The sequence below is a fragment of the Pipistrellus kuhlii genome, unplaced genomic scaffold (genome assembly GCF_014108245.1).
Source record: "Pipistrellus kuhlii isolate mPipKuh1 unplaced genomic scaffold, mPipKuh1.p scaffold_m20_p_16, whole genome shotgun sequence".
In the NCBI taxonomy this organism is placed as follows: domain Eukaryota; kingdom Metazoa; phylum Chordata; class Mammalia; order Chiroptera; family Vespertilionidae; genus Pipistrellus; species Pipistrellus kuhlii.
This window is the reverse complement of record NW_023425471.1, coordinates 29,092,989-29,237,167: the sequence shown is the minus strand read 5'-3', so window position 1 is coordinate 29,237,167 and position 144,179 is coordinate 29,092,989. Positions and strand designations below refer to the sequence as shown.

Sequence of the window (144,179 nt, the reverse complement as noted above, 5' to 3'; positions counted from 1 at the left end):
GACAAAGGAGGCACGAATATAAAATGGAGTCAAGACAGTTTCTTCAATAAATGGTGTTGGGAAAATTGGACAGACACATGCAAAAGAATGAAACTAGATCACCAACTTACACCATTCACAAAAATAAACTCAAAATGGATACAGGACTTAAACATCAGACGGGAAACCATAAAAATACTAGAAGCATCCACAGGCAGCAAAATCTCAGACGTATGCCAAAAGAACTTCTTCACCGATACTGCCCGTAGGGCAATAGAAGCTAAAGAGAAAATAAACAAATGGGACTTCATCAAAATAAAAAGCTTTTTTACAGCAAAAGAAACCATCAACAAAACAACAAGAAAGCCGACAGTGTGGGAGAACATATTTGCAAATGATACCACTGATAAAGGTTTAATCTCCAACATTTACAGACAGCTTATACAAATAAATAAAAGGAAGATGAATGATCCAATTAAAAAATGGGCAATGGACCTAAATAGAATATTTTCAAAAGAAGACAGAAGGAAGGCCAAAAGGCACATGAAAACATGCTCAAAGTCACTAATTGTCTGAGAGGTGCAAATCAAAACAACAATGCGGTACCATCTCACACCTGTCAGAATGGCCAACATCAACAAATCAACAAACGACAAGTGTTGGCGAGGTTGCAGAGAAAAAGGAACCCTCGTGCACTGCTGGTGGGAATGCAGACTGGTACAACCACTGTGGAGAACAGTGTGGAGTTTCCTCAAAAAACTGAAAATGGAACTCCCATTTGACCCAGTAATCCCACTTCTAGGAATATATCCCAAGAAACTAGAAACACCAATCAGAAAGGATATTTGCACCCTTATGCTCATAGCAGCACAATCTACAATAGCCGGGATTTGGAAACAGCCTAAGTGTCCGTCAGCAGATGATTGGATCCAAAAACGATGATACATTTACACAATGGAATACTATGCTGCCATAAAAAAGAAGGAATTCTCATCATTTGCAGCAACCTGGATGGAATTGGAGAACATCATGCTGAGTGAAATAAGCCAATCAATGAAAGAGAAACACCACATGACCTCACTCATTGGTGGATGATAAAGATAATTATAAACTGATGAACCAAGAGACAGATATAGAGAAAGTAAAGCAACAGGCAGACTGTCAAATAACAGTGGGGAGGGGAGAAAGATCTGGAGGAGATAATAGATCAACCGAAGGACTTGTATACATGCATATAAGTACAACCAATGGACACAAAACTCTGAGGAGGGAGGGGATGTGTGGGAGGGAGGGAGGGGGGGCAAAAAAATTAATAAAATATGTAAAAATAAATAAATAAATAATAAATAAAAATAAAAATATCACTTTCCTTAATATATATATATATATATATATATATATTATTTTTTTTTAAATAATTACACTGGGATAACATGTATAAATTGAGACATATGGTCACTCATTTCTTAAGCCTTTTTTTTATATCAATCTTTATTGTTCATATTATTACAAAGGTTCCTCATTTCTTCCCCCTTCCACCAGGTTCCCACCCCACCCTCCGCCCCCTCCCCACCCTCCATTGTCCTCATCCATAGGTGCACAGTTTATGTTCAGTCTCTTCCTCCCTCCCTTTCCCCGAGAACAGTCAGTTCACTCCCCTCCCATATCACCGACTCTACTACAATGAACCGCTATTATTGTTCATCAGGCTTTTCAATCTCCTTTTGTTGTTGTTGTTTTTTTTTTAATTAATAAACTTTTACACTTCTAAGAATAAATTTTAAAATCTAATAATTTTATTTATTTATTTTTTATTTATTATTTTTTAAATATATTTTATTGATTTTTTTTTGCCCCCCTCCCTCCCTCCCACACATCCCCACCCTCCCCAGAGTTTTGTGTCCATTGGTTGTACTTATATGCATGTATAAAAGACCTTCGGTTGATCTATTATCTCCCCCAGATCTTCCTCCCCTCCCCGCTGTAATTTGACAGTCTACTTGTTGATATACTGTTTCTATATCTATCTTTTGGTTCATCAGTTTATAATGTTCTTTATCATCCACAAATGAGTGAGGTCATGTGGTGTTTCTCTTTCATTGATTGGCTTATTTCACTCAGCATCATGTTCTCCAATTCCATCCAGGTTGCTGCAAATGATGAGAATTCCTTCTTTTTTATGGCAGCATACTATTCCATTGTGTAGATGTACCATAGTTTTGGATCCAATCATCTGCTGACGGACACTTAGGCTGTTTCCAAATTCTGGCTATTGTAGATTGTGCTGCTATGAACATAGGGGTGCATATATCCTTTCTGATTGGTGTTTCTAGTTTCTTGGGATATATTCCTAGAAGTGGGATTACTGGGTCAAATGGGAGTTCCATTTTCAGTTTTTTGAGGAAACTCCACACTGTTCTCCACAGTGGTTGCACCAGTCTGCATTCCCACCAGCAGTGCACAAGGGTTCCTTTTTCTCTGCAACCTCGCTAACACTTGTCGTTTGTTGATTTGTTGATGTTGGCCATTCTGACAAGTTCGTAAGCCTTTTTACTCCTTGAAAAGTCAGGGTTGCTGGGGATTTTGGAATATGTCTTTTTTTTTCTGGTTACCTCAAAATTTCTTTTTTATTTTTTTTAAATTAAAAAAAAATTATGATTATTATGATTTTTTATATGTGTACTCCCCCATTAACCCCCATCCCCAATTTGTGTCCACTCCCCCCGCCCTATTGTCTGTGTCCATTGATTAGGCTTATTGCATGTACACAAGTCCCTTGGTTGATCCCTCCCCCTTTCTCCCACCGACACCCTCCTTCCCTGAGGTTTGAGGTTCTGGTCGATGTTTCTCAGCCTCTGGATCTGTACTTTTTTTTTTTTTTTTTTTAATCAAAACTTTATTTTTTATTTTTTCTCTTTGTTTTGTTTCTAATATATTTTTTATTATTAAATTATTATCTGTGTACATATTTTACCATTGCCCCCCCATACATACCCCCCCAGAGTTTTGTGTTCATTGGTTGTACATTTATGCATTTTATGCAGTTTTTTGAGGAAACTCCACACTGTTCTCCACAGTGGTTGCACCAGTCTGCATTCCCACCAGCAGTGCACAAGGGTTCCTTTTTCTCCGCAACCTTGCCAACACTTGTCATTTGTTGATTTGTTGATGTTGGCCATTCTGACAGGTGTGAGATGGTATCGCATTGTTGTTTTGATTTGCATCTCTCAGATAATGACTTTGAGCATGTTTTCATGTGCCTCTTGACCTTCCTTCTGTCTTCTTTTGAGAAAATTATATTTAGGTCCATTGCCCATTTTTTAATTGGATCATTCATTTTCCTTTTATTTAGTTGTATAAGCTGTCTGTAGATGTTGGAGATTAAAACTTTATCAGGGATAATATTTGTGAATATGTTCTCCCATGCAGTGGGCTTTCTTGTTGTTTTGTTGCTGGTTTCTTTTGCTGTAAAAAAGCTTTTTATTTTGATGTAGACCCATTTGTTTATTTTCTCTTTATCTTTCATTGCCCTAGGGGCAGTATCAGTGAAGAAGTTCTTTTGGCATATGTCTGAGATTTTGCTGCCTGTGGATGCTTCTAGTATTTTTATGGTTTCCCGTCTGATGTTTAAGTCCTGTATCCATTTTGAGTTTATTTTTGTGAATGGTGTAAGTTGGTGATCTAGTTTCATTCTTTTGCATGTATCTCTCCAATTTTCCCAGCACCATTTATGGAAGAGACTGTCTTGACTCCATTGTATATTCGTGCCTCCTTTGTCAAATATTAATTGAGCATAGTGATTTGGGTTGCTATCAGGGTTCTGAATTCTATTCCAGTGATCTATATATCTGTTCTTGTGCCAGTACCATGCTGTTTTGAGAACAGTGGCTTTGTAATACAGCTTGAAATCTAGTATTGAGATCCCTCCTACTTTACTTTTTTCAAACAATTGCTGTGGCTATTTGGGGTCTTTTATTGTTCCAAATGAACTTTTGGAGAGTTCTTTCTAGGTCATTGAAATATGACATTGGTATTTTAATGGGGAGTGCATTGAACCTATAGATTGCTTTGGGAAGTATGGACATTTTGATGATGTTGATTCTACTGATCCATGAAAATGGTATGTTTTCCATCTGTTTACATCTTCATCTATCTCTTTTTTCAGTGTCATGTAGTTTTCTGCATATAGGTCCTTTACTTCCTTAGTGAAGTTTATTCCAAGGTATCTTATTTTTTTTTGGTGCAATGGTAAATGGAATTGCTTTTTTAGTCTCTGTTTCTGTAAGTTCACTGTTGGTGTATAGAAATGCCATAGATTTCTTGGCATTAATTTTGTATCCTGCTACATTGCCAAATTCATTCATTAAGCCAATTAGTATTTTAATGGAGTCTTTTGGGTTTTTTATGTACAATATCATGTCATCTGCAAATAAGGATAACTTTACTTCTTTTCCAATTTGGATGCCTTTTATCTCCTTTTCTTCTCTAATTGCAATGGCTATTACTTCCAGTACTATGTCAAACAGGAGTGGCGAGAGTGGGCATCCCTGTCTTGTTCCTGTTCTTAGAGGGAATGGTTTTAGTTTTTGCCCATTGAGTATGATGTTGGCTGTGGGTTTATCATATATAGCTTTTATTATGTTGAGGTATGACCCTTGTACTCCCACCTTGTTGAGAATTTTTATCAGGAAAGGGTGTTGGATTTTATCAAATGCTTTTTCTGCATCAATATATATGACTATATGATTTTTATCTTTCAATTTGTTTTTATGATGTATCACGTTTATTGATTTGCAGATATTATACCATCCTTGCATTCCTCGAATAAGTCCTACTTGGTCATGGTGTATGATCTTTGTGATGTTCTGCTGTAGCCAATTTGCTAGAATTTTGTTGAGGATTTTGGCATCTATGTTCATGAGGGATATTGGCCTGAAATTCTCTTTCATTGAGTTGTCTTTATCTGGATTTGGTATTAGGGTGATGCTGGCTTCATAGAATGAGCTTGGAAGTGTTCCTTCCTCTTGAATTTTTTGGAATAGTCTGAGGGGGATAGGTTTTAGTTCTTCCTTGAATGTTTGGTAAAACTCTCCTGTGAAGCCATCTGGCCCTGGGCTTTTGTTTGCTGGAAGCTTTTTGATGACTGTTTCAATTTCTTCCTAAGTCACTGATCTATTGAGATTTTTAGATTCTTCCTGATTGAGTTTTGGAAGTTTGTATTTTTCTAAGAATATGTCCATTTCCTTCAGGTTGTGCAGTTTGTTGGAATAGAGTTGTTCATAGTATTTTGTAACAATCCTTTGTATTTCAGCGGGGTCTGTTGCTATTTCACCTCTTCTGTTTCTGATTTTGTTTATTTGAGTCCTCTCTCTTTATTTCTTGGTTAGCCTTGCTAGAAGTTCATCAATCTTGTTTATCCTTTCAAAAAACCAGCTCTTGGATTTGTTGATGTTATGTATTGTTTCTTTGGTTTCTATGTTGTTTATCTCCACTCTGATTTTTATTATTTTCTTCCTTCTGCTTACACTGGGCTTTTCTTCTTGCTCTTTTTCTAAATCTTTGAGTTGTAGAGTTAGATTTGTTACCATTTTTTCTTGCTTTTTGCAATAAGCTTGTAGGGATATGAACTTCCCTCTCAAAACTGCTTTTGCTGTGTCCCATAGATTTTGGATTGTTGTGTTTTCATTGTCATTTGTTTCCAGGATGTTTTTAATTTCTTCCTTGATTTCTCTGGTAACCCAGTCCTTGTTTAATAGCATGCTTTTTAGTCTCCATGTGTTTGATTTTTTTAGATTATTTTTATTGTAGTTAATTTCCAGTTTTATGCCACTATGATCTGAGAAGATGCTTGATATGATTTCTATCTTCTAGAATTTGAAGAGACTTTGCCTACGTCCCAACATGTGATCTATTTGAAAATGACCCATGTGCACTTGAGAAGAATGTATGTTCTGTGGCTTTGGGTTGGAATGTTCTGAAGATGTCGACTAATTCCATCTGGTGTAGTGAGTCATTTACGATTGATATTTCTTTGCTGATTTTTTGTTTAGGTGATTTGTCCAAAGGTGACAGTGGTGTATTAAAATCTCCTACTATGATTGTATCCTATTAATCTCTCCCTTAATGTCCTCCAGCAGTTTTTTTTTTTTTTTATGTATTTGGGTGCTCCCATATTGGGTGCATATATATTTACCAGGGTTATTTCTTCTTGTTGGATTGCTCCCTTTAGTATTATGAAGTGGCCTTCATTATCTCTTGTTATGTCCTTCACTCTGAGATCTAATTTGTCAGATATAAGTATTGCTACCCCAGCTTTTTTATTTTTATTTTTTCATTTCCATTCACCTGGAAAACCTTTTTCCATCCCTTCACCCTCAGTCTGTGTGCATCTTTTTTTTTCTGATGTGGGTTTCTTGTAGACAACAGATATATGGGTCCTGTTTTCTTATCCAATCTGTTACCCTATGTCTTTTGATTGGAGCATTTAATCCATTTACATTTAAAGTTATTATTGATAGGTACTTATTTGACGCCATTTTTATTCTATACCCTTGTGTTCCTTCTTCACTTTCTATTTCTTTAATTTTACAGTAGACCCTTTAGAATTTCTTGCATTGCTGGTTTGGTGGAGATAAATTCCCTTAGTCTGTTTTTGTCTGTGAAGCTCCTGATTTCACTTTCAATTTTGATTGATAGCCTTGCTGGGTACAGTATTCTTGGATTCAGATCCTTCCTTTGCATGACTTTGTATATTTCATCCCATTCCCTTATGGCCTGATGAGTTTCTGTGGAGAAATCAGTTGCTAGTCTGATGGGGGTTCCTTTATATGTAACTTTCTGTCTCTCTCCGGCTGCTTTTAAAATTCTTAGTTTGTCGTTTGTGTTTGCCACTTTAATTATAATGTGCCTTGGGGTCGGTGTTCTGGGGTTCATTTTGCTTGAGACTCTGCGAGCATTTTGGATTCGTGTGGGTTTTTTCTTCTCTATCTCAGGAAAGTTTTCTGTCATTATTTCTTAAAATACGTTTTCCATGTCATCCTCAGTTTCCTTTTCTTCTGGAACCCTTATTATTCTAATATTGTTTTGTTTTGTATTGTCCCAAAGTTCCCTTAGACTCTCCTCCTGCCTTTTAATTTATTTTTCCAGAAACTGCTCTAATTGGGTATTTTTTCCATCTTGACTTCTAGCTCACTGATGCAGTCCTCTGCTTCTTCTAGTCTACTCTTGATGCTTTCTATTGAGTTCTTTACAGTAGAGATGTCATTTTTCATTTCTTCTTATTTTTTCTTCATTTCCTCTTGGTTCTTACTCATATTGTCAAATTTGTCTTCCATTCTTATTAGACATTTTATGATCATTACTCTGAATTCTTGCTCTGGTAGGTTGCGTGCCTCTAACTCATTTACTTCCTTTTCTGGTGATGCCTGCTTTTCTTTCATATGCAGGCTGTTTCTTTGTCTCCCCGTGATCTCTCTTTTTAGGATGTCTGGTTGTGTAGTTCTCTATCTGCTTTTCGAGGTGTGGTGGGGAACTCCTATGAGTCCAAGTGTTCGTTCCACCTGGGATCAGCGTTCTGGGGGTCACAGCTGCTTGGTGGTCGCTGCAGCTGTGGATATTCAGGCCTCTGACATGATCCAATTTCCCTTCAAGATGGCGAGATTTCCTTGTCCAAGCCTGTAGGGAGCTCCGGGAAGGGACCTAGCCCCGCAGTGGTGCTTCCCTGTCAGGGGCACCCTGGTCAGCGGCTCCCCAGTTTCTCCTAGTGTTCAGATGTGTATTAGCTTGCTAATAGACACTCACAGCACGAGACCCTCAGCAACTCTCTCTTTCTGCTTCAGGACAAGGCTCAGAATCCTCCTATCTATTCTTCCACCATTTTGTCTCTCTCTGGCTGTTTATTCTGGGAAGCGGACTTGGTAATGCCTCTAGGAGAGTTTTCCACAAACCCAACTGCATCAGAGTCATCTGTGACTTGGGGAAGGGGAAAGAATCTCAAAGCACAGACTCCCACATGGGGAGGGGGACAGAGTCCTCTGGATCTGTTCTTGTTCATCAGTCTATGTCGTTCATTATATTCCACAAATGAGTAAGATCATGTGATATTTATCTTTCTCTGCCTGGCTTATTTCACTTAACATAATGCTCTCCCTCTCCATTCATGTTGGTGCAAATGGTAGGAGCTCCTTTTTTACTGCAGCATAGTATTTCATTGTATAGATATACCACAGTTTTTTAATCCACTCATCTGCTGATAAGCATTTGGGCTGTTTCTAAATCTTAGTTATGGTGATTTGTGCTGCTATGAACATAAGGGTACATATATCCTTTCTGATTCGTGTGTCTAGTTTCTTGGGATATATTCCTAGAAGTGGGATCACTGGGTCAAATGGGAGTTCCATTTTCAGTTTTTTGAGGAAACTCCATACTGTTCTCCACAGTGGCTGTACCAGTCTGCATTCCCACCAGCAATGCAAAAGAGTTCCTTTTTTTCTGCATCCTCACCAAAACTTGCAGTTTGTTGATTTAAAAAAAATATATTTTATTGATTTTTTTTTTTTTTTTTAACAAAGAGAAAGAGAGAGGAATAGAGAGTTAGGAACATCAATGAGAGAGAGTCATTGATCAGCTGCCTCTTGAACACCCCTACTGGGGATGTGCCCACAACCAAAGTACATGCCCTTGACTGGAATTGAACCTGGGACCTTTCAGTCCTCAGGCCGACGCTTGCCATTCTGACAGGTGTGAGATGGTACCGCATTGTGTTTTTATTTGCATCTCTCTGATGATTAGTGACTTTGAGCATGTTTTCATATATCTTTTGGGCTTTCTTCTGTCTTCTTTTGAAAAGTGTCTATGGAATATGTCTTTTGGCCTCAATAAGGTCCACTGAAGCTTGAGGCTTTGGCCATCTCCCTAATTTTTTATGCATTATTGGTGGTTAAAAATTTAAGTGAAATAGTATAGGTATTACTTTAAATACTCTTGATGTAAAAAAAAATCTAAATTTCTTTTTTTAATATATTTTATTGATTTTTTACAGAGAGGAGGAGAGAGGGATAGAGAGCTAGAAATGTTGATGAGAGAGAAACGTTGACCAGCTGCCTCTTGCACACCCCCTACCGGGGGTGTGCCTGCAACCAATGTACATGCCCTTGACCGGAAACGAACTATGATTTCTAAAAATTCCATTTATTAACAGGCGTTTTCAGAAATACACATTTTTCAAAAGCCAAAACTTTGGTCTGGGGAAGCTAAGTGGCTTTAAAAATGCTAAGTATAGGTTGAAGCCTCAAACAAAAGTTGAATTTACACAGTTATTATATATATATATATATATATATATATATATATATATATATATATATATATATATATATATATAATTTATTTATTTATTTATTTATTTATTTATTTATTTATTTATTTTTACGGAGAGGAAGGGAGAGAGATAGAGAGCTAGAAACGCCGATGAGAGAGAAACATCGACCAGCTGCCTCTTGCACACCCCCTATTGGGGATGTGCCCGCAACCAATGTACATGCCCCTGACAGGAATCAAACCTGGGACCTTTCAGTCCGCAGAGCGACGCTCTACCACTGAGCCAAACCGGTTTCGGCTACACAGTTATGTTTTATGGAAAGGTGTTTTGTTTTCTTTTCCTTAACTATACTTCTATCATAATAATCATTCTTTATGTTGGTAAGGAAAGTTATATGCACACAGCACTTATCAATTTTATCTTTTCCCTGAGTTGAAGTTAATACATTTATTTCTGGCTTTTTATAAGAGGTTGACTCTTGTAAACACCTTTAATTTTGATCCCTCTAGAGTTTGAGGCTGCCAAAGGACCAGCTTGTGTATTTGTATTGAATACTCATTCATAAGGCCTTCACATGGTTCCTCTAATTTTGTTTTTCACAACAGCCTGAAAGAACCACAAACTATAATCTGTTCCATAATACATACATTTTAAGCTCAATCTAACTTGGCCATGTTATTTTAACACATTAATGCCTTCGCCCAATAAAATAAAGACTCTGTCAGACAGAAAATTCTGAGCAAGGCATCTTCAAAGGTAGTTTACAGACAAGTAAATGTTTTTATTGAACAAACTCAGCTTCTGTAGGTTAAGTAATACAAAACATCAGTATACACTGAGGGCAAGAATGCCCAATAGACTCATTAGATATCTCAATTTTACTGTATGTAACAAATTCATGCATTTTTAGGATGTTGGGGGGCAGAAGTCATTCCTGATTTTAGCTTAGGTTTAATGAATTCATGTTTTTACTACATATATTTGAGTAGGATTAGAATTTTAGTGGTATGTTTCTATAACATTATTATTAGAACTGGGAGTCAAAATTACACTGAGAGAATATGCATCAAAATCCACTGTCAGCATTCTCTATCCTATATAATAAAAGCCTAATATGCTAAGTGTCCAGTCATCTGGTCAGCCATTCAACCAATCAAAGCATAATATGCTAATGATATGTTAAGGCTGCTCAACTGCTCGCTATGATGTGTACTGACCACCAGGGGGAAGACACTCTGGCCTGTAGGTTAGCTTGCTACTGGAATCAGTCAATCAGGACTGAGCAAGATGGGCCAGACATGTCCTGAGGCCTTCCTGTGGTCCCTCCCCAGCTGGCCCACTTCCTGCATCCCTCCCTGGCCCCAATCATGCACCTATGGGGGTCCCTCAGCCTGGCTGTGCCCTCTCACAATCCGGACTGAGGGGACATTCCCTTCCCCTCCCATTCCTCCCCCACCCCGCTTAGTGGATTGTTTTCATGCACATGGCCTCTAGTTCTTAAGATCTGGTGTCACCTTTAACCTAAACATTTTGAACATTTTCTGTTGGAGTGCCAAGGAGTTAATGCATACACCAAACTGAGTAGAATTATATCAATAGTTCCTTGTGTTGAGCTATGAAGGTGGCAGAATTCACTGAATCGGGCTTCTGAACCACAGGCAGGTTGATATTATCAAATCTAAGAAAGTCAAGTCTTCCTCAGTGTCAATAAATAAAATATGGAAGAAGGTCAACAAATTCTCCTGGTGACCTTCCTTTGTACTCACCTCCTCCCATAATGAGTGTTGCCAATTGTCACTGAAGGATGTACTTAAGACACCTGTCAATTCCTATTGGAGTCATGTTAAAGGAGCACATGGGATCCCCAACTATTGTATCAGCCAGCTCTCAGCTGTAAGACCACTGCTTTGGGATTAAAGGCCATATATAACTCCTTTAGTACACTGTAGAAAAGAGAAATTATATAAAAGGTCAGAAAATTATAGTTATTTTGTTCTAGAGGTGGTTATGGTGATGGAGCCAGTAGGAGGTATAGTTGAATCAGGAAATACTGAAGGAAAAAAATCCAACTTGTCAAACTCATCACACTTTTCATCTAAAAAGAGTGAATTAATTTGTATTCAATCAGTAAAAACAATTCATACAAAAAAATCTATCTAACTTAACTCTCACTAAGGACTGAATTTGTCCTGAGTTTTAGAACGCAGACTTCCTTGAAACTTTCAAAAATAATTTAATTTCAACAGATATATTAATAGTATATAGTGTATACAATTACTTCATTTTACAATCTGAGAAAATAAGACATATATAGTTGGTTATTAAGGATTATTTATCATAATTAAGATTGTCAACATACTTTGAGTTTATCACCTCATTATCACTGGGGGCTGGTGAAAAGAATTACATGTTTTGAAAGTATAAACATTATCAGCTTACTTTTTATTATGCTAAAGAACTTCTGGGTTATGAAATGCAGGCCTCCCCAATTCATTCATAACCAGAGTATTACAGGGAAGGGAACTGAAACAACTGATCCAAAATTATAAATCTGAAAGCAGCCTAAAGAACAAATTGTAGTGGATAGAAATTAGCATAATTTTGGGTAGAATCATTCAATGTTATCAAATCAACCTAACAACTTTTTTTTTTCAAATTAGAAAATGAAGTTGTCATTGTTACAGATGATCTTAGGTTTACAGTATTCGCATTAATTGAATACTGACAATGTCCAGAATACATTCCTAGGAGTTATAAGATCCCTGCTCTCAAAGGGCTTATAATATTGTTCCCAGACAAAACATATCCAGTATTCAAGGGCCTGAGTAGCTCACAGAAACATATAAACATGTGCAAATTAACATACTTCATAGCTGAGAAAAAGCATAGTAAAAAAGTGATTAAAAATGCTGAGGTTAATACCCCTTCATAGTCAACATGTCAAATTATACCAGTGCAGCAAAAACAGAAAAATCCCAGATCCTTCTGAAACTGCAAAAAGAATTCAGGGATATAAAATGCTGATCTCTCAAATCCATATGTAACAAGGGCATTGAAACTACTAAAAAGTGCTCAGCTGTAGTCATTCTTTGACTCAAAGGACTGTTTTGTTTTGATTTCTCATCTATATAGACAAATATTGAATGATTGTGGGGATTATAAGAATATTATAAAACTTATGATGACATATACTACTCAATTTAGGAATAAGCAGGCCTATCCTCTCTTTCATGTGCTTATCTCTTGAATACAGAGGGATGATAAGCATCTGAATAGTGAGTCAACATTTATTGAGCATCTACACGTACCAAGCACCTTATTAGTTGCTGCTGTGAGACAAAGTGGAAGGAATGATTTTTTTTTTCTTAAAAAGATTTACAGGTAATGTAGAGAAATGGGAGGCAAGGAAGACTAAGGTTTTCTCACTCATTCTTTCCCTCAGTGAGCACACATTAACTGAGCACCCTCTGTATGTCTACCATAAATCTGTACCAGATGTTACAGGAACAAAGATGAATGTGGCACAGTCATTATCTTCATGTGGCTCAGAACAGAGGGAAGAGTCAGAATATGTCAATAAATATTTAAAATGCAATGATGAGCAAAATAGCAGAAATGGCATAGGGGAGAGAGTAATCAACTTTTACAGATGATGTTAGAAAAGCCTCTAAAGGGGTACCTCTTGACTTAGGTCTCAGATGATCAGAAAAACTATGATGAGCCATATATAAAATGGCTAAAATGAAAAATAGTAATAGCATCAATTGCTTGTTAGGATGTGGGAAAAACAATATCACACATACTTTGTGGATGAGAAAGAAAAATGATATAACTATTCTGGAAAATATTTTGGCTATTTCCATCAAAACTAAAAGTAGACTTACCATATCATTTAGCAATTGATTCTTGGACATTTCTTCAAGAGAAAACTTTTTTTTCATATAGGAACTTACACATAAATGTACATAAAAGCTTTATTTGTAACAATCCAAATTTGAAACAACTCAGATATAATTCAACAAGTGAATAGTTAAACTATCGATAGTACATCCAAATCATTGGAAGATTGCTCAATAAAAAGAAACTACTGACACATGTAAAAGAACTTGGATGGGTCTAAAGGGAATTATGCTGGGTGAAAAAGGTCAATCCGCAAATATATATTGCATGATTCCACTAGTGGTTATTCCACTAGTGGTATTATATACCACTAGTGGTTGCTAGAGGTTAAGGATAGGTGTGGTTGCAGGACAGAGTCTTGTGGTGATGGTACACTTTAGTATTTTGATTGTGGAAGTAGTTGTGGCTATACAAAGCCACATAGACACACACACACACACACACACACACACACACACACACACACACAACATGCATAACTGGTGAAAAGTGAATAAGCTCTATGGATTGTACCAATGTCAACTTCTTGATTGTACTATAATTATATAAGATGTCAACATTGAAGGAGGATGAAGGAAAGGTGCACAGGACTTCCTTGTAGATTTCTTTGCAACCTCCTGTGAATCTATGATTATTTAGAAATGAAAGTAAATAAAAGATTAGACTGTCTTGACTCTATTGTATTCACTTGCATCCTGTGTCAAATATTAATTGAATATAGTGGTTTGGGTCACTTTCTGGGTTCTCTATTCTATTCCATTGGTGTATATGTCTGTTTTTATTCCAGTACCAGGCAGTTTTGAGAACAGTGGCTTTGTAATACACCTAGATATCTGATATTGAGATCCCTCCTACTTTATTCTTCTTTCTCAGGATTGCTGCAGCTATTCGAGGTCTTTTTTTATTCCAGATGAATTTTTGGAGAGTTCTTTCTAGGTCTGTGAAATATGCTGTTAGTATTTTAATGGGGAGTGCATTGAATCTATAGATTGCTTTGGGAAGTATGGACATTTTAATGATTTTGATTCTACCAATCCATGAACATGGTATGCTTTCCCATCAGTTTACGTCTTCCTCTATCTCTTTTATTCAGTGTCCTGTGGTTTCTTGAGCACAGGTCTTTTACCTCCTTAGTTCAGTTTATTCCTAGATAGTACCTTATTTTTTTTGTTGCAATGGTAAATGGGATTGTTTTTTAAATCTCTCTTTCTGTAAGTTTATTATTGGTGTATGAAAAAGCCATAGACTTCTGGGCATTAAGTTTATATCCTACTACATTGCCAAAGTCATTTATTAAGTCTAATAATTTTCTGATGGAGTCTTTAGGGTTTTCTATGTACAATATCATGTCATCTGTGAATAATGACAGTTTTACGTCTTCTTTCCCAATTTGGATATCTTTTATTTCTTCTTGTCTAATTGCTATGGCTAGCACTTCCAGTACTATGTTGAACATGAGTGGTGAAAGTGAGCATCCATATCTCATTCCTGTTCTTAGGTAAAATGGTTTTAGTTTTTGCCCATTGAGTATGATGTTGGCTGTAGGTTTGTCATATATGGGTTTTATTATGTTGAGGTATGATCCTTCTATTGCAACCTTGCTGAGAGTTTTTATCAAAAAAGGGTGTTGGATTTTGTCAAATGCTTTTTATGCATCAATTAATATGACTATGTTATTTTTTTATCTCTCAATTTGTTTACGTGATGTATCACTTTTATTGATTTGTGGATATTGTACCATCCTTGTATTCCTGGGGATAAATCCTATTTGGTCGTGGTATATGATCTTTCTGATGTAATGCTGGATTTGATTTGCTAGAATTTTCCCAGACAGATACATGCAAAAATATAAAACTAGACCAACTTACATCATACCCAAAAATAAACTCAAAATGGATAAAGGACTTAAACATAAGATGGGAAACCATAAAAATCTTAGAGGAATTTACAGGCAGCAAAATCTCAAACATATGCTGAAACAATTTCTTCACTGATATCACTGCAAGGGCAATGGAAACTAAAGAGAAAATAAACAAATGGGACTACATCAAAATAAAAAGCTTCTGCACAGAAAAAGAAACCACAATTTCTCTATAATTTTTTTCTTTATTGATTAAGGTACTACATATGTGTCCTTATTTCTCAATTACCCCCCACCCACTCATGCCCTCACCCTCCCAAAAAAAGAAATGCTAATGCAAAAATGACAACAGCTTAATATGTATTGGGAGAGAATTATAATGCCAGATTAACATATCCTGGCCAACAAATGATACATGCTTCAAATAAATTAAACTAACAATAAAAAAGAAAAAGAAACAATCAATAAAACAACAAGAAAGCCCACTGCATGGGAGAACATATTTGCCAATGTTATCTCCCATAAGAGTTTAACATTTCCAGGGAGCTCACACAACTTAACAAAAGAAAGATAAACAACCCAATCAGAAAATGGGCAACAGATCTAAATAGATAATTTTCAAAAGAGGACATAAAGAAGGCCAAGAGGCATATGAAAACATGCTCAAAGTCACCAATCATCTGAGAAATGCAAATCAAAATGACAATATGGTACCATTTAACACCTGTAAGAATGGCTATTATCAACAAATCAACAAATGTCAAGTGCTAGTGAAGATGTGGAGAAAAAGAAACCCTTGTGCATTGATGGTGGGAGATAGTATGAAGTAGATTAAAAAACTGTGGTACATCTACACAATGGAATACTATGCTGCTATAAAAAGGAAGAAACTCCTACCATTTGCAACAACATGGATGGAACTGGAGAGCATTATGGTAAGCGAGATAAGTCAGTCAGGTAGTGATAAATATCACATGATTTCACTCATTTGTGGAAAATAATGCACAACATAAACTGATGTACAAAAACAGATCCAGAGACAGAGAAGAATCGATCAGATGTTCAAACTTCAGAGGGAAGGCAGGGGAGGGGGGTTAAGCGGGAGAGATCAAGCAAAGGACTTGTATGCATGCATATACACCTAAAAATGGACACAAACCCGGGGGGAGGGGCATGAACGGGAGTGCAGAGGGGGGCTTGGGGAGGAAATGGGGAGATAAGGACACATATGTAATACCTTAATCAATAAAGAAAAATGATTAAGATGGGTAGAAAAAAAATAGAAGATTTGAAAAAAGTAATGTATTTTATATACAGTATAAATAGAGCAACTGAAAATGAGGACAACTATAGAGGGCTATATGGTGGACACAAATTCAAGAATGGAAATTTTCATTTGGTTTGACAGTCAAATGGGAGCCACTGGAAAAGTATGAGATAAGCACTGATGTTGCTGAAAAAGAATTAGAAAATTTGATTTTTGCTTTTGCATGTAAGTCCAAAGAGAGAGAACATCCAGAGACAGAGCAATTAGCAAAAAGGGTATTGAAGTATTCTAGGCACAGGAATAACAGGAAACAAGGTAAGAAAAATTTGGGAAAAAAACTGAGAGGGATTGGTGACAGATTGAGTCAGGGGAGAGTGTCAAAGGAGAAAACACACTGTATGTATTCCTTCTGAATTCACAGGAAGAGAAAAGAAAAATTGAAATATTCCTTTTTCTATTGCTAGTTCCAAATCTAATATTCTTACCTGTCATCAATATCCTTTTGTGAGGTCAATGTCACTTTCTTACATTACCCAAATATTTTGAAATTTATCTATCTATCTATCTATCTATCTATCTATCTACCTACCTATCATCTATGTATCCATCATCTATCATCATCTATCTATAATATAATATATTCTTTCACCTCCCTTGAGGATTTTAGCAACTGGTTCACAATTTTTCTCTCTCCCTTTTCTTCTCATCATTCTCAGCAGTTCAATATCCATCCACTCACTAAAACCTCCCTGCTCCTGCACTTTTTAATTTTTTTATTAAATTTATTGGGGTGGTATTGGTTAATAAAATTAAATAGGTTTCATGTGTACAATTCTGTAATACATCATCTATATACTGTATTATGTGTTCACCATCCCAAGCCAAGTCCTCCCTTTACCAAGTCCTCCACTCCCTTTTTCCCTCCGGTAATCACCATACTACTGTCTGTGTCTATGATGTTTATTCCCCCTTAATCCCTTCACCTTTGTCACCCAAACCCCCCTCCCCTCTGAAAGTTGTTATTCTGTTCTCTGTATCTGTGAGTCCGTTTCTATTTGGTTTGTTAGTTTATTTTGTTCCACATATAAGTGAAATAATGGTACTTGTCTTTCTCTCACTGGCTTATTTCACTTAGCATAATGCTCTCTAGGTCTATCTATACTATCACAAAAGGTAAGATTTCCTTCCTTTTTATGGCCATCATTCAGTAAAATCTTGATTCAAACACCTGTTCTTCCCTATACTAGGCACTAGAAATATAGAAATAAGACCCAAGGAGCTTATGATATAGAAGGGGAAGAAGACTCTTGTCCTCTCTTTTCTTCCTTCCTTCCCTCCCTCTCTACCTCCCCTCCCCTCCCTCCCTCCTTCCCTTCCTTCCTTCCTTCCTTCCTTCCTTCCTTCCTTCCTTCCTTCCTTCCTTCCTTCCTTCCACAAACATTGACTGAATGCCTACTAAATATCAGACACTAGTTTAAACAATGGATTTACTAGTGAGACCCAACTCTTCTAATTCTCTGACATCACAGTTTCTTCATGTTTTCAACAGTGATGTCCACATAAACTCCACTTTAGTTGTGTCTAGGTATAACCACACTTTTGGGTCTAGTAAAGAAGTACTTGGAATTGATCCACTTCTAAGGACTCTGAATTCTGGACTATATTTTCTTTATAAAATGTTCTATACTTCCATGTTTCTCCATTGATCTGTCTCTTTAGTCTCATTATAAATATTTTTACCTAGTCTTTCTGCTATTTTTAAAGTCTACAGGCCTATTTTTTTTAAATTTTTTATTGCCTCACTTCACTACTTTTTGGAGAACATGGTTAGCCATTTCAAAAACTTCTACTAACATACTTAATTCCCTCACACTTTTGTCATTCTTGCCTTGTCAATCCTTAATCCGTTGGATAAAACACACTTTCAAAATTTTCTGCTCTTTTGCTGGAGAAAGCTGATAAACTAAATCAATTGTTTCTTCTACAGGTTGTATTTATAATTTCAATTCAACAAATGCCATAAACATTTATTGAGTGACTGATATGTGCCACTCACTCTTGTGTGGCTGGGCAATCCTTAACTTCACCTCCAATTGGTAAACAATTTCTTTTAATATCTAGTCTAATTTATAAACATACCTTACTGATTTTTTTTTACACAGAGGAAGGGAGAGGGATAGAGAATTAGAAACATTGATGAAAGAGAAACATCCATCAGCTACCTCCTGCACTTCCTCTACTGGGGATGTGCCCACAACCAAGTTACATGCTCTTGACTAACCTGGGAACCTTCAGTTCACAGGCCTACAATCTATCCACTGAGCCAAACTAGTTAGAGCTAGTTTAATTTTTTTTAATTGGAGCTTTATTTATTTATTTATTTATTTATTTATTTATTTATTATTTTTTATCTTTATTGCTCCGATTATTACAATTGTTTCTCCTTTTTCCCTCCATAGCTCCCTTCCACCAGGTTCCCACCCCACCCTCTGCCCGTACCTCCCCCACCCCCCACCACAGTCCTCGTCCATAGGTGTATGATTTTAATCCAGTCTCTTCCTGCACCCCCACACCCCTTTCCCTCTGATAATTATCAATCCACTCCCTTTCTTTGCCCCTGATTCTATTATATTCACCAAATTCTTCTGTTCCTCAGATTTTTAATTCACTTGACTTTTAGATTTACTTGTTGATATATTTGTTGATCATAATTTTTATCTTTTTTCTTCTTCTTCCTCTTCTTAAATAATACCTTTCAGCATTTCATATAATATTGGTTTGGTGGGTGATGAACCCCTTTAGCTTTTTCTTATCTGTGAAGTTCTTTATCTGCCCTTCAATTCTGAATGATAACTTTGCTGGGTAGAGTAATCTTGATTGTAGGTTCTTGGTATTCATCACTTTGAATATTTCTTGCCACTCCCTTCTGGCCTGCATAGTTTCTGTTGAGAAATCAGCTGATAGTCCTATGGGTTCTCCCTTGTAGGTAACTAACTGTTTTTCTCTTGCTGCTTTCAAGATTCTTTGTCTTTTGCCCTTGGCATTTAATTATGATGTGTCTTGGTGTGGTCCTCTTTGGATTCCTCTTCTTTGGGGATCTGTGTACTTCCTGTACTTGTAAGTCTATTTCTTTCATAAGGGGGAGAGGGAAGTTTTCTGATATTATTTCTTCAAATAGGTTTTCACTACCTTGCACTCTCTCTTCTTCTGGCACCCCCATAATTCTGATGTTGGTATGCTTGAAGTTGTCCCAGAGGCTCCTTACACTATCTTCAACTTTTTGGATTCTCTTTTCTTCTTGCTTCTCCAGAGGAGTGTCCTTTGGCTCTTTGTATTCTAAATTTTTTACTTGATTCTTGTGTTCCTCCAGTCTGCTGTTGGATCTCTGTATAATCTCATTAAATTTATCGGCCTTCTCTAGGAAATTCTTGAAAAACCTTTTAACCATGGTTTTGAACTCTATATCCAGTTCTCCATCTCTTTTGTTTGATATCTATTTCCTTGCCTCAGCATTTTCGCTGCTTCCCAGAGTTGGTAGGATGGCTTTGTGTGTTTGGTGTCCTATATGGCCCAGTGGGTCAGCCTCCCCAGTTACCTGAAGTAGACACTCTTGGTGCTCCCCTTTGTGGACTGCGTGTACAGCTTTGTTGTAGTTAAGTCTTGATTGTTGTTGGTATCCCTGGGAGGAATTGACCTTCAGGCCAATTGGATGTATCAGCTGTGTCTACTCCGGTATACCTTCTGTACTGGTGACAGTTTTATAGGATCAGACTTGCAAAAGCCTCTGTGCTCAGCTTGGATGGGGCAGAGTCTCAGGACTGAGCTGACAGTCTTGGCTTCCCATCAGCCCTGCCTTTGTGCGCTTGCCTGAGTTTCCGCCTGACCTCTGCCTTCTGCGGCTCCCCTGAGTTTCCACCAGACCATCCAGATTCCCGGTGCAAGAGCGTATGCCCCAGGGGCTTGCCTGGAATTGGGTTGGGTCTCTGTAGTCTGGAGCTTCTGGCTCCTTCCACTATGGAGATGCCGCAGCAACCTCCACTGTCAGACCTCTCTGCACGCACTCACTTGTGCTCGACTATAGACCCTGCCCACTGAGGCTCCCGGCTCCCCCAGTCTCCCAGTCTCTGAGTCTCTAGGTACCTTTCTCTACAGTCCAGACTCCACTCGTATGAGCCTGGGTCCACGGGATTTCGGCCGAGGTTGGGGTTCAGTACAGTCGGAAAGGGTTCAGTGCAATTGGGGACTTCCTTTCCCCTGCTGCCAGCCAGGCATTCGGCTGCACTTCCTCTCTGCAAACGCATCACCCTACTTCAGTGCTTTGTGGCTCCCAATCTAATCTGTGAGCCTCTCTCCTTTTTTCTAGTTGTAAATTTTCTACTCCCCCAGCTTTCCTGTGATTTTGGATGATATCTGTTCTGATTTTAGTTGTTGTTTTGAAATTGTTGTGCTAAGAAGAAGCTTAGATGCTTACCTAGGCCGCCATCTTGGTTCTCCCGAGCTAGTCTAACTTTTTTAAAAATACAAAGATACGAGTATATTCTTCAGGCTAAAAAAATCAAATATAAAGGTCTTTGAAAGAAAAGTGAAAAATTGCCATCTCTTCATTTCTGCTCCCTCTCCAAAGGTAACTGCAGATTCATTACACGTAGTGATGACCAGTTCAGTCAGGTAAGAGGCAAAAAGTTTGATGTTTAATTTTCTAGATTAGGGGTGTCGAACTCAATCAGAGAAGGGGCCAAAATCTAAAATCCAGCCTAAATCACGGGCCGAATGGTTTACTGAACAGTCATAAACTGTCATTGTGATGGAAACGCAGCGGAGTGCAGTGATGACAGCGCGGTGCGGGCCACATTGCAAGGCCTGGCGGGACGGATTTGGCCCGCAGGCCTTGTGTTTGACACATGTGTTCTAGATCAAACTTTTTCTGCCTCGAGTTGGTTGAAAGAATGTGCAATAAATGCCTTCCTCTACAACTTTTCTTTACCTGAAAATGTCTTCTCTCATAGTCCCCCTCTTCCTTTAGGCTAATTTTGTCACCTGAGCACTAGATTCTCTTTCCTATTACTCTAAGGGCCATCTATCACTATGAAGCTCTTTTTTTTACATCTTTAGTCTCTGTCTTCCTATTGGTTCGGTTCCTTTAGGTCAGTGGTCAGCAAACTGCAGCTTGCAAGCCACATGTGACTTTTTGGCCCCTTGAGTGTGGCTCTTTCACAAAATACCATGGCCTGGGCAAGTCTATTTTGAACAAGTGGCATTAGAAGTTTAAGTTTAAAAATTTTGGCTTTCAAAAGAAATTTTGATTGTTGTACTGCTGATATTTGGCTCTGTTAACTAATGAGTTTGCCAACCACTGCTTTAGGTCAAAAGTTACCCATTTTCTCCTCCCCCTTTCAGCTGTGCCAAATTTATCCACTTATTGGCCAACTATACGTACTTCCTGCAAACCAGTTTCTGATTTTACTGTTCCCCCAAAACTGCACTCTTGAAGGGAAAGAGACCTCTGGGTCATGATATCCAAATGCCTTTTCTATGCTACCTTTTCAACTTTTCAGAAGGAACTGCTACTTTTGATACTACTCAAAAATCTGCAGTTGGCCATCAATGGGTACAGCTCAGTTAAGAAATACATTTAAAAAAAAACTTTATTGATGTTCATATAACAAACAATTCCCCCTTTTAAAGTGTACAATTCAACAGCTTTTAGTATATAGGGTTGTGGAACCATTCATCACAATAAATTTTAGAATATTTTTATCATACCCAAAAGAAATCTTATACCCATTAGAAGCAACTAACCATTGCCAGCATTCTTTTATTCGCCAGGCCCTGGGAACCACTAATCTATTTTTTATGGATTTGTCTAGTCTAACTTTTATATACATGTGGTCTTTTCTGACATGCTTCTTCCAATTATAATATTTTCAAGGTTCATCCATGTTGTAGCATGTATCACTACTTGATTACTTTTTATGGCTAAACTAGAGGCCCAAAGCACTAAAATTCATGCACTGGAGGGGGGCCTCTCTCACAGTCCAGGAGCCCTCAGGGTGGAAGGCAACCCAATGATTAGGGAAAGGCAACACCTCATCACACTTCTGCTGCTGCAACTGCCAGCAGCACAAGCCTCAGTTGCCCCTGGTTACCTGAGCCTCAGGTGGCCCTTATGAGGCTTGCCTGCGCCTCGGATCAGCTTTGGGCAGCTGAGGGAACTGGGTGACTCCAGAGGCCTGCCGCCCCAGAAGGGCTGAGGGGAGTGGGAACCACCATCTTGTGGCTTTGGGCACCACCATCTTTGAGGGCAGTCAATTTGCATATCTTTTCCTTATTGGCTATGGGTGGTGCCATCTTTGCAACAGAGGGTCAATTAGCATATTCTCTCTTTATTAGATAGGCTATTATTCAATTATTTGTATTGTACATACCACATTTTCTTAATCAGTTGATGGACATTTGGGTTATTTCTATTTTGGGACTCATGCAAAATGTTGCTATGGACATTTATGTACAAATTTTTGTCTGGATATATACCTATGAGTAGAATTCCTTGGTCATATAGTAACTCATGGTTAGTCTTTTGAGGAATTACCAGACTGTTTTCCACAGCACTTGTACCATGCTACATTCTCACTGGCAATGTATGATGGTTCCAATACTTCCACAACTTTATTTGCTGTTTTTTTAAAAATTATTATTACAGCTATGCAAGGGGATGTAAAGTGGTATCTTACTATGGTTTTGATTTTCATTTAACTGGTGAATAATGATGTTGATTATAATTTCATATGGTTTGGTTATTTTGTCTTTTGTATATCTTTTTTATAGCAATGTCTATGCAAGTCCTTTGCCCATTTTTAAATTGGGACACTTGTATTTTTAATATTAAGTTGTGTTTATACATTCTAAATATAAATCCCTTAACAGATACATGATTTGAAAAAAAAATTCTCCTGCTCTATGGGTTGTCTTTCACTTTGTTGATAGTGTACTTTGAAGCATAAACATTTTTAATTTTTATTAAATCCAATTTTTTTAATTGTCTAAAGTTCTACATATGTCTCTGTTTTCTCCAATTAACCCCTCACCCCAGCCATTACCCATGCCAGGCAAGCACCCAGCACCCCAGTGTCTGTATCCATTGGTTATGCTAATATGTATGCATAAAAGTCCTTTAGTTGCTCTCTAACCCCCCCCCCGCCTCTCCAACCATTCATCTCTAGATTGATCTATTCTTGTTCACCAAATTATGTGTTTTTTAATATTAATAAATCTTTATTGTTCAGATTATTACAATTTTTTCTCCTTTTTCCCCCCAATAGCTCCTGTCTACCTTGTCCCCATCCCACCCTTTGCCCTTACCTCCCCCCCCACAATCCCCCATTGTCCTCATCCATAGGTGTATGATTTTTGTCCAGTCTCTTCCTGTACCCCCCACACAGACACCCTTTTCCCCCTGGGAAAATCCCCTCACATTCTATGCCCCTGATTCTATTATATTCACCACTTTATTCTGTTCCTCGGATTTTTAATTCACTTGATTTTTAGATTCACTTGTTGATAGATATGTATTTGTTGTTCATAATTTTTGTCTTTACTTTTTTTTTCTTTTCCCTCTTTACAAAGAATCCCTTTTAGCATTTCACATAATACTGGTTTGGTGGTGATGTACTCCTTTAGCTTTTTCTGATCTGTGAAGCTTTTTATCTGCCCTTCAATTCTGAATGATAATTTTGCTGGGTAGAGTAATCTTGGTTGTAGGTTCTTGTTCTTCATCACTTTGAATATTTCTTGCCACTCCGGTCTGGCCTGCATGGTTTCTGTTGAGAAATCAGCTAATAGTCATATGGGTGCTCCCTTGTAGGTAACTAACTGGTTTTCTCTTGCTGCTTTTTATATTCTCTCTTTGTCTTTTGCTCTTGGAATTTTAATTATGATGTGTCTTGGTATGGTTCTCTTTGGATTCCTTTTGTTTGGGGTTCTGTGCACTTCTTGGACTCATAAGTCCATTTCTTTCACCAGGTGGGGGAAGTTTTCTGTCATTATTTCTTCAGATAGGTTTTCATTGTCTTGCTCTCTCTCTTCTTCTGGCACCCCCATAATTCTGATGTTGGTACGCTTGGAAGTTATGCCAGAGACTTATTGCACTATCTTCAACTTTCTGGATTATCTTCTCTTCTTGCATCTGCAGAGGAGTGCCCCTTTCCTCTTTGTATTCCAGCTCTTTGACTTGTTTCTTGCATTCTTATAGTCTGCTGTTGGGTCTCTGTATAATATTTTTTATTTCAGTCAATGTATGTTTAATTTCTAGTTGGTCCTTTTTCATATCCTCAAGGGTCTCATTAAATTTATCAGCCTTTTCTAGAAAATTCTTGAAAAACTTTATAACCATGGTCTTGAACTCTATATCCAGTCTTTTGTTCTCCTCCATTTCTTTTGTTTGAGATCTGTTTCCTTTTCTTGGCATTTTTGCTGTTTTACTGAGTTGGTAGGGTCGCTTTGTGGGCCTGGGTGTTCTATATGGTTCAATGGGTCAGCCTTACAGTTGCTTGATGTGGACACTCTTTGTGCACCCCTTTGTGGAATGTGTGTACAGCCTTGCTGTAGTTAAGTCTTGATTGTTGTTGGTGTCACTGAGAGGAATTGACCTCCAGGCCAATTGGCTGTGGGGACCTGCTGTGTCTATAATGGAAGAATTGCTGTGCTGGAGACATGTTTATGGGGGAGAACTTGTTCCCGTAGGGCTTTGGTACTCACTGAGTCTGTCTCTTAAAAGTGTCCCTTATGAGAGTAGTTGAAATCTGGTGTCATCTCACACAGACCACTAGATACCCGAGTTTCCAGATTTCCAATGGGGTGTAGTTCAGCTACTGTCTGAGGCCACCCAGCAGGAGCTACCACAAGAACTACAGTTTTGTCCACTTTGCTTGGGACTTGGCGGTTTTGTTCCTGGAGCTGCAATTTCTTTCATTAAGCTGCCACAATACAGGCCATTTATATGCAAAAGCAGCTGTGTGGTGCCTGGGCAGGTCTGTAGAATATGCAGGACAGGGCCTTGGGGCGGGGCCTCAGGGCGGGGCAGGATCTCAGAATGTCACTAGGCTGGGGCATGGCAAACAGAGATGACTGCTGTCAGCCTTCTCTGCCCTTCAGTGTTTGCAAGTCTCCACATTTCCAGGTGCCCATGACCCAGCGTAGTAAACAATGATTGTTGCGTGCACCTCTGCAAGAGAGTCACCCTCACTTTCAGACCCGATGGCCAACAGACCAGCTTCTCCCTGTAGGTGTCTGGGTCCCCCGTGTGACCCCAGAAACTGGATTTCAAAGTGATTGGGAGCTTGTTTCTCTTTGGGTTGAAAAAAAGCCTTGTGCCCAGTCGCCTGCCACCAGCCCGATTCACGTGCCTGCATACCTAGGCTCCTTAGCTTTTCAGTGCTTGCTCTCCTTTCTCTTTCAGCCATCCTTCATGTGTTTTTGGGTGATAGATATCATGTATAATAGTTGTAGTTTTGAAATTGTTGTGTGAGGCGGCAGACCAGTTTTTTGCCTAAACCACCATCTTGGTTTCTCCTCCACCAAATTATGTTGATCATTATATCCCACATGTGAGTGAAATCATGTGATATTTATCTCTCTCAGCCTGGCTTATTTCGTGTAGCATAATGCTATTCAGTTCCATCTATATTGTCACAAATGGTAAAAGTTCCTTCTTTTTTACTGCAGCATAGTATTCCATTGTGTAGATGTACCAATGTTTTTTAATCCACTCATCTGCTGATGGGCACTTAGGCTGTTTCCAAATCTTAGCTATGGTAAATTGTGCTACTATGAACATAGGAGTGCATATATCCTTTCGAATTGGTGTTTGTTTTCTTGGAATATATTCCTAGAAATGGGATTACTAGGTCAAATGGGAGTTCCATTTTTAACTTTTTGGGGAAACTTCATATTGTCTTCCACAGTGGCTGCACCAGTCTGCATTCTCACCAGCAGAGTAGGAGGGTTCCTTTTTCTCCACATCCTTGCCAGCACTTGTCGCTTGTTGGTTTATTGATAAAAGCCATTCTGACAGATGTGAGATGGTATCTCGTTGTTTTGATTTGCATCTCTTGAATGGTTAGTGGCTTTGAGCATGCTTTCATATGTCTCTGGGCCTTCTGTATGTCCTCTTTGAAAAGTGTCTATATTTAGATAATTTGACCAGTTTTTTTATTGCATTGTTTATCTTCCTTTTGTTAAGTTGTATGAGTTCTCTGTAAATTTTGAAGATTAAACCCATATCAGAGATATCATTGGCAAATATGTTCTCCATGCAATGGGCTTTCTTGTTGTTTTGATGATGTTTTCTTTTACTGTGCAGAAGCTTTTAATTTTGTTGCAGTCCCATTTGTTTATTTTCTCCTTAGTCTCCATTGCCCTAGGACACATGTGTCAAACACAAGGCCCGCGGGCCAAATCCGTCCCGCCAGGCCTTGCAATGTGGCCCGCACCGCGCTGTCATCATTGCACTCCGCTGCGTTTCCATCACAATGACAGTTTATGACTGTTCAGTAAACCATTCGGCCCGCGATTTAGGCTGGATTTTAGATTTTGGCCCCTTCTCTGATTGAGTTCCACACCCCTACCCTAGGAGCTGTGCCTGTAAATAAAGATATAGCTATGATTTATGACATATGTCTGATATTTTGGTGCCTATGGAATCTTGTAGGATTTTTATGGTTTCCAGTCTTGCATTCAAGTCCTTTAGCCATTTTGAATTTATTTTTGTGTTTGGTGTAAGTTGCTGATCTAGTTTCATTTTTTGCACATATCTGTCCAAATTTCCCAGCACCATTTATTTATTTTTTCTTTTCTTTTTTTATTTTTTTTTGTAATAATATGAACAATAAAGATTTATTTTTAAAAAATTACTGTGATTCACAATGCACTTGAACATAGAAGATATTTGATGTCTGTTTGTAAAAAAATAAAATAAAAAATAATGGGGAGAAAGAGAAATCTTTTCTTGGTTCCTACTTTCTTTTTTTTTCTTTTTTTTTTTAATATTTATTTTATTGATTTTTTTTGCCCCCCTCCCTCCCTCCCACACATCCCTACCCTCCCCAGAGTTTTGTGTCCATTGGTTGTACTTATATGCATGTATAAAAGTCCTTCGGTTGATCTATTATCTCCTCCAGATCTTCCTCCCCTCCCCGCTGTAATTTGACAGTCTACTTGTTGATATACTGTCTCTATATCTCTCTTTTGGTTCATCAGTGTATAATGTTCTTTATCATCCACAAATGAGTGAGGTCATGTGGTGTTTCTCTTTCATTGATTGGCTTATTTCACTCAGCATCATGTTCTCCAATTCCATCCAGGTTGCTGCAAATGATGAGAATTCCTTCTTTTTTATGGCAGCATAGTATTCCATTGTGTAGATGTACCATCGTTTTTGGATCCAATCATCTGCTGACGGGCACCTAGGCTGTTTCCAAATTCTGGTTATTGTAGATTGTGCTGCTATGAACATAGGGGTGCATATATCCTTTCTGATTGGTGTTTCTAGTTTCTTGGGATATATTCCTAGAAGTGGGATTACTGGGTCAAATGGGAGTTCCATTTTCAGTTTTTTGAGGAAACTCCATACTGTTCTCCACAGTGGTTGCACCAGTCTGCATTCCCACCAACAGTGCACGAGGGTTCCTTTTTCTCCACAACCTTGCCAACACTTGTCGTTTGTTGACTTGTTGATGTTGGCCATTCTGACAGGTGTGAGACGGTATCGCATTGTTGTTTTGATTTGCATCTCTCGGCCAATTAGTGACTTTGAGCATGTTTTCATGTGCCTTTTGGCCTTCCTTCTGAATTCTTTTGAAAATGTTCTATTTAGGTCCATTGCCCATGTTTTAATTGGATTATTCATCTTCCTTTTATTTAGTTGTATAAGCTGTTTGTAGATGTTGGAGATTAAACCTTTATCAGTGGTATCATTTGCAAATATGTTCTCCCACACAGTGGGCTTTCTTGTTGTTTTGTTGATGATTTCTTTTGCTGTAAAAAAGCTTTTTATTTTGATGAAGTCCCATTTGTTTATTTTCTCTTCAGCTTCCATGGCCCTAGGGGTAGTATCAGTGAAGAAGTTCTTTTGGCATATGTCTGAGATTTTGCTGCCTGTGGATGCTTCTAGTATTTTTATGGTTTCCCGTCTGATGTTTAAGTCCTGTATCCATTTTGAGTTTATTTTTGTGAATGGTGTAAGTTGGTTATCTAGTTCCATTCTTTTGCATGTGTCTGCCCAATTTTCCCAACACCATTTATTGAAGAAACTGTCTTGACTCCATTGTATATCCATGCCTCCTTTGTCAAATATTAATTGAGCATAGTGATTTGGGTTGATATCTGGGTTCTTGATTCGATTCCATTGATCTATATATCTGTTCTTGTGCCAGTACCAGGCTGTTTTGAGAACAGTGGCTTAGTAATATAGTTTGAAGTCTGGTATAGAGATCCCTCCTACTTTACTCTTCTTTCTCAGGATTGCTGTGGCTATTCGGGGTCTTTTATTGTTCCAAATGAACTTTTGGAGAGTTCTTTCTAGGTCGGTGAAATATGTCATTGGTATTTTAATGGGGAGTGCATTGAACCTATAGATTGCTTTAGGAAGTATGGACATTTTGATGATGTTGATTCTACCAATCCATGAACATGGTATGTTCTTCCATCTCCTTACATCTTCCTCTATCTCTTTTTTCAGTGTGGTGTAGTTTTCTGCATATAGGTCCTTTACTTCCTTAGTTAAATTTATTTCTAGGTATCTTAATTTTTTTGGTGCAATGGTAAATGGAATTGCTTTTTTAGTCTCTGTTTCTGCAGTTTCACTGTTGGTGTATAGAAATGCCATGGATTTCTTGACATTAATTTTGTATCCTGCTACATTGCCAAATTCATTTATTCAATTAGTTTTTTAATGGAGTCTTTTGGGTTTTTTATGTACAATATCATGTCATCTGCAAAGAACGATAACTTTACTTCTTCTTTTCCAATTAGGATGATTTTTATTTCCTCCTCTTGTCTAATTGCTATGGCTAGTACTTCCAGTACTATGTCAAACAGGAGTGGCGAGAGTGGGCATCCCTGTCTTGTTCCTGTTCTTAGAGGGAATGGTTTTAGTTTTTGCCCATTTAGTATAATGTTGGCTGTGGGTTTATCATATATAGCTTTTATTATGTTGAGGTATGATCCTTGTACTCCCACCTTGTTAAGAGTTTTTATCAGGAAAGGGTGTTGGATTTTATCGAATGCTTTTTCTGCATCAATTGATATGACTATATGATTTTTATCTTTCAATTTGTTTATGTGATGTGTCCCGTTTATTGATTTGCAGATATTGTACCATCCTTGCATTCCTGGAATAAATCCTACTTGGTTGTGGTGTATGATCTTTGTGATGTTCTTCTGGAGTCGATTTGCTAGAATTTTGTTGAGGATTTTGGCATCTATGTTCATGAGGGGTATTGGCCTGTAATTCTCTTTCATTGAGTTGTCTTTATCTGGTTTTGGTATTAGGGTAATGCTGGCTTCATAGAAGGAGTTTGAAGTGTTCCTTCCTCTTGGATTTTTTGGAATAGTCTGAGGAGAATAGGTTTTAGTTCTTCCTTGAATGTTTGGTAAAACTCTCCTGTGAAGCCATCTGGCCCTGGGCTTTTGTTTGCTGGAAGCTTTTTGATGACTGTTTCAATTTATTCCCAAGTCACTGCTCTATTGAGATTTTTAGATTCTTCCTGATTGAGTTTTGGAAGTTTGTATTTTTCTAGGAATATGTCCATTTCCTCCAGGTTGTTCAGTTTGTTGGAGTAGAGTTGTTCATAGTATTTTGTAACAATTCGTTGTATTTCAGTGGGGTCTGTTGTTATTTCACCTCTTTCATTTCTGATTTTGTTTATTTGGGTCCTCTCTCTTTGTTTCTTGGTTAGCCTGGCTAGAGGTCCGTCTATCTTGTTTATCCTTTCAAAGAACCAGCTCTTGGTTTTGTTGATCTTATATATTGTTTCTTTGGTCTCTATGTCGTTTATCTGTGCTCTGATTTTTGTTATTTCCTTCCTTCTGCTTACACTGGGCTTTTCTTGTTGCTCTTTTTCTAACTCTTTGAGTTGTAGAGTTAGATCATTTGTTACCCCTTTTTTCTAGTTTTTTGCAATAGGCTTGTAAGGGTATGAACTTCCCTCTCTAAACTGCTTTTGCTGTGTCCCATAGATTTTGGATTGTTGTGTTTTCATTGTCATTTGTTTCCAGGATGTTTTTAATTTCTTCCTTGATTTCTCTGGTAACCCAGTCCTTGTTTAATAGAATGCTGTTTAGTCTCCATGTGTATGATTTCTTTTTATTATTAATATTTTTATTGTAGTTAATTTCCAGTTTTATGCCATTATGGTCTGAGAAGATGCTTGATATGATTTCTATCTTCTTGAATTTGAAGAGACTTTGCCTATGTCCCAAAATGTGGTCTATCTTTGAGAATGTCCCATGTGCATTTGAGAAGAATGTATATTCTGTGGCTTTGGGTTGGAATGTTCTGAAGATGTCAATTAATTCCATCTGGTCTAGTGAGTCATTTAGGATTGATATTTCTTTCCTGATTTTTTGTTTAGATGATTTGTCGAAGGGTGACAGTGGGGTATTAAAATCTCCTACTATGATTGTATTGCTATTAATCTCTCCCTTAATGTCCTCCAGAAGTTTTTTTTTATGTATTTGGGTGCTCCCGTATTGGGTGCATATATATTTACCAGGGTTTTTTCTTCTTGTTTGATTGCTCCCTTTAGTATTATGTAGTGGCCTTCATTATCTCTTGTTATGTCCTTCACTCTGAGATCTAATTTGTCAGATATGAGTATTGCTACCCCAGCTTTCTTTTCATTTCCATTTGCCTGGAAAATACTTTTTCCATCCCTTCACCCTCAGTCTGTGTGCATCTCTTTTTCTGAGGTGGGTTTCTTGTAGACAACAGATGTATGGGTTTTGTTTTCTTATCCAATCTGTTACCCTATGTCTTTTGATTGGATCATTTAAACCATTTACATTTAATGTTATTAATGATAGGTACTCATTTGACGCCATTTTTATTCCATACCCCTGTGTTCCTTCTTCGCTTCCTATTTCTTTATTTTTACAGTAGACCCTTTAGTATTTCTTGCATTGCTGGTTTGGTGGAGATAAATTCCTTTAGTCTTTTTTTTGTCTGTGAAGCTCCTGATTTCCCCTTCAATTTTGATTGATAGTCTTGCTGGGTATAGTATTCTTGGATTCAGACCCTTTCTTTGCATGACTTTGTATATTTAATCCCATTCCCTTCTGGCCTGATAAGTTTCTGTTGAGAAATCAGTTGTTAGTCTGATGGGGGTTCCTTTATATGTAACTTTCTGTCTCTCTCTGGCTGCTTTTATGATTCTTACTTTGTCATTGCTGTTTGCCAATTTAATTATAATATGTCTTGGCATCAGTCTTCTGGGATCCATTTTGCTTGGGACTCTGTGAGCATCTTGGATTTGTGTGGGTTTTTTCTTCTCTATCTCAGGAAATTTTTCGGTCATTATTTCTTGAAATACGTTTTCCATGTCTACCTCGGTTTTCTTTCCTTCTGGAACCCCTATTATTCGAATATTGTTTTGTTTTGCATTGTCCCAAAGCTCCCATAGGCTCTCCTCCTGCTATTTAATTTTTTTTTCTAGAAGCTGCTCTAATTGGGTATTTTTTTCCATCTTGTCTTCTAGCTCACTGATGCGATCCTCTGCTTCTTCTAGTCTGCTCTTGATGCTTTCTATTGAGTTCTTCATAGTAGCAATGTCATTTTTCATTTCATCTTGAGTCAACTTCATTTCCTCTTGGTTTTTTTTCATTTCCTCTTGGGTCTTACTCATATTGCCAAATTTGTCTTCCATTCTTTTTAGCCATCTTAAGATAATTACTCTGAATTCTTGCTCAGGTAGGTTGCTTGCCTCTAACTCGTTTACTTCCTTTTCTGGTGATGCCTGTTTTTCTTTTATTTGTGGGCTGTTTCTTTGTCTCCCCATGGTCTCTCTTCAGGATGTCTCTCTGCTGTGTTGATTTATCTCTCCTGTGTTGATTTAAAGGCACAAAATACAACACAACCAGGTACAATACACAAGGTACAGAACAGAAATGTGTTTGCAATATTAATAACTTCCAATAAAGGTAACCACTAGGGAAAGGCAAATTAGGGAATAGGGGAGAAAGAGGAAGAGTAAAAAGAGAGGAGGGAGGGAGCAAAAGAAAAAGATAGCAAAAAGAGTGTCAAAATGAATTTGGGAAACAGGGAGGAGAGGGAGAGAGAGAGAGAGAGAGAGAGAGAGAGAGAGAGAGAGAGAGAGAGAGAGAAAGAGAGAGAGAGAGAGAGAGAGAGAGAGAGAGAGAGAGAGAGAGAAGGGGAACAAACTATATATATGGGGAGAGAATTTCAATTGAACAACCACTAACCCCAACAAATGGTGTCAGCAGTATCTGGAGAATAATACAATCTACAACATCCCCTAATTTCCAACACAGTAAGGGAAAACAGAAGTAATAAAATAACAACTACCAAAAACCAATCAAATAAGAAAATACTGAGCACCAGCAACAACCACAGATTAAGCAAAATATTCTCACTTAAAAAGTATAAAAATATAATATAATCATCATTCCCCCAAGCAGCATCGAAAGAACCGTGAGGAAAACAATTTTTTTTTTTTTTTGCTAGTTAATATAGCTCAGATAGGAGTGTGTATGCACTTGGCACTAGGGATGGGAGATAAGATATATAAGTAGGGTAGAAATTTTAGCAGGGGGGATACAGAGAGAGTAAAGAAATCTAAAGCAGGAAAGGGTTAAGATAAACAGGATAGCAAAAAAAGGGGAGGGGTAGAAAGAGAATGATGGTGTAAAGGTTGTGTTGAGTTAGGGTTAAACAATGTTAAAGGAGAAATGAAAATAAAATGAAGAACGCTAATTCCAATTGTAAAATAAAGAGAAAATAAAATGGCACTTAAAAAAATTAAAATAGTGTTAAAAATGCTTATTGAGCCTAAAAATGTAATAATTAAAAAGTTAAAATCTAGTGAGGAAAAAAGGAAAAAAATTGTTTCTTAAGTAAAAGATGCAAAAAATGAAGAAAAAAAATTAGCAAAAAAAAAATTGCAGTTGTGAAGGCCATTCACTTCTGTTATTCTATTTGACATGCCCATTTCTTAGTCCAGCCCGTATTGCAGTTCCCTGCGTTCTGCTGCACTTCAGTGGCGATTCCTTAGTTTCTTGGTTTTTGATCAAATAAAACTAATAATAAACACAGTCAGATTGTACTCCAGACCTTAGGTGGCAGTGTATGTGGATTGATGTCCCTTCTTTTTGGTTGTTTTAGCCTTCTTTTTCTGTGGCCCTCAATACCAGTTTTTTAATTTTATTTGTTTATTTTTATTTATTTATTTATTTATTTATTTATTTATTTATTTATTTATTTATTTATTTATTTTTGCCTCGGAGCTGAATCCTGGGTGATTTCTCCCTGCTCTGCTTCTCAGTTTCCAGAAAAGCAGATTCCCCCTGCTGTCTTTTAGGGTCAGCCAATCTGGGTGATCTCTCCTTTGTAATCAGAAGCAAAGTGTTGCAGGGGAACCAGCCCAGGTGCGCGTTGGGCGAGTCTGAGAGCACTTACAAACAGACTGCTTTCCAACTCCTATGTTCACCCTCCGTGTGGGATCAGAATGGGTTGCTCTCTAGAGAACCCCACTAGTAGCAACCTTGGGGACCCCCGTCCACTCTCTCGAATCACGCCAGCCCCAACAGTGGGGGGCTTCTGTGGACGCAGGTTTCCGGGGTCCCAGCGCGCGTTTTTTTTTTTTTTTTTTTCTCTCTGTCCCAGTTGCTGCCGCTGTTGTGGCTGCTGCAGCTGCTGCTGCTTTCACTTTCATTTTCGCGACACAGACACCCCACGTTATCCCTGCAAAATCCAACCTTTCTGTGGAATCCGCCTGTCCGCTCAGGTCGGACTGCCTGGATTCTTAACAATCTGTTCTGTGTCCCTTGGCGTTTTAAAAGAGTCCAGCTTCTGGGGTAGATTACACCAGACCCAGCCCGGCACTGGATCTCCCCAGGCAGGATATTCGCTGCAGCCAAGCCTTCTTTCGGCGCCGCTCGGCAAGGGGTGCAGTGGCTGCAGTTGTTGCCGGTGCAGCAGGGCCCGGATCCCTCACGCTATCCCCGCAAACTCTGACCTTTCCGTGGATGATTGAAGATCTCCCTTGAATCCACGCGTTTGCGCCAATTGAGGTGTCTCTGCTGCTCGATGGTGGTTTTACCAGGCCTCCTGTTCCAGTCTTACCAGCGTAAGGAGATCAGGCTCACAAGCTTGGAACTGTGGCGAAACAGGGACATGCCACCATCTTTTCAAGACTCCCAGTACCATTTATTAAAGAGACACTTTTAACTCCATTGTATGCCCTGCCTCTTTTGTCAAATATTAATTGAACATAATAGCTTGGGTCGATTTCTGGGTTCTATGTTGTGTGTCAATGATCTTTAGGTCTGTTCTTGTGCCAGTACAGTTTTGAGAATTGTAGCTTGGTAATATAGCTTGATATTGGGTAATGTGATCCCTCCAACTTTTTTCTTCCTTCTTGTGATTGCTGTGGCTATTCAGGGTCTATTTTTATCCCAGATAAATTTTTGGAGAGTTTGTTCTAGATCTTTGAAATATTCCATTGTTATTTTAATGAAGAGTGCATTGAATCTGTAGATGACTTTGGGTAGTATGGATATTTTAATGATGTTGATTCTACCAATCCATGAACATGGTATGTTCTTCACTTTGTTTATGTCTTCCTCTATCTCTTTTTTCAATGTCCTGAAGTTTTCAGAATACAGGTCTTTTACATCCTTAGTGAAGTTTATTTCTAGGTTTCTTAATTGTTTTGGTGCAATAGTAAATAGGATTTTTTCATTTCTCTTTCTGTTAGTTCTTTAAAGGAGTATAAAAAGGCTATAGATTTTTGGGTGTTAATTTTGTATCCTGCTATATTGCCAAATTCATTTATTAGATCTAGTAGGTTTTTGATGGAGTCATTGGGATTTTCTAAGTATAATATGTCATATGTGAATAAGGACAGTTTTTCTTCTTTTCCAATTGGATGCTTTTTATTTCTTCTTCTTGTCTGATTGCTATGGCTAGCACTTCCAGTACTATGTCAAGCAGGAATGGAAAAAGTGGGCATTCCTGTATTCTTTCTGTTCTTAGGGGAAATGAGTTTAGTTTTTGCCCACTGAGTATGATGTTAGTTGTAGGTTTGTCATATAAGGCTTTTATTATGTTAAGGTATGGTCCCTCTATTCCCACTTTGCTGAGAGTTTTTACCAAGAAAGGGTGATGGATTTTGTCAAATGCTTTTTCTGCATCAATTGATATGATTGTGTGATTTTTGTCTCTCAGTTTGTTTATGTGATGTATCACAACCCCTTGGTTGGCAGTGTTTCTGTATTGATATCCGGTTCTAAAAGGCCTCTCCCCTACCCAGTGGTTAGATTGCTTACCCTGCAGCACTCAATACTGGGTTGGGGGTACAGACTGCCCTTGAGCTAATTTTCATCTCTCCCCTCTCTGAACCCCAGGTTCCACAAAAACAGCTTTCCCCTGCAGTCTCAGTGTGTGTGTGTGTGTATTATTGGAAGAGCCTATGTACTGTACTTAGCAATCAAAAGCAATGATTTAAAAATATAAAGAAGGGGGAGGGGGGAAGCCACAGGATGCACGGAGATATGCATCTTTTTTTTTTTTTTTCTTCCTGGCACTCCGCAGCTGATATACTGGTAGAACTTCAGGCTGCCTTTCTGGGCCCAGCCCTGCTGTGGGTTAATTTCTATCATCCTTTTCTGCCAGCAGCCCTGTGGACACCCTTCCACATTTGAGGGCTACACTGATCCCAACAGCCAAGGATTTCATGGAGCGCAGTCTTCCTCTGAAACTCTATTAGCAGCTGCGCGCCTTTCTCTTTCCAGCCTGGATCCCAGATCTCACCTTTCCCTAGGCCAGTGGTCAGCAAATTGTGGCTCGTGAGCTGTGGTTTGGCACTTTATTTGCCACTCTAATGAGTTTGCCGACCACTGCTAGACTAAATATTACCATATAGTTGGAAGCTGTGAGAATTAGGCAATTGTGGCATATTGTGTACAAAGAGGTAAAGAGTAGTATATAATAGTGGTCAGCAAACTCAGTCAACAGAGGGGCAAACCTGGGCTCATGAGCCGCATGTGGCTTGTGAGCCGAAGTTTGCAGACCAATGCCCTACCAGGGGTCCTCAAACTTTTTAAAGTGGGGGCCAGATCACAGTTCCTCAGAGAGCTGGAGGGCCGGACTATATGAACTACTAATTCCTACTGTAACACCTCGGCTGCGTTCACTGCCCAAAAAACCTGGCGGGCCGGATCAGACTCCTCTGCAGGCCGCATGTGGCCCGCGGGCCGTAGTTTGAAGATGCCTGCATCTGACCTTTCCATCCACAGATTGCCTCAACAGCTGAATTTAATTTGTCAATTCCGGGTGGATGTAATTGATGTAATCGATTCAGCTGTTGCTTCTTTCTGCTCTGTGAAAAGGTACAGGGCTCGTCCACATATTTGCTCCGCTTTGTCTCCTCCTGCATAGACTTTCTAGGTGCCCAGGGTCATAGAGGCTGGAGTTTTGGTGTTCCTGAGTTCACAGCTGAGGCAGCTTGTCCCTGGGGATTGTGGTTGTAGGGTCCCAGGAGTTATCTGAGGTCTCCCGGTTTGAAAGTAAGGCTGGGCTTCAGATCACCGCCACTCTCCCCTTCAAGATGGCGTGGTCTCTGTGCAGAGCCAAGGCTCTGGGGGAGATTTCAGCAGCAGCAGAGGCTGCAGGGCCAGGGGAGCCCCGTATGGCAGTCCCCAACAATTCCTTGGAATATAGCTGTCTCTCCCTCACAAATATAGACACGCCCCGTGCATCCACACACTCTCTTTTTGTTCTCTCACTCCCACACTATCTTCCAGCCTGCTGTCTCATAAGCAGCCATCTTGGATTCCCCCCGAAATCCAATTTATCTGTTTTTTTATATTGTTGCTTGTGCTTTTGGTGCCATATTTAAGATAATGAACATTTACATCTATGTTTTCTTCTAAGAATTTTATAATTTTAGATCTTATATTTACACTATATAGACTTAATTTTTGTATGTGGTGTGAGATAAGGGTCCAAATTCATTTTTTGCATAATGATATCCAATTGTCCCAGCATCATTTGTTGAAAAAACATTTCTTTACCCATTTAATTGTATTAGTATATAATTTTTGTATAAAATAATTTGTACATATTTCTGGATCATGAACTTTATTCCATTGTTCTATATATCCACCCTAATGCTAGCAACACATTATCTTTATTACAGTAGCTTGGTTATAAGTTTTGAAGATTGGAAGTGAGTCTTACAACCTTTTTCTTTCTTTTCAAGTTTTCTTGGGCTATTTTTGATTGAAATTCCATATAAATTTTAGGATCAGCTTGTCAGTTTCTTCAAAGTCACCTGTAATTTACTGCTCCATTTTCACCATACTGAACCTGTCACCTTACCTTCTCCTCTATTCCCCATCTCTGCTAATGGTACCCCATCCTTTCAGTCATCCACATTCAATTCTCTGAGGCTTTTTCTGATTCCTCTCTTTTCCCTGTTCCTCTTCAGTTATAAGTCTTGCATCAATGTCTCCCGCATTCTTTCTTCTTCACTCCTATTTCAGTACTCTAACCTAGCCCTTATGACCTCCTTTGTGGATTCCAATAACTTCCTAATTAATTCCACTGCCTCAAGTCTCTTACCTCTCCAATGCATCACATACATGCTACTATTAGATTAATTTTCCTTAGGGGTGGTTATGATCAAGTCATTTCTTTACTCAAAAGCCTTCAATGTCACTCCATTTTCTTTCTATAATACTTACAATTCTTAGCCTATGATTCAGTCTTTCATGATATGACTCTAGCTTACCTTTTTATCTTATTAAGTGCTTAACCCATATTATTCTGCAAGCTAACTGAACTATCCATGGTTTACCTCACTCAGCTTGCACATTAAAAAAAAATCCTTACACAAGGATATCTTTTTATTGGGGGGTGGGGGAGGGAGGGAGAGAGAGAAAGAGAAAAAGAGAGAGAGAGAGAGAGAGAGAGAGAGAGAGAGAGAGAGAGAGAGGGGGGGGGGGGGGAGGGAGGGAGAGAGGAGAGATAAACATCAACTGTCTCCTGTACAGGACCCTGACTGGGGATCAAACCTAGGTATGTACCCTGTATGTACTAGGTCTAGTAATAATTAATGTCGTTTTCTAATACTTTTTTTAAATTGAATTTATTTAAACAATAAAACAAAATTTAATCAATAATATAGTTGCCGTTGTTTTCTACTACTTGTGCCCAATGCTCAGGAATCATTTTAATCCCTCTGTTGTAAAATTCTTGTGATTTTGATGCAAAAAAATCGGTCAATGCATTTTTGAGGCATTCTTCATTATTAAATTTTTTTCCAAGAAGAAAGTTTTGCAAAGAACAAAACAAATGGTAATCGAAAGGGGCAATATCAGGAGAATATGCAGGTTGAGGGAGAACTTCCCATTCCAACTGGCGCAGTTTTTCAGCAGTGATTCTTGCAGTATGCGGTCGTGCGTTATCGTGGTGAAGAATTACGCCCTTCCGATTAATCAGCACGGGTTCTTTTTCTCTTAAAGCTTGGGCTAACCTTTCCAATTGGGCACTATACACTGCACTTGTAATGGTTTGGTTAGATGGTAAAAGTTCATAATGAAGAATTCCTTTAAAATTCCACCAAACACACAACATCACTTTTTTTGCATGCAAGTCAGGTTTTGGCGTGGGCTGCAGAGCCTCATTTTTGTCCAACCATTGAGGCCGCCTTTTCAAATTAACATACAGCACCCATTTTTCATCTCCGGTAACAATTTGCTCTTAAAACGGCAAACGGTTTTGACAAGAGAGGAGCGAACTGCAAATTGTGACTCTTTGATTACGGTTGTTGTCGGTCAACTCATGAGGAACCCATTTTCCAAACTTTTGGACTTTGCCAAGTGCACGCAATTGATTGGAAATTGTTTTTTTGTGAACAATTTAAAGTTGTCGCAAGCTCTTGTTGGGTAATTTGAGGATTTTGCACCAAAAGAGCTTGAAGAGCTTCTTGATCAAAATTGGACACACGGCCTCGACCACTCTTGTCATCTAACGAAAAATTTCCCTCGCGAAATTTCTCAAACCAACGCTGGCATTTTCTGGCGCTAACTGCATCTTGACCAAGAGCACTACAGATGTTTTTTGCAGCCTCACTTGCTTTTCTTCCTAATTGGAACTAGTAAAGCATGCAGTGCCGAATATGCTCTTCATCCGCCATCTTCTTAGCCCTAGTTTTGCAACAAAAACCAAACCAAACACAAACTTTTTCAAGCAAAACTTGTTAATTGCACTTCACACGTTCTGTAGATACCACGTGTTTGAAGGTTATGTCAATACAAGTCAATGCCAAGCAAGATTTTAAACGAATGTTTAAAAACGGCATTAATTATTACTAGACCAATACCCTGACCAGTAACAAACCACAACCTTTTGGTGTATGAGACAATGCTCCAACCAACTAAGCTACCCAAACAGAGTGTACTTCCTTATGTTTTTCTTTTGTTGTGTACTTCTTTGTGTCTGAAAGTCTCCTTTCTACATGTCTACATCATATCTATTCTTTAAAGGCTAGCTTATGTTCCATCACTTTCATGAATAAAAATGATAATAATGATAACAGCTAACATTTATTGAGCACTGTATTCAAAATAGCACTGTTTTATGCACTTTATATGTATTAGCTCACCTGACTCTCATAACAATTTGTAAATAAGTATTATTAATTCTGTTTTATATGAGAAATAGCAGCACAGGGAGCTTAAGAAATATGTACAAGATCACACAGCTATTGAGTGGCAGAGCTAGTGTTTGAAATCAGGCAGCCTGGCACCAGAATCATGTTCTGCACCACAATAATATACTTGCTTGTACAACTTACTGAGCTACTATACATGAGGTGCTTATGTTAGCCAATTTACACACATTATTTTTTCATAATAGCAGTAGCAGCAACAGTGTTATTATTTTTTGAGTGTTTATCTTTCTGAGCAAATTGATCATATTATTTCCTCCTTCTAAAACCTTCAGTGGCTCCCTAAATGCTTATAGAATATAGTCCAAATTTTCATAGGTAAACATTCTAGCTCCTGCATGATGTGATTCCCAAACACTTTCTCAATATTTTTGGCAACTTATCCCTCTCATGCACTTTACAGTCCAGTCAAACTAAACCACTGCTCTTCATTGTACATAGCTCATTCTCTTCTGACTTTGATCTTGCTATACTTCCTTCCCTACATTCTTTGTATATTTAAACTTGACCCAGGTTTTATAAACACATATACATTCACACACTTTGTAAAGATAGAGTAATTAGCTACCTTTCAGAACCTAGATCAAATGTTATATCCTCAATTAAGCTTTTTAAAAAAGTATTTTTTCCTTTTGAGTGCCCACAGCATTTTACCTGTTATGGTTCTTATAAGTTTCCATACTTTATTTTATTCAAATGCATGTAACTATGAATATAAATGTATATCTCTTTATGTATCTATAATTTTAATATCTCCACTAACTTCTTTAAGGGTAAAATCAAAACTTTATACATAGTAGGCATTCACTAAATAATAATTAAATAAAGAACTGAATAAAATATCACTCCAGATTGCTTTTGGGAAAGTTTTCCTACCATTTTAACAGTTTTCTACACTGCAAATCATTAATTTTAGGTTTTAGCAAAGTATAAAATCTCTTATCCAGAAAGGAGGGGGAGGACAAGCATCTCATTACACTAGATTAGTAACTTCCCTATAAGCATACAAGATACACATTTGAAATGAAGTTTTCTGGATGAGAAAGCTGATCTCTCAGTATTCAGCTGTGTGGTTTTCAGACAAGGCTATGCAAATGAGGAAGAGAGCCTGTGACAGCTGTTTCTATAGGCATTGCTTTGGAGAAGGTGGTTAGTGCCTAAGGAGAATAAAAGCCATTAATGATGCTTTTAGATAAAAGGAAAAGCCCAAGAACCAAATTATAAAGTTAACCCCTTTTCTTTTATTCCATCAGGGTAGACCACAACTTCTATTGTGTGTCTTGAGAAGATTCACTGGTACCACTTTACCTGTAATACCAGGGCAATGGAATGCCAGAGATGTGTTATAGTTATCTTTAATTAATGTTGGTGGTAGGAGGTGGTTACTCAAACTTGTCCCTCTAGCTCAGTGGTTCTCAACCTTTCTAATGCCATGACCCTTTAAAATAGTTCCTCATGTTGTGGTGACCCCCAACCATAAAATTATTTTTGTTGCTACTTCATAACTGTAATTTTGCTACTTCATAACTGTAATTTCGTAATGTAAATATCTGTGATTTCTGATGGTCTTAGGCTCCACAGCAGTGGTTCACCTAAGGCCATGGGAAAACACAGATATTTACATTACGATTCATAACAGTGGCAAAGTTACAGTTATAAAGTAGCAATGAAAATAATTTTATGGTTGGGGGTCACCACAACATGAGGAACTGTATTAAAGGGTAGCGGCATTAGAAAGGTTGAGAATCACTGCTCTAGCTAGACCTTTGATCTGTGCAAGCTCCAAACAAGTTTGGCCTCTTGACTTCTAGCTTGTAAACCAGCTTAGAGTAGCCTTATCATTTGTTTTCCAACAAGCACTCTCAGAATCCTTTAGAGACTTGATCAACAGAAATGAAAGAAATGAGGAATTCAAAGTTGAAAAACCAAGAAGGATAGGATGTAGAAGAGAAATATTTGTTACTAATTCTGTGACCTCCCAAGGTCATGCCGATAAGTTATTGCCAGAAGTAAAGCCTTTACTATAATATATTGTAAATTTTAAACCTATTATATTGGATCGGACTCAGAGGGAAATTCTGTTAAGGATCCAAAGTATCACTAATCAGTCTCAAATGGGAGCTCTTCAACTTTTCACAGGTATGTTTTCTCTAAATTCTATCAATCATATCTTAGTTTAGCACTGCTAACTTAATCTGCAAAAACTCAATGTGACAGGGCACACAACTTATGATAAATGCTCAGTGATTCCTGAGTGTCTATTACAAATGGTTCAAGGATGCAGGAAATTCAGGAGCAGTCTCTGTGTCATTTTGTTTGGGGTCAGGGCTACCTCTTGGACATATTCAGAAGACATATTATTTCCTATAAGTTTCTATTTCTACTTTTAGCATAAACAAGCTGTACTGGTCCCATTAAGATCTTTAGCATAAAAAAACAAAAACAAAAACAAAAACTCCAAAGACACACAAAAATCCCCTCAAACTTCTAAACCCCCAGACCCTCCCAAAGAAACAAACAATCATCACATTTCTTTTTCTGTTTTAATTCTTTGAGAGGCAGTTTCTCAACATTTTACAGGGGCATCTTTTCTCTCGTTGTGGAGTCCATTATATGAAAATATATATTATAATTTGCATCTCTTTCTAACATGCCTTATAGTAGGTAATTCTACTCATCAATTATATGTCACCTTGACAACAAAAAGGGCTGTATACTATTTTTAGTTTGTTATTGCTTATCTCTTTACCTCTTTGAAGTACACCATTCTCATTTACACAGGGGAAAGTGAGTCATCCAGAATTAAAGGACCTTGCCAGTGGCCTAGACTGAATCATCAGAACTGGAATTAAAACACTAATTCTAATTCCAATCCAGTGCTCTTTTCAATAAAGCTTACTGGTTTTTGGCTCTTATCATTCTGAAAAGCCAGAGGCCCTAGCTAGCAGAGTATATATTATTTGGACAGGACTTAGGGCAGACTGAGAAGCAGCCTCATTTGGATAAATAAGTTTAAAACACACACATACACACAAAAAAATGAAAGAAGACTTAAAGAATAAAGGCCAGCTTTACTGATAACTCTTGATTTGATTGGGGGCAGGTCATTTTATTGTTCTGAAACCACCAGAACCACTCCCCATAGCACAGATTGCATTCTGCTCTGTGTCACATTATTTGGGCATGTGTCTCACTCATCTCCTTTATAGCTTTCACAACATGGAGTTCAGGGAAAATGCTGCACTTGGGGTCAGATAAAGTTAGATCCAGAGCTTGCATAGGAACTTGGACAGGTCACTTCACTTCTCTGAACCTTGATTTTCTTCTCTGTAAAACAAGAATATTCTCTGCCTCACAGGGTGATTGTGAGGATTAAGTGATATAACATTTGCAAAAGTCTTCTTATAGCACCAGGCACATAACAAACAGTCCCTAATGTTGAATGAACAAATGAATGGCCTTATGTCAGGTCCTTGGAATGCTATGTTAATTCTTTCAGCCCACTAGGATACTGTTGAGTTCAGCATAGCACACCATAGCTGTGACTTCCTGAATAGTACTCTAATGTTCCCCAGAGGTAGAGAGAAATTTCATAGTGTCACTGCACGGTTATACCTGTTCTGGGAACACAGTAATTCATTTTCCAGTGCTGCCAATCTATTACCTTTTAACAAACACGAATTTCACTTTAAGAAGTGGCAGAAACACAAGTGTCCTTCTGTTAGATGGAGGTAGGGAGAATATATTATTAAAACTGAAACCTACTTCTCTGATTTCTTAGGGGGAAAATCAGATTGGAAGCCAAATAACTATTTGGCTTTTGCAGACCATGGATAGTGATGCCCTTGGGGGTGAGGGAGAGGGAGAGCTGGAGTGATTCCAAACTGCAGTTACAACATTTGAGTGTATATTTACTTCTGCATATGATCCCTCTACTTAGTTTTTACTCTCTAAACTTTGAAGAAGTTACAATTTACCCAGAGCATAATTTAATACAGTACATGCAGGTAGAGATACAGGCCTCTATCTCTGTTTTTCATTCCTTAATCATATTTTCTGCACTCCCTATATACCTGATATGTTCTCTTTTTCAATTAAATTGCTCTGATGTTCAAACTTAGGAAGACAATAATGATTTGTTAACAATAAACATGCCCCTAACCCTTCCCTCACCCTTACCCAGGAGGGCCTCCCTAAGACTCAAAGCTGAAATCCTGCCATATAGATAGCACCTGGTGCAGCTCATCAAAATATATCCTTTCTCAGATGACTGGAAATCTCTGCAATGCCGTCACACAAAGTGTGCAAGAAAGAGTTTGGGGATTGATTTTCATCATTAACTTGATATTGCATGGTTTTTGTGGGACTTAAAAATAAATGCATTTTTATTACTTTTAAGTACTGCATGTAGAGTAACTCCATCTCATCATATTTTAATAGTTATTTTTCTGGGGCAGGATGTATTTTAAACATACCTACGTTAAAGTGTCTGGTGGATCATTTAGGATCAGTGTCCTGTTGCTTGATGAAGTCCAGATAACTTTAATTCAATCCAGATGGGGAAACTGGGTCTCTGGCAATGGTTGCCAGATCTTCTCCATATGAAATCTCTCTGGTCTGTATGCAAATTCAAAACCCCATATCCTAAAAATCCCAAACCAATCAAGTGGCGCTCCACTTTTTAGTTACTGGACTAATCACAGGGAAGCAATTCATTCTTCCCTGAGGAAATAAGCATTTCTTACATACATCTATCTTGGCATAAAAAGGGCTGGCTGAGCAAATTAATACTGTAAACAGGATTGCACTGGGGAATGTCTGTCTTAAGAGAATAAACTCTTTATGTACTTTGTACACACCCACTTATATACAAATAATGGATGTGCTAATTACAAATGATTCATAAAAACCTTCCTTGAGGTGCTGTTATTCTAGTTTGAATTACTAGCGGTGTTTAGTGCTTAAAAGTAATACAAATGCATTTTAAAATATTCCACTATTCAGACTTGCTTATCTCTAATTAGGCTGAGTTAGTGAGGCTTTTCTATATTTAAATAGGATAGATATCTTTCTACTTTAATCATCAATATATTTAACACCTCCCCCTTACTTTACCTTCCTTTTCAGGATTTTAACACCAGGAGTGGGCATGCACACACCCTTTCACCTCCAACTCACTCCTCAGCTGCACTTTTACGGTCTCTAGACAAATGTGCTGCCTTTTTATTTTTTTTTATTAAATTATTATCTGTGTACATATTTTAACATTACCCCCCCTCCCATACATACCCTCCCTCCCCAGAGTTTTGTGTCCATCGGTTGTACTTATATGCATGTATACAAGTCCTTCGCTTGATCTCTTATCTCCCCCAGATCTTCCTACTCTCCCCGCTGTAATTTTACAGTCTGCTTGTTGCTTTACTGTTTTTATATCTGACTTTTGGTTTGTCAGTTTATAATGTTCTTTAATATCCATAAATGAGTGAGGCCATGTGGTATTTCTCTTTCATTGACTGGCTTATTTCACTCAGCATGATGTTCTCCAGTTCTATCCAGGTTGCTGCAAATAATGAGAATTCCTTCTTTTTTATGGCAGCATAGTATTCCATTGTGTAGATATACCATCGTTTTTGGATCCAATCATCTGCTGACGGGCACCTAGGCTGTTTCCAGATTCTAGCTATTGTAGATTGTGCTGCTATGAACATAGGGGTGCATATATCCTTTCTGATTGGTGTTTCTAGTTTCTTGGGATATATTCCTAGGAGTGGGATTACTGGGTCAAATGGGAGTTTCATTTTCAGTTTTTTGAGGAAACTCCACACTGTTCTCCACAGTGGTTGCACCAGTCTGCATTCCCACCAGTAGTGCACGAGGGTTCCTTTTTCTCCACAACCTCGCCAACACTTGTCGTTTGTTGATTTGTTGATGTTGGAAATGTGCTGCCTTTAGTGCCTGGCACACAGACATCCTTTCACTTTTAACTTGTTAGTTGGTTATTATATATAACCAATGAGTATGGCTCCAGCTATTTTTGGAAGAGTCTTTTCTTTGGCCCTTCTTTAAGAACAAGTGAGTATGGCTCCAGCAAAACTTAATTTTGGGCCTTTTTGTCAGATGAGGGACACCAGATTTAACTTAATATTTGTACGGACCATGTCAATAGGACATAATGAGGCAGCTCATCAGTGTGAGCAGCTGTGGGTGAACAGCAGTGTTAGGAGCAGTTATTCAAAGCTGTAGCATGTGAAAGCACTGCATATAGGATAGTTTTCTCTAAGCCCATTGTCGGCAAACTGTGGCTCGTGAGCCACGTAGGGCTTTTTGGCTCCTTGAGTGTGACTCTTCCACAAAATACCACGGCCTGGGCGAATCTATTTTGAAGAAGTGGCGTTAGAAGTTTAAGTTTAGAAAATGTGTCTCTCAAAAGAAATTTTAATCATTATACTGTTGATATTTGGCTCTGTTGACGAATGAGTTTGCCGACCACTGCTTTAGGCTAAACTGAAGGGACAGAGCAGTCCTGCATCAAAGGGTGCAATTCTCAAAATTTTCATTTATGAGCAAGTTCTTCGTGTTTCTGGATAGTTTCAGAGCATGTTCTAGCATCTGAAACTGCTGTGGAAGAATCAGGTCACTTTCTTCAGGGGTCAAGGATCATTCAGCACTAAGAAGAAAGCAGGGAAGGTACACATCAGAGTGACAGAACAAACCCACAGAATTTCAGGAAATTGTCTCCTTTATTTCAAATGAAAAAATCACTTATGAAGACTCTTTGCTGTGGTTAGGTGGATATTGTGGTGTCAGGGCTATTTGGTGCAGGAGTTTAGGAACTTGTCATGAAAGACACTGGCCAAGAGGGGGATTACATAAGAAATACATAAGAACTGTGTCTTTAACCACATGGTTTTAAAATTCAAAAGATCAGGTAAAAACAAACAAACAAACAACAACAAAAAACAACAACAACAACATAAAAACATTTCTCTACTGTTCCGCTAGCATGGCTCAGAGGTTAATTATCGATCTATGAACCAGGATGTCAGAGTTCCATTCCTGGTCAGGCACATGCCTGGGTTGCGAACTCAAACCCCAGCAGGGGGCATGCAGGAGGCAGCCAATCAATTATTCTCTCTCATTATTGATGTTTTTATCTCTCTCTCCCCCTTCCTTCCTATTTGAAATAAATAAAAATGTATTTTTTAAACAAACAAAAACAAACTAACTAACAAAACAGTTTTCTACTGCAATTTTAACCAAGTACTGGAAACAGGCAGGGTAAGCTCACTGACAGAAGGTTCAGGACAACTCAGATAATTAAGCACAGTATTTCCTCTCCAGATTATCCACTTAGTGTATTTTGAATTTAATATTTTTAAAGGGAAATCAAACTAGGAACAATAAATGAATAGCCCACTTTGGCCTCATTTCTACCTGTGAATTTAATTGGTGTCTGAATCATCCATTAAAAAAAAAAATAGGCAATTTCATATTTGCCATACCATGTAGAAGCAGGATAAAAGCTTATCAAATAGAACAAAAGCACTTGATACAAATATTTACAAAGTGCAAGGTTTATAAAATGAATTAGCAGCTTCTGGTACCTTTGTCGCTGGGCCAAAGTGAGCTAATGATGATCAAGGTGGTGCAGCTGTGACCTAACTGAAGCCATCTAGAAGAATTTTGTAAAGAATTTTCACCAGCTCTTAGGTTGTGATGAAAATGGGGATGAAGATTGAGGTAAGGCTATATAATTATTTGTTCTCAAATGCAAATTTCTAGAGAGTTTTTCCTTTTTCATCAAATGAAGGTGAATTTTAAAAAATTGTATTGCTTAAAAAATTTTTAAATATTTTTATTGATTTTTTACAAAGAGGAAGGGAGAGGGATAGAGCTAGAAACATCGATCAGCTGCCTCCTGCACGTCCCCTACTGGGGATGTGCCTGCAACCAAGGTACATGCCCTTGACCGGCATCGAACCTGGGACCCTTTAGTCCACAGACCGACATTCTATCCACTGAGCCAAACCGGTTTTGGCAGTATTGCTTAAAATATTAATGTACAAATATGTGTTTGTGTTGCTTTTACCACATAACCAAGCTTCCAGGAGTATGTTATAATTGTTGAATTCTCTTTCACCAAGGATCTATTTACCTACTCCTAAAATTGAATGATAAGAAGTCTGGAGTCCCAAATGGCAGATAAATTCTTTCATTATTATAATGAAAGAAAAAGCTATTATCATTAAAACATCCCTTCTTTAAATATTAACATTAAAAGTCATAGTGTAAGGAAACATTTCACTTAAATGTCCTTTAGAAATGTCCCTTGGTCTTCATTTTATTCCATAGGGTATTAGGTGAATAACTCGAGCATGGATGGAAAAATCTCAAACCTCTATGTAGATATGGCCTTCTGCTAGAACCAAGAGATGATATAAATTATGTCTACAGTTGCAAAAATGCATAACGTCAAAATCTTTATTGATACTAGTCTAAAAAAAAAAAAAGACCCTGGATAGCCATAGCAATCCTGAGAAAGAAGAACACGTAGGAGGGATCTCAATACCAGATTTCAAGCTATATTACAAAGCCACTGTTCTCAAAACAGCATGGTACTGGCACAAGAACAGACATATAGATCAATGGAATAGAATAGAGAATTCAGGTATCAACCCAAATTACTATGCTCAATTAATATTTGACAAAGGAGGCATGAACATACAATGGAGTCATAACAGTCTTTTCAATAAATGGTGTTGGGAAAATTGGACAGATACATGCAAAAAAATGAAACTAGATCACCAACTTACACCATACACACAAATAAACTGAAAATGGATACAGGATTAAAACATAAGATGGGAAACCATAAAAATACTACAGGAATTCACAGGCAGCAAAATCTCAGACATTTGCCGAAAGAATTTCTTCACTGATACTGCCTCTAGGGCAATGGAAGCTAAAGAGAAAATAAACAAATGTGACTATATCAAAATAAAAAAGCTTTTTCACAGCAAAAGAAACTATCAATAAGAAATCCCACTGTATGGGGATTTAATCTCCAACATCTACAGCTTATACAACTTAATAAAAGGAAGATAAATGATCCAATAAAGAAATGGGCAAGGGACCTAAATAGAATCTTTTCAAAAGAAGACAGAAAAAAGGCCAAGAGGCACATGAAAACATGCTCAAAGTCACTAACTATCCGAGAGATGCAAATCAAAATGGCAATGTGGTACCATCGGCCAGAATGGCTATCATCAACAAATCAACAAACAAGTGTTGGCGAGGATGCAGAGAAATAGGAACCCTTGTGCACTGCTGGTGGGAATGCAGACTGGTGCAACCACTGTGTAGAACAGTATGGAGTTTCCTCAAAAAACTGAAAATGGAACTCTCATTTGACCCAGTAATCCCACTCCTAGGAATGTATCCTAAAGAAACTGGAAACACCAATAAGAAAGGATATATGCACCCTTATGTTCATAGCAGCACAATTTACAATAGCTAGGATTTGGAAACAGCCTAGGTGCCCATCAGCAGATGACTGGATCAGAAAACTATGGTACATCTACACAATGGAATACTATGCTGCCATAAAAAAGAAGGAATTCTTACCATTTGCAGCAACCTGGAATGAATAGGAGAACATCATGCTAAGTGAAAAAAGCCAGTCAATGAAAGAAAAATACCACATGATCTCACTCATTTATGGATAATAGAGAAAATTATAAACTGTTGAACAAAACGATAGATATAGAGGCAGTAAAGCATCAGACAAAATGTCAAATTACAGCAGGAAGTTTAGGGAGAGGTGAGGGAGATAAGAGATCAACCAAAAGACTTGTGTGCATGCACATAAGCATAACCAATGGACGTAAAACTCTGGGGGGTGAGGGCATGCATGGTAGTGGGGTAGGGGGGGCAGTGGTAAGATTTGTACACATATAATACCTTAATTAAAAAATGAAAAAAAAACACACATGAAAAGTGTGCTAATTCCATGAGATGACCTCTATAAAATTACATGTTACACTATTCACTTTGTAAAGCAGGAAGTTGAGATTTTCTCCATTGAAAAGAAAAGAGACTTCATATGTCAAGGAGGGAAGATAGTGGCGGAATAGATGGATGTGTCCTGAGCCTTTTCCTGGAGGAGCAGCTGAAACTAGTGGAATTCAGCCCGAATTTGGTGGGGAGACGCAGCTGGTGAGACATTTTGCACCGGAAAGGACATAATAAGTCCCTGGAAAGAAGAAAACAACTCTGAGTCCATGTGGATTCTGGCAATAGAGAGGAAGTGACAGGGCTATTCCAACCACAAAGACAGAAGAGAAGCAGTTCACTGCCAATGCCTTGCCATAATAGCAGTCAGCAGCTGTGTATCACTGCAGGTTGCTCAGGACCAAATCAGAGAGGGTCGGACCTGCATTACCACCATTTGTCCACCATCCAGAACTGAAATATCATTGCTGACATATACACATAAGGAACTGTTTGATATTGAAATTGGGACTCGAAAGAACTGTTGGCCTAGAAAGAAATTCACTACAGACTGATTCATTTGCCTCTCAGCATAACCATTATTGCTTGTCTCATTTTTGATTCTTATAAGTATATTTCCAGTAGGACATGATCTCATTCATCTAGGGGAAATGGTGAACAACATAGACTGATGAACAAGAACAGATCCAGAGATAAGGAGCCATGGGTCAGACTGTTGGACCTCAAAGGGAGGGTGGGGATAAAAGGGAGAGATCAACCAAATTAAAACCCAAGTCTTAAAATCTGGAAATATTTGTTCTTGGTTTCTGTCCATAAAATTGCAAATTAAATCCTCAGGATTAAGATATATATATATGTATGTATTTGGTGGGTAGCAAAAATCTTAATTGCACTTCCACAATCATAAACACAATGGATTGTGCATACTACCGATAATGTGGTTCATTTGCATAAACTTCAATAGTTTCTTTTTTTAGAGGTTCTCTGAAATCCTCTGAGATAAAATTTTCCAAGTCTTGGGATGATATATTTTCTTTGTGAAGAAATTTCATATTCCATATGACACTTTGGGGACAATGTAGTTGATCATTAGTAGGCAGAGAAACATGGATTCTAACTCTGGTTTTATCAGTTACTAGCCATGCAACCTTATGTAAATCAATCTTTCTAAGCTCCAGTTTTCTCACTTATAAGACAGAAGTGAGAATACCTATTTAGGTATTGTAGACTGTGTGCTACTGTAAAGATCAAATAAATGTTTAGTGCTATGCTTGGCACAGGCAAGTGCTCCCTAAGAGCTAAACTACAGGGTGTGGGAGCCTCATCTGTCTTGTTTACCATCACAAGTGCCTAGGGACAGTACTAGCATAAAACAGACAATATTTGCCAAGTGAATAAATAAAACAATGTCATTATATTTGATTATATGAAAACCCTTATGTTGTTGCATGATAGTTCCCTCCTTTTTATTTTTATTAATTAATGTTTTTAAAATCCTATCAAGTGACTTAAGTGCTCTATGTTTTACAGAAAAGTCAGAGTGGCTTCGGAGAGGTGAATCTTGGCTCCAGACCCACAGGAATGGATCCTGTGCTTAAAACACCACTGGCTTGTATTTCAGAGGCCATGTCTGAGTCTAAGGAAAATTCTCACACAATAAATATATACTACAGAAGTATATGTGTATTAAGTATTAGCAATATATTTTTCCCCCTCTTCCTTGTAGGATATCAGTGGAGCTCAGTATAGATGGACAAAATAATTCCAATAGGAATAAAAAATTAGGCTTAAATGAACTTTTCCTTTAATTAGCTTGCTGTTGTCCTTGAGAATAAGTTCTTTCTGTATAGGCTAGTTTGGTTAGCCCATGCACAGAATTAATGTTTGAAAAAAGCAGTTGAAGAGCTATAAAAATAATCTATAATAAAAAAACATAATATGTTAATTAGACTGGACATCCTTCCGAATGAAGCAGGAGGGAAGCCAGTGCCAGCAGCCAGAAAAAAAAGGCCGATGCTTGCACAAATTTTGTGCATCAGGCCTCTAGCTTAAAATAGAAAAGTATAATATTTTTCTAATAAAAGGAGGCAAAAATATTAGATTATGTTTTGTCTTTTTGTTTTGTACTTCTATAATCTCTGAATTTTCCTTTAGATCATTGGTCTTTGATGGGGAAAAAGGGTTTATTTCCATTTTAATCATAGAATATAAGTTATAGGACACAAGGTAAAGGACCAACGACCAAATATAGGTAGATTATTACTTTATTAACTACCATTATGAACCTTAGTTCTCTAGAATAAGATTATTCCTTTGGTTGGGTTGTAAGCTCTTAGCAGCAAAGTTTTGTATACGTGGATATAAAGACTACTATTGAATGAGAAGTCCCTGTTTCTTCCTTTCTTCCTATCTTTTTTCCTTCCTTCCTTCTTTCCTTCCTTCCTTCCTTCCTTCCTTCCTTCCTTCCTTCCTTCCTTCCTTCCTTCTTTTTCTTTCTTGCTTTCTATTTTTTGTTAATCTTCATCTGAGGATATTTTTCCTATTGATTTTTAGAGAGAGTGGAATGGAGGGTGAAAGACAGAGATAAAGAAATATTGATGTGAGAGAAACACATCAATTGGTAACCTCCAGTATGCACCCTAACCAGGGACAAGTTGGCAACCAAGATACGTGCTCTTGACCAGAATTGAACCCATGACCGTTCAGTCTGCAGGCCAACAATCTATCCATTGAGCCAAACTGGCTAGGGCAGAGGTCCTTTTTAATAGAGTCTTTCATAAGTCCATTCATTGAGAAGTCTGTTTAACAATGTGCTTTCATTTTGGTGAAATACTTATATGGTATCTGCACTTAATTACCTCACAAAGTTGAATAGTTGAATATTCTTAATAAAATATGAGAGATTCCCCCCCCAAAAATATTGAACTGTCCACTTCAGTGTATTTGAAATCCATACACATTATAAGCCATCTTACCTAATAATAGAGAAACATGTAAATTGACCACTCCTCTGCTATGCACACAGCCAATCAGAGTAAGTATGCAAATTAACATAAGAGAGAGAGAGAGAGAGAGAGAGAGAGAGAGAGAGAGAGAGCACTTTCCTGTAAGATGTCCTATATAATAAATAATAAAGATGTAATATGCAAAAATGGTTGTTATTCCGTGAAGTGTAATGACTGACCATATAATCATGAATCAGCAGGAAAGTGGGTCAGTGAACTACACGTGGGCGGTGAAGAGCTACAGGAGGTAGCAGGGCAGTAAGCTATGAGGGGGGAGCAGGGGAGCATGGAGGGAGCTACAGAAGGGCAGGGCAGTGGGTGGAGAGCTACAGGAGAGTGGCAGCAAGCTACTGGCTACAAGCAGGGCAGAGAGCTATAGGAGGGGGAAGTGCACCAAGTTATGAGGGGGGCAAAACGGGAGGAGGGAGCTACAGAAGGGCAGGGCAGCAGGCAGAGAGCTACTGGAGGGCAGCAGAGAGCTACTGGAGAGCTACTGGTGCACGGATTCATACACGAGCTACTAGTACACTAATTATTGGACATTGAATAAAAATTGTTCTCTGGTTGTTATGACTGTAAAATTATAGGAAGGATACAAATTAAGAAGTTTAAGCACAACTCTGATTTTCTTCTTCAAATTATTCATATACCATGACAGTTCACAGTGGGTGAGTAGTTTGGTCATCCTGCAAGATTTAAAGTCCAGAGTGGTATCCCACTATTTATCAAAACCTCTCTTGAACCAACAGCAAGGAAGTACTTGTCATTGTCCTCTTCCACAGTCCTTAATTATAAATACTCACAAAGTCATCAACAAAGCATTTTGGGTAATAGCTTAAATATTATACTATTAAGACTATCTTCCATTGTGTGTTATATGTGCATGTGGCTGAGGAGTGGTGTGAACTTCCAAACTAAATATACCTCTATAATATAATATATCTCTATCATCTCTATATTGGGGCCCTAGCTTCTATCTGAAGGAATTTTACTTTCAAGGACAATGCTGATGTTCTTCTCTTCTAGTTAAAATAGGGTTCTAATTGTAATCCCAACTATAGTAGCTCACATGGAAATTATGGGAAGCTTTTGGCAATCAGTGACTCTTACCCTCCTAAATTAGTATTGAATGGCATAGAAAGCTATGACTGTGAAATTCTTTTTTACATAAAATGGAACCCAAGGTCTTTTGGTGTTGAAAACATTCCTGTAAAAATTCCATATCTGGCCTATTAAAAAAGAAACCCTAAGCCATTTTTTAAATGAAGGGGGTATTTTCAACTTTAAGATGAAACCACTAAGTCCTGCTAAGTAGCTAGCAAAGTAAAGGATGTATAAGAGGAAAAAATGTTAAAGAAAGAAGGAAAAGAAGGAAGGAAGGGATGGAGTGAAGGAAGAAGAAAGGGTGGGAGGGAAGGAGGGAGGGAGAGAAGGAGGGAAGAAAGGGAGGAAAGAGGGAAAAGAGGCAGTAGGAAGTGAGAGAAAAAGGGTTCATGAATCCCACAGGGAGAAGCAATTACCCGAAACAAAGTACTACAAATCAGTGGCAAACAAAAATTACAGCATCTTATAAGTGAATCAGCAATAAAGGGGTGCTTTATTTATCTCAGGTAAGGAGTGATCCAGAAAACTAGTGGGCTCATGAAACAAAAGAGACGAAAATGAGATAGCAGATATACCAGATAACTTTTCTTACATAAGTCACTCCTATGTCTACTATATCTTTTGTGGTAGGCAATGGGTCAGAAGTCAATGGCAAATGTGCAAGAGACTCTGGTTCCAAGCAACAAACTAGAAGTCACAAGCATAATGACTGGAACTATTAGTGATATAGTTACCAGGATTCATCCTCTGCAAAACTATTTAGTTTGTAAAGATTGTTTTGTTTTTGTTTCCCTTTCCCTCTACTGTTCTGTTACCCGTTCCTGCTCCTCTGAATGTGCAGGGTGCTCATGCTCTAACTCTTTCAAAATCTTCTGTGAAAAAGAAGTGCTATGAAAACCATACACCTAATGGTAGAGTGTGAGTAAGGAGGATAGATTGTACCAAAATTCCATTTTAAGGACCACTTCTAATTGTAGAATAAAAATATGTTTCTGTTATAGAAACTTCAGATTATTAGTCTAACAGATGGGAAAGATGTTGGGTCAGAAAGGCTCCCTGCCACCTTTGAAATCAGGGGTGCTTTCATATAACACCCTAACCAGACTTGACTTCTGAAAGAAATCAAAGGGAAAAATTATTGTACATCTAATGAAAACCTGGAACCTGTTATCCTGGATAATCATTGTGCAAAAGGGGTCTGGGAACTACACACTGATGAGTGTCTAGTACTTTAGTAGGCAAGCTGAAAGAATCTTTAATAAATACTGGCCTCCTGAACATTGAGGCTGGAGTGGTAACAGGGTTTCTGTAAAGAGAAATCATGTATGATCTTCCATGAATCTTTTCCTTGGGGCTAAACTCACTGTTAAAATGCTTCAAATTAATTTTGATACCAAGGCTAATTTTAAACATGAATTATCATAGAACTTAAAATATTTTTCCTTATCATATCGTAGGAACTAGTTAAGAGACAGAGAAAAAAAGAAAATATAGGGGAGAAACAGATATTTTTGTAACTGAAGAAGGGTAAGTAGTAGACTTCCTTGGGGATAGCCACTGGGAAATCCTCAAGTCTGTCGATGACACACAGCATTTCCAGGAAGTGAAGTACCAAGCTCATGGGTGCTTAAGGAACGTCTCAGGAGGTTTTATGATCTGCACCTGGGCTTCAAATAGGGGCATACATAAGGTAGCCCATTTAGGAAGGGCCAATATTATAAACTACTCTTGTAGGATGATAAGTGCTGACCTTTCAATGAAGATCCAGGACAGAACTCTAAGAAACTGTGCACAAAGCACTGAGGAGAACAACCTAGTTTCCTGTTATAGCATAAAAAAATGGTAACAAAATGTTGGGCACTCTCAAGAAGGGGATTAAGAGAAAAACAAAATAATTCTCCTTTTACACAGAACCACAGGGACATCTTCACTGGTGAAGTTACACAAGCAGCTATGATCTGCACGTCAATAACAGAACAGAGCCTAAGGTGAACAAAAAAAGGTCAATTAAAACCATCAATATCCGGCTCAAAAAAAAAAAAAAGACCTTTTCAGTCCAACAATATAGAGGTAGCCAGGGGACATGATCAAAAACCTAAAGAGGCTAGAGCTGCTGCATGATTACTTGGCCTAACAAGTGTCTTCAGCTAAGAAACACCTTTGGACATAATTTTTTTTATTTCTTATTTAATTTATCTTTATTGTTGAAGGCATTACAGATGTTATTTATTTATTTATTTTTACTTTTTTTTTGGTCTTTATTGATTAAGGTATTACATATGTGTCCTTATCCCCCCATCCCTCACCATGTTCTCACTCCCTTGGTGTCTGTGTCCATTGGTTAGGCTTATATACACGCATACAAGTCCTATGGTTGATCTCTCTCCCTTACCCCCACCATCCCCAACCTTCCCTCTGAGATTTGACGGTCTGATCGATGCTTCTCTGTCTCTGGATCTGTTTTTGTTCATCGGTTTATGTTCTTCATTATATTCCACAAATGAGTGAGATCTATGTGATATTTATCTTTCTCTGACTAGCTTATTACACTTAGCATAATGCTCTCCAGTTCTATCCATACTGTTGCAAATGGTAAGAATTCTTTCTTTTTTTACCGCAGCATAGTATTCCATTGTGTAGATGTACCACAGGTTTTAATTCACTCATCTGCTGACGGGTACTTAGGCGGTTTCCAAATCTTAGCTATGGTGAATTGTGCTGCTATGGACATAGGGGTGCATATATTCTTTCTGATTGGTGTTTTAGTTTCTTGGCATATATTTCTACAAGTTGGATCACTGGGTCAAATGGGAGTTCCATTTTTAGTTTTTTGAAGAAACTTCATACTGTTTCTCCACAGTGGCTGCACCAGTTTGCATTACCACCAGCAGTGCATGAGAGTTCCCTTTTCTCTGTATCCTCATCAGCACTTGTCATTTGTTGATTTGTTGATGATAGCCATTCTGCAGGTGTGAGATGATACCACATTGTCATTTTGATTTGCAAAGAAAGCATCAACAAAACAATAAGAAAGCCCACAGCATGGGAGAACATAAATGCCCGTGTTATCATCAGTAAGTGTTTAATCTCCGACATTTACAGGGAACTCATACAACTTAATAAAAGGAAAATAAACAACCCAATAAAAAAATGGGCAACTGACCTAAAAGATACTTTTCGAAAGAGGACATAAGGAAGTTCAAGAGTCATATGAAAACACGCTCAAAGTCACTAATCATCCGAGAGATGTCTTTTATTTTTTAATACTTCTACTTTATTTATACAACTGCCAGTGAGTGATGATGACCAGTGCAGAGTCCTTTGGGAAGTCCCTGTTTCTAGTAGAGTTTGGGAGAAATCTAAGCCCAGTGAGAGAAGGATCAAAAGCACCTTAATCCCTATTACTTATCTTGAGTAATGTTGACTTGCTGACTTCTAGTCAGACTCACTTTCTCTACTGCCAATGTCAGCAATGAATTTATACCTGACCAATTTCAAATTTTAAAATATGATTTTAAAGAGGGAGGGAAGAAAGGAGAGAGAGAGAGAGAGACCCATTGCCTCCCATCATGCCCTAACATAGATATGTGCCCTTACCAGGAATCGGACTTGTGACTTTCTGGTGCAGGAGACAATGCTCTAACCAATTGAGCCCACCGGACAGGGCCAACCTCAATTTTTATGAATATGAGTAGAGTGCCTGCCACCCTTCTCACATTCTGTAAGGCTTTTCATCCCCAATGGCCTACACATTGGCAACAAACTGCCTACAAGTGGCTATAATTTAATATAATAACCATAAGGTAAAAAGAACAGATTTCTGACCCCTAGTTTAACACAGCAAATAGAACTGAAGAACTCATAATAAAAAACTCTAATATTCACACTAGTGGATGGAAGCAGATCTACATAACAGCGAACCCAAAAGGACCTTCTCAGGCTAATGAGATTATACACATGCAGGTTTTAGCTTAGAAAGTAACAGACAAGATACTTCAAAGGCAGCCTAGAAGCTCTGGTTTGGGGATGGTCTTAGTCTTATGGGGTAGCTCATAAGATCAAACCAAGAATGTGCCTCTGGCCTAAACACTTGGCTCTCCTAAACAGAAGATGGTTATCTGATACATTAAGGATAATGAACAGTGTACAAAAGCTACATAAATATACAGTACCTTTCCCCCCACAAATTGTTTTTTGAAAACAATAATTCTGTAAGATTGGGGTCATTTCATCTTACAGAAATGTAATACAGTTGTTACTGGCTCAGCATTACTACCATACCTTTCATAGATGTGGTGATACTTCTCATCTTGTATGCCATCTTGAATGGGAACATTCACACTGTAGTACTGTCCCTTCCCTAGGCCAACATCAGTCACATCACCTGTTCCTGTAAAAGAGAGGGGTACCATGAATAGTTTTAAGAACATGAGAATTAGAAAAGTTGAAGGATTCTCTGATTGGAATTCAGAAGGCTAGAAGGTGAAATAGAGCACTATCCTGTGATAGTTTTTCTAAGGGAATGAATTAAAATAATATGGAGAAGTGACTGTTGAAGACAATGTTGGGGAAGCAGAAAAATTATAAGGAAATTGGAAAACCTTAGATTCATTCTGGCTGGGGGGAAAAAAAAGATTAACTCCTGTACTTCACTTTCCATATGTCTAAGAGTAACATAGTATTAATATATCATGTAATTATCAGAATGTAGGGAATTCCACAGGATATCTGATAGTACATTAAGTATAAGTAAGCTATTTATTGGCTGTCCATAAAAGTCAGCTGTAATAAGAAATGGCATCACATTCCTCTTATCATTATCGCCTGAAATGACTTGTCTTAAATTTTTGCATAAAGTTGCACCAATAAGGTAATAATAGCATTGAACTATCCAAATATAAAATATAAGAAATGTATAAAAGAACTATAGTATATTATTATTCCTCAAATGTAATACTGAACATACAGTTCATTTGCCTGGGAAAAATCCTGGGGAGAATTTGTGCAGGGACACCGTGATGACTTGGGAGGTGAAATTGCATTGTGCTTATTTTTTAACCCTTTTAAAAAATGTGACCAGTACAAACATTAGGCATTATATAGTGAAAATCTAATTGTAAACTGCGTGCCTCCGTACCTCTGCACTTCACTTCTGCACCTCTATGATACAGATTTGGTTATAAATGCAGTTCTCTCAAAGTGTGTACTAGGTAACTTACAGTATATACAATATTTGTAGCTAAAACATAGAAGACTAAAAATAGTCATGTACTTGTCCCTTAATAGTAGCTGGGAAATAGATGGGGGGAAATTTTTCTTAAAAAAGACTCCCCTTTCCATTTAAACAGAATAAGAAAATGAATAAGCAGTCAGCAGCTGTGCATAGCTGCAGGTTGCTCAGAACCAAACCAGAGAGGATCGGACCTGCATTACCACCATCTGTCTATCATCCAGATATCATTGCTGGCATGTACATATAAGGAACTATTTGACACTGAAACTGAGTCTCAGAACTGTTGGACACTGAAATTGGGACTCAAACGTTTTTTGTGATTATATATTTATTTCTAGTCTGCAGATGCAAGATTTTTAAAAAAAAAAAAAAAAAGAAATGGGAGAAAAATAGTTATAAAGAACCATTGAACAGACTGTCAAACTATAGAGGGAAGGCAAGGGAGGTTGGGGGCACTTAGGGGGCTATAAGAGATCAACCAAAAGACTTATATGCATGCATATAAACATAACCAATGGATACAAGAAACTGCGGGGCGGGGGGGAGGTGAAGGCATATGCAGAGGGGTAGGGGAGGCTGAGGAGAGGTCGGGGGGGGGAAGGAGACATATGTACTACTATTTGTAATCCTTCAAATAATAAATAAAAAAAATGGGGAGAAAAAGAAAATGAATAGAGACCTGGGAGATAGTAGATGTAATTCTTAAAAGCCACTACTTATTCAGATAAACATACTGCCCACCTCTACACCTTTCTTCCCTGAATCACATATTGTCAGATATTCCCTCTGTAAAATGGAAGGAATACTATTAGCAAATTTTTGCCATATACTCATTTATACTTCAAATAAAGAAATTGTCTCTGTGTTTACTTAATGCATTCAGTCTTCATTAGAGATTGACTGTGACCTGCTTAAAGAAAAAGAGCTCTCTGACCCAGATGCAGGTTGTTAGTTAATTTTAGATTGCAAAAGGCCAGGCCATTCATATACAAATCCTCTGTGCACAGCTTGGGTGGGGTTGTAAATTGGATGGGGAGGGGTCTCAGGGAATCACCAGGGTGGAGCAAACAGCAATGACTGACTGTCAGCCCTGCCCCAAAGAGATCTCCCGTCTCTGTGTCCCATGGCCCTGTGCAGGAACGATGATCGCTGCAAGCACCTCTGAGAGAAAGTAGCCCTCACATTCTGGCCCGATGCCAGACAGTCCAGTTTCTCCCTGTATGAGTCTGGGTCCCCAGAGTCTTGCCAAGAACTGGAGTTCAGAGCAGTCAAGAGATTTTATCACTCTTCTGATTGAAAAAGACTACAGCATACCCAGTTGCCAGCCCTTTGCTGTGCGTGCCTCCGTACCTCTGCACTTCACTTCTGCACCTCTGTACATCCTACTGGACTCAATGCGCTTTTCCCTTCCCTTTTAGTTGTAGAATTTCCATTCAGCTAGTCTTCCTGTGGTTCTGGATGATATTTATTTTGTCTTTTAGTTGTAGTTTTGATATGGTTGTGTACGGCAGCAAGTTCAGATGTTTACCTATGCTGCCATCTTGGTTCTCTCCACCTTTTCTTATTCTTAGTACCTATTTGTATCTCTTCTCACAAAAAAAACCCCCGCCATTAGGAATTGTTAGAAAATTCTACTTTGCTCAGGCAGATAGGTGGAGGGTATGGGGCTTGGTGTGAATAAGAAGAATGGTAGGTAGTTGAAGAAAGAAGGTGAGGACAGGTATGAGTACAGTGAAGCCACCATAAAATGCTAGTTATGAAATCATGGGAGATTTAAAATGAACTGAATGTGTAAGAATTTGGAGGTGGAGCAGGGGTCACAGGAAAGGAGGTGCTGAAGAGGGGAAATAAACTGAAATGAAACACACCATAAAAATTGGCTAAAACAGGAAACTCTAAATGGTGTAGAAATAACACTGCAAATGGAAAAAAATGGTTTCAGGTGACAGTCATTCTTACATGGTTCAACAGAGTTGATGCTATTCTTAAACTCTGATACTACTAGTTTGAATTTCATAATAATTCATGCATTCAACAAATATTTTCCTGAACTTCTACTATAACGCATGCATAATTCTGTTTGTTCAAGCCATTGTTTAGGACAGAAAGAAGCACACAACTTGATCTCTGTTTTGGGTAAACTGAAAGTTTCTACATGATAAGACATAGAAAGCTTAAAGAATTAATAGTATAAGACAATATATAATTAAATATCAAATCAGTAATATAAACAATACAGTTGAGTAGGGGAGAAAACACTTGAGCTGGAGTGTTCAGAGCAAATCAGATACTCTTGAAACTTGAACTTCTATGTAGAACTTGTACGTGCAAAAGGGGAGGAAAAAACAAAACTAAGTTAGAAAAAGTGATGCCAAATCATGGAAGTGGGTGCAGTGAGATATGTTTGGTGATTATTCAGTAGATAAGCCTGCATAGCAACTTGTGAGAGAGAAGGTAGGAATAAAAGGTGAGGCCTCTTTGAGGCAGGCCTCAAAAGACAGGGTAAAAAGTGTGGACTTTACCATGAAGACCACTGCTTTTCAAAGTGTGGCCTGTGGAACAACTTGGGGGTTGTTAAAATGTTGATTTCCAGATTCCACACCAGGCCTATTATATCTAAATATTTGGTGGATATGGCCCAGAAGTCTGCATTTTAACACAAGCTTCCCCCAGGTCAGTTTGATATACATTTGAGTTTGAGAACCATTGCTATGGGCCAAGGGTTAGTAAACCAAGTGGCTACATGGTAAATATTTTAGGCTTTCCAAACTACATGATCTCTATTTCATCCCCTTCCTCCTTAACAATCTTGTAAAAATATTTTAAAAATCATTCTGAGCTAGCTGGTCATACAAAAACAAGCCATGGGCCAAATGTTACCCTTGTTATAGATGGTAAGGAGCATCTGAAGATTTTTTTTTAGCAAGGTTGTGTTTTTCACTGGCAGAGTGTTCAGATATTCAGTAGACATTGATCTTAAAGTAGTACCCTGATTGTTTTAACCCTTCTCTCTTCTCTTGGTTACCTTTAATTTTCTGTCATCATCTCATGCTAGCATCCATCTAGAATCTAGATGAATTCCCTGGGGAGGTTTCCCCTGACAATTTCTTCCTTCTTTATCTATTCAATATTTTGGCAGCAAAGCTGACTCTAGTCTCTATCATATATTATTTTTCCCTCTCTTGCCTTGATTATCCCTAGAAACAGGGAAGTAGCAATTCTTGATGTGGGATAGGGGAGGAAACACCTTTAACTAATTTTACTAGGTAAGTGTTCCTAGATCAATGGAGATATGTGCAACCCACATGATTTGTTAAAGAAATAGAATGTGGGTAACTGTCACTGAAGCTCCACATTGTAGATGGAAAGTTCAGAGAAGGGTTGGCTGCATCATTTCAGTGAAGTCTTCAAAAAAGAAATTAATGAAGTTAAAGCAAATTGTTAATGATTCTGCTGCTATTAAAAGTTAGAGAAGATGCCCTAGGTTTGTTTGCACAGGACTAAATATTTTAGCAATTCAAAAACAGTGGAACAGATTTTGACTGCTATGTAAGTTGGTATCCCTATTGGTGAAAAATTCACAATTATATTTCATCATGTACCCATTGTGATCTTGAGAGAAGTATAAAGACTGTCAGCTCTAACTACAGATTTCACTAAGAACATGTGAAAGTGACCTAAGGGAGGTTACTGAGCACTGGAGTAAACACTAGGTAATATTCCCACTTCTTATCATTTTCTACTGAAGAGCTTTGCTATTGGAAGATGAGAGGAGAGGAGAAAAGAACCTGGTATATTAAAGGAACCTGGTATATTAAAGCAGTAGCTTCATCAGCAAAGGAGGAATTGCATCAGTTAGAAGAATCTATACCTATTTTAGGATTCTCAATTAGGAAACTTTCAATTGCAACAGGCATTTCTCCTTTTATCAGCCACCTAGAAGCAACTTTATCCTAACAGCAAAGCACCCTTGAAAGTGAAGGGCTTACCATCTCCATGGTGTAGATCCAAATCCACATAGAGCATACGGTCAAATTTCCATTGCAATAGTAATATTCCCAGGACAACATCATTGAGATAACAAAAACCAGATGCTTCATCTTTGCAAGAAAATAAGTTGCTGCAGCCAACAGCCAAAAGCAATCCAAGGGAGTTTTTAATGCCAAAGGATCTAACCCTAGAGTTCTATTCCCTTTCAATTCCCCTTTATTTTTATTTTTATTTTTATTTTTTTATTAAATTATTATCTGTGTACATATTTTAACATTGCCCTCCCTCCCATACATACTCTCCCTCCCCAGAGTTTTGTGTCCATTGGTTGTACTTATATGCATGTATACAAGTCCTTCGGTTGATCTCTTATCTCCCCCAGATCTCCCTACTCTCTCCGCTGTAATTTTACAGTCTGCTTGTTGCTTTACTGTCTTTATATCTGACTTTGGTTTGTCAGTTTATAATGTTCAATTCCCCTTTATTTTTAGAAAAACAAAAATCTACCTACAAAGATTGTATAGTAAATACCTCAGAATGATCAAAGAATGAAGAGTCTTAGTAAACTAAATATTCAGGTTGATTGGTAATATTTTACATCTAGAATCACAGATTTTCAAAGAATGAGAATGTTATAACTATATTCAACAAAACAGAACCCTTCTCCAATTATTCAGTAATCATTAAAAAATTGTAGTGCCATGGAGTAATCATAAGGATTACCACTTAGAGGACTCTAAGAAAGCTAGAGTCTAGAGGAGGCCTTAAAGACAATCTTGCTCAGACATATGTAGAAGATGTTGGAGATTGGATTCTCTGTATTGAACCTATGATATAACCTAAAGTTGTTTTTGTTTTTAAGTAAGGCTTGGCACTTTCTGATCATAAAAGCAAAGTGTAGAATCTCCTGGGCAGCATAATGTGGTTACCTTTCTGTAAATGTAATTATTACAATGCAGACTAAAGCGGCCTCTTCTAAAGTTATTTTGCTTCCTTCACTAAAATTGTCTTCATTTACAATACTGGAGTCTTTTAATATTTTTGCTATTTGTGATACTGTGCTACTTTACCCTCTTGTAAACATTAATCTACTCTTTTATTATACTTCCATTAAGCCTTTTTGAGTAGATAGAAAACAACATTTTTTATTACCAAAAGTTTATTATAGAGAAGAGAAACCAAGATGGTGGCATAGGTAAACACCTAAACTGCTGCCTCACACAAAAATATTAAAACTACAACTAAAAGACAAAATGGACACCATCCAGAAACACAGGAAAGCTGGCTGAGTGGAAATTATACAATTAGAAGGAATGAGGAAAGTACATTGAGACTCAGAGGGGCTGCAAAAGGCTGAGGTACAAATACACGTGCACGGAGAGGACGGGCTGCTGACTGCATGGATGGCTGAGTGCACAGCTGGCTTTTTAAAGTGGGAGGGAGATGAAACTTCTGACTGTGCTGAACTCTAATCTCAGGCTAGACTCAGGAAACCCAGACTCATTCAGGGGAATCTGAACTGTCAGGAAAAGAGAAAGCACATGAAGACTTAGGGAAGCTGTGGAAGGCAGAGGTCCAGAGGCACACACACACAGAGAATTTACTGCTGAGTGCACGGGCAGCTGAGTACACAGTTGGCTTTCTAAAGCAGGAGGGAGACAGAAGCTCCCAACTACGCTGAACTCCAGATACGGGCGAGTTTCTGGGAAACCAGACTCATTCGGAAAGGAACTGGACTGTCCAGCAGTGGGCGAAACTCGAGGGCAGCTTTTTCTCAGAGGTACTTTCAGCGATTACTGAGGGACACTGAGACCCAGGAGCCTCATAGGGCAGGGCTGACAGGAAGCCAGGGCTGTCTTTTCAGCCCTCAGACTCTGCCCCATCCAAGCTGATCACAGAGGCTTTTTGCAAGTCTCCAGCACAGTTCTCCCAGCATAGATACAGCTGATCCTCACAGCCATTTGGCCTGGAGGTCAATTCCTCCCAGTGATTCCAACAATAATCAAGATTTAACTACAACAAGGCTGTGCACACAGTCTACAAAGGGGTGCACCAAAAGTGTCCACTTTAGGTAAGTGGGGGAGGCTGAGCCACTGGGCCCTATAGGACACTTAGAACACAAAGCTACTCTACCAACTCAGGGAAGCAGCAAAAATGTGAAGTCATAGTAATAGATCAAAAATGAAAGAAATTGAGGAAAGCAAAGGACTAGATATAGAGTTCAAAATCACAGTTATAAGGTTTTTCAAGAATTTCCTAGAAAATGCCGATAAATTTATCAAGAACCTCGAGGATATGAAAAAGGACCAACTAGAAATTAAACATACACTGACTAAAATAAAACATATTATACAGAGACTTAACAGCAGACAAGAAGACCACAAGAAACAAGTCAAAGATTTGAAATACAAAGAAGCAAAAAATAGTCCTCCAAAAAGGCAAAAAGAAAAAAGAATCCAAAAATTTGAAGATAGTGTAAGGAGCCTCTGGGACAACCTCAAACATACCAACATCCAAATAATGGGAGTGCCAGAAGAAGAGAGAGAGCAAGATACTGAAAACCTATTTGAAGAAATAATGACAGAAAACTTCTCCCACCTGGTGAAAGAAATAGACTTACAAGTCCAGGAAGTGCACAGAACCCCAAACAAAAGGAATCCAAAGAGGACCACACCAAGACACATAATAATTAAAATGCCAAGAGCAAAAAAGACAAAGGGAAAATATTAAAAGCAGCAAGAGAAAAACAGTTAATTACCTATAAGGGAGCATCCATACAATTGTCAGTTTATTTCTCAACAGAAACTATGCATACCAGATAGGAATGTCAATAAATATTCAAAGTGATGAATATCAAGAACCTACAACCAAGATTACTCTACCCAACCAAGCTGACATTTAGAATTGAAGGTCAGATAAAGAGCTTCACAGATAAGAAAAAGCTAAAGGAGTTCATCAACACCAAACCAGTATTATATGAAATGCTGAAAGGTATTCTTGAAGAGGAAGAAGAAAAAGGTAAAGATAAAAGTTATGAACAGCAAATAGATGTTTATCAATAAGTGAATCTAAAAATTAAGTGAATAAAATATCTGATGAACAGAATAAACTGGTGAATATAATAGAATCAGGGGCATAGAAAGGGAGTGGACTGACAATTCTTGGGGGAAAAGGTGTGTGGGGAGTGTGGGAAGAGACTGGATTAAAATTGTAGACCTTGGATGAGGACAGTTGGGGGAGGTAAGGGCAGAGGGTGGGTAGGAACCAGGTGGAGGGGAGCTATGGGGGGAACAAGAGGAACAATTATAATAATCTGAACAATAAAGATTTATTACATTAAAAAATAGAAAAAATAATAATTTATTTTCACTTATTTCCTTGTAATAAGTGTTTCCGTTCATTTTGCTTCCCCTGGCTTAAAATATCCAGCCCCCCTTCCCCCCTAATTTCTCTTATATTTTACTTGAAATGAAATTCTAGGCATGAGCATCATTTAACATGTCATATTTATTATTATGAGATTACATGAACTTTCCAATGCCTACACAATACATAGACTTCATGAAATCTCTTCTATTATAGTATAATGTTTCATATTCTGAATAATGCCGTGGTTCACAGGCTGAATCAAAGAGACAGGTATATTGGTGAGCAGGAGGTTGTTAAAAATATCACTAGACATTGATTTTGCACATAAAGATGAACTCAACTATACAAAAATAATAGCTTGGCCATACATGTGAAACCAGGGAGAAACCAATTAGAGAAAAATATTCATTCATCTGTGAATTTTCATAAGAGTGAACCATGTGACTTTGAATGTTCTTGGATGCTATTTTCAAATTCTGAAAAGCATATATCTTATAAGTCTACTGTCTTAGCCATCAAAAAAGAAATAATTTGTTTTCCTGCTGAACATGAATAACTTTTGGGTAGGTGGAATGGAATATTAAGTGTTAGGCAAAAAGAGGAGGGAGATGAAGAGGAGGAGAAATAGAAAACAATAGAAGACATACTTCTTTCCCTCAGAGAATCTACAATTAAATTATGGAGATAAGTCATAAGCACAGAAAAACATAATAAAACAAAAAAGGCAAGCAGAAGTAATGTGGCATATAAAGAATACAAAGAAATTATATAGAAAAAAATTGACGAAGTAGAGTAATCTCATTACAGTATTAAACTTTTATGAGCCTTCTAGAAATCTAAAAATCATACAACTACATATAAGAAGTGGTTAAGACCCCTACCCTTCAACCCCACTTTAATGTTCTGAAAAAATACTTAACTGCAAAGGACCACATTGCCCTCACATATTCCATAGGAAGAACCATCTTTATGTTTCCTCATGACTTCTATAAGACTCATGGATGACTTCCTAGTTTACCTGCCTCTATAAAAACTCCTGGGTCCTACAACTAAATAAAAGGAAGATGAAGGATCCAATTAAAAAATGGGCAATAGACCTAAATAGAATATTTTCAAAAGATGACAGAAGGAAGGCAAAAGGCACATGAAAATATGCTCAAAATCACTAACTGTCCGAGAGGTGCAAATCAAAACAACAATGCGGTACCATCTCACACCTGTCAGAATGGCTAACATCAACAAATCAACAAACGACAAGTGTTGGCGAGGTTGCAGAGAAAAAGGAACCCTCTTGCACTGCTGGTGGGAATGCAGACTGGTGCAACCACTGTGGAGAACACTGTGGAGTTTCCTCAAAAAACTGAAAATGGAACTCCCATTTGACCCAGTAATCCCACTTCAAGGAATATATCCCAAGAAACTAGAAACACCAATCAGAAAGGATATATGCACCCCTATGTTCATAGCAGCACAATCTACAATAGCCAGAATTTGGAAACAGCCTAGGTGCCCGTCAGCAGATGATTGGATCCCAAAACCATGGTACATCTACACAATGGAATACTATGCTGCCATAAAAAAGAAGGAATTCTCATCATTTGCAGCAGCCTGGATGGAATTGGAGAACATGATGCTGAGTGAAATAAGCCAATCAATGAAAGAGAAACACCACATGACCTCACTCATTTGTGGATGATAAAGAACATTATAAACTGATGAACCAAGAGACAGATATAGAGACAATAAAGCAACAGGCAGACTGTCAAATTACAGTGGGGAGGGGAGGAAGATCTGGGAAAGATAATAGATCAACCGAAGGACTTGTGTACATGCATATAAGTACAGCCAATGGACATAAAACTCTGGGGAGGGAGGGTATGTATGGGAGAGAGGGAGGGGGGCAAAAAAAATCAATAAAATATATTTAAAAAAAAAAACAAAAAACTCCTTTGTCCTTTCCTCTTCTTTGAGATGTTCTTCATAAATGAACATTCTCCTTATGGCAATAGTCTGGTGATGATGATGATGATGATGATGATGATGATGATGTCTGGAATTCAGAGAGGCTATTGGGTGTAATAATTTCCTAATATTTTCTTAAATTTATGGAACTAATTCTTATTTATTTATAGAAATAAGTGTTTGAATAAACAGGATATTCCTAAAATTCCCAGAAAATGAGGAAACTGAATTTTCAAGACTTTTAATGTGTTTTTTAAAAAGTATTTATATAACAGCAAACTCAGAGAGTGATGCCAGAGAAATGGTAGTGTGAAAGGTTTGAACAACTATAATTGAACACAGGATTGCCTATTCTAGACATAAACACATCTGAGAGATTTGTGCATTAAAACATTTGAGGATGGGCAAGTCTGAGTGAGCATGGGAGGAGGGAAAGGAGAAGGGCAGAGATAAGGTGCCACAGATGTAGCTGGAAGCTTTCTGTAGGTCTTGGGAGAAGGGAGTAGTCAAGTGGCCACTGGCACTCTCTTCAGCCCAAATGAGCAGATAAATACTGTAAGTATTCCTGCAGGGCTGAGCAGTAGGCACTGTGGATAAACCCAGTTACCTGGGCAGAGACAGAGCACAGAGGTAAGGCCACAGTTGTCTGAAGGCTGCCATTTCCATGCACAAAAACAAAGCCATAGAGCCTGGCTCCTTCCCACAGCTCCCCTACCTTAACCCTCCCAGAGCAAGCAGCAGGCCCCAGAAGAAGTGGTAACAGTCAGTGTTGGGCTACAGAGCACGTTATCTGCAGCCCCGAGTACTGGAGAAGCAGAAATATTTTTCAGTGTGTGTGTGTGTGTGTGTGTGTGTGTGTGTGTGTGTGTGTGTTTTGGGTTGGGGGGGCACACTGTAAATCTGAGTGACAGGGGTGAAGAAGCTGAGTTCTGGCAGTTGCCACTACTAGGAGGAGAACAAAGCCACAAATAAACCAAATGGCCTCTCCTAGCTTATCCCACTCATACCTTTTGTGGCTGCACTGCTGGAAGAGTGGTTGCAGGGGATATTGCTGGGATTTCACAGGCTCAGAAATCCACTGCTTACAATATTCCCTCACAGGAGTGGTTCCCTGAATGACCTGGGTCACTCCCACTGTGATACTGCACAGATGAGACACCCACCTCCACAGGAATACAAGGTATTTTCCACTCTCTACAAAGATCCAAGAGCTAGAGCAGTGCACGAGAAACTAAAAAACTTGCACTTCAGAGCCACCTACAGGAAAACTAAAGGAAGATTTCCTATCAACTTACAAAATAGAGAGATGCCACTTTTTAAATTAAAAAAGAGAGATTTAATGTTCATATATGCCTAGCAAAGAAATAATCCAACAAATTCCATGAATAAGCAAGGTAATGAGGCAGCTCAGAAAGAAAAATAGTTAAAATTCTCAAGAAAATAAACTTAAAGACATAGAAACATGTGATTAACATGATAGAGAATTCAAGAGTGCAGTTCTGAAAAAATTCAATGACTTATAAGAAAACACAAATAGTTTAATGAATTCAGAAATAAAATTCAATGAACAAAAGGACTACTTTATCAAAAAGACTGAAACCTTAACAATGAACCAAATAGAAATTCTGAAGATGAAGAACTAAATAAAAGAAATGAAAAATGGAGAAACCAAGATGGCGGCATAGGTCAACAACTATACTGCTATCTCGCACAACAATTTCAAAAGTGCAACTGAAATACAGAGTGGACATTGTCCAGAACCACCTGAAAGCTGGCTGAGTGGAAATTATATAACTAGAAAGAAAGAGAAAAGGAGACTGAGAATCAGAGGAGCTGTGGAGGACAGAGGTGCAGAGACCCATGCATGCGGAAAGGGCAGGCGGCTGAATACGTGGCGGGCTTACTCATGGTGCACTGAGAAGGTGGGCAGCAAGTGTGTGGCTAGCTTTCTCATTTGGGAGGGAAACAAAACCTCCCAACTGCCCAGAACTCCAGTTCTGGGTGAGACTTTGGGTACCCAGACTCATTTGGGGAGAAAGTAGACTGTCTGGCAGCGGGTGAAACTCAAGAGCAGCCTTATCACAGAGGTGTGTGCAGCCATTGCCGTGGTACACTGAGACATGTGCCTCTTAGGGCAAGGATGATGGGAAACCAAGGCTGTCTGCTCCACCCTGAGATTCTGCCCCATCCAAGCTGAGCACAGAAGATCTCCCAGCATAGACACAGCTGATCCTCACAGCCCAGTGATACTAACAACAATGTAGGCTTAATTACAACAAGATTGCACACACAGCCCAGCCCACAAAGAAGCACACCAAGAGTGTTCACCTCAGGTAACTTGGGAGGCAGAGCCACTGGGACCTGCTAGCACACCTAGCTCACAAAGCCACTCTATCAACTCAGGGAAGCAACCAAAATGTGGAGACAAAGAGGCAGGTCACAAATGAAGGAAATGGAGGAAAGCAAAAGACTGAATATAAAGTTCAAAACCACAGTTATAAGGTTTTGCAAGAATTTCCTAGAAAATGCCAATAAATTTAACAAGACCCTCAAGGATATAAAAAAAAGATCAACTAGTAATTAAGCATACACTGACTGAAATAAAACATATTATACAGAGACCTAAAAGCAGATTAGAGGATCGCAAGAATCAAGTCAAAGTTTTGGAATACAAAGAAGCAAAAATCACTCCTCCAGAAAAGCAAAAAGAAAAAGAATACAAAAATATGAAGATAGTGTAAAGAGCCTCTGGGACAACTTCAAGCGTACCAACATCAGAATTATGGGGTTACCAGAAGAAGAGAGAGAGCAAGATACTAAATACCTATTTGAAGAAATAAGGACTGAAAACTTACCCCACCTCGTGAAAGAAATAGACTTCCAGGAAGTGCACAGAACCCCAAACAAAAGGAATCCAAAGAGGACCACACCAAGACACATCATAATTAAAATGCCAAGAGCAAAAGACAAAAAGAATAGCTCTTGTCTTATGTATTTGCACATCAGCCCTTTCTCCAAGTCTTTGAACCCAAGGCCACACAGGCCATGACTTCACATTTGGCGCCTTGAACTGGGACTTGGAGAAAAAGAATTTACCAGAAGGGAAAAAGAAATCACCATATCCGTGGTGGTGGAAGATTAACTGGGTGCAAAACTCTTATCCACTGTGGAAGCCCATGAATCCATAAGTGCTCGAGTAATTTCTTTTGTTTACAGCCAGATCATAATGGGGCAGAATTTGTTGAAAGGAGACTTTCTTGTAGACTTTTGGCATGCATGCTAAAGGATAAGGAAATTGCAGTGTCAGAAGATCTTTTACAGTTTATAGAGATTATTATAGACTATCGATATAATCCATGGTTTTCTGATGAGGGTACATTGGATGTTGAATGTTGGGAAAGAATAGGTCAGAACTTGAAAGAATCTCAGCAACAAGGGAAAAGTTTGCCTCCAAATAATTTCTCCTTGTGGAAAATGGTATTGCATTTGCTAGAGCCTATCATAGAAGAAAGACCTCCTCCCTTTATAGCCTTTGCTCCTAAAGAGGAGCAGAAAGATAAATTTGAGGAGTATCCTTCATGTCCTGCTTCTGAAACATTTAAATCACCACTAATAGAATCACCTATACAAAGAGCTATCTGAGAAGGATTGAAGTAAATGACAGTGGAGGATAGAATTATTTTTCCTATTATACAGGTAGGTAATCCACAATTCCCAAATTAAATAAGACAGCATGAAATATTTGACTTTAAAATGATAAAGGCCTTGCGTGATAGTGTAATATAGAATGGCCCCAAAGCTCCATTTACTGGAGAAATTATAACTAACATTTCTGATGCATTCCTAGCTCCCTATGATTGGTATTCTCTAGTGCATGCAATTCTGGATGGAGGAGATTATTTGCTATGGAAAGGAGAATTTTTAGAGAAATGTCAAGAACAAACTTCTTCAAATCTCAGACAGAATGTTCAAATAACTTTTGAGATGCTTGCAGGACAGGAGCAATTTAGTGATGTCCAGAATCAGTTCCAATACATCCAACAGGCGTATGAGCAAATTAGACATTGTGGGCAAAAAGCCTTGTGGACTTTACCAGGGGGGAACCTGAGGGAGCCTTTAGTAAGTGCATGCAGGGGTCCACTGAGTCATTCTCTGATTTTGTAGCTCACCTCACTCAAGCAGTGAGATGCAGATTCAACATGAGACAGCAGGCGGCATTTTGACTCAACAATTGGCTTATGAAAATGCCAATGCTGATTGTAAGAAATGTCTAACACCTCTAAGAAAAAAATAGTACCATAACAGAAATGATCCAAGCATGTCAGAATGTGAGGTCAGGAATTTTTCAAGCAAGCTTATTAACTGCCACTAAATTTCATATTAATAGAAATGGACAACCATTAAATAAAGACATAGAAAATGGCCAGCCACTGGAAAACGGCGGGAGGGGCATCCCCCCCACCCCGTTGTTAAATAAGGGGAATTTCCACCCTGCCAGGCCCAAAGTAGATTCCCTCATTCAACTCAATCCAGGAAGAAATGCTGGCTTAGATCTCAATAATACAATAACAATCATCCTGATCTCCAATATGGCTAGACAAGTTGTTCCTCCAGGAATTTGGGGGCCTGTGCCACCAGAAATGTCAGGTTTAGTCTTAGAAAAGAATGAAAATATTCTGAAAGGACTGACTCTTCTTCCTGGAGTCATAAATTCAGACTATGAGGGAGAAATTAGGGTATAATAATATTAAAATCCAAACATATTATGCTAAATTACTCCAGGACAAAGAATTGCTCAGTTCCCGCTTTTACCTAATATTCAGCAAGGTGAAGTAATAAATAGGAAGAGAGGAACACAAGGATTTGGAAGCTCAGATATATATTGGATACAGAAAATTATCAATACCCATCCTATGATCAATCTAAGAATAGAGGGAAAACTATTTAAAAATTTAGTAGACACTGAAACAGATGTTAGTGTTATCAGTCAGGAATTCTGGCCTCCAAGTTGGTCCATGGTAGAATCTATAGGCTCTATCATAGGAGTTGGAATTCCTGATAACACGCAGTGCTGCAGTGTTAAAGTGGCAAGGTGAGGAAGGACAAACAGGATGGTTTCAGCCATGTATAGTCACTGGAATTGCACTCAACTTATGGGGCCGAGATATTTTAGAAGGTTTACAAGCTTGTATTACTAGCAAGGGACTACAGTTCACAGGCAGACAAGGATTAGAATATCAGTCTTTTTAGGAGTGATCACTGCTCAACCTCCTCACCCCCATGTTGAGCCTATACAATGAAGAGATGATAGGCCTATATGGGTGTATCAGTGGCCATTAACCAAGCAGAAATTAGGTCATATTCATGAATTAATATAAGAGCAAATAGAGGCTGGCCACACAGAGTCTTCCAATAGTCCTTGGAATACACCTATATTTACAATAACCAAGAAGGTGACAGGAAACTGGCCATTATTGCATTATCTTATAGGAGTTAACGCTACTATGCATACCATGGGAGTTTTACAGCCTGGACTCCCAGTGCTTTCACAAATCCCTCTAGATTGGTCTCTTATAGTAGTAGATCTTAAGGATTGTTTCTTCACCACTCCCTTGGCGCCTCAAGATAAACAAAGATTTTCCTTTTCAGTGCCATCTATTAATAATATAGAGCCTATGAAAAGATATCCATGGAAAGTTTTGCCTCAAGGAATGGCCAATAGCCCTACTTTTATGTCAAAAACATGTAGTTCAAGCTATTCAACCTTTAAGGGACAAATATTCCCAGTATTATATTGTCTATTACTTGGATAACTTGCTCCTTGCAGTCCATGGGAAGAACAGACTTTAGCAATGTTTTCTCAATTAGAAAATGAACTTCCTAAATGGGACTTAAAAATTGCTCCAGAAAAAGTACAGAAAGAAATGCCTTTCAAATATCTAGGAACCATAATTGAAAACCAATGTATTAGGCCTCAAAAGGTGGAAATACAAAACGATTGCCTTAAATGACTTTAAAAAATTATTAGGGACATTAATTGGTTAAGACCTTACCCAAAAATATCTACAAAAGAAGTGACAAATTTATTTAATATTCTTAGAGGTAACTCTAATCTTTCCTCTCCCCGAGTATTGAGAGATGAAGCTAGAAAGGAGTTACAAAAAATTGAGCAGGCAATCTTTTTAGTCCAAGTGGCATGGGTACAGCCTGAATTGCCTTTATTGGGACAGATTAATCCTACTGTCAATAATCTTCCAAAATAAAAACTCTCTTGCTATTATTGAATGAGTCCACCTAGGACACCAATCCTCCAAAACTGCAGTTACATATATAGAACTTATAGCTCAGTTAATTTTTCAATTTAGAAAACACTGCAGAAAGCTTAGAGGAGAACCCCAAAGTATTTACCTTCCCCTCACTGGGAAGCAGTTAGAAATGTTATTTCAGACTGATTTAAATTGGTAAATTGGACTTAGTGGATATTCAGGAGAACTTAGTTGTCACCTAATAAAAGACAAATTATTACAATTTCTATATTATACCCCCATTGTTATATTAAAAAATACTAGGCAGGAACCTATTCCTGAAGCATTAACTGTTTTTACTGTTGGATCGTCTCACAGCAAAGTTGCTTATAATACAATGAATTTAGACCAAGTCATCCAAACTAGTCATACTTCTGTACAAATAATTGAATTAGAAGTTATTAAGGCTGCATTACATGATTTTCAAGAGCCTCTTAATATCATCTCTGACTCTTCTTATGCTGTAGGTTTAGTAAACAAAATTGAAACTACTTGTTTAAAAATGGCTCAGTGACCAAAGTTTATTTTTACTATTTAAACAAGTTCAGCAGATTGTACAACAGAGACAATATCCTTTTTATATCACCCACATCAGGACTCGGTTTATTACCCAGCCCATTAACTAAAGGAAATGCACATGCTGATAAATTGGTTGCTTTTTTAAAACAGGCCTCAGAATCTCATCAGCTTTTACATCAGCCTGCCAAAATGCTATCTAGACAATTCTCAATCTCTCCACAGCAGGCAAAACAAATTGTCAGAGAATGTCCCACTTACATGTTACATCTACCTCAAGGGTCTAACACAGGAGTCAACCCTAGAGGTTCGCTAAGGGAAAATATCTGGCAAATGGATGTAACACATTATACTCCTTTTGGATGCCTTGGGACATTGCATGTGTCTATAGACACCTTTTCAAACGTCCTATGGGCTACTGCATCTACAGGGGAAATGGGAAAACAGTTTATTAATCATTGCCTACCTGTTTTTGCTGTCATGGGAATTCCAAAAATTATTAAAACTTATAACGGGCTTGCTTACACAAGCTTTCATTGCCAACAATTTTGTAAAAACTGGAAAATTCAACACATTACAAGAATCCTATCTAATAAAGAGGGATATGCTAATTGACCATCACTCCATCACAAAGATGGCTGCAACCACAGCTAAAGCCAAGTTTCCATAGGAGCCTTAATGAGCAATCAGCAGGGACCTGAGGCTACTCCCTCCCCCACCCAGTAGGGCTTGACAGGGGACCTCATGCTGAGCCCCCCTGCCCTGGCATCAGGCCAGGGGACCTGAGGCCATGCCCCCTGCCCAATGGGGCTTAATGGGGAACCTCAAGGTGTGCTTCCCATCCTGGTGCTGGGAAGCACACCTTGAGGTTCCCCCATTAAGCCCTTCAGGCTGCTCCTCCTGCCACAGTGCCAGGCTGGGGGACCTCAGGACATTGCTCCCATCAGGTGAGGCTTGACAGGAGACTTCAGGCTGCACCCTCTACCCTGGCACCAGGCTGGGGGACTTCAGACCACACTCCCTGCCCAGAGGGGCTTGACAGAGGACCTCAGGCCATGCCACCCACCCAGTGAGGCTTGACAGAGGACCTCAAGGTGCACCCCCAGTGCTGAGTCAGTGGAACGCAGGCCATGTCCCCCACCTGAGCACCAGGGCTAGGAACCACAAACCACACTCCCCATCCAGTGGGGCTTTATGGAGGGCCTCAGGCTGTGCCCCCTGCCCTAGCACTGAGCCAGGGGACCTGAAGCTGCACCCCCTGCACCCAGTGGGGTTTGACAGGGGACCTCAGGCCATGCCTCCTGCCTTGGCACCAGTCTGGGGGACCTCATGCCATGCTCCCACCCAGTAGAGCTTGACTGGGATCTCAAGCCTCACCCCCTGCCCTGGCACCAGTCAGGGGGACCTCAGGATGTGCCCCTCCACCAGGTGGGCCTTGACAGGGGACTTCAGGCCACGCCCCCCACCCCAGCACCAGGCCAGGGAACCTCAGACCACAACCCCCTCCCAGCAGGGCTTGACGGATGGCCTCAGGCCGCACCCCTTGCCCCAGTACTGGGCCAGGGAATCTGAGGCTATTGGCTACTGCCTAGCAGGGCTTGATGGGGGACCTCAGGCCATGCCCCTCACCCAGTGGAGCTTGACAGGTGACCTCAAGGTGCACCCTGAGTGATGGGTCGGGGGAACTCAAGCTGCACCCCCTGCCCAGTGGGACTTGATGGGGTGCCTGATGCTGCACCCCCTTTGCTGGTGGGGCTTGACAGGGGACCCAAGGCTTTGCTCCCCTTCCAGTGTTGGGCTGAGGGAACTGAGGTTGCACCACCCCACGTGGGGCTTGATGGGGGACCTCAGGCCATGCCCTCACCCAGCAGGGCTTGACAGGAGATCTCAGGCCATGTCCCCCACCTGGCTGGGTTTGACGGAGGACATCAAGGCACGTCCCCCATCCTGGTCTGGGCTGGGGGACCGCATGTCATGCCTTCTGTCCTGGTGCAGGGCCAGGAAACCTGAGGCTACATCCCCTGCCTGGCAGGGCTTGACAAGGGTGGGACTGGCCAGGTCTGGATCTAGCCCAATGGGGGCGGGGGCCAGCCGGGTCTGGGTCTCACATGATTTTGGGGTGCATGTGGGTGGACACTTGACTCTGGGTTCCTTGGTGTGCCCCAGGCTCTGACAGGAGGAAGGTTTTCATATACATTTTACTAATTTTATTTCATCTCTGACACTTCTATTATAAAGGGCAAGTAGCAATATTAAATTATTTTCTCTAATTAATCCCCTTTTAATGTGCATGAATTTTTTGCACCGGGCCACTAGTACCATATAATTCCCAAGGGAAGGCCATTATTAATCGCCAACATCAGTGGCTAAAATCCCAACTTGGAGAACTAAAAGGGGGAATTATGATGGAGAAATCACCTGTGGGTAGGCTGCATCAAGCCTTAATTACTTTAAATTTTTTCACTTGTGACACTGATGGCACGACACCCATGGTGTCCAAATAAAACAAAGGGAAATGGTCTAGCTCGCATGTGTCAAACACAAGGCTCGCGGGCCAAATCCGTCCCGCCAGGCCTTGCAATGTGGCCCGCACCGCGCTGTCATCACTGCACTCTGCTGCGTTTCCATCACAATGACAGTTTATGACTGTTCAGTAAACCATTCGGCCCGCGATTTAGGCTGGATTTTAGATTTTGGCCCCTTCTCTGATTGAGTTCGACACCCCTAGTCTAGCTAAATGGAAAGATCCTGAATATGGTTTATGGAAGGGACCTGAGACATTGCTAACCCTTAAAAAATTATTTATTGATTAAAGTATCACATATTTGTCCTCAACCCCCATCCTCCTAACCTTTTTTTGAGGGTATGCTTGTATATTTGCAGAAAATTTCTCCAAACCTGTGTGTATTCCTGCAAGAAATATTAAATTGTAACATGGATTCGAGAGAGGAACTGGCCAGATTAATGAGGACCTTGTGCCTAGAGCCACCTTGCAACTGTAGACAATTAGTTACCCCAGCCACAGGTAGAAGCCCCCAGCAATACACTGAAGATGAAGAGTGGAAGACAACACTGCAGATGATAAACAGCCGGTATTAAGTGCCACAGGGGGGGGAAAAATCTAAACGCTAGCTAGAGAGGACCTATAGACCTGGAGGTCTATCCAGAAACAATGCCACCCAGAAGCTGAATCACAAATTGACTCTTGTTTAAACACAAATAAAGGAATACAAGCAATAAAGGTGTATTGTCTGCTTAAAAATTAGGACTGGCTTAGAACACTGAGGAGCAGTGGAACTCGGGGAACCTTAATACTGTCCTGACTAGGAAACAGAACAGTAGAGGAAGTGAATAACTACTGCACATTTTAATTTTAATTTTTTGAATATTTTACTTAAGAAACTATTTTTTTTCTTTTTCCTCACTGGTATTTACCTTTTTAATTATTACATTTTTTTTTATTTTCAATCAGTAATATTACTAATACCATTTTATCTTTTTCTTTAAGGATCATTTTATTTTCTCTTTATTTTACTTTGGGATACATGTTCTACATTCTATTTTCATCTTTCCTTTAGCATCATTTTATTCTCTCTCAACTTTACCTTTATGCTATCAATCTATTCCTCACTTTTCCTCTTTTGTTGTCCTGTTCCTTTTACCTTACTACTGCTTTAGATTTTCATATTCCTTCTTTTTACCTCTGTTAAAATTTCACCCTACTTATATATCTAATTTCCAATCCCCTACTCCAAGTCCATACTCACCTCTCTCTTCTCTTCACTATCCAAAATTTTTTTTTCTCTCTCTCCTTTTGTTGTTATTTGCTTGATTGTTGATTATATTGTTTTTTTAATGCTTGTTTGTGAGGTTGTTTGCTTATTCTTTTTGTTTTTGTATTGTTTTTGTTTGTTTCTTGCTTCTGTATTCCCTCACCTCACTTGATATTAGTTGTTTGTAGTTGGCAATCATCTGCAGTTAATTATTGCTGATATTTGTTGGGATTAGTGGCTGTTCTATTGGAGTTTCCCATTTTCTTTCTTATTCTCTTTCTTTTCTCTCTTACTTTTTTCCCATTTTCCCAATTTCATTTTTGCACTTTTTGTCATTTCTCTCCTATGCTCTAATTAGCACTTCTCTGGTAGTCAGTCACCTTTATCTGGGGTTAATAATATCGTGAATACATTTCTGTTCAGAGCCTTGTGCGTTGTACCTGGTTGTGGTGTATTTTGTGCCTTTGAATAAATTAAGGAGAGAGAGGACTACATAATCAAACACCCAGAGAAGAGAGATCATGGGGAGAAAAAGAAAGAGTCCACATATGAAAGAAAAGGAGGCATCACCCGAAAAGGAAGTAAAGAAAATGGAGGCAATCAACTTGTCAAAGAAATAATTCAGAGAAATGGTTGTAAGGTGGATGGAGGGAATGGAAGGCAAATTCGATCATATGTGTAAGAACCAAGAGGAAATAAAAAATGCATTGCTGTTCTAAAGAACTCAATAGAAAGCATCAAGAGTAGACTAGAATAAGCAGAGGACTGAATCAGTGAACTAGAAGACAAAGTAGGAAAAAATACCCAAATAGAGCAGCTTCTAGAAAAAAAAATTAAAAAGAAGGAAGAGAGCCTAAGGGAACTTTGGGACAAAATGAAACAAAACACATCCACATAATAGGGATAACAGAAGGAGAGGAAACAGGAAGGAATAGAAAACCTGTTTGAAGAAATAATGACAGACAACTTCTCTGATATAGGAAAGAAAAACCCCACACAAATCCAAGAAGCTCACAGAGTCCCAAGAAAAATGAATGGCAAAAGACAGAAACCAAGGCACATTTTAATTAAATTGGCAAACACCAACGACAAAGTAAGAATCTTATAAGTGGCCAGAGAGACACAGAAAGTTACCTATGAGAGGATTCTCATGATAGGAGAACCTTCACGAACAACTTTGCTGGGGAATGTGAATTACAGAAACTAGAGAGAGGAAGGGAGAGGAAGAGAGAGATAGAAACATCAATGCTGAGGGGAGACCAAGAGGGCAAGGTAGGTAAACACACCTAAACTGCTGCCATGCACAACAATTTCAAAACTACAATTAAAAGACAAAACATCTATCACCCATAACCACGGGAAAGCTGTCTGAATGGAACCTCTACAACTAGACTGAAACAGAAGAGCATTCAGGAAACAAGCGCTGAGAAGCTGAGGTACAGGGGCACGTGATACAGGCTGGTGGCAGATCCCGGCTAGCAGAGAGCATTACTTTCTTCAATCCAAAGAGAGACAAGTTCCCAATCTCTCTGAAATCCAGTTTCTGGGGACAAGCTAGACTGCCTGCCATCAGGTTGGAAAGTGAGGGTGTCTTGCTTGCAGAGCTGCACGCAAGAATAATTGTTTGCTGTGCTGGGGCGCAAGACATGGGGAGACACGGTGACAAAGTCAGAGAGGCAGAGAAGGCTGTTGGGCAGCCACGCCCCAGCCTATAGATGTACTGAGACTCTGCCCTGAGACTCCACCCTGAGACTCCGCCCTGCACAATATATAAACACACCCAAGCTCCAAGCAGCAGCTTTTGCATATGAATGGCCTTCTCTATTGCAGTTTAATCTAGCAAGCTTGCAACCTGGTGCAGACAGCTCCTAAGCCTCCAAAGTCCAAACAGGGAGGAGAGGGCTGTGGTTCTCACTGTAGCTAGTGCAGGGTGGCCTCAGACAGTAGCTGAACTGCGCCCCATTGGAGATCCAGAAGCCAGTGTTCCTAGTGGTCAGTTTCAACTCCTCACACCCATAAGTGACACATTCAGGAGACGGACTCAGTGAGCACCAAAGCCCCACTGAAACAAGGCACGTCTCCAGCGCAACATGTCTTCCATTATAGGCACAGCGGGTCCTCACAGCCAATTAGCCTGGAGGTCAATTCCTCCCAGTGTACCAACAGCAAGCAAGGCTTAATTACACCAAGACTTTGCACTCAACCCACAAAGGGGTTTACCAAGAGCCACCACCTCAGGTGATTGGGGAAGCTGAGCTACTGGCCCCTATAGGTCACCTACCACACCAAGCCACTCCATCAACACAGGGAAGCAGCCAAAATGAGGAGACAGAAGCATGTCACGAATGGGAGAGATTGAGGAAAGTGAATTACTGGACGACACAGAGTTCAGAACCACATTTATAAGGTTACACAAGAATCTTCTAAAAACCTTTGAGAAACTTGGTGAGATCTCCAAGAAGCTTAGTGAGACCTTCAAGGACCTTAATGAGAATACAAAAAAAAAAAAAAAAAGAAAAGAACCAATCAGAAATTAAGCATACACTCTCTGAAATAAAGAATATACAGAAACTCAACTGTAGATCAAAGTACCCCAAGAGTCAAACCAAAGATCTGGAATATGAGGAAGCAAAAAGCACCCAACCAGAGAGGCAGAAAGACAGAAAAATCCAAAAGTGTGAGGATAGTGTAAGGAACCTATGGGATGGCTTTAAGCGTACCAACATCCGGATTTTTGGGGTACCAGAAGAAGAGAGAGAGAGAAGGATATTGAAGGCCTAATGAAAAAAATAATGTCAGAAAACTTTCCCTACCTGGTGAAAGAAATAGACTTACAAGTCCAGAAAGTGCACAGAACCCCAAACAAGAGGAATCCAAAGAGGACCACACCAGGACACATCATAATTAAAATGCCAAGGGCAAAAGACAAAGAGAGAATCTTGAAAGCAGCAAGAGAAAAACAGTTTGTTACCTACAAGTAAGTGCCTATACGATTGTCAGCTGATTTCTCAACAGAAACTATGCAGACCAGAAAGGAGTGGCAAGAAATATTCAAAGTGATGAACAGCAAGAACCTACAACCAAGATTACTCTACCCAGCAAAGCTATCATTCAGAATTGAAGATCAGATAAAGAGCTCCACAGACAAGAAAAAGCTAAAAGAATTTATCACCACCAAACCAGGATTACATGAAATGCTGAAGGGTATTCTTTAAGAAGAGGAAGAAGAAGGAAAAGGTAAAGGTAAAAACTATGATCAACAAAAAGACATCAAATACATACCTACTAACAAGCGAATCTAAAAATCAAGTGAATAAAAAATCTGAAGAACAGAATGGACTGGTGAATATAATAGAATCAGGGACATAGAAAGGGAGTGGACTGACAATCCTCAGGGGTATGGGAGTCTGAGGGGTGCGAGAAGAGATTGGAAAAAAAATCTTACACATATGGATGAAGTCAGTGGCAGTGGGTAAGGGCATGGAGTGTGGTGGGGAATCAGGTGGAGGGGAGTTATGGGGAAAAAAAGAGGAACACCTGTAATAATCTGAACAATAAAGATTTATAAAAGAAAGTTACCTACAAAGAAACCCCCATCAGACTAGTGACTGATTTCTCAACAGAAACACATCAGGCCAGAAGGGAATGGAATAAAATATACAAAGTCATGCAAATGAAGGGTCTGAATCCAAGAATACTGTATCCAGCAATGCTATTATTCAAAGTTGAAGTTGAAACCAGGAGCTTCGCAGACAAAAAAGGACTAAGGAAAATTATTATCAGCAAACCAGCAATGCAAGAAATGCTAAAGGGTCTGCTGTAAAAAAGAAAAAAAAGAAATAGGAAGCATAGAAGGAACACAGTGGTAAAGAATAAAAATGGCAAAAAGCAAGTACCTATCAGTTATGACTTTAAATGTAAATGTATTAAAGGCCACAATCAAAAGACATAGAGTAACTGAGTGGATAAGAAAAAATGACCCATATGCATGCTGTCTACAAAAAACACACCTCAGAAAAAAAGACGCACAAAGGATGAGTGTGAAGGTATTAAAAAGGTTTTTCAGGGGAATGGAAATGAAGAAAAAAAAACAAAGCAGGGTACCAATACTTGTATGTATCTGAAAAATTAGATCTCAAAGTGAAGAACATAATAAGAGATAAGGAAGGGCACTTCATAATACTAAAGGGAGCAATCCAACAAGAAGAAATAACTCTGGTAAACATATACGTACCCAATACAGGAGCACCCAAATACATTAAAAAAAAACAAAAACTCTTGGAGGATATCAAGGAAGAGATTGACAGAAATATAACTATAGTAAGGAAATTTAATACCTCACTATCACCATTGGACAAATCCTCTAAACAAAAAATAAGCAAAGAAACATCAATACTAACTGACTCACTAGACTAGATGGAATTAATTGAAATCTCCAGAACATTTTACTCCAAAGCCAGAAAATATACATTCTTCTCAAGTGCACATGGGACACTTTTAAAGATAGACCATATGTTGAGACATAGGCAAAGTCTCTTTAAATTTAAGAAGATAAAAATCTCATCAAGCATCTTTTCAGATCACAGTGGCATAAAACTGGAAATCAACTAAAATAAAAACAATCTAAAAAAATCAAACACATGGTGACTAAACAGCATGCTATTAAACAATGACTAGGTTACCAGAGAAATCAAGGAATAAATTAAAAACATCATGGCAATAAATGACAATGAAAACACAACCCATAGTATATGGGACACAGTGAAAGCAGTCTTGAGAGAAAAGTTCATAGCTAAAAGCCTACTGCAAAAAAATAAGAAACAATAGTAATAAATTACCTAACCCTACTACTCAAAGAGTTGGAAAGAGAGCAACAAGAAAAGTCTAGTGTAAGCAGAAGGAAGGAAATAGTAAAGATCAGAGCAGAAATAAACAACATAGAGACAAAAAAAAACAATATAAAAGATCAACAAAACAAAGAGCTGGTATTTTGAAAGAATAAACAAGATAGATGAACCTCTAGCCAGGCTCACCAAGAATGAAGAGAGAGGACCAAATAGAAAATCAGAAAGGAAATAACAACAGAACCCACCAAAATACAAAGGATTGTTAAAAAAAAAAAAAAAAAAAAAAAAGGACAATATGGAGGAAAGGACATATTCCTAGAAAAATATAACCTTTCAAAACTGAATCAGAAAGAATCTAAACATCTCAATAGGCCAATAACTATGGAAGAAATTAAAGCAGTCTTCAAAAAGCTTCCAGCAAACAAAAGCCTGGGACCAGATGGATTCACAGGAGAGTTTTACCAAACATTCAAGGAAGAGCTAAAACCTATCCTCCTCAGACTATTACAAAAAATTCAAGAGGAAAGAATACTTCCAAGCTCATTTTATGAAGCCAGCATTACTCTAATACCAAAACCAATTAAAGACACACAATGAAAGAGAATTACAGGGCAATTTCTCTCGTGAACATAAGTGCCAAAATCCTCAACAAAATTCTAGCAAATCAGATCCAGCAGTACATCAGAAAGATCATACACCATGACCAAGTAGTATTTATCCCAGGAATGCAAGCGTGGTACAATATCTGCAAATCAATAAACAGGGTACATCACATAAACAAATTGAGAGATAAAAATCACACAGTCATATCAATTGATGCAGAAAAAGTATTTGACAAAATCCAACACCCTTTCTTGATAAAATCTCTCAACAATGTGGGAATAGAAGAATCATACCTTAACATAATAAAAGCCATATGTGATAAACAGACAGCTAACATCATACTCAATGGACAAAAACTAAAACCATTTCCCTTAAGAGCAGGAACAAGACAGGGATGCCCACTCTCACCACTCCTTTTCAATATATTACTGGAAGTATCAACCATTACAAGTAGACAAGAAGAAGAGATAAAAGGCATACAAATTGGAAAAGAAGAAGTAAAACTGTCCTTATTCGCAGATGACATGATATTATAGATAAAAAAACCCAAAAGGCTCCATAAAAAAACTATTAAACTCAATAAATGAATTCGGCAATGTAGCAGGATACAAAATTAATGGCAAGAAATCTGTGGCATTTCTATACACCAACAGTGAACTTACAGAAAGAGAAACTAGAAAAGCAATCCCATTTATCATCGCACCAAAAAAAAAACAAAAAAAACAAACAAACAAAAAAAAACTTAAACTACCTAGCAATAAACTTAACTAAGGAGGTAAAAACCTATACATGGAAAACTACACAAAACTGAAAAAAATAAATAGAGGAAGACATAAACAGATGGAAGAACATACCATGTTCATGGATTGGTAGAATCAACATCATCAAAACATCCATACTACCCAAAACAAGCTATAAATTCAATGCACTTCCCATTAAAATTCCAACAGCATATTTCACAGAGCTAGAACTAACTTTCCAAAAATTCATCTGGAATAAAAAAAAGACCCCGAATAGCTACAGAAATACTGAGAAAGAAGAACATATTAGGTGGGATCTCAATATCAGATATCAAGCTGTATTACAAAACCACTGTTCTCAAAACTGCCTGGTACTGGCACAAGAACAGCTATATAGATCAATGGAATAGAATAGAGAACCCAGAAATGGACCCAAATCACTATGCTCAAGTAATATTTAACAAAGGAGGCATGAACATACAATGGAGTTAAGACTGTCTCTTCAAAAAATGGTGCTGGGAAAATTGGACAGATACATGCAAAAAAATGAAACTAGATCACCAACTTTCACCATACAGAAAAATAAACTCAAAATGGATACAGGAATTAAACATACGAACGCAAACCATAAAAATAATAGAGGAATCTATAGGCAGAAAAATGTCTGACATATTCCAAAGAAATTTATTCACTGATACTGCTCCTAGGGCAGGGGAAACTAAAGAGAAAATAAACAAATGGGACTACATAAAAATAAAAAGCTTTTTCACAGCAAAGAAAACCATCAATAAAACAACAATAAAGCCCACTGCATGGGAGAACATATTTGCCAATGATATCAACGATAAGGGATTAATCTCCAACATTTACAGGGAATTCATGCAGCTTAATAAAAAGAAGATAAACAACCCAATTACAAAATGGGCAACAGATCTATATATACAGGTTTTGAAAGAAGACAGAAGGAAGGCCAAGAGACATATGAAAACTTGCTCAAAGTCATTAATCATCAAAGAGATGCAAATCAAAACGACAATGAGGCACCATCTCATACCTGTCAGAGTGGCTATTATCAACAGGGTAACAAATGACACGTGCTGGCGAGGATGCAGAGAAAAAGGAACCTTCGTGCACTGCTGGTGGGGATACAGACTGGTGCAACCACTGTGGAGAACAGTATGGAGTTTCCTCAAAAAACTAAAAGTGGAACTCCCATTTGGCCCAGTGATCCCACTTCTGGAAATATATTTCAAGAAACTAGAAACATCAATCAGAATGGAGAGCAGCACAATTCACCATAGCTAAGATTTGGAAACAGCCTAAGTACCCATCAACAGATGAGTAGATTAAAAAACCGGTATATCTACACAATGGAATACTACTCTGCGGTAAAAAAGTTCTTACCATTTGCAACAACATGGATGAAGATGGACATCATTAAGCTAAGTGAAATAAGCCAGGCAGAGAAAGATAAATATCACATGATCTCACTCATTTCTGGAATATAATGAACAACATAAACTTGTGTGGGGAAAAATCCAGAGACAGAGAAACATCAATAAGAATGTCAACCCTCAGGCAAGGTAGGGAACAGTGGGGGTAAGGGGTAGAGATTAACCAAAGGACTTATATGCATGTATATGAGCCTAATCTATGGACACAGACAACAGGAGGGAGGGGCATGAGTGGGATGTGGTGGGTAATAGTGAAATCAGGACACATATGTAATAATAATAATAATAATAATAATAATTTAAAAATTAAAAATAAATTGTGAGGTAACCAGAATCCTAAGAATACCTGAGAATGTCTTTACTGCCATGATAGCAGTCATCAGCTGTACAGTAATATTACCGTGGGCTAATGGGGAAGTATTTTTGACTTATGTTCCTGACCCTTCCTGGGTAAGAGCCCTTACATGGGCTGATCCCCCACCTAATGTAGTCACCAATGATATGAATCACCTTTGTCATCCAGGAGAACTATGGGTGGGGTAAGGAAGTATAATTACACAGGCGTCTCCACCCAGCTTCCCTTCTGTATGATACAAAATCAAACCACTGCCCCTTTGTGTGTAAAATTAAAGAGAGGTTTCTGGCTTGTGTGGACAATAAAGGAAGGGACTATCACTACTTGCTCCTGGGAGAGCTACAGAAAATGTAACTAAGACCTTGTCTATAAAAATAAATGGACAGCCAGTTTGAAATGGAATTGCCATGGCCTAGAGCAGAGAATATCCTTACATGATATTATTCTACAATGTCATTATAATTTTTCCCAGATTTGAGTTACCCCCATTACCTATAATAGTACCTCACACCTTGAGAATCAATAAAAATCATCTTATTGGTGCTTGGAGATAAAGGTAACACATCTCTAGATATTTTAGAATTACAACAGCATAATGTACAATTATCCCAACCAAACCTACAAACCAATTTTTTTAATGTCTGGCAGCAATTTACAAATGACATGAAAGGATTTAATCCCTTCCATTATGTATAGGGCCCCCTGGGAAGGCACCTGAGCATTCTATATTGGCCCCCTTGCCCTTTTGGCCAAGAGGAACCTTCTTCTCACAATCCAATTGCCCACGGCTGTTGCCTGAGCTTTTTGTTCATGCAAAGGTTGAAGCCTTGTGATGGCTGGTACCATGGATCTGTCTCTTGCTCAGTGGGGCGAGCTCGGCCCTCCTTGGAGAAGAAACCCAGGTTCCCCAAGGTATGTGATCAGTGCTGGGGCCCCGCCAGCAAGCAAGGGGATCCCAAGGCAGGAGCTGGGCATGGAGGCTATGGGGGCATAGGCTACCAAGGAGACAGAACTGAACCTCACATCACTCCGCTTGGCCCTGGAGGATGGCTGGTTAGCCAGAGATGGGTAAGATTCCTCAGGGAAGGAACAACCTAAGACAGGCACAGTCACAGAGGGGCCATCAGGAGAAAACTTGGTGGTCAACAGAGGTGGGACATAGACCTTCACCCCTCCAACTTTGCAGGGGCCTGAATCCTCACCCCTGCTGAGGGAGGTCTCCTGCCCCCATAGCTGCTTAGCTTCCCATACCCAGCTCAAATTGGGACCCAGGTAACAGACAGATACTTGGCCAATAGCAGCTGCCATCTCACTGCAACAAGATTTATTTGAGTTGTCTTGTACCCATGGTGTGGGGAAGTGGGTTTTTTATATCTAAATCCAGCCTAGCACCAGGAATGCTCAGGGCCTACTCAAGAAGGCAAATAATCCTTTCCACTAATATTTACAGGGTAAAATAAGATTGTTGTTAGAGTATCAAATTTGACAGTAAAGTAGTCAAGTTTTCAGGCTAATGTAAATTGGCTAATTGAAATAAGAGAATATTCTAGAAAAAAAAATTGTACTGGACAAAAAGCTGTTCCTAAAGTGTTAACTAAATTTTTTATTGATAGTTCATCTCATCGTAAAATTGTATAACATGTAATGAACCTAAAGCAATCATATTTTAGTGCAAAAATTAAAATTTGAAAGCTATCAAGACTACATTATAAAATTTCCAAAAGCCTCCTAATATTTAAATAAATAAGGGGAGTTAGTAGAAGAATATCATGTAAGGAAAAATATCCTGTAAGTAAATTACATCTAGAAAATTTTTACTTTGGAAAATTAACTTTCATTTGTAATGCTAACAGCAAGACACCCATGTAAAACATACATGGTATCAAAACAAGCCAGAGGAAAATCATTTGGGCAAAAAATGAAAAAGGATCGCAAGTCAAATTTATAGAAAAGATTCCTTTATTAACTTTTGGTCTCTAATATATTTGTATATTTTCAGAAAACAACTCCAAGACCATGTGGATACCTGTAACAGAGAGGAATTGACAGGAATGCTCCAGCCATGAAGACAGAAGAGAAACAGTCCAGAGATGCAAGACACTGCCAATGCCTTGCCATATTAGCAGTCAGTAGCTATGTATTGCTGCAGGTTGACCAGGACCAAACCAGAAAGGGTAGAAGCTGCATTACCACCATTTGTCCACTATCCGGAACTGAAATATCATTGCTGACATGTACACATAAGGAACTGTTTGACATAGTAACTTGGACTCAAAAGAACTTTTGGCCCAGAAAGAAACTCACTGTAGACTAATTCATTTGCCTCTCAGCATAACCATTATTGCTTGTCTCATTCTCAGTTCTTATAAGTGTATTTCTAGTAGCACATGATTTCACTCATCTAGGGGAAATGATGAATAACATAGACTGATGGACAAGTACAGACCCAGAGACAAGGAAGCATAGATCTGACTGTGGGACTTCAGAGGGAAGGTAGGGAAGGGTGGGGATAAGGGAGAGAGATCAACCAAAGGACTTGTGTGCATCCATATGAGCCTAACCAGTGGTCATGGACAACAGGAGGGTGGGACTTGCGTGGGGAGGGTGAGGACAAATATGTGATGCCTTAAATCAATAGAGAAATTAAAAAATAATAAATAATAAAATAATAAAATAAATAAGGAATGGATTACAAAGATCAAAAAAGAAATAAAAAACTTCCTAGAAACAAATGTAAATTGAACACAGAACAACTCCAAATCTGTGTGACACAGCAAAAGCAGCCCTGAGAGGAAAGTTCATAGCAGTACAGGCTTAAGTCAAACAACAAGAAAAGGTGATTTTAGAGGAATGGCCGCTTAAGGGCACATCTATCCTCTCCCCCTAACATTTCAATAAAATAACCACCTAAAATTCAACAAAAAAGTCCCTGCTCAACATGGATGCACATTTCAGAGGCCTGCACACTAGAAAAACTAAGGTGGGCTCCGTGGAATAAGTGGGGAGATGAGAAGTGAGGGAAGCCGAACACAGCTACAGCACAGCAGCATGTTTGCAGCGCAGCAGGGAACTGATAGCAGCAGTTAAAGGCAAGTTCCTCAGCCAGTCTGCAGGAACAGAGAGCTAACCAGGCAAGTGGCTGGCTGTTGGAATAGCCACAGGAGTGGCGGCATTGTGTGGTGGCGCACACAAACAGTGAGTGTCTGAACCGTGGGAGCACATTGTGAATGGGATCCGAGTTGCGGGCATGATCTGCGAATCAGCAGACACCCTCCCTACAGAGTTGCTCCCCACAGCTGAGCCTGGCTGCAGGCTAAGAAAATAAATTGCAGAGCCTTGCCACTGATTAGACTCCCAAATCTCAATTCCCATTGCCCTTGGAGTTGGCTACAGGAGTGTATTATCTATAGGCCAAGAGCTATTGCAGTATAAGCACAATTTCCCTCTGTGACTGAACCCCAGGAGGGGTGCTTGGGCTGGACCCATGAAGGTCAGAATCAGTATTACTGTGAGGGAAAACCAAACCTCACCCCCAAGCAACAGAAGAGATACAGTCCAATAGAGAGGTTCAAAACTGAGGGGCCACAGAGGATAAAAATTTGCAATTCAGCGCCATCTACTGGAACACAGTAGAAATACCTCCTCAGAGATATATGGGAAAACAAAGGAGAACAATGAATGTCATGAACAACCACAACAGCAATGAACGGAAATAAAAATGTAAAATCCCCAGAAAACAGGCTGGAACATGGAATTATGCAAGTTGAATGACAGAGATTTCAAGATTACGGTTCTGAAAATACTCACTGAGATGTAAGAAAATACCGGCAGGCAATTAAGCTCATTCAGAAAACAAATCAACGAACAAAGTGAGTATTTCTCCAAAGAAATTGAATTTTAAAAAAGAATATAGCGGCGGCGACCTTGGTGGGGGGTAGGGAGGAAAGTCGCGTCGCCCAGCACGGTGGTGTGGAGATTGGCTGCAGCAGCGCCTCCGCTCCGCCAGATCCATAGGCTTCCTCTTTGCTGAAGAGGATGTTTGCCTTACAGACTGAAGCGGAGCTCAAAGTAACCCAAATCCTCAAAGAAAGCTTTCCTAGAGCTACAACTATCAAAGTCACTGATATTTCAGGAGGCTGTGGGGCAATGTATGAAATCCAAATCAAGTCAAAAGAATTTAAGGAGAAGAGGACTCTCCAGCAGCACCAGATGATATAAATCAGGCCCTAAAAGAAGAAATCAGAGGAATGCACGGATTGCAGATATTTAACTCTGTCTCCAAACACTGACCACACTCCAGCTGCATAGATGCTGCTGCTTAAAACCTTGGATGAACTTGACCATTCTTTTCTAGGCATTTGCCAAAAAAAAAATGTATTTATTTTGTTCATAGACATTCCCATGTTATAATTATAGAACAATATGTTATATATTTAGATGTTAATTAAAGGCAACGGATAACTGAAAATAAAAAGAATATAGCAGAAATCCTGGAAATGAATCAGGCAGTTAAAGGAATTAAGAGTGAACTGATGAGCATAGAAAACAAAACCAATCAGTTCAGTGTTTCCCAAAGTGTGGTACACATACCCCCAGGGGTACAGGAAGAGTTTGGTGGGGGTGCGCGTTGCACTGGAGTTTGGTGGGGATATGCATTGTACAGTGCTTAGCTACGCCTAAATCTACATTCTCATGAGTACGAGGGGTACTCAGCGTTACAAAAATTATAGAAGGGGTATACATATGTCAAAAGTTTGGGAAACACTGACTAGTGATATTAAAGACTAGAGGCCCATTGCACAAAGAGATTTGTGCAATAGGCCTTTCTTCCCTTGGCTTCCAGCACCGTTTTTCCTCCAGCACTCAGGATCCAGGCCTTTGCTCAGGCCAGAATCTGCCTTCTTTGTCTTCATTTTTGCTGCTTCTCTGTAGGCTCCAGCCAGAGTCAGCTGTCTGCCATCTTCATCTTCGCTGCAAACTCCGGAGTCTGCAGTCCTGTTTTCACTGTGGCACTCCGCTCCTATTGATCCCTTCACCCACCACCCTCCCTCTCATAGCAGGTGTCCTGCCCTGCCTGGCCACTCTGCACCTGGAGCAACTGGGCAGCAGCTATCTTTTGACTTCTAATTTGCATACTCACTGTGATTGGCTGTGGGTGTAGTGGAGGTATGGTCACTTTATATGTTTGTCTATTATTAGGTAAGATAGGAATCAATAAATGATGCAGAGGGAAGAAGAGAGAAACCTTAGAATAAAGAAATACGAAATAGTCCCATAAGAATTCTCTCATTCCATAAAAAAAATAACATCAGAATCATAAGCAATGCAGAGAAGGAAGAGAGAGAGCATGGTATGACAGTATTAAAAGAAATAGTGGATCAGAACTTCCCAAATCTATGGAAAGAGCTAGATCCTTGAGTCCAAGAAGCAAACAGAACACCTAGTTACCTCAATCCAAAGAGGCCCTCTCCAAGACACTTGGTAATGAAGTTGTCAAAAATTAGTAACAAAGAAAAAATCCTCAAAGTATCCATGGAAAAGAAGGAAGTGACCTAAAAAGGAAAGCCCATCAGACTTTCACACAACTTCTCAGCAGAAACTCTACAAGCCAAAAGAAAATGGAACCAAATATTCAAATGTCTGAAAGAGAAATTACCAGCCACACATATTATATCCAGAAAAATTATTCTTTATATATGAAGGAGAAATAAGAACATTTCCAGACATACACTAGAAAAGTTCTATTGCAGGAAATACTCAAGGGAGTTATTCTATCTGAACCAAAGAACATAAGGTCATAACACTTCCAGTAGGATTGCCAAAAACTCACAGCATAAAAAGGGATAATTTGTGACAATAAAAACATACAAGGGGAAGAGGAATAAGTATGAACAGGCAAAGGAAGATGAAAATCAGATACACTCAAAGGGGGAAAAACCTATGGTATATATGCAACTTCACTTTTTATAAAACTAATGGCAACCACACACAGAAATTTCCCAAACAAGACATATAGCTAAAAAAATAAAAAAAAATAAAAAAAAGAAACAGAAAAAAAAAAGATGTAAGGAATACCGCCAAACAAAAACAACAGATAGAAGCATAAAGGAAAAGAATCAATGGAAGCACAGAGTTAACAGAAAACAAAATATAAAATGGCTATAGGAAATTCTCATACATCAGTAATTACCCTACATGTAAATGGTCTAAATTCACTATAAAGAGGTACAGAGTAGCAGACTGGATCAAAAAACAAACCACAGCTATGTGATGCCTATAAGAGACACAACTAAACAGCAGAGATAAAGGTAGATTCAAAGTAAAAGGATGGAAAATGACTCTCTAACATCCACAAAAAAGCAGGTGTACCCATACTTATATCTGACAAAATAGATATCAAGATAACAAGAGACAAAGATGGACACTTTATAATGATAAACGGAACATTACATCAAGAAAACATAAAACTTCTTAATATATATGTGTCCAAGCAGGGAGCACCAAAATATATTAAACAGCTACTCACAGAACTAAAGGGAGAAACAGATCAAAACACAATTATAGTTGGACACCTTAATACTCCACTGACAGCTCTAGACAGATCAACCAAATAAAAAGTTAATAAAGAAATATCAGCCTTAAATGAAACACTAGACCAAATGGAAGTAATCGACATTTACAGAACATTTCATCACAGGACATCAGACTATACATTCTTCTCCAGTGCATATGAAACATTCTCAAGGATATATGTTGGGTCAGAGAATAAACATCAACAAATTCAAAAAGATTGAAATTATTCCAAGTATATTTTCTGACCACAATGCCATGAAATTAGAAATCAACTGCAAAAAGGAGGGGGGAAAAACCTACAAATACCTGGAGATTAAACAACATACTACTAAAAAATGACTGGATTCAAGAAGAAATAAAAGGTGAGATCAAAAGATATATAGAGACAAATAAGAATGATAACACATTTCAAAACCTCTGGGATGCAGCAAAAGCTGTAATGAAAGGGAAGTTTATAACACTACAGGCCTATCTCAAGAAACAAGAGAAATTCCAAATAAGCAACCTAACATCACACCTTAAAAGACTAGAGAAAGAAGGACAAAAGCAACCCAAAGTTAGCAGAAGAAAGAAAATAATAAAAATCAGAGCAGAATTAAAGAACAAAAAGAAATCGAGAACAAACAGACCATATAAAAATCAATAAAAAAAAAAAGAGCTTGTTCTTTGAAAAGATTAATAAAATTGACAAACCCCTGGCTAGACTCACTAAGGACAAAAGGGAAAAGATCCATATAAAAAAATCAGAAATGAGAGAGAAGAAATCACCATAGACATCACAGATATACAAAGGATCATACTAGAATATTATGAAAGCCTTTATGACACAAAATTCAATAACCTAGAAAAAAAATGGTTAAGTTCTTAGAAATATATAACTTTCCTAGACTTAAATCATGAAGAACTGGAAAATCTACATAGACCGATCAGCTGTGAGGAAATTGAAACAACCAGACACATATAGACTAATGGGATAAAATACAGAACCTAGAAATCAACCCAAACCACTATGTTCAATTAATATTTGACAAAGGAGGTAAGAACATACAGTGGAGTCAAAACAATCTTTTTAAAAAATGGTGCCAGGAAATTTGGTCAGACACATGCAAAAAAATGAAACTAGAACACCAACTTACACCATACACAAAAATAAACTCAAAATGGATATAGGACTTAAACCATAAAAATATTAGGGGAATCCAAAGGCAACAAAATCTCAGATATATACCGAAGCAATATCTTCACTGATAATAGCTCCTAAGGCAATGGAAACTAAAGAGAAAATACACAAATGGGACTACATCAAAATAAAAAGCTTTTTCACAGCAAAAGAAACCATCAACAAAACAACAAGAAAGCCCACTACATGGGAGAACATATTTGCCAATGATATCCCCCATAAGGGTTTAATCTCCAACATTTATAAGGAACTCATACAACTTAACAGGAGGACAAACAACCCAGTCAAAAAATGGGCAACAAACCTAAATAAATACTTTTCGAAACAAGACATAAGGAAGGCCACGAGACATATGAAAACATGCTCCAAGTCACTAATCATCTGAGAGATGCAAATCAAAATGACAATGAGGTACCATCTCACACTTGCCAGAATGGCTATCATTAACAAATGACAAGTGCTGACATAGATGCTGAGAAAAAGGAACCCTCATGCATTGCTGGTGGAAATGTAGACAGGTGCAGCCACTGTGGAGAACAGTATGGAGTTTCCTCAAAAAAACTGAAAATGGAACTCCCATTTGACCCAGTGATCCCACTTCTAGGAACATATCACAAGAAACTAGAAACACCAATCAGAAAGGATATATGCACCCCTATGTTCATAGCAGCACAAATCACCATAACTAAGATTTGGAAATAGCCTAAATGCCCATAAGCAGATGAGTGGATTAAAAAAAACTGTGGTATATTTACACAATGGAATACTATGCTGCGATAATAAAAAGAAGGAATTCCTACCATTTACAACATCATGGATGGAGCTGGAGAGCATTATGCTATGTGAAATAGATAAGTCAGAAAGATATATATCACATGATCTCACTCATTTGTGGAATATAATGAACAACATAAATTGATGAACAAAAACAGAACCAGAGACAGAGAAGCATCAATCACATGCTCAAACCTCAGAGGGAAGGAAGGGGAATGTGGAGGTAAGGGGGAGCAATCAACCAAAGGACTTGTATGCATGCATATAAGCATAACCCATGGATGCAGACAACAGGGGGTGAGGTGAGGGCAGGATAGAGGGGGTGGGGGGACAATGGTGGGATAGGACATATTTGTAATACATTAATCAATAAAGAAAAAGAAGAAGACAAAAACTCCCCAAAGCCAAAAGTCCAGGACCAGATGGCTTCCTCAGTGAATTCTACCAAACATTCAAGGAAGAATTAGAGCTTATTCTTTGCAAACTCTTCAAAAAAAAATTGAAGAAGAGGCAATACTTCTAACACAGTCTCCAAGGCCAATAAAACCTTACTACCAAAAGCTGGCAAATTTAGCACACAAAAAAGAAAACTACAGATGCAAAAATCCTAACCAAAATACTAGCTAATTGAATACAACAGTACATTCAAAAAATAATACATCACGATCAAGTGGGATTCATTCCAGGGAAACAAGGATGGTTCAACATTTGCAAATCAATCAACAAAATACACCACATTAACAAAAGAAAAGATAAAAATCATATGATCTTGTCAATAAATGCAGAAAAAGCATTTGATAAGATGCATCTATTTATGATTAAAACACTCAATAAAATAGGAATACAAGGAAAGTGCCTCAACCTAACGGCCATATATTAAAAACTCTCAGCCAATATCATATTCAATGGTGAAAAACTGAAAGCTTTTCCCCTAAGATCAGGAACAAGACAAGGATGTCCACCCTCATCACTCTTATTCAATATAGTACTTGAAGTACTAGCTAGAGCAATAAGGCAAGAGAAAGAAATACAAGGCTTCCAAATAGGGAAGGAAGAAGTCAAACTGACATTTTTTTGTGGACATGATTCTGAATATAGAAAACCTTAAAGACTCTATCAAAAAACTATTAGAAACAATAAATATACTCAAGTTGCAGGATAAAAATCAATGTACAAAAATCCATTGCCTTCCTGTATACCAACAACAAAATTTCAGAAAAAGAAACAGAGAAAGCAATTCCTTTTGCAATTGCAACCAAAAGAATAAAATACCCAGGAATAAACTTAACAAAGAATGTAAAAGACCTATATACTGAAAGTTACAAAACAATATTAAAGAGATTGAAAAAGACACAACGAAATGGAAAAATATCCCATGTTCATGGATTGGAAGAATCAGCATAGTTAAAATGACCATTTTACCCAAAGCAATATACAGATTTAATGCAATCCCCATCAAAACCCCAATGTCATTTTTTTAAAAGAAATAGAATGAGAAGTAATCAGATTTGTATGGAACCACAAAGACCCAGAATAGCCAAAGCAATTCTGAAAAAGAAAGAAAGAAAGAAAGAAAGAAAGAAAGAAAGAAAGAAAGAAAGAAAGAAAGAAAGAAAGAAAGAAAGAAAGAAAGAAAGAAAGAAAGAACAATGCTGGAGGTATTACCCTACCTGACTTTAAAATATACTACAGAGCTATGATAGTCAAAACAACATGGTGCTGACAAAGATTCAGATACATAGATCAATGGAACACAATAGAGAGCCCAGCTATAAAACCACACATATATGGACAGATATTTTTCTTTTATTTTTTTAATATAATAAATCTTTATTGTTCAGATTATTATAGGTGTTCCTCTTCCCCTCTCCCCCATAGCTCCCTTCCACCTGATTCCCACCCCACATCATGCCCTTACCCCCTGCCACTGTCTTCATCCATAGGTGTAAGATTTTTGTCCAATCTCTTCCCGCACCCCTCAGACACCCATACCCCTGAGGATTGTCAGTCCACTCCCTTTCTATGTCCCTGATGCTATTATATTCACCGGTCCATTCTGTTCTTCAGATTTTTTATTCACTTAATTTTTAGATTCACTTGTATTTGATGTCTTTTTGTTGTTCATAGTTTTTATCTTTACCTTTTTTTTCTTCTTCCTCTTCTTAAAGAATACCCTTCAGCATTTCATGTAATCCTGGTTTGGTGATGATAAATTCCTTTAGCTTTTTCTTGTCTGTGGAACTCAGACAAGAAAATTCTGAATGATAGCTTTGCTGGGTATAGTAATCTTGATTGTAGGTTCTTGTTGTTCACCACTTTGAATATTTCTTGCCACTCCCTTCTGGCCTGCATAGTTTCTGTTGAGAAAGCAGCTGATAGCTGTTTGTGTGCTCCCTTGTAGGTAACTAACTGTTTTTCTCTTGCTGCTTTCAAAATTCTTTCTTTGTCTTTTGCCCTTGGCATTTTAATTATGATGTGTCTTGGTGTGGTCCTCTTTAGATTCCTCTTGTTTGGGGTTCTGTGTGCTTCCTGGATTTGTAAGTCTATTTCTTTCACCAGGTAGGGAAAGTTTTCTGTCATTATTTCTTTCAATAGGCCTTCAATATCCTGCTTTTTCTCTTCTTCTGGCACACCCAAAATCCAGATGTTGGTATGCTTAAAACCATCCCAGAGGCTCCTTACATTATCCTCACACTTTTGGATTCTTCTTTCTTCCTGCCTCTCTGGTTGGGTGCTTTTTGCTTCCTCATATTCCAGATCTTTGGTTTGACTCTTGGGGTACTTTGTTCTACAGTTGAGTTTCTGTATATTCTTTATTTCAGACAGTGTATGCTTAATTTCTAACTGGTCCTTTTCCATTTTTTTTTTTTTTTGTATTCTTATTAAGGTCCTTGGAGGTCTCATCAAGTTTCTCAAAGGTTTTTAGAAGATTCTTGAGTAACCTTATAAATGTGATTCTGAACTCTGCGTCATCCAATAGTTTACTTTCTTCCATCTCTCCCATTCATGACATGCTTCTGTGTCCGCATTTTGGTTGCCTCCCTGTGTTGATGGAGTGGCTTTGTGTGGTAGGTGACCTATAGGGTCCAGTAGCTCAGCTTCCCCAATCACCGAGGTGGTTGCTCTTGGTACACCCCTTTGTGGGCTGAGTGCAAAGTCTTGGTTTAGTTAAGCCTTGATTGCTGTTGGTACACTGGGAGGAATTGAGCTCCAGGCCAATTGGCTGTGAGGACCTGCTGTGTCTATAATAGAGGAATTGCTACACTGCAGACACGCTTATGGTGCAGGCCTTGTTTCAGTGGGGCTTTGGTGCTCACTGAGTCCGCCTCTGGAATGTGTCACTTATGGATGTGAGGAGTTGAAATCTGGTGACTCACACTGACCATTAGGTACACAGCTTCTGGATCTCCAATGGGGTTCAGTTAAGCTACTATCTAAGGCCACTCTGCAGGAGCTACAGTGAGAACCACAGTCCTCTCATCCCTGCTTGGAGCTTGAAAGCTTTGGAGATGTCTGCACCAGGTTGCAAGTTTTCTAGGTTAAACTGCAATAGAGAAGGCCATTCATATGCAAAAGCTGCTGCTTGGAGCTTGGGTGTGTTTGTAGATTGTGTGGGGCAGAGTATCAGGGCAGAGTCTCAGGGCATCATTACGCTGGGGTATGGCCAACAGTGATGGCTGCCCATCAGCAGTCTCTGCCTCTTTGACCATGTCCCTATGTCTCATGCCCCAGCACAGCAAACAATTATTCTTGCGTGCAGCTCTGCAAGCAAGCCACCCTCACTTTCCAACCTGATGGCAGACCGTCTAGCTTGTCCCCAGAAACTGGATTTCAGAGAGATTGGGAGCTTGTCTCTCTTTGGGTTGAAGAAAGAAATGCCCTCCACCAGCCAGGATCCACTGCCAGCCTGTATCACGCTCACACCCCTGTACCTCAGTTTTTCAGCGCTTGTGCCCTGAATGCTCCTTTCTCTTTCAGTCTAGTTGTAGAGGTTCCTTTCAGCTAGCTTTCCCATGGTTCTAGGTGATAGACGTTTTGTTTTTTAGTTGTAGTTTTGAAATTGTTGTGCATGGCAGCAGTTTAGGTGTGTTTACATAAGCCGCCATCTTAGATGGACACAATTTTCAACAAAGGAGCCAGAAATGTGCATTGCAGTAAAGATAGTCTCTTCAATAAATGGTGCTGGAAAAATTGGAAAGCCACATGGAAATGAATGAAACTGGATTGCAATTTGTCCCATGTACAAAAATTAATTCAGAAATGGATGAAAGACTTAAGCATAAGACCCAAAACTATAAGTCACATAGAAAAAAATATAGGTACCAAACTTATGGACCTTGGTGGTAGAGAACATTTTATGGACTTGACCCCAAAATCAAGGGAGGTAAAGGCAAATATGAAATGGGACTATATCAAACTGAAGAGCCTCTTCACAGCAAAAGAAATGGACAACAAAACAAAAGGCAGCCAACAAGATGGGAGGTGATATTTGCCAACAGTAGCTCTGACAAAGATTTAATTTCCAAAATATATAAAGAACTTGTAAAACTCAACACCAAACAAATAAACAATCCAATCAGAAAGTGGGCAGAGGACCTGAATATATATCTCTCTCAAGAAGACATATAAAAAGCCAATAGGTATATGAAAAGATATTCAACCTCACTGGCAATCAAGGAAATGCATATTAAAACTACAATGAGATACCACCTTACATCACTTAGAGTGGCCATTATCAACAAGACAAGCAACAAGTGTTGGAGAGATTGTGGGGACAAGGGAGCCCTCATTCACTGCTGGTGGGAATGTAGAGTGGTACAACCACTATGGAAAGCAGTCTGGTGAATTCATAGGGCAGTTTTATTTTATTTTATTTTTTTAATTTTTAAAAAATAAATCTTTATTGCTCAGATTATTACAATTGTTTGTCATTCCTCCCCCCCACCCCATAGCTCCCTTCCAACGGGTTCCCACCCCATCCTCTACTCTTATCCCCCCCACCATTGTCCTCATTCATAGGTGTACGATTTTAATCCAGTCTCTTCCTGCACCCCCACACCCCTTTCCCCCCTGATAATTATCAATCCACTCCGTTTCTTTGCCCCTGATTCTATTATATTCTGTTCCTCAGATTTTTAATTCACTTGATTTTTAGATTCACTTGTTGATATATATGTATTTGTTGATCATAATTTTTATCTTTTTTCTTCTTCTTCCTCTTCTTAAAGAATACCTTTCAGCATTTCATATAATACTGGTTTGGTGGTGATGAACTCCTTTAGCCTTTTATTATCTGTGAAGCTCCTTATCTGCCCTTCTATTCTGGATGATAACTTTGCTGGATACAGTAATCTTGGTTGTAGGTTCTTGCTATTCATCACTTTGAATGTTTTTTGCCACTCCCTTCTGACCTGCATAGTTTCTGTTGAGAAATCAGCTGATAGTTGTATGGGTGCTCCCTTATAGGTAACCAACTGCTTTTCTCTTGCTGCTTGTAAGATCCTCTTTTTGTCTTTTGCCTTTGGCATTTTAATTATGATGTCTCTTGGTGTGATCCTCTTTGGATTCCTCTTGCGGGGGGGGGGGGGGGGGGATTGCTTCCTGGACTAGTAAGTCTATTTCTTTCACCGCGTTGGGGAAGTTTGCTGATATTATTTCTTCAAATATGTTTTCAGTATCTTGCACTCTCTCTTCTTCTGGCACCCCCATAATTCTGATGTTGGTATGCTTGAAGTTGTCCCAGAGGCTCCTTACACTATCTTCAACTTTCTGGATTCTCTTTTCTTCTTCCTTCTCCAAAGGAGTGTCTTTTGGCTCTTTGTATTCCAAATCTTTTACCTGATTCTTATGTTCTTCCATTCTGCTGTTGGATCTCTGCATATGTTCCATTTCAGTCAGTTTATGTTTAAATTTTAGTTGGGTCTCATTAAATTTATTGGCCTTTTCTAGGAAATTCTTGAAAATCCTTATAACCATGGTTTTGAACTCTGTATCCTCCATCTCTTTTGTTTGAGATCTATTTCATTGTCTCGGCATTTTCGCTGCTTCCCAGAGTTGGTAGGATGGCTTTGTGTGTTTGGTGTCCTATATGGCCCAGTGGATCAGCCTCCCCAGTTACCTGAGGTAGACACTGTTGGTGTTTCCCTTTGTGGACTGCGTGTACAGCTTTGTTGTAGTTAAGTCTTGATTGTTGTTAGTATCCCTGGGAGGAACTGACCTTCAGGCCAATTGGATGTGAGTATCAGCTGTGCCTACTCTGGGATACCTTCTGTATTGGAGACAGTCTTATATGATCAGAATTGCAAAATTGCAAAAGCCTCTGTGCTTAGCTTGGATGGGGCGTAGTCTCAGGACTGAGCTGACAGTCTTGGCTTCCCATCAGCCCTGTTTAGGGCAGTTTTAACAAATCTTCAAAGAGCACCTAACACCTATCTTTCTCAAACTATTCTAAAAAATCTAAGAGGAAGGAACACTTCCAAGCTTTTGTTATGAGGCCAGCATAATCCTAATTCCAAAACCAGATAAAGACATTATAAAGAAAGAGAACTACATTATAAAGAAAGAGAACTACAGGTCAATATCCCTGATGAACATAGATGCTAAAACACTCAACAAAATATTAGCAAATTACATCCAGCAATATATTGAAAAGATTACACACCATGACTAAGTGGGATTTATTCCAGGTATGCAAGTCTGGTACAATATTTGAAAATCAATGAATGTGACAGAACACATAAACAAATTGAAAGCCAGAAATCACACAATCATATCAATAGACACAGAAAAAGCATTTGAAAAAATCCAACATCCATTTTTGTTAAAACTCTCAGCAAAATGGGAATAGAGGGATCAGACCTTAACATAATAAAGGCATATATGGCAAACCTATAGTCAATATCATACACAATGGGCAAAAACGAAAACCATGTCTCTTAAGAACAGGAACAAGATAGGAATGTCTGCTTTCTCCACTCTTATTCAACATAGTATTGGAAGTCCTAGCCATAGCAATCAGACAAGAAGAAAAGATGAAAGTCATACAAATTGAAAAGGAGGAAGTAAAACTCTCATTATTCGTCGATGACATGATATTGTACACAGAAAACCCTAAAGATACAATAAAATGATTAAATTTAATAAATGAATTTGGCAATGTAGCAGGATACAAAATGAACAACCAAAAATCAATAGCATTTTTACACACCAATAATGAATCCTCAGAAAGAGAAACTAAACAAACAATTCTATTTACCATTGTAACAAAAAAAAATTAAGATACTTAAGAATAAACTTAATCAAGGAGGTAAAAGACTGGTACTCAGAAAAACTATAGGACATTGAAAAAAGAGATGAAGCCGAAACCGGTTTGGCTCAGTGGTAGAGCATCAGTCTGCGGACTGAAAGGTCCCAGGTTCGATTCCGGTCAGGGGCATGTACGTTGGTTGCGGGCACATCCCAGGTACGGGGTGTGCAAGAGGGAGCTGGTTGATGTTTCTCTCTCATCAACGTTTCTAGCTCTCTATTTCTCTCCCTTCTTCTATGTAAAAAATCAATAAAATATATTTTTTTAAAAAAGATATGAAGACATAAACTAGTGGAATAATATACCTTGTTCATGAACTGGTAGAATTTACATCATTAATATGTCCATACTACCCAAAGCAAGCTATAAAATCAATGCAATCCTTATTAAATTACCAGCAGCATATTTCATATATCTAACACAAATACTCTAAAAATTTATATGGAGCCAACAAAACCAAATATCAAGTTACACTATAAAGCCACTGTAGTCAAAACAGCCTAGTACTGGCAAGAAAAGGCATATAGATTAATGGCATATAACAGAGAGCCCAGAAATTGAACTAAGCCATTATGCTCAATTAATATTTGACAAAGGACACAAGAGCATAAAATGAAGTCCAGACAGTCTCTTCAATAAATGGTGTTGAGAAAATTGGACAGATACATGGAAAAAAAAAATGAAACTGGATCACCAACTAACACCATACACAAGTATAAACTCAAAGTGATAAAAGACTTAAATGTAAGTCATTAAATGATAAAATAAAAAAAACACCTAGAATAAACCATTGGCAGCAAAATCTCAAACATCTCTCATAATAATATGTTTGTGGATATGTTTCCTAGGACAGTGGTCGGCAAACTCATTAGTCAACAGAGCCAAATATCATCAGTACAATGATTGAAATTTCTTTTGAGAGCCAAATTTTTAAAAATAAATTTTTATTGTTCATATTATTACAAATGTTCCTTTCCCCCACCCACTCCATTGCTCTCCTCCACCAGGTTCCCACCCCACCCTCTGCCTTTTCTCCACCCCCATTGTCCTCATCCATAGGTGCACAGTTTATGTTCAGTCTCTTCCCACATCCCCCCTCCCCTTTTCCCCAAGAATCGTCAGTTCACTCCCCTTGCATACCTCTGATTCTATTATATTCAACAGTTAATATTGTTCATCAGATTTTTTTTTAATTTCCTTGGTTTTTAGATTCAACTTCTTCTAATGCCACTTCTTCAAAATAGTCTCACCCAGGCCATGGTATTTTGTGAAAGAGCCACACTCAAGGGGCCAAAGAGCCGCAAATGGCTCATGAGCCATGGTTTGCCAACCACTGTCCTAGGACAAAGGAAACTAAGGAGAAAATAAACAAATGGAAGTATATAAAAACAAGGAGCTCCGCACAGGGAAAGAAACCATCAACAAAATGGAAAAAGAGCCCAGTATATGGGAGAACATATTTAGCAATGATACATCTGATAAAGAATTAATATCCAAAATATATAAGGAATTCATACAACTTAACAAAAAGACAAACAATTCAATTAAAAATTTGGCAAAGGACCTAAATAGACACTTCTCCAAAGTGGACATACAGATGGCCAAGAGACATATGGAAAAATGCTCAAAGTCACTGATCATCAATGAGATACAAATTAAAACAATGAGGTATCACCTCACACCTGTCAGAATGGCTACCATCAACAAATATTGAGATAAATAAATGACAAATGCTGGCAAGGATGTGGAAAAAAGGGAACCCTAGTACACTGCTGATGGGAATGCAGACTGGTACAGCAATTATGCAAAATAGTATGGAATCTACTCAAAATATTAACTATGGAATTGCCATTTGACCCAGTGATCCTATTTCTAGGAATATATCCTAAGAAACCCAAAACACCAATCAGAAAGAATGTGTTCACCCCTATGTTCATAGCCACACAATTTACAATAGCTAAGATTTGGAAACAACCTAAGTGTCCATCAGTAGATGAGGATAAAAAAAAAACTGTGGTACATTTATACCATGGAACTCTATGCAGCAGTAAAAAAGAAAAATATCTTACTCTTTGAGACAGCATGGAGGGATCTGGAGAGTATTATGCTAAATGAACCAGGCAAAGAAAGATAAGTATCACATGATTTCACTTGTAGAATCTAATAAACAAAACAAACTGTTGAACAAAATAGATCCAGAGATATAGAAGCATGGTACAGACTGTTGAATCACAGAGGGAAGGCAGGGGTGGGTGGGAGAGTGGTGATAAATCAAAGAGCTTATATGTATATATGAATAGCCTATGGACACAGACAATTGGGTGTTGAAGATCTGGGACATGGAGAGGGTGCTAAATGGGGTCAATGGTGGGGGGCAGAAATGGGACATATGTAGTACTTCCAACAATAAAGATTTTAAAAATAAAATATAAAAAATGGAAAATAAAAGATACTTTCCACCTTATTTTTAGTAGTAGCTGATCAAAACTCTTTACCATTATGGGAATGTGCTACTGGTGCTAATATTGTAGTTCCTTCATTAGATGGTGTTATTTGTACCCTTTTGGATAGTTGCTATGTTTAAGAGCTAAAAGAATTATGAGTTCAGCAGGAGAGAAAAATTCAATTGGTCAGATGTGAGTGGTATACCAGTGATAGAAAGCAAGATGGCTTTCCCAGAAATTGAAAATGGACAAAATAGTCGAAACCAGTTTGGCTCAGTGGATAGAGTGTCGGTCTGCGGACTGAAAGGTCCCAGGTTCGATTCCGGTCAAGGGCATGTACATTGGTTGCGGGCACATCCCCGGGCGGGGGTGTGCAGGAGGCAGCTGGTCAATGTTTCTCTCTCATTGACATTTCTAGTTCTCTATCCCTCTACCTTCCTCTCTGTGAAAAAAATCAATAAAAAAATATTTTTAAAAAAAAGAAAATGGCCAAAATATTCAGTGTTCTTTTCCTTTTTATATCTCTACCCATCCAAGTCTTATCCTTAGTACCATCATGTCTTTCCTTCTCTCTAGTCTTCATTCATAATCCTGTGGTTATACTATGACCTTCATGTATGTCTGCACAGTTCATGTGATGCTATAAAAATCAGGAAAATAATTTCTTTGAAATCTGCTTTTTACTTTATGAAGGTACATAGGCCATGTATTATAAGATATTAATATATTTAACAAATAGTAATCTTAAGGTAAACCTTGTATCAGATACATTCCTAAAACTTTCTGTGATAATTGACTCTTTGAAAATTAAAATCCTGAGTTCTACAGAGAAATTACTTTCATACACTTAATGGGTGGGTCCTGTTACAGTGAAGGCTCCTTCTAAAAAAATGAATTCCACATCCAACCTTTGTACCTATAAATTTGGCAATGTGCATTTTCTATTTTCTGGGTTTTTTTAAATTAAAACACAGCTGTACGTGATTCTTTAAGTGCTGAAATTACTACTAGAACACATTAGCTTTCTTTTCCTCTCTGCTGGGTATAATGATCTAGGGAAGGAAAAATGGGCTAACAAGTCCTAGCTTGTGTCATTATAGCTTATGACTGATTAACATGTTATATAATCAGGTGTTTCCATGCATAATGTTCAAATCTTATCATGTATACTCAAAAACATGGGTTCCTTTTCTTAACAACCTGCTTACTACGCCTGCATGTTGCTATCTCTTATGAGAACTGATTCAATGACTTTTGCAGATCAAGAGTTTCTGTGTAGCCAAAACCAGTTTGGCTCAGTGGATAGAGCGTCGGCTTTCAGACTGAAAGATCCCAGGTTCGATTCTGGTCAAGGGCACGTACCTTGGTTGCAGGCACATCCCCAGTAGGGGGTGTGCAAGAAGCAGCGGAATGATGTTTCTCTCTCATCGATGTTTCTAACTCTCTATCCCTCTCCCTTCCTCTCTGTAAAATATATATATATATATATATATATATATATATATATATATATATATATATATTGATTTTATATGAACATATATATATATATATATATATATATATATATATATATATGTTTTTTTAAAGAGTTTCTGTGTTATTTATAATGCTACTAGAGGCCCAGTTCATGAAATTCATGCATGGGGGGGGTCCCCTTAGCCCAGCCTTCACCCTCTACAATCTGGGATCAGGCCTAACCAGGCAGTCACAGGCAGTCAGACATTCTTCTCACAATCCTGGACTGCTGGCTCCTAATCGCTCACCTGCCTAACTGCCCCCCTGCCAGCCTGTTGCCCCCAACTAAACTGTCCCACCTGCCTGGTTGCCCCCAACTTCTCCCCTGCCAGCCAGGTTTCCCCTCATGGACCCCCCCCACACACATTGTCCTGGTTTCCCCACGCAGCCTGCTGTTCAGTCGTTTGGTCATTCCTCACTAACTCCCCTGTCGGTCTGGTCGTAGGCAGCCATCTTGTAAGGGGGTGATGGATAATTTGCATATTACCTCTTTATTATATAGGATTGTTTTTTCTATCAAAGAGAAAGACTGAAAAACTAGAAGTCCTTCTGTCATTTGATTTCATAGTTATGTTCAGCAAGTCCTTTTAGAGATTTACATGGTCCCATGATAGAAACTGGGGTAGGAACCAAGAGACATAGAAGTCTCTGCTTCAGTTTTTTGACTTATCAAAAAGTTCCTACATCATCTAACTTCTTTACAGGAATGTTATCACAGTTTAAATAAAGGCATTTTAAAAATTCAAAGTACTACCTATCCTAATTATCCAACTCACAAGTTTTTTTCTCATTAAGGTCCCAATTCTAATTTAATGTAACTAAATAAATCAGCTTTGTGCATACATGCTCTCTCCCTGTAAAATATGTACAAAATATATGCACCTGATTATGTAAAACCATAAATTAGTCCTATACAATGTATTTGCTTTGAACATCAATGTATTTGCTTTAAACTACCCACTCTACATTTATAGTCCACTTTAAGGGCTCTGTGCCTAGAGTTGGCAACTCTAAGAACAGTGAAATCAGTTTGTCTACAGTTGTTCCCAACCTTTTTTGGTTCTGGTACACCTACACTTGCTTCCAAAAATATACCCCACAGTCTGGTGCTGAATGGCATGAAAATCTTTCCTGAGCTAATAGGATATAAAACAGAGAAGGCAATGGACATCATTTTGTATTTTAGGATACTCATAATAACACAGTGGGGCAAACATGTGAAAATTATGCACTTGATCTTTCACTAAAAGGAGCTTTGAGCTGATTTTTTCAAAAGTAGGAAAGATTTACACTTATCAATCAACATCCCCCAACTTGGCCTTCCTTGTGACTAAGGATATACTTTTGAAGAGATGGTTGTCTAAGGTAAATATTGCAGTCATATTAGAATTACAAGTAACATTAGAATCAGCAAAAACTAACTGATTTGTACAGTCTCCCTCTTGGATAGAGGAAACATAAGCAGTACAAGGACAGAAATCATGGTCTTATTAGCACTATATTCTAATTGTCTGAGCTAGTTAGCCACTGATATTGCCTGTGAGAAAGCCATCCTTTAACAGTTACAAAAATGCACTTGAGCCCTGGCTGGTGTGGCTCAGTTGGTTGAGCAGCACTCTTGCACCAAAAGGTCACGTGTTCAATTCCCAATCAGAGCATATGCCCAGTAGTCCCCAGTAGTAGGCATGCAGGAGGCAGCAGATCAATATTCTCACATCAATGTTTCCCTCTCCCTTCTTTTTTCTCTAAAAATCAATAATTTTTTTAAAAAAATATATACAAGTATTAACAGATAAATCATTTAATCTCTATGAACTACATTCAACATTAAGCCTCTTCCAAAGTTGCCATCTAATAACATAGAAAGACACCTTATTGCCCTAGCTGGTTTTGCTCAGTGGCTAGAGTGTTGGCTCAAGGACTGAAGAGTCACAAGTTTGATTCCCAGTCAAGGGCACATACTTCAGTTGCAGGCTAAATCCCTGGCCTAGTCAGGGCTTCTGCGACAGGCAACCAATTGATGTGACTCTCTCACATCAATGTTTCTCTCTCTGTGTCTCCCCCCCCTCCCTTCCACTCTCTCTAAAAACCAATAGAAAAATATCCTTGGGTGAGGATTAACAAAAAAGGAAGGAAGGAAGGAAGGAAGGAAGGAAGGAAGGAAGGAAGGAAGGAAAGAAGGAAGGAAGGAAGGAAGGAAGGAAGGGATACTTTATTTACCTGAACAGTTTTAAAAGTACATAATTTGTCCCATTAATTCCAATAATTAATTTTCTTTCATTTGAATGGCTTGAATTCTAACTATTTACACCACATTTCCTACAATTTGCATGTATTTCTGAGAAATTTTTAGTAAACATTGATAATATTTATATGAAATAAGCCTTGGAGGGCAAACAGAAGTCTCTAAAATTATTAAGGGTACCGTCTTTATGGATGTATATCTCCCCTATAAGAAATTCATAGATTCCTAGTCAAGGCATTAATAAGAGTGTAACAACCTTCAAGATACCTCCAAAGGAAAGCTGTAAGAATCACTGAGAAAGGTTTTGTTAGGTGTCTGGAATACAGTCCATAATCACCACTTGACTCAATCCACCTTGTGAAATTCATTTTTACTGCTATATTGAAGCACATGGGGAAAGATTAGTGATTTCAATTCTTCCTTGATTTCCCCTCAGTCTCTTTAAAAGAGTTTAAAGAGCCATTTTTATTAAACTTCAAAGATAATACATAAAAAGCATGGAAAATGAAGATTCTCAGAAGAAAAATCCACTAAATTCTAACAAAAATCAGCTACTAGCATTGAATGTAGCTTACTAGCATTTAGTGGTATCATTTATATACAAATATGTGTAGGTGATTGGATTAAGTATTTTAAAATATGTTGGAAAAAAGCCTAGTTTTATCTTGATAATAACACAATTTATATTAAAGATAGGTTGGAGCAGAAAGTTAAATTAAGGTAAAGTCATAGAACAACACATGGCTCTATCCAACTCTCATTCCTTCCTCTTTTTCTTCACAGAACTCTTGGTTTTTATAATTAAACTAGAGGCCTGGTGTATGAAATTAATGCACAGGTAGGGTCCCTAGGCCTGGCCAGCAATCAGGGCTGATTGGAGCCTTCTGGAGCCTCCCTTTCCCGGCTGCCAGCTGCCAGCCAGGCTTTTCTTTCCAGCTGCATACTGCTGGCTGGGGCCTTCCTTTGTTCTGTGCCACCCCCTGGTGGTCAGCACACATCCTAGCAAGCGATTGAACTCCATATCTCCTGGTCGAATTCCTTTTATATATTTGCCTTTTATATATATACTAGAGGCCCAGTGCATAAAATTTGTGCATGGGTAGGGCCCCCCAGCCTGTCTGGCAATCAGGACTGATCAGGGCCATTTTGCCCAGTCCCAATTGGGGCCGGTGGTTGAGGAGGGACCATGGGAAGTCTGAGGGAGGGCTCCATGGTGTGTTTGGCCCTGTCTTGCTCAGTCCCAATCGGCTGGACTCCAGCAATAAGTTAACCTACCAGTCGGAGCATCTATCCCCTGGTGGTCAGTGTACGTCATAGTGACCGGTCAGTTGACTGCTTGATTGGACACTTAGCATATTAGGGTTTTTATATAGATAGATAGTAAAATGGAAAATAAAGACTTTCACTAAAGTTCAGGCATTAGAAAAAATACAAAGTAAGACCAATTAGTTCTAGACACACACTTTGAATTTGCACCTTCAATTTCTATTTATTCAATTTCTACCTAGGTAGGCCATCAACAAATATTTATGGGTTTGTGTATAGGGCCAAATGGGAAGACACCTGGACATTCTATAGATTGTTGTTGACTAGGCCTGGGATATTGGCAGAATCATGTCAGTTGTACTCCCGCCCTGGGAGTGCGGAGATGTTCTTAGTTCCTGAATAATGTATTCATTCAGGAGGAAGGAGTGGGTGGAACCTGGGCTCTCCCAGGCTCCTTGTTTTCCTGTGAAACCCTTTGTTGGATTGGAGTATAAATAGATGTGCTGTGTGGCTCAGGAGGTCGTCAGTCTGTCTCTCCAGCAGAGGAGGTCAGCGGCCCTCCCAGTTCCCAGCTTGAAATATATTCCTATGTCTTCTCTCTTTATTTCTATTATTTATCAATCCCTGGCCACCTCCACTTAGAACCTGTATGTTCATCTCTCTTTCCATGTGGGACATGAAAAAGGGAGATCCCCACAGCTTCAGGTCCCCACAGGTTTGGTTACTATGAGTAATAAAAAGAAATATTTACTCTGAGTGCATACTGCATTAGAAAACTTCACCAATGCTATAGACACTGTCCTTCTTTAGCAAGTACCAGCTTCAAGAACTATTCAGATTTATTATAAAAATAAGTGTTGGGAAGAACAATAAAATGGGTTGTATTTCTCAGGCTATTTGAAATGACTCCACTAAGTAGACTAAAATACACATTAAAATGCAGAAAATAGAGTGAAAAATATCTAATACTGAGTACTATGACCAGTACTTCTCAAAACTATCCAGGTCCTCGGAGACACTTCTGATCCTCATAGCTAATTGGCTTGGAGATCAATGCTTCCCAGTGATACCAACAACAAGCAAGGCTTAACAACAAGACTACACACACATCCCACAAAGGGCTACACCAAGACTGTCTACCTCAGGTAACTGAGAGGCTGACTCACTGAACCATATAGGACACCTTAGCCCACAAAGCCACCCTACCAACTCAGGGAAGCTGTGAAAATGCCAAGACAAGAAAATAGATCACAAACAAAAGAAATGGAGGAAAAGAAGAGAATGGATATAGAGTTCAAAACCACGCTTATAAGGTTTTTCAAGAATTTCCTAGAAAAGGTCGATAAGACCTATGAGGAGATGAAAAGGGATCAACAAGAACTAATAAGGGATCAACAAGAAATAAAGAATACATTGTCTGAAATAAAAAATATCATACAGAGTCCTAAAAAACAGAATGTAAGATCACAAGAATCAAGTCAAAGATTTGGAACATAAAGAGCCAGAAGACACTCTTCCACAGAAGCAAGAAGACAAGAGAATCCAGAAAGTTGAAGATAATGTAAGAAACCTCTGGGACAACTTCAAGCGAACCAACATCAGAATTATGGGGGTCCCAGAAGATGAGAGAGAGCAAGATACCAAAAACATACTGAAAGAAATAGTGACAGAAAACTTCCCCCACCTTATGAAAGAATTAGACTTACAAGTCCAGGAAGTGCACAGAACTTCAAACAAAAGGAATCCAAAGAAGACCACACCAAGACACATCATAATTAAAGTTTCAAGAGCAAAAGACAAAGAGAGAATATTAAAAGCAGCAAGAGCAAAGCAGGTAGTTACCTATAAAGGAGCACCCATACGATTGTCATCTGATTTCTCAACAGAAACCATGCAGGCCAGACGGGAATGGCAAGAAATATTCAAGGTGATGAATAGCAAGAATCTACAGCCAAAAATACTCTACCCAGCAAAGCTATCACTCAGAATCGAAGGCCAGATAAAGAGCTTCACTAATAAAAAAAAGCTAAAGGGGTTCATCACCACCAAACCAGAATTATATGAATTGCTGAAGGGTGTTCTTTTGGAAGAGAAAGTAAATAAAGATAAAAACTATGAACAAAAAATACGTAACTATCAACAAGTGAATCTAAAAACCAAGGGAATTAAAAAAATCTAATGAACAATATTAACTGGTGAATATAATAGAATCAGTGGTATGGAAGGGGAGTGAACTGACGATTCTCAGGGAAAAGGGGAGAGGGGGTGTGGGAAGAGACTGAACATATGGACTATGCACCTATGTATGAGGACAATGGAGGGTGGGGAAAGGGCAGAAGGTGGGGTGGGAACCTGGTGGAGGGGAGCAATGGAGGGGGGGGTGGAAATGAGGAACATTTGTAATAATACGAACAATAAAGATTTATTTAAAAAAAAAAACAAAAAACTATCCAGATCCTCAAAACAAGGAAAGTCTGAGAAAATTTCATAGTCAAGAGGACCCTAAGATGACACGATGAGTAAATATAATGTGGGACAGAGAAAAATGACATTAGGTAAGAATTAAGGAAATCAGCCCCAGGCGATTTAGCTCAGTGGACTGAAGGCACCAGGTTGGATTCCGGTCAAGGGCATGTACCTTGGTTGCAGGTTCCCTGGCCTAGTCTGGGTGCATGCAGGAGACAACCAATCAATGTCTCTTTCACATCAATGTTTCTCTTGGTCTCTCCCTCTCCTTTCCACTCTCTAAAAACCAATGGAAAAATATCTTCAAGTGAGGATTAAAAAAACACACTAAGGAACTCTGAATAAACTAAGAAATGTAGTTAATAATAATGTATCAATATTGGCTCATTAGCTGTAATAAGTGTATCATAGTCATGTAGATGTTAACAGTATGGGAAACTGGGTGTGGGATACATGGGAACTCATTAAGATCTACTTAGTTTTCCTGTAAATCTAAAACTATTCTAAAAAATAAGTGTTAAAAATTGGTTATAGCCGAAACCGGTTTGGCTCAGTGGATAGAGCGTCGGTCTGCGGACTGAAAGGTCCCAGGTTCGATTCCGGTCAAGGGCATGTACCTTGGTTGCGGGCACATTCCCAGTGGGGGGTGTGCAGGAGGCAGCTGGTCGATGATTCTGTCTCATTGATGTTTCTAACTCTCTATCCCTCTCCCTTCTTCTCTGTAAAAAATCAATAAAATACTTTAAAAAATTGGTTATATTTCTCAGGCTGTGCTAAATGATTCCATCAATGAAAAATGCCTAATACTGAGAGCCCAACTCATGGGGACTAAAGGCACTCAAAGACTTCAGCCATCAAATGACAACAGGACAAGGACTCCACACAACCAGGGTAATCCAGCTCAGAAAGCTATAAATCCAGACACCCCAATTCCTTCAGAGAATTCCACTGGAAACAACTGATAACTAAGACAATAAATAAAGCCAGTTTAACTTTCTTTATCCCAAAAAACCCTACAGCTCTAAAACACACCATGGGCAGCAGGTTTAAAAAACAGTAAAAACTCTATTTGCATAAGTTGAGCTAACAATTCTAGGGGTGTGGGTGAGGATGCCGGTGGGGAGGCAGGCCAGCTCAGGTGACTCACATCCTCCATCAGCTACCAGTGCCTCCTAAAGGAGGGAGGAGCTGATGTGGTATCAGAAGCCACCCTGCCTTTCATAATACCCAGCTCAGGCACTACAATGTGCACTGTTGTCTAATACCATGATTTACACAAATAAAACACACAAAATCCAACTCAGACTCTTGCCCTTTCTTGCCTAAAGATGCTTATAAGTGCCAAGAACCATAGGTGCTATATTTAGCAGCCAAGTTATGAACCCTGAAGGATAATTTTTTAGTGGAAATAGGGATCACCACTAATTAGTCAAGCACAAATTTCAAAGTGAAAATATCTTGATTCTAAATAATTCATTTTCTCATTCAATTTATAAATATTTATTGAAGACCTATTTTGAGCTAGATACTGAACTGATGAAAGAAATTAGCCCAGGAGAACATGCTGAACAGATGAAACAGTTTAAATGAACATCAGATCAATAAATAGAAACGTGGATGACTTTAATAGAATCCCATCAGAGAACATTCTTGATTTAATCTTGCACACCTTCTAGTGGTCCCTTGGTTAAAATGCAAAGCTTACATTACAGCCCACAGTTGAGTCATTGAATATGCTGGAACTCTGACATATGGCTTATTTGACTTTGTGAGCACTCAAACCTTTGACAGCTGTATGGAGTTCTCTCTTTCCTCTCCCTCTCCCTGTCTTCCTCTCCCTTCTCCCTCTCCCTCCTTTTCTCTCCCCTCCTCCTTCTCCTCCCTTCCTCCCTCCTTTCTCTACTGGTTGTGCTAATTTCATAATATCTGTTAAGATATATTCATGATTCCATACAACAAATATTTATTGATGGCCTACCATGAGAAAGTACTAACTAATCTTTGATCTTTCCAATTTAATAATTTTATTTTTTATTTCACAAACATTTCAACAAAGTGTTGGGAATCAATGTTTCTTACTCATCTCTCTCTAACCTATCCATTCCAGCTCTCACACTGCATCATTCATTCAACAAAATTTTATTGGTTTACTATATACGAGGTAGAATTCTAGGCAGTAGAGGTATAGTAATGAACAAAATTGATAAAATGCCTACCCCCTATGAAGTTTTTATTCTAGTGTGTGCATGAGGGAGGGGGCAAAATGTAAAATAAATAATCATTGAATTAAATAATTGTTTAGATGATCAATACTATGGAGCAGCGACTTGCAACTTTTTCATCTCATGACATACATAAACTAAAATTACTAAAATTCTGTAGCTCACCAATATATATTTTGCTGATCTGTCAAAAAATAGGTATAATTTTGATTCATTTGCACTGGATAGCTATTGTTGTGTTGGCTGTTGTTAATTTTCACTTGACAATCTAAGTTAATCTGAAAGAGATAAGTAACCCTGACTAGATAGTTAGGTACTGCATGTTTTAAAAATTCTTGTGGCAAGTCAGTTGAAAATTGCTGCTATGGCAAATAAAACAGGGAAAAGGCAATTTGCTCAGGGAAGGCCTGAAAGTGATATTGGAGCAAATATTTGAAGGAGGTAAGAGGGCATTATTTGGGGTAACAGTATTTCAGGCAGTGGGAACAGCAAGGGGGAAAGCTTAGAGGAAGGAACATATCAGTGGCCAGAGAACAGCAAGGAAATAAATAGTTCTACGGGGGCATGGGAGGAGGGGCAGAAAGCAGCAGTGTTTTGTAGGCCATAATAGGGACTTTGGCTTTACTCTGAAAAAGAGCCATTGCAGTATTTGAGCAGAGGACTGATGACAGCTAACTTCTGTTTTCATAGGATCACTCTGTCTGCTGTGTGGAGAATAGACCAAAGAAGGGCAAGGCCAGAAGCAGGAACACAATTTGGGAGTTGGTTGTAAAATAATCCAAGAGAGATAATGGAAGCTTAGAGTAAGGTTATAGTGCTGGAAGTAGTGAAAAGTGATCAGATTCTAAATATATTTTGAAGACAGAGTTGACAGGGTTTTTTACGCATTGCATGTGAAATGTGAAAGAAAGAAAACAAGGATTATTTAAATATGTTTGGTTTAAATAACTGGGAGAATAGGGCTGCCACATGGGGATCAGGAATTATGTTTTGGACATATTAAATTTGGGATGTCAATTAGACACCCACCATCTTCTCCCTATACAATCTTCTATTTACCCACTGTTTTTATGAGACAAATCCCTTAATATTTCTACATTTTTTGGTATGCCATTTCCAATCTTAGTATTTGCCACCTATTTATGCAAGAAACTGGGTATTTTTTATATTTCCCTTCTTACCTCTAACAGCCAATTGATCTGTTAATAATGCCTTTAAAACCATTCTCAAGTGTTCTTTCCCTTTCACACCCACTATCACTACCTTTATTCATACCTTCAAAATCTCTTCCTTTATCTCTGAGCAAAACAGATGCATTTTTCCCTTTATTAGTAAGATTGAGTAGAGTGGTCCAGCTGATCTAGGTTCAGGAGGTAGAGGTGGAAGTGGAAGCAAGGGGCAGGGCATAAAAAATAGTGTTATTTACTCCCAACTTTGGTACCTGTGCCTGTAAACAAACACCAGAATTGCTTCTAAGAGAGAATTCTGAGGTTGATCCGGGAAAGCAGATTATGAGATCAAGGTCCCCTTGGGTGGTCCCGCACACTATTTCCTGATCAAAAACCTTTGAAGGCAAACTGCAGTTCATGAGCCACATGCAGCTCTTTGGCCCCTTTTGTGTGGCTCTTCCACAAAATACCACATGCAGGTGCGCACATACACTGTGATTGAAACTTCGTGGCCCAGGTGCAGAAGCCGGTTTTCAGCTCTCGAAAGAAATTTCAATTGTTGTACTGTTGATACTTGGCTTTGTTGACTAATGGGTTTGCCGATCACTGTTCTAGGGAATCAGGCAGTGCGTCTATCATGTTTCTGGAAAGCTAGCACCTTTTTCATGATGAAACTTGTTTCTCACCCTTAGGTTACTGGGCTAATTGCAGGGTACACAAGTGCACCAGGAGGTGAATAATCATGGAGTAGGAAGGGCACAAAGTTCGAGAAACTGTTAATATAGGAGTTTTATGGGTGGATGACTAAATTTCACTTCAAATATTTCTATGTGAGTACAATTTTTGGCATGGGCACATGGGGCTGTGCCAAAAGGAAATCTAACAAGTGTCTCCCACCTGAATGATTCGATTAGTGTAGTTCAAATACCATTCATACATCAAACACTTGTTGGTGCTTAGTACATGTCAGGCATTATTCTATGTACTTCCATGAGCCTTACCAGCACAGCCAAGGGTTTGGTGAGCCTGAGGGAGGGCTGGTGAAGATGAAGAAAAAAAAACAGACATGTAGAATAAGCTGGGTCTAGGTGGGTCTTCTGTGCCTGGCTGAGGCCACAAAATAGATCTATCGGTAGACTGCAAAGCTGATGCTTTATTTATAGTCAGGGGTAAACAAGGTAATTTACAATGTTCTTGTAAGTTTTACTTGTTTTGGCAGCACTTGAGATTAGCTGCCCAGAAGAGGTCTAGGGAGCAGTCACAAGATCAAGCTTAATTATGCTTAGAGGGCTGTGCCCTCCAAGCTGGGACTTGTTTTCGACTTTGCCAGCTGGTCAGTCTGAGGCTTAACCCTATAACCACCCCTTACATCTTGCCCTTCTTTTAATTTTAAGCTACTAATAATGGAAGTAAAACTTAAACATCAAGAACAAAGTTCTGACTATTAAAACACTAACAAAATAATGCCAATGCAAAACCCAAAAACAAAACAATGCAAATACAAAACCCAGACGTGGTTCTTAATAAAACAATGCCAATGCAACACTACAATAGAGACACCAAACTACAGTAACATTTTCCTTCTAAATGAAAGTTTCTTTTGCTGATTTACTCAAGAGTCCTTGGACTTGGCTGCAGAAGACTTTGCAGAAGACTGGCAGCTAACCAATGCTAGCATGGCCAGAAACATGGTTGAGGGAGTAGCTTCCACTTCTTGCTTTTCTGCCATCTGCTGGGCCTCATTTGTTAACTTCTTCAGCTGACCCCATGTTGGCACCTCAGTCTTTTGTATAGCCTTCATCATCTTCCTTTTCCACTTTGCTGTCATCGGGGCAACTCTCAGTCTTTTGAACGATGGGAGAAGGAGCTTTTCTGGGTCCATGGTGGTGACACATGTAACTCTCTGGCACCCAAATTGGCTGTGCTGCTCCTTCTGGAAAGATACAAACACAACCTCTTCCCCACATCCTTACTGGATCTGGTCCAAACCATTGTCCAGTTTGTGCATCCTTCCATCGGGCTAACCCTGCAGAGGCTATTGTACAGGAGGCCTGATGCTTTTCAGCTGTTGTACAACCCTCTGCATCACAATTCAAAAAAATTTAAAGCATGTAGAACATGACTGAGTTTGTTTTGAGGTGACACATAACATCTATCTTTCCTTTCTAGTAATTGCATTTTAAGAGTATGATTTGCTCTTTCCACTATTGCCTGACCTTGAGGGTTGTAAGGGATACCAGTTTTATGACAAATTTGATATTGCTGACAAAAATGTTGAAAAGTAGAACTAGTGTATGCGGGTCCATTGTCAAATGTTGCCCTGCCTCTAGCTTAATTAAGAATGCAGGCGGCTACAGGCTTTTTGTCATTTTAAATTCTGCTGTTGGATTATAAGAGTTATTTAGTTACTTTATTTTGCCCTTCTTAGAGGCCAAAACCTTCATAACATTTAAAATATATTTATTAATTTTTATTTGATAAGACTTTACATGCAATGTCAAGTATATTAGATCTGTTAAGTTTAAAAAGATTTCCTTTAAGAAGAGAGAATAAATTTCTTGTATTACTCTGGGCCCTTGGAGCTTTACAAAAATTATCTCTCTTAAAGCCTTGAAATTTTAACATGGAAAAAAACCATCAAACAAATATCTACATATGACTTAAATATTATAATATCTTTTATAATTATCTTAAGATATCCATTAGATTTTAAATTAGTTTTTGCATAGAAAAATTTTGGTTGAGATCACAGAATTAATCCTCTTTTTTAATTAGCAAGCAATTTATCTTCAATTCCTAATTATTAGAGAAAACACATTTTATTTTCTCAAAATAAGTTTTTATACTTTAGGCATTTAATTACCACAACTATATAATTTATCCCAATTTAATTTGCACTTTGAACTTTTAAAGCTAGCAAGTCAAATATATTTAGCAGTTCTTAGATTAATAACACTTTACATTTCTAAAAAAAAAATACAAGACATAATCAAATAGTAGCTTCAATTCTGTCCTCTAGTTTTTTTATGAGGCAAATTTAAACTTTACTTTTTATTTGCTAGTAGCTCTGGAAAACCAGGTTTGGTTTATTCCAATGTAAACTACCACATTTTTCAAAGATGGTTCCTGGCAGGAAACTAGATTACTTGTCTACTGGGGGAATGGCATCTACCCCTTCCTCCGTTAACAAAGGGCGTAGCCAGTTACCTGGGCTATTTAGATCTTTGTAATTAATAAATTATTTATCTATATTTCAACAATTTTTGAGATTAAAATCCAATTCCAATTATTTTAAGGCATTTACTTTGGATAAATTCTATAACAGAAAATTTACTGGTTTTCTTGAAGACCTTAAAAGTTAACTTTTTAACAAGGTTCATTAGTATAAATGAGAATTCTGTTGCTGGAATTAGCTTGAGTTCCTTTTGAGAAGACTTTTTCGCAGTTTTTCTTAGGAAAAAAAAAGCCCAAAACACAGTTCTGGGTTTTTCATTTTCTATAGCTTTTGCAGAGATATTCCAGCTTAAGGCAATACAAATGTCCAAAATCAGACCATGCACACATTCTATCTTACAGCTAGGCTCTCTCTCCATGAGCACAGAAATTCCAGACACATTTCCAAACTTTTAAGACTTTTTCATGGCGAAAAAGGAAACTTTAAATTAGCATACTGAGAGAGTGGGCTTCCATATTGGATCGCTACATGTTTCCCTTCCCCCACATCGTGCTTACTTTGGGGGAAGTTTCAGCAATAGATCTGGCTGAATTTCTTTTCATGCTTAAAAGATAAAGACAGATCTTAAATTTTTTTCTTTCTTTTTTGCTTCCCGAAGTACGTAATAACTAATCACCCAATTTGGCCAAGATTTGCATTTCCCTGCCACATTCCTCCAATCCCCTTCCGGAGTGGGCTCTAGGCAGTCCCGAATCAGGGACCACAGACTGAAAGTAAAGGCAGGCATTTTCCTCTGGCCCTTCAGCTATATAATGATCACAAAGTTGTTTTCCTACCTTCTCCCATGCCTCTATATTTACCTTTTCTTCCTCAGAAAACCATGGGCAGGTTTTACTCACAAAATCCAAAAAATTGAAAAGCTGTTCATACTCACAGAACAGCCCCTTGCTTGGAACACAGCCTTAAGCATGGATATGAATACATTCTTTCCCGGCAATCCTAAATTTCCCATGTTTTACACCTAGTCAGTACTACACCCCTTTCTTACTTACTGCATGCGCACGCATTGAGGCCTCCTTTCACCTGACAACTGAGTTCCCTCACACTCAGGTCCGCATTGAGTGCCACTTGGGCTGAACTCAGCACCTTCTTGGGCACCACTTGAGCCACGCCAGCACAGCCAAGGGTTCTGCGAGCCTGAGGGAGGGCCGGTGAAGGGTGAAGAAAAAGACAGACAAAGATAATAAGCTGGGTCTAGGTGGGTCTTCTGTGCGTGGCTGAGGCCATAGAACAGATCCAGACTGCAAAGCTGATGCTTTATTTATAGTCAGGGGTAAACAAGGTAATTTACAATGTTCTTGTAAGTTTTACTTGTTTTGGCAGCACTTGTTGCACCTCTCACAACCCATTAGTTGCCCAAGAAAGATCTAGGGAGCAGTCACAAGATCAAGCTTAATTATGTTTTAGAGGGCTGTGCCCTCCAAGCTGGGACTTGTTTTTGACTTTGCCAGCAGGTCAATCTGATGCTTATCCCTATAACTGCTCCCTACACTTTCATATAATGCAATTTCTTTATGAGGTAGGTACTATTACGATGTCTGCTTTATAGGTGAGAAAATAAAGTAATTGAGAACTTAAGGTATTCAAAGTCACATAGAAAGTGGCAGTGCTGGGATTAAAATCCAGGCAGTGTGGCTTCAGATTCCTTGCTCTTAACCCCCATGCCATATTGTATGGTGAATGCTAATTGAATGTGCCCCTGGGTAGTCCACACTTGTGGGGCTAAGGTATTGACCAGACTCTAAGATGCCAATGATTCTAGCCACTAGCCAAGGCAATAGTGGGCTGGAAACAATGCTATGAAGGGAAGAGGTCTGGATGGAAGGGTATAGTGAGCTAGAAATGAATTCTGAGGAGGCTGAGGCAGAAGATCAATTATGTGTTGGAAATATAGGAGTAGTGTTACTCCCCCAGGACCTGGTTATCATGGGACAATGTATCATGGGTCTGACTTTGCCTCAATTGTAGGAATCATAGAGGTTACATCAGATATGGAACAACTAGAAGAACCCTGGGACCAAGAGTTCTTAAAATGTACTGCTATACTTGCCTATTGGAATGGTGCCCATGGGTACAGGCAACCACTGATCCTAATACAATAGGGTACTTTGAACATCATAAACCTTTGGGCTACACCAGCATGGACATGGATCTATATGTTCTATAATGCATATGCCTGCTTTGTGTGCCATGACTGGGATAAATGGCTGTCATTCTCAGGCTGGAGCCCATTTATACTGCCCCTTGATATTCTGAATTCTGCAACAGGATAGGTGCTTTGGGAAGGGTCTACTTCACCTGGTATGACCTGAGTTTAGAAGTCTGTGCTGGCTGCTCTGGTTTGAGCTTATGGTTACAAGCTGCCTCTCTTAAAGGAAGTGTCTCCTTATTTTGAAAGTAGCCTTGATCACTAAGAGCTTTTATTTCTATTTGGGGTAATTGACCTTGGTAAGGACTGATTTTCTGGAAATGTAGGTACAGGGGCAGGGATCAAAGCACCCAGGTCCTCCATATCCCTTTCTACTAGGATGTTGAAGGCATTACTCAATGGTACAGGACCGGGCTGAGGTGGACAGCCTTCAGCTACTGGAAGGTCATTTTTGTGTCCGAGAACCAAATTCCTTACTCTTAAGAAGAAAGGATATTGTGGTAGCGAAGATGCAGAGGTAATAGATAAATTGCTGATGGTATCAAGGGGTTGTTAACATCTTCAGTCATCTCAGGGAACTTCATTTCATAAAGGCTTATAGCTTATAATCAGAACTTTAACATTTTGGGGCTTGGCCTGGAGATAGTGCTACTGTCCTTATTCCATTACCATGCAGCTCAAAGCCTCTGTGAAATAAAATTAAGTGAATTCATCAAAAATATTGCCCAGGCAAATAACTATTGTAGGAAGCGGTGCATGATCCCATTTACTGGAAGGTAGGAGCACCACACAGAAATTTTCCACTCTTTACTTTTCTTGATCTATAATAGGTGAGGTTATATCTATTCTATACCACTATGGTATAGAATAGATAGCTCAATGAAGGTCAGAGGCTTATGGAATTGAGTTAGGAGGTTCCAGGTTAACAGAAAGGATTTTGAATAGTATTTACATTGAGGATGGAGTAATCTTGACAAGGACTCCCTGCTTTTTATTTTCAGGAAGTCTCAAGGCCAATGTAGACGAGATGATGAATGTGATGAAACCTGCTGCAAGCTGTTGTCCAAAGTTGTTATTTTATTAGAAGGCCTTGATTTTAGGGTCAGAGAGCATTTGTTCCTTTGGTAGTGAGATTCCTTGGTGTTAGGGGTGATCCTTCTGTCTCTTGGTAAGGAGCATTTCATTTGCCTTACAAGTATGGGTTGAACCTAGCAGTGTGAGGGGTGGGTCAAACAGGGAATTCTATGTGATGTTTAGAAGGGGGAAGGGGTCTAGGGAATGTTGACAGTAAAACTCAGACAAAGCAAAAGATATGTCTTGAGGACAATAGTGACTAGTCTATTTCTAGCTAGGAGCAGCTTATTGGCAAGGCAGAAGTGTAAGGTAAATGCAATGGGTAACAAACAGAACTAGGACTAACTTCAGCTGGACAGACTGTGGAATCTGAATCATGGACTTGTCTGAGACACTAAACCCTTGAACACAGTCTGGTCATAATAAATGACTTTTATCTAACACTTACTGTATGCTAAGCTCTTTGCTAAGCACTTTAATGCAATTATCAGATTTAATCCTATAACTCTATAAGGTATGTACTATTATCATCTCCAATTTTTGCAAATGAGGACACTGAGGCACAGAAAGATTTTTATAGCTAGTAATTGATGAAGCTGAGATTCCCAGTGTGACAATGAACCACTATGATATACTGTCTTCCTCAGTTCTATAAGAATACATCTCATCCTCTAGAGCAGGAGTGGGGAACATCCATCCTGAGGGCCATATAAGACCTGCAAAATCACTTAACCTGGCCCTGCCAAGGCATTAGGGGGGTGAGTTAATTAAATGTTTGACCAAATATAGCAAGCTCATTTTTAAGTTGATAATTTTACATGACCTGCACATGATGTTATAAATATCCAAATGGCCCTTGGCAGAAAAAAACGTTCCCTACCCCTTCCCCAGAGGCCAGGGATTGGGATGACATAGGAACAAAGCATGTCTTAGCTTGTTCCTAATTGGCTAGCTGGCTGGGCAGTTTTCTCATGGAAGGCCTGGTACCTTATGGGTTGGACACGTACAGACAGAATGATCGAGGCCACAATGGTAAAGGTCTGTCTATTTTGTCTAGTGATGGACCTACTGCAGGTGCCAGCATGGAACTGGTATGAGTAGGAAGTGATATGACATGCCATCCATGGTTGAAGGACAGGTCTGCCTTGGAAGTGAGGTGATACGACTGACATTGAATCCAGGCCTACTTTTTCATGCAATTATCTATTTGTTTACAAATGCTGGGTAGTGCACAGTGTGAATTGTTAACCTACCAGCCAGACCCCCTTTTCTAGATGCACTTTCTCCTCTCATCTCATTGCTTTCCCTAAGTTCAGGTCCTCAACACTTGTCAGCAGGACAGCTGAACCTATTCAGTTTCCCTATCTCCAGTTTACACTTCCTTCAATCCATCCTCTATACTGCAGTCAGTTATTTTCCTAAAATACAAATCTGACCGTTTTATTTCTTTTTTTAAATATATATTTTTATTGATATCAGAGAGGAAGGGAGAGGGAAAGATAGAAACATCAATGATGAGAATCATGGATTGGCTGCCTCCTGCATGCCCCCTACTGGAGGTGGAGCCTGCAACCTGGACATATGCCCTTGACCGGAATCTAACCCTGGACCCTTCAGTCTGCAGGCCAATGCTCTATCCACTGAGCCAAACTGTCTAGGGCTTCCCATTTTACTTCTTAACATAATTTTTCTGTGCACCCCCATTTCCTACTGCAGTTTCTCAAAGTGTGTGCATCAGAATCGCTGCTCAAGTCTGAAAGTGAGGGTTCTGGCACACCATTCCAATCCTGCTTGATTAAGACCTCTGAGACCTAGGAAGCTGCACTTTTCAATTGGATGATGCCTATATACATAGAGTCCTTCATGACCCATTCTCTACTTTTTCACCTCAGCTTCTGCCATTGCCCACTTTGTACCTTAACCCTCCTGCAATACAAGATTGCATGTAGTTCCCCAAATCCATCAAGACTTGCAAACTCTTCTTTTGCAAAGGTGGCTATGGCCTTCTGAAATGCCTCTCATCTTCCTCTCACTGGCATACTTCATACTTTGAAATCTTATTCATCATAATATCATGATTGATAAATCTCACTTTACTTCTCTACAGCTCAGTTTCTCAAACTTTTTTTTTCCATTACTGCTCCCCCATCCAAAGAGCTTTTAGCACCTTTTCCCAATTGAGCCCTGTATGGAATTTTAATATCACAGATATGCTGTACATCTGTTTCTATACTATGGCCCTTTGGAGAACCATAAACCATGGCATGTCTACACTATCCCTGGCAAAAATCAGTTTTTGCTCCCTAGGGGGACAATATTGTCTCTGTTGAGAATGCATGTTCTGCAGTGGCAGACACTGCTATCTAAACTGGCCTTGAGTTTCACTTTGGTTTCTGTGATGTCTATACTGATTTTTCCTATCTCTCTGATTATTCCTTCTCAAGACTCTTTCATAGGCCTTTCTTCTTCCACCTGTCCTGTAAATACTGGCATTGCACAAGCCTCAAGACTTGTTTTTATTTTTCTGTGTTATTCTATACATGCTTTTCAGGTGACTTGATCTTTTTCTTAAGTTGTTTTTTTTTGGTTTTTTTTTGGTGTGTGTGTGTGTGTGTGTGTATTTTTTCCCCACTGATTTTTATAGAGAGTAGAATGGAGGGAGGGTAGAGAAAAGGATAGGAGGAGAGAGGGAGAGGGAGAGAGAGGAGAGAGAGGGAGGAAGGGAGAGAGAGAGGAGAGAGAAGAGAGAGAAGAGAGAGAAGAGAGAGGAGAGAGAGAGAGAGAGAGAGAGAGAGAGAGAGAGAGAGAGAGAGAGAGAGAGAGAGAAAGAGAGATTTTGACTAGTTGCCGAGCAGGGATGAATCTACAACTGAGGTATGTGCCCTTGACCAGGAATCAAACCTGAGATCCTTTGGTGCTGTGCAGGCACTGAGCCACAATGGCCAAGGCTGTTTCCGTCATTTTACTTCCCACCTATCATGCTGGTGACTCCCAAGTCTGTATTTTCACTGGTCAATTTTCCTGAGTTCTAGTCTCTTGTTAGTCTAAGTATGGCCTACAGACTGGCAGCATTTAATATCACCTGGAAATTTGTTAGAAATGCAGACTTTTAGGTTCCACTCCAGACCTCCTGAGCCAGAATCTGCATTTTAACAAGATCCCTGATATTTCATATGCATATTAAAGGTAGAGAAGCCCTGGGATAAACCCTACTGCCAGATCTCTAACAGATCTCTTTAATTAGATGTTCTGTAAGGACATCAGTTCTTATTCCCTGCTTTTCTTAGTTAACAGTTACACAACACAATTTACTCAGTCCTGTACACAAGAAATCTAGATCACTCTGTCCTTGACATGTACAGACAGAATGAACTGTCTGAACTGAAAAGGCTAGGGCTCAAAATAATTATAATGAGTCAAAGTACCAGACAACAGAATATATCTTGCATGATTCAATTTATACTGATAATACAAACTAACCTAAATGTCAGAAGCAAATATGGGGAAAAAAGAAAAAGGAAATGAGTGGTTGCTTAGGGATGGTAATTTATACTAAATTATAATCTATACTAAATTTGTACTAAATATAATTTATACTAAATTTGTTAGAATTTATACTAAATTAATAATTTATACTAAATTTGTTAGAATTTCTATCTAATCCAGCTATTGACTCTTGAATTTATTCCCTCTTTTGTGTTCATTACCACTGCCTTCACCTAACTTTTTTTATAACATACCCCCACACTCCCACAACAATTTATCTACCAACTATTCCTAATTGCAAAACTGATCATGTTATCTCTCCATGGCTAGAAATTCCTTCAGTGATTACTCACTGTCCAAAGCCAAGGTTTTTACTCAGTGATTCATACATGGGCTTTAGGAGAGCACTAAACTTTCTGAAAATATAAGGAAAATTTTGTGTATATACACTTTTCTAAGGATAATGTATATAGCTTTCATCAGATTTTTCAGAAACATCCTTGACCAAAATAGGTCAAGAACCACTGACATGAAGGATCAACTCCAAACTACTTAGCTTGGCATATAAGGAAACGTTACACCTCTCTTCAATTATCTCCAGCCACTTGCCTATAGAAGCCATGGATTCCAGCTTTAATTACAGACTTAGAAGTTTCCTCAGCTTTCACATCTCAGTGCCTCTACACATGCTGTTCCTGAAATAATCCCAGGGTTACTGACACAAACAGTAAGTGATGCAGCCTTGCTTTGCACCCACGTCTTACTTCAAAGTCAGTCATTACACTCTACATTGGCTTGACATTTGTATCATGACCCACACACAAATACATGCACACACATTAGAACAAATTTCATGAAATCTACCTTGACATAAAAAATGCTGGTTGCAGCCCACTACATGGATATATTTTTCCACTGATGAGTTACAACCCTTAGTTTGAAAAAATCAGGCCTTTGCTGATACAGGAAGTTTTCCTTACTGAGAACTGGTTATCTTAGCCCCAGAAGTACTAAGATTTTGAGGCTTCCTAAGGATACAAAGCTGTTATAACATAAAAGTATTTGCTAATGAATTGGCTACTTGTATCAGTCTCCATTCAAACAACATATCCTTTCATCTCTAGCACCTTTCCCCATCAACTTTTCCACCATCTTATCTCTTATGCATTCTCAAATATATCAGTGAGTAATTCAATGCATACCTATCACAAAGTAAAATTATAAATCTTATAAAAAGATGCTGAATATCATATAAAGTTAGCATACAAAACTGATAACAATGCTCTGGTAAGCCAGCTTTCCATTAAAGAGGAGAAAAATAAATAAGGATAATTTTAAAGGTGATTCAAAAGAGGGATTTGAATACCAAATGATTAAGAAACCCTCAGGAAAACTGATGAAGCCCTTGAATATTTTGGCAAAATCAACCCACTAACTGATCATGCTCCTCTCCCAGGAACTGAAATGTACCATCTTGAAATATCATGCAATTTGTTAGAAAAACTGAGGTCAAAACAAGAACAATCAATTCTTGATACACTGATGTAAGAAGTACTTAACGTTCAAATTTATTAAAAGAGAGAAAATAAACATTTTAATAGCTTTTAGTTATTTAAGTTAACATAAATATTAAGCCCCACCCCCTCCACTACTTACTGGAAAAATTTAGTTTCCCCTTTAAATGGATTTACAAAGTGGCCTTTGGTCTGGTACCAACTGTCCTCAAATAATAGCCTCTTGCATACCGCTTTGTTTCACATCACCTGGCATATGGCAGGAGCTTAAAAAATGTTTGTTAAATTAATAATTACAATAGCCTTCTCTGTCTCTAGTCTCAGCTCCTTATGATTCAATTAGCACATTGACACCCACTCTAAAATTCTTCAGTAAATCCTCACCAGCCTCAGTGAAAAAAAAACAACTCCTCAGCATGGCTTACAGAGCCCTTAGAATCTGGTCCTACTCTATTTGCTTTTATACTTGGACCTCATTTAGTTACTTGTATTATAGTTCTCTAAATGCCCCATAATTTCCTCCTACCAGATTTTTATCATTCCCTCTGTTTGGAATTATCCATCCTTACCAAGGGGAAGGCAGACTCCTTTTCCTTCTTCTGTACAACTCACTACCTTTTACACAACTAGCACATACCACCCACATTGTGTCTGTATTGTAGCTGCTTTCCAACTTGTTCCAAGCAATTTTCATTATAAAATGTTTTATTGATAAAAATATAATCACATTAGAGAAAATCTAGGAAAAGTAGGGGAAATAGGAAAAAGGTACCTGTATATGTATGTTTGAGAGTATATACATATATATGTATACCACATCCCCCTCCTCCTTACAGTTACTGGTATCATTTTGTTGTGTACAGTTGACCCTCAAAAAACATGGGTTGGCACTACACAGGTCCATTTATAAATGAATGTTTTCAGTTGACCAGAGCAGTTCAAACTCTTGTAGTTCAAGGTTCAACTCTATGGCTGGGAACCCATGGATGTGGAAGGCCCACTGGAGTTATATGTAAATTTGGAATTGCACAGGAGATCTGTGCCCCTGACCCCTGCATTGATCACAGGTTCATTTTTCCTTCTAAGATTTTTTTCCAATATGCACATATTTTTACATGACTCTAACAAAAGTAAATATATGATGTTGTAACTACCTGCCTTTTAAAAACAAAGTCAAGCCGAAACCGGTTTGGCTCAATGGATAGAGCGTCGGCTTGGGGACTGAAGGGTCCCGGGTTTGATTACGGTTAAGGGCATGTACCTTGGTTGCGGGCATATCCCCAGTAGGGGGTGTGCAAGAGACAGCTGATCGATGACTCTCTCTCATCGATGTTTCTAACTCTCTATCTCTCTCCCTTCCTCTCTGTAAAAAATCAATAAAATATATATTTTTTAAAAATAATAAAAATTAAAAAAATAAAATCAAAATTATATGATATGCATTTTTTCCTGTTATGCAGTTGCCCTAATCACTGTTTTTAATGGTTACATATAACTAGAGACCAAATGCAATCCAGGACCCCCCAGGGAATGTCTGACTGCCAGTTTAGGCCTGATCCTGAGGGGATCCCTGCAGGATTGGGCCTAAAATGGCAGTTGTATATCCTTCCCACAATCCGGGACCGCTAGCTCCTAACCGCTCACCTGCCTGTTTGCCTCACTGCCCCTAACCACTCTGACTACTTGCCTAATCACCCCTAACCACTTGCCTGCCTGTCTCATCGCCCCTAACAACTCACCTGCCTGCCTCATTTCCCCTAACCACTCGCCTGCCTACCTGATTGCCCCTAATTGCTCACCTGCCTGCCTGATCGCCTCTAACTGCCTCTGCCTGCTTGCCTCATTACCCCTAACCACTCTGCCTGCCTGTTCACCCCTAACCACTCCCTGCCTGCCTGATTGCTCCTGACTGCTTGCCTGCTTGCCTGATCACCTCTAACTGCCTCTGCCTCCAACTCCCCCATCCCCAAGGCTGCTTTGTCTGGAAGGACATCCAGCTGTCCAGTCTAAATAACATATTATGCTTTTATTGTTATAGACTAGAGGCCCAGTGCATGAATTTGTGCACCAGTAGGGACCCTCAGCCTGGCCTGCGGGATCAGGCTACAACTGGCTCTCCATCATCCCCAGAAGGGTCCCGGATTGCAAGAGGATGCAGGCCAGGTTGAGGTAGCCCACCAGTGCATTATCAGGGCCGGGGAGGAGTACAAGAGGTTGGCCAGTCAGGGAGGGACTGCAGGAGGACTCCAAGGTGTGTCCAGCCCAACTCATTCATTCCTAATTGGCCAGACCCCAGTAGCAAGCTAACCTACTGTTGAGTATCTGTCTCCTGTGGTCAGTGCATGTCATAGCGACTGGTTGACTGTCTGCTCCCTGGTGGTCAGTGCATGTCATAGCAAGCAGTTGAGCGGCCTTAACATATTGTTAGCATATTACATTTTGATTGGTTGAACAGATGACTGGATGACTGGACACTTAGCATATTAGGCTTTAATTATATAGGATAGCCCAACAAATGGATATGTTTCAGTATACTACCTAACCACTTCTCTGTTGTTAATATTTATTTTTTATTTTTTTAATATATTTTATTGATTTTTTTACAGAGAGGAAGGGAGAGAGATAGAGAGCTAGAAACGTCAATGAGAGAGAAACATCGACCAGCTGCCTCTTGCACACCCCCTACTGGGGATGTGCCCGCAACCAATGTACATGCCCTTGACTGGAATCGAACCTGGGACCCTTCAGTCCGCAGACCAACGCTTTACCACTGAGCCAAACCGGTTTCAGCCACTGTTGTTAATATTTAGATCTTCCTTCTTTCCTCTCTTTTTTGGGGCTATTTTGAGTAAGAGAGAACTTACCATCTTAAAATATATAAGCTTTTCCATATTTTGGATTGGTTTATTTCCTTAGAATTGATTACCAAGAGTAATAGATATTATAAGTTAGAGATTTTTTGTCTTGTGGCTCAAATTTTGTAGGAGGAAAATACATACATATCTATATGATGTTTAAATTTTAATTTTTCTAATTACTAATGATACTAAATATTTTTTCATGTATTTTTACTATTTATTTTCTCTTCTGTGAATTGTCTGTTCATGTCTTCTGCCCATTTCTCTGAATATTAATGTTTTAAAAAGTCAATTAGAATAGTTAGAGTTTTTAACCATTTGTTTCATTTGCTGTTACTATTTTTATTTTGATAACATTTTAACTGTAAAGGTAATAAAACATCATTATAGAATAGGGGTGTCGAACTCAATCAGAGAAGGGGCCAAAATCTAAAATCCAGCCTAAATCGCGGGCCGAATGGTTTACTGAACAGTCATAAACTGTCATTGTGATGGAAACGCAGCGGAGTGCAGTGATGACAGCGCGGTGCGGGCCACATTGCAAGGCCTGGCGGGACGGATTTGGCCCGCGGGCCTTGTGTTTGACACATGTGTTATAGAACATTTGAAAACTAGAGAAACACATTTTAAAAAATCAATAATTCTGCCACCCTATCATAACCACCACTATCATTCTCTTGTTTTTTCCCCCATTTTGTTTTGTGTTTTATAAAATTGTCATTGCAGTGTGCATAGAATTTTAAAATTTGCTTTTTCATTAGCACATAAGTATTTTTCTGATATGCCCTGTAATTTTCATAATTATCATTTAAAATAACAGTATAATATTCCACAGAGAGGATTCACCATTTTCTTATTGCTAAACAATTCATGTTATTTATTTTTTTAGTGCCCTATTATTAATTTTTAAATTTTATTTTAATTAGTAAAAAAGGGTGAGATTTAGAGAGCTGCCTGAGAAGGCACATGGACATTCTTTTAATTCTTATCAGCTGGGCCCTCATGTTATTTCTTTTTTTTAATAAATAACACTGATAAACACCTTCATACATATAATTTATTCTATATTTTGAACTATTTTATTAGGAAACATTCTCAGGAGTAGGTTTACTCCATGAAAGATTATTAACACCTGCTGACTTTCAAACTGCTTTCTTAAGGATTGAACCAAACCACACTATTAATAACAAACTGAGTACCATCTTTTTCAATTCTATTAAATACAGGCTTTCCTGGTTGTTTTAATTTACATTTCTTTGATTAGTAGTGATGAATACTGTCCCATGTCTTCCAGTCATACTTAAACTCTTCTGTAAATTGTCTATTCATATTATTTGCCCATATTTCTTCTTATACATCATACTGAGTACCTTATATAAACCTATCACATTTCATCATATTTATGTCAACTATGCTTTTTCAATATGTGTTTAGATTTTGTTTTTAAAATGGCCACAAAACTTTTTAATTATTTTGGTTTTAAAATTTTATACAGTCAAATTTATTGATCTTATCCTTTGTGAGTTTCTTCTATTATTTCTAAAGCTTAGAAAACTATTTCCCCTCAGAGGCTTGATAAATATCCTCTAGTTTTATTTTTTTTAATTTGCTTTTTTTATTTTTAACTCTTCATTCCAGCTGTCACTTATTTTAGTTTATTGCAGGAGATGAGAGTATAAATGCTTCACATCTTCATTTACTGAACAATCCTTTCTTCTCCCTTTCACTAGCAACACACGCTTTATAACAGTCTGAATTCCTATATATAACCATCTCTTTGGGGAGTTTACTAGAATATCATATGTAAACTCCCCAAAGAGACATGGTACCAGTGATTTCATTATTCTAGTTTTGTATGTTTAATATATAATATCATTAGTCCCTCATTAATTTTCCTTTACAGAATTTTCTTTGAAAATCACTCTTTTTTAGCTTTCAGATCTAATTATTGCTGTCTTACCTCAGTGATATTAATTTCTTGAGGGCAGAATTGGTTTATTTCATTAGAATAGTTTGCTAGGAATAATACAATATTACTGGATCAAGAGGTATGAACATTTTCCTCACTCTTTTAACCCTTATTTCCAAACTTTTCAAAAAGAACATGATAATTTCATTATAATCTTCCAGTATCTGAATATTTTGAAGTAAAGATTTCTTTTTTTCAAAATTGTTAGGGGAAAAAATATATCATTTTTAAATTTATATGCCTCTGCTTACTAGTGTTGATAAACATATGCTTGACATATAGTAGGTTCTTAATCAACTCATGTTGAATTAATAAAATGCATGTATGAATGTATAGATATATTTGGAAATGGAAAAACATTGTGGTTATAACAGACAAACGCTGGGCTAGATGTAAATTTGTAGACTAAATGTCCATCTGTAGAGAGGTTCTAAAGGTGTCAAGAACCCTCTGAATTGGGGCAATCCCTAGAAACTCTCTAATTTTTCTTTTTACCACAGGTGTGTCTGTTGCAAAGTAGGATCAGCTGAAAACTGTCTGGAATAGTTATAATAATGGTGTGTGGGTATGCCCATATCTACACACAGCCCAGAAGCAGCCATGATTGGCTTAAGATAGAGTGCTCTTCCTTTGGCAGCAAAACAGTGATAAGAAGTATCAGGTATCTGGATATTCCACTGGAAAGTAACCCAAGCCCTAGCAGGCCTGAAGCAATGAATTTAAAGGCATAAGCTCCTCACTATACCACTTTTGTGTTTTGGGTGTTTTTTTTTTTGTTTGTTTGTTCTTGAATCATGATGCCTATTATTGTGCTTAATAGTGCAGTCCCAATAAAATGTTGGATCTCTCTTGCTTATGTTTTCTGAATTCAGCATTGATGAATCAACTTCTGATGTAGCATTAAGAAGGTATTGTCATAGATTAGAAGCATTAAAATTCTTTAAAAAATAAAATAAACAGCCGGGACCGGTTTGGCTAGAGTGTTGGCCTGCAGATTGAAAGGTCCCGGGTTCGATTCCGGTCAAGGGCATGTACCTTGGTTGTGGGCACATCCCCAGTGGGGGGTGTGCAAGAGGCAGCTGGTCGATGTTTCTCTCTCATAGACGTTTCTAACTCTCTGTCCCTCTCAATTCCTCTCTGTGTAAAATCAAAATATATTAAAAAAATAAATAAATACATAAGCTCCTACAAGTGTCACGAACTGGATTTGACTCATACAACCAGGCATTTTCCATAAAACCACACTGTTTTTCTCAATTCACTAAACACAAGAAGGCATATAAGTTCTTGGTTCAGGGAAAGTGGTGGTTTCCTCTTTTATCTGGAGCTTCAAGGAGATAAGGCCTTTTATTTACTCTTTGGGATTGCTGAATTTTTTTAACCAGTTAACTGCCACTCATCCAAAATGGAAACCATCCCCACATGTCATGATATTTAATTTAAAAAATCAATTTGCAATGAATATAAAAATATATTACTCACAATTCAGGTATTCTTGAATATTTTCAGCTGAAAATTCTCATGAAAAATGATTTTAAATTTGGTCAGGACTGTCACTTATCGATTTTTAAAATATGTTTTTAAAATATGTTTTTATTGATTTCAGAGAGAAAGGAAGAGGGAGAGAGATAGAAACATCAATGATGAGAATCACTGATCTGCTGCCTCCTGCATGCCCCACACTGGGGAGTAAGCCCACAACCTGGGTATGTGCCCTGACCTGAATTGAACCATGACCTCCTGGTTCATAGACTGATGCTCAAACACTGAGCCACACTGGCCAGGCAACATTTTTTTTTTATAGACATGTGTGGCGTGTGGGGAAGGTCCACTTCTTGCATCTACAGACACTTATGGCCGTATAATGAGTTAATAGTGCAAAAACTAACAAAAGGCAGGTTGTTTCTCTTTGTTTTTAAGGTCAAACAAAACTTATATATATATTGCTAAACACTGGTTCTCTTTCCTCCATCACCTTGCAGATTTTAGGAGTAAACTTTCTCAAGGACTTCCATGGTTATGAAATCTGTCAATTTGATTAAAAGAATCCCATGTTATTATCTTAACCTGCATATGTTGAAATTGTGTTCAAGGTTTTATTCTGGAAAAAACAAAAACAGAGTGCTATTTTCTCCAGGCTCAAGGACACTGGAAAGTATAAAGGTCATGACCGATGATGGTATGAACAACCAGTGTGTGGATGACACATTAGCATGTTGACTAATTCAGAGTTTTAGAAATCTTTCTTCTTCAACATGTATTAAGTAGTACAGACATATCAAGCAAGATGCTGAATGCTGACTAAGGCCCAGCAATCCTTGTCAGATACAGAATGTATTGTAGCTGTTTGAAAGACTAACATGAAACTCCAAAAGGGCTTTTCCTTTAACTCCAAGTAGCATCTAAGAATAGCTGTTTCCCAAGCCTTTTCACCTCAGAGTGACACCTCTCAGCTGTTACTTTCCTTAGAGATGACAGCATAAGACTCCTTGATTCTTCACGCTTTTGTTTTAAATCTATTCTCATCATTTGCCCACCTACTTGAAAATCTTTCAAGACCTAGTTCTACAATGCATCTTTTCTAAGATTTCCATGATTAATTTCTCCCTGATGTTAAATTTCTTCAGCTCATATGTGCATTCAATTGGTACCAAAACTGATGTTTCTCCATTATTATTCTAGTTTTGTTAATGTTTCTACAGTATAAATCTCTTGAAGATGGGGATTTACAGAAAGGTGAAAAGGAATTTTGAAATTATATCCTTTGCCCTGCCCATTTTCCTGATGTCGAAACTGAGGCCTAGAGTGGTTTATCTGTCCTAGTCAGTTAACAAAATTTGCAGAAAAAGCTGAGCATCCTGACTTTCTATAGTTTGCTTTCCACTATATTATGTCATCTATATCACTTGCATCTCTTCATAATGTCTAGTAAAGTGTTAAGATACATATATACATATATATGTGTACATTTATTAAGGTCCAATGCATGAAATTCGTGCAAGAGTAGGCTTTCCTTCCCCCAACTTCCAGCACTGGCTACCCTCTGGCAACTGGGACCTGGGCTTCCCTCACAGCCCCAGCTTCATCTGAAAGGATGTCCGGAAGGACATCTGGCCTAATTAGCATATTACACTATATAGATAGATATAGATATAAATATAGATATATAGATATAGATATAGATGTAGATGTAGATATATAGACACACACACACACACACACACACACACACACACACACGTCTCTCAATAAATGCCAACACAATAAGCATATGAGCTTACATAATAGAGGAACTGACTCAAGGGAAGTGGCAGAAAGCAGAAAGGTCATTTTCTTACTTCTTTGTATGATGCCGCCCTCCAGACCAGTTAATTGCTACTTTGCACATTCCATTAATCAGGCATTGGGCAGCTGTGATTGTAGCCCCTCCCACAGATGCTGCGTTGTCAAAATATCCCTTCTGTAGCTGGACAGTCATAACCTTTGGGGAAACATCAAAAGAGCTTGTTAAAAGATGAATTGGAGAAAGAGGAGGTATGATCTTGTGATTTATAATAAGAAATACTAGTATACTAATATTTGACCTTTGTCCCCATTTCTGGTACAGAGCTCTTCAAACTCCTAGAATTTCTCCAGTGATGAGAGCAATCCATAAATGTGTCTGTTATGCTAATGAGGCAACCAGTATTGCACACCTAAGGATGAGTCTGATTGCCAGTGGAGACAACCATGTAATTAGAGGGTTGGAAATTTCAGTCTCAGTCTTCGACCTCCAGAGAGGGGAGAGGAACTAGAGATTTAGTTCAATCACCAACTGGCCAATGACTTAACCAATCATGCCTATGTAATAAAGTCTCCATAAAACCCAATAGGAGAGGGTTCAGAAAGCTTCTGGGTTGATGAACATGTGGAGATTTGGGTAGGGTGGCATGCTTGGAGAGGGCATGGAAACTGTATTCTTCCCTCTATCTCTTGCCTTATGCATCTCTTCCATCTGACTTCTGAGTTACAGCCATTTACAGTTGACACTTGAACAACAAAGGGGTTGAGGAGCCAACCATCCTGCACAATTGAAAATTCATGTATTAACTTTTGATTCCCTAAAAACTTAATAATAGACTACTGCTGACCTTCTGAAGCCTTACCAATAACAATCAATTAACACATATTTTGTATGCTATATATATGTATACTGTATTCTCACAATAAAGTAAGCCAGAGAAAATGTTGTTAAGAAAATCATAAGAGAGAGAAAAAACATTTTATAGTATTTATTGAAAACATCCACGTATAAGTGGACCTGCACAGTTCAAACCTGCATTGTTCAAGGGTCACCTGAATAATTACAGGTAATCTAGAGAGTAAGTGGATTACCTGAGTTCTGTGAGCTGCTCTACCAAATTAATCAAACCCAAGGAGTGGTCAGAAGTACAGGTAACAGCCTGGGCTTGTGATTGGCATCTGAAATGAGCAGCAGTCTTGAGGGACTAAGCCCTTTACCTGGGGAATTTGATACCATCTCTAGGTAGATAGTGTCAGAATTGAGTTGAATAGCAGGACTATTCAACTCAATTCTGACACTGAGCATTGCTTGGTGGTGTGGAGGTAAACCCCTCCCTCCACACATTGGATTTAGGTCCAGAACCCTCTTAGAAGGAATAGGTTGAAGTACAACAACAATGTACCCTACCAAAAAGCTACTATGCAAAAAATCAGTTCCAAACAAGAGAGAACCATTTCCAATATCAGGAAAAGAACTATTTAAAGTGTTAAGCTCTCTAAGCTAAACCTTTAAGATTAACTTGTCACATCCCATAGATGGAGATATTGAGGTCTAATAAGAGATATGTCTCCTCTATGTCAAAGAGCCAGACCTGGGACACAGGTCTCTTGCCCTGCCCCCAGTCCAGTTCTTCTACTAAACACTGTTGTTTCTCTAGATTAGGGGTGTCGAACTCAATCAGAGAAGGGGCCAAAATCTAAAATCCAGCCTAAATCGCGGGCCGAATGGTTTACTGAACAGTCATAAACTGTCATTGTGATGGAAACGCAGCGGAGTGCAGTGATGACAGTGCGGTGCGGGCCACATTGCAAGGCCTGGAGGGACGGATTTGGCCCACGGGCCTTGTGTTTGACACATGTGCTCTAGATTATGCTATTGGCCATTTCTAATTTATTTTAATGCAGCTGTTTAATGAAAGATAAAGTAGAAAAGTTAGCCACAACATAAATCTCTACTCAAGTTAAAAGATAAGGTAACAGGACAATTAAATCATCATAGACACAGCAAGACCCAAGCAACTAGATTTTCTTCCATTTGATCCATCATTCAGTACTGCTCAACTCTGGTGAGATGTATGTGGCTAAACTGAGAGATTAAGTTTGGTTAACACATTAGTTCTTATTAAAATGTATTAAAGACCACCATGCAAGTTATAAAAGATTAAGTAGTACTGATATATAAATGGAGGTTGTATATCTCCCATCATTGCTTAGTAATAACATTACCCATGGAGTCTGGATGATCTTCTTCTTCTTGGCTGACCTTCTGGAGATGCTGCAGATAGGCATCGGTATAGAAGGTGGCCACCTCCCCTATGAAGGCCACTTTGGGTTTAACTATTCTAAAAATAACAGAAAGCAAGGAGAGGTGAGTAAGTCAGATCCAGAGCATACTAAAAGCTAGAAGCAGGAACTAGTGATATGAGAAAATATAACTAGCTTTTTGTTCCAGGGGCTGAAGTAATAAACATGTTCTCTTCTTCCACTCCACTACTATAGTATATGGTCCTTATTTCCTCACAACTATGTAATGGCTCCATTAATGGGGGTGAGAGGATAGATTTTTTTTCCCTTGAGTTTATAAGTAGTAATATATATATATATATATTTAACATATATATATGTTAAATAATCAGACATTGGACATTACTCTGAGAGTTACAAATTTCATGACAAACCAGCAGGCTGAGATATTTCATCTGAATCAGCTCCTAATTGGCCATGTAATCCTTCAACTATATTTTTACTTTCATTGGCATATTCCTTTACTAACTATACTTAACAGCTCTATAACCTCAGATAAGAATTCTTCTGTAGTTCAGTTTCCTCATCTGTAAAGTGGGGAGATCTTATGGAACTTACATGATAACATACATAAAATGCTTTGTGGATAATTATCATTGTTAATATTAAAGGATTAAAAAAAGGCAACCCAAAACATAAAAGTTCCTATGTTTGGTCCCTCACACCTGCCTCTGAGAAGGAGAGGAAGGGCAAACAGTTGGAGCTGGGCTTCACCCAGAAGCTCCCAACCAATTCCTCATAAGAAGTGACAAACAGGAGTGACTGAGAGAATACAGGATGCTAAGCTAATGACAAGACTTACCACCTCTAACCTCTAGCTGCCTATTTATTCCTCATTTCCTATTCCTGATCCACCACTGCTGCTATTGCCCAGGCAACTCAAAGGGTGGTCTGTGACTGACAGCAGCATCACCTGGGGGCTTGTTAGAAAAGCAGAATTAAGCCTAACCTCCAACCCACTAAATCAGATTTGTATTTTAACAAGGTAATTCATATTCATATTTAAATTGGAAAAGCAATAACCTAGGCCAGTGGTTGGCAAACTGATTAGTCAACAGAGCCAAATATCAACAGTATAACAATTGAAATTGCTTTAGAGAGCCAAAATTTTTTAAACTTTAACTTCCTCTAATGCCATTTCTTCAAAATAGACTAGCCCAGGCAGTGGTATCTTGTGGAAGAGCCACACTCAAGGAGCCAAAGAGCCACAGTTTGCCGACCACTGACCTAGGCCACAGGGAGGCAGTACTGTGTGTGTATGTGTGTGTGTGTGTGTGTGTGTGTGTGTGTGTGTGTTTTAATGTTTATTGATTGGGAATAGGGCCACAAGTTTCTCCTGAATTACTATGACTTCTCATGTTAGGACAAGCACTAAACAGGCCAAAAGAAAGGAGGTTCCACCTCGAAATTTAAATATACATACCCAAGATTGGAGGACTTGATTCTTGCTCCTTCTTCAAGAAAACATGTCTATATCCTTGGAGGTGACAAATTTGCCCATTAAAATAAAATTTTTAGTTCCTTGGACCATGTTTCCCAGCCCTAATAGCTCCCTCTTCTAGCAACCTTCCTCTTACTTAACAAATACTTACTGAAAGCCTCCCCATGTACCCAGCAAGGAAATGTGACAGTTTTACTTTGTCTTACAGTCAGTTTTTGATATGTTAAATGACTTTAATAGAAGGCATTAGCTTTTATGTTTATCAAATACTAGAGGCCTGGTGCATGAAATTTATGCATAGGTAGGGTCCCTAGATCTGGCTGGCAATCAAGGCCAATCAGGACCTCCTGGCTGTCAGCTGGGGCCTTCCTTTGTTCCGCACTGCCCTCTGGTGGTCAGCAAACATCATAGTGAACAGTGGAAACTCCCAAGGGGACAATTTGCATATTAGCCTTTTATTATACAAGATATGGGTTTTAAAAAATGGCTGAAAAACATTCCCAAAGAAGGTGCTCAATAAATGATTTAGTTAATAAAAAGGATAAAGTCTGAAAGCCTGTTACAGTTCGTCTGGGAGAGAAATGAGGCATATCACACTAACAGGTGTAAACAGACATTTATTTGGCCAGAAAATGTCATACATAATCTTATAAGTGACAGGGTTTTATTCTTATTTATTCTTAAGATGACAAACAGTGAATTCACTTTAAAAAAAAAATGCACTTAGTTCTGTGTCTGGTCACAAGAGTTTTCTTTGGTTTTGACTTGTCTCCAGGCTCACTCATTAAAGTTTGGTGGTGGTTATGGTACACCTAAAAGTCTTAAGTTGAACCCGCACCCTCAGATCTTGCTCAGTGGTAAAACAAAAACAAAAAAAAACAAAAAAAAACAGAACACCTCCTAGCTGAACACCTATGTTTTAGTACCCAAATGTATTCACCTCAAAATCTCCACAAAGCACCTATCACTATGAGACTTTATTTTTAATTTATTTTTATTGAATTTACTGGGGTGACATTGGTTAATAAAATTATATAGGTTTTGCCTGACTGGTGTTGATCAGTGGTTGAGTATCAAGCTATGAATCAGGAGGTCCCAGTTCGATTCCCAGTCAGGGCACATGCCTGGGTTGCAGGAGACAGCCAATCAATGATTCTCTCTCATTTATATTTCTCTCTCTCTGCATCTTCCTTCCTCTCTGAAATCAATAAAAATAATTATAATAAAAAGCTCTACTTCTTTCAGAGCAAACTTTAAAAAATTATATAGGTTTCAGGTATAACATTCTACAACACATTGTGTGTATATTGTGTGTTCACCAGGATACTTTCCCTTTCAGCAGTCAAGTCCTGTTTGAAATGGATCATAAGTGCTTCATGCACTTTTTCCAAGTTTTCTAAATTCTTAATGAGCTTTTACAGGCAAATTTCATACTCTGTGAATCACAAAAAGCTTTAAAAGAAGCACCACTCTCTCCCTAATTAGCCTCACTGTGAAGCAGGATTTTAAGGCCAGGACTACGTGGGTTCAGGGCTTTGTTCATGAAAGATAACTTATTATCTCATTTGCTTATGTAGTGCATATGTGTCAATCAAAAAATGTACCATACTGGCCTAAAGACATCAGCAAAAACAAAAAAAGCAGAAAATAGCCCCTTAATGTTTAATTCAGAGAAATTGCGTGGACTTCATTATCCTGAACAAATGAACGAACTTTTAGCCCCACTCTTTTCGCTTTACTTAACAGTTGCAAAGCACTGCAGACAATATATTCAGCTGGGTGCGCAGACCTGGGCGGAGGCGGGAGAACAGGGGTCCGGGAGAAAAGAGAGTGAATGGCTTTCGGAACAGGGTATACAAAGTATCTAAATCGCTAAGGAGAAAGCTACTGGGCCTTATTAAGGTGATGGATCACGTTTTTCCTGCAGCTTCTCCACGACTTCAGGGACCCCTTGCAGTAGAGACGCTACCCATCAGTGCCAGACCCTCCTCCGGCCCTCCCGCCCCCACCTGTGTCTATTGGGCATCCTCGGAAACTGTAAGGGAACACTTTCTCCATCGCCTCGTACAACTGCCCAAATTATTGCTTAAGATTTCCCCCAGCCCGGTATTTTCTTCGCTTCCTAATGCCCTCCGGTCTAACCCTCCAACCCCTCCGACCCCCTCCACCACCACCGCAAAAACCCACGAACTTTCATCCCAAGTTCTCTTACCCGTTTGGGGACTTTGGCCAGGGAATCACACATGCTGACATACTCGGGACTATAGATGTAAACTGGGGGCAGGGAATGCCCACTGTCCGCAGGTTCCCGGGGCTCCTCCATCTTCCACTTCCAGCTGTTCCGGGGCCACCATCCGGATCCGGCTTTTTTCAGACTCAGCCCAGGCTCCAGTTCCAGCTCCTCTGTTCCGCAGCCGCGGTGCTCCCTAGTCAACATTCCCTCTTATTCTCAAGATCTCTAGAGTCACTATCTTGGCTCTCTATCCAATTGAAGGAATGCATGGGCCTTCCTAGGCCAGAACCTCTTCATTTAGTGACCACGGTTCAAAAAGGTTGGCAGGAGGCAGATATAGAAGCCCAGATAACTGCCAATTAGGATTGATGCTTTAGGGCACAAATAAGCGCGGAATAAACTGACCATCCTTGTGGCCCTATAGGGCCATTTGAGATGAGGTCAGATGAGCTTCAGAGCATGCCGGGAGATGTAGTTTAGAGGGGTTTGAGGAGCAAAAGAACTGGATTAATTACTAAAATAGCCGCGAATTTGAGTTTTAGCACAAGAAAGAGAGAGAGAGAGAGAGAGAGAGAGAGAGAGAGAGAGAGAGAGAGAGGAAGGAAGGAAGAAAGAAAGAAAACTTCAACTTTTTATGAATTGTTTCAATCTGAAAACATCCATGTAATTAAAGACAGACACAATGTGGCCACCAAGAGTAGCGCCCAGCTACCAAAATGACATTTTTTTTTTTTTTTTTTGGTGGATGACCCATTAATGCAACAAAGGGTTTGAAAAAGTTTACACAGTAAATTCCGTGCCTCATTGCTTTTCATCACCTATCCATGTTTATTAAGAGTAATAATCTCATATGTATGGATAAAAGTGATCAATTTTTTAAAAGAGTTAACATTCTCAAATTGACTCTGGCAAAGCTGATAGCACTTTCCCAAGAGGCTGGCTGGTACTCTGGAAGTTGCTTGGTAGACTCCAATTAAACAATGATGTCAAATTAGGTACTTCTTGAAAACTCATGTGCAGTAAAGGTGTAAGCAGATACTTTCTGTAATGTTTGGAGATAGCAGTTATCTCTCCTCCTTCCCTTTGCTTTTGCAGCTATTGAAAAGTTAAGCAAATTGTTAGGGTTCATGTGAGGGTCCATATTAAATAATACTCTTAAGCAGTTTTAGAATTATTACCAGTATTTCCAAGTTCCTAGGGGATCCTATGTGCTAATACAAGCTGGTCAATGCTGAAGCCTAACCCCTCAGACAACCCAATATTTATACCTTCTTCAAAAATCTACCTTGTTTTTTACTCTCTAAACATTTATTGAGCAATGCAATATGCACATGTATGTATTTTCTCATTTTATCCTTACAACAGTTCTGTGAAGGAGGTTGTAATACCCCATTTTATAGATACAGTTTACAGATAAAACAATAACAGTTCAAAGTCACACACTTGGAAAAGCAGGAATTCAAAACCAGGTTTGCCTGACACTGAATCCTTTACTGTATAAACCTGATTCATCCAGGATGACTGTGTTAAATCTAAATTTGTTCAACCATCCATTTAGTATCCCCACAATACTTCTATTTTGCAAACGTTTCTTTTCCCTGTAATGTGTTCTTTAACCAGAATGTAAGCTCTCCTGCTTCTTCTGTACTTTCCCATAGCAACTAGTTCAAAGCTCTGCAAAAATTCAGTCATTTATCAAGCATTTATCTGACATCAACTAAGTATGGTTCAGCTAAGAATTCAATTTGATCTCTGTTCTCAGGGAATTTGTATGCTTATAGTGATGAGACAAACACACACACACAAAAAAAAAAAACAACACATATGCAATGCAGAGTCAGATAATGAATGTAGGATGCTTAGATTACTTAATAAAGAAGCATCAAGTACTTGATAAATGGTACTTAAATGGCAA

At 38.7% G+C, this 144,179-nt stretch overlaps 1 protein-coding gene across 3 annotated transcripts; it reads right to left on the bottom strand.

Annotated features, from left to right (window-relative positions):
- Window positions 1-63,575: 63,575 nt before the first annotated feature.
- On the bottom strand, window positions 63,576-142,729 carry HDAC8 (histone deacetylase 8). Of its 3 annotated transcripts, XR_006741794.1 has the most exons (5): window positions 142,244-142,729; window positions 138,513-138,628; window positions 136,343-136,485; window positions 120,947-121,091; window positions 118,106-118,652 (listed from the first exon to the last, which is right to left on the bottom strand). XR_006741794.1 is itself a non-coding variant. In XM_045582389.1 (4 exons), exons 2-4 carry the CDS (start codon window positions 138,573-138,575, stop codon window positions 63,591-63,593), a joined length of 360 nt encoding a protein of 119 aa, XP_045438345.1. In that variant the 5' UTR covers window positions 138,576-138,628; window positions 142,244-142,728; the 3' UTR covers window positions 63,576-63,590. The 3 variants fall into 3 exon arrangements, 2 of the variants coding, with proteins under 2 accessions (XP_045438345.1, XP_036296014.2); XM_045582389.1 differs by lacking the exons at window positions 118,106-118,652; window positions 120,947-121,091 and adding an exon at window positions 63,576-63,744 and having other exon boundaries at window positions 142,244-142,728; XM_036440121.2 differs by lacking the exons at window positions 118,106-118,652; window positions 120,947-121,091; window positions 136,343-136,485; window positions 138,513-138,628 and adding an exon at window positions 141,505-141,644 and having other exon boundaries at window positions 142,244-142,699.
- Between the last annotated feature and the right edge of the window lie 1,450 nt (window positions 142,730-144,179).

Excerpts from the sequence above, each read along its gene's own strand:
- HDAC8 (XM_045582389.1), bottom strand. The coding sequence starts at position 138,575 with ATGCCTATCTGCAGCATCTCCAGAAGGTCAGCCAAGAAGAAGAAGATC. Across the intron at positions 136,486-138,512 it reads AGATCATCCAGACTCCATGG|GTTATGACTGTCCAGCTACA; the intron begins GTAATGTTATTA and ends GTTTCCCCAAAG. Across the intron at positions 63,745-136,342 it reads GGGCGGCATCATACAAAGAA|AGATGAAGCATCTGGTTTTT; the intron begins GTAAGAAAATGA and ends ATTTTCTTGCAA.